Source organism: Sphaerodactylus townsendi, linkage group LG12 (assembly GCF_021028975.2).
Source record: "Sphaerodactylus townsendi isolate TG3544 linkage group LG12, MPM_Stown_v2.3, whole genome shotgun sequence".
In the NCBI taxonomy this organism is placed as follows: Eukaryota; Metazoa; Chordata; class Lepidosauria; order Squamata; family Sphaerodactylidae; genus Sphaerodactylus; species Sphaerodactylus townsendi.
Genome location: NC_059436.1, coordinates 29,433,114 through 29,535,326, shown reverse-complemented (window position 1 = coordinate 29,535,326; position 102,213 = coordinate 29,433,114). Strand labels below are relative to the sequence as shown.

The 102,213-nt window shown below is 43.7% G+C and overlaps 1 protein-coding gene across 8 annotated transcripts; it reads left to right on the top strand.

Moving 5' to 3' along the window:
* Positions 1-11,058: 11,058 nt before the first annotated feature.
* Positions 11,059-101,925, top strand: AAK1 (AP2 associated kinase 1). 8 transcript variants are annotated; one of them, XM_048512793.1, is made up of 22 exons: positions 11,059-11,384; positions 11,637-12,015; positions 42,801-42,919; positions 43,485-43,593; positions 44,437-44,579; positions 45,671-45,792; positions 46,714-46,795; positions 49,449-49,581; positions 51,669-51,772; positions 52,423-52,502; positions 54,465-54,619; positions 56,178-56,488; positions 58,270-58,518; positions 62,582-62,805; positions 64,905-65,062; positions 66,374-66,490; positions 68,404-68,493; positions 76,166-76,267; positions 79,689-79,790; positions 80,685-80,798; positions 83,348-83,452; positions 85,235-93,684. In XM_048512793.1, the coding sequence occupies exons 2-22, from the start codon at positions 11,853-11,855 to the stop codon at positions 85,327-85,329; spliced, it is 2,877 nt and encodes a 958-aa protein (XP_048368750.1). In that variant the 5' UTR covers positions 11,059-11,384; positions 11,637-11,852; the 3' UTR covers positions 85,330-93,684. The 8 variants fall into 8 exon arrangements, with proteins under 8 accessions (XP_048368750.1, XP_048368753.1, XP_048368751.1 ...); XM_048512796.1 differs by lacking the exon at positions 66,374-66,490; XM_048512794.1 differs by lacking the exon at positions 76,166-76,267.
* The last annotated feature ends 288 nt before the right edge of the window (positions 101,926-102,213 follow it).

The following is a 102,213-nucleotide window of genomic DNA, read 5'->3' as shown; positions in this document are numbered from 1 at the left end:
CCTACGTTTCGTCTGACTTTGGATTTGGTTGCGTTTTCTCCCTCGCTGAAAAGGCGCAGCTCTTCCAACGGGTCCCCAAAGATTCCTGTCCTTAAAGCGGAGTCAAGCAGCAGGAGACCCCTCAAGCACCTGATTCGGGCATGAACTTCCCAAGAAGGCCTTGAAGGAACACGTGGGTGTTTGGTGGCAATGGACCCTGCGATCCCAGTCTGAAATAAACCCACGGAGGAGCTCAGCCGTCATTTTTCAATAGCATTTGACAAACATCCGCCTGCCTAGAAAGCAAAATGCCCAGGAGCGAGCCGGGCCGGATGGTCTCAGTTACACTTACAAGCCAGCACTGCAGGGTTCAAAGCTGGACATTAGTCCCAACACTCCGGGCTGACTCACCTGTTGCCTCTCCCCTCCTTACCACCAACCTGGTGAGGTCAGTCATGGTCGGTGTCCTAGGTAGATCTCAGTTGAAATGCGTGAAGCACACCGGTGTCCTAAATACTAGGAATACCGTCACAAAACATAATGCAGGCAGACAGTAATTATATATATTTTTAATTGCAAACAACCTAGAACGAACAGTGTCGCATGTACACGTCAGTGTGATGAGCACAGTGAACTTTACTCACAAGATGTTAAAAGCATTCGGCACTGCTGAAACACTTGTAATGATGGGAAACAATGTGCCAAACAGCAGTTAGGTGAGGTGAGAATGAGAATGAGATCCAGCACAAAGGTATTAATCACCTTTTATATAAATATGGAGATTAATACCTTTGTGCTGGATCTATCTGTATGGGGAAGTCAGGGGCAAAGAACCCAGACAAGTGCCCCATAATACCTCTTTATTAAGACCAACCAAACACAAAACAATGTGCAAGGTTTTAAGTTCTCTCTAGAACTCTTTCAGTGCAATTTGGGGTGGGGGTGCACAGGAGGCAGTGTGACACTGGGAGTGGCATGAACACCACTTGTGTTGTCATAAGGGCCACTTATGGTGGCACCAAGACACTTACACCAGCACCAGGAAGCAGAGTGGCAGTGGGGCGTGTGGGTATCATGCAGCCGTTGTGGCAGTGAACTTTCTGCCCAGGGACTTGTACCAGCAGTGAAGGGGTCTTCTCTTGGGATAGGGCTCACCTTAGTAAGCTCCCTGGGCTCTTTTTGGGCTGGGAACACCCACTTTTTCCAGCGCAGAGTTACACCAACAAAAACCGTGGTGCAGCCAAGACAGTTGCATTATGGGACTGAAAAATAAGGCCTCCCTGTTGGCTTGAACCTGCTTACATGGTGTTAGATCTCGACCCTTGAATCAATAAACAAACAAACAAACTCTGGATTGTTGATCAGCAGAGTTTGTTGAAAAGCAAGGAAGCCCCCAACTTGCAAGAAGACGGTTCTGACAAACCTGGCTTTTGTTCCCTTCTTTATTCTTTATTTATCCCTCCCGTTTTCCCAAAGAATGCGAGAAAGAGTTACTTCAGCACCTAGGCGCCCCAAGGTCAGTGACAGATAAGATCTGGACTCCTACCCCCACTAGGCACCTGGACTCCTACCCCCACGAGCCAAGAACCATCCCGTTTCCCATGGGAGCAGAAAGTGTCAGGAATAAGTCTAGTTATCTACAAAGTGTGTGAAACTGAAAGGACAGCTCAAGAAAAGGATGTCCCATTATAGCAATGGTAACATATAGCAGGCTAAGTACATATATATTGCAACAGTTACATTGTCGGGTATGCATTTCAATCACTCTGATACAATCAAGCTACCTTGGTTTAGGAATGCACCTCAATGAATGACAGGGGCGTACCTAGGCAAACTTGAGCCCTGGGCAAAACCTGAGTTTGATGCCCCCCCATGGGTGGCCACCCTCCCCCACCATGACCAAGCCATGATTTTTTCCACCAGGTCGTTTCAAAGTCACCATCACATTATAGAACATCCCCCAACTCACAAATCTGAACATAGCAATGGGCCATGCCACACAGCCGAAATAATTTTTGGAAAACATTTTCAAAATGCTTTCAAAATGTTTTATTACTGCTATGAAAACATTTTATGGTGTTGTATCCAGTCCCCCCAATTGGGGGAAACAGCATCACTTTCAATGTTATTTAAACTGTGGAATTTGAATTCTCCCTTTAAGGTGGATTTAAAAGGAGAATCTGAACTCCCCTAACTAAACAGAGGTGATGCTAAGATCCACCCCCAAACAACATCATTTTTTCAATGAGATTGTTTAAAATGGGGAACTCAGATTTTCCCTTTAAATCCACGCTGAAGGGGGTAGATTTAATAACAAAAACAACAACAACAACCTTTATTAGGCACTGAGAGAATAAAAGAAAGAAAGAAAACAAGCATTGATGGGAAGGGAGTGAATTTAAAAAGAAAATCTGGGGAAATTGAGGGGGTGCCTGTTGTCAGGGGTGCAATTATTAAGATAGCAGCACCAAAATTTCAGAGTATCTTTGTGAGACCCTACTGATGATACCACCCAGATTTGGTGAAGTCTGGTTCAGGGGGTCCAAAGTTATGGACCCTCAAAGGTCCCATCTCCTATTAGCTCCCATTGGAAACAATGGGGGATGGGGGCACTCCCTTTGGGAGTCCATAACTTTGGACTCCCTAAACCAAACCTCACCAAACCTGGGTGATGTCATCAGGAGAGTCTCCCAAAAAATCCCTGAAATTATGGTGCTGCTAGCCTAAAATCCACGCCCCCTGCAGGCCAAAAACCGAAAAAACACTGAAAATACAAAATCCCCCACAAACCTGCAATTTTGTCGCCCACCACAAGGTGGCGCCCAGGGCAGCTGCCCACTTTGCCCAATGGGAGGAACGCCTCTGATGAATGAGGTGCCATCCTGGACACATGGCCACCTGGGGGCGGTGCAGGGGGTGCTGTGGCCACCCGCCACTGAGCCCCACCCCTGCCTCCCTACAGGCCAGCTCCTGAGGGCGGGGATTGGTGGTGTGCAGCTGGGGCACATGCTGTTTGGTCAAGTGGAGGGGGGGTGTCCGGCGGTACACCCCTGGCCCCATCCCCTTCATAAACACCTTTCTCGACACACAAACCTTCTGGCAGGCAAGGCCCATGGCTTGGGATGCTGTCTGACAACTATTAGACATAGCATGAACACAGGGCACCCTTGGTGGCAGGGCAAGTATTTGGAGTAGCACTTCAGTCCGACACTTTGCACATTAGGCTTCCTCCTAGCACAGCGAGCTGACACTTTACACTGTGGGGCTACCCAGAACACCATGAGCCTCTCCAGAGAACAAAATCCACACATCGTGTATGGCCATGTCCTCCCTCCAAATTCACTTTGTAGGCTGTGCCGCCAAGCAGACAGGAACCAGTGGACTGAGAGCACATAAACAGGTAAGACTCCACCCATGCTCCACCCAAGCTCTTTTGCCACCCTTGTCTGGCTCCTAGTAGTTAGCCTCAAGGGCATGAGCCACAGCAGGGTGGTTTTCCTTCCCCCTGAATCAACCACAGCAGGGGTGGTTTTCCTCCCCCCTGAATCAACGAGGCTGAGGAGGGCCTAAAAGGGGGTTGGGGGAAGGTCAGTGGGGTTGGGTTGTATGTATGGGGGTGAGAGGCAGAGGCCAGGAACACATGACCACCACAACTGGGTGACCTCCATTTCGGGCCAGAATCCAAAGTGGTAATGTTTGTTTTGACAGACTATTTATGAGGGATAAAATGTACCTAAAAAGGCTGGGATTCCTATTTTAGATTAAATGTTCAGAGCATATGTCCTTTCTCTATTATAATTTTACCCTGTGATTTGAACATATTCCAAATTCACATTTCTAGGTAAAATAGGAGGCAATTATAGGTGTGCTTGTACCCTAGCAGATAGTGGAAAGACCAGATAGAGATATAAAACAGATAATCTGCTAGATCAGAAATGGCACGGGATGATACTTTCTTCCTTTTGTTAGGTGTGATTAAAGTTTAGAGAACGGAAAGCCTTTTTGCAAATTAGAGGACAAGTTAAAGGCATGAAAGTGAGAGAGTCTGCAGGAATCTTGTGCTGCTCTGATAATGTTTGAAAATAACCACAAGAGGTCAGTATTGCTCCACATAGTATTGCTCCTGTTCCTGGCATAACACCTTTGTAGAAAAGGCCCTATTGTAAGGCCATGCTGGTCCATGGAAAATCCAAAACCAAGAATGAAGTCTGGGTAATACATTTTGTTAGAACCAATCAAATTGACACAAAACTGTGCCAGCTTTCCAGGTCGCTAGAACTCTTCATCAGGTTGGTTCTTACAAATTTTAACAATTTAACAGAAGGGTGGAAAGCAGATTTTTCCAGCCACAATCTTAAGTCCAGTGGCACCTTAAAGATTAACAGCATTTATTTCAATAGGAGCTTTTCTGAGTCACAGCCCACTTCGTCAGGTAGATATGATGACCCATCTGATGAAGTGATCTGTGACTCACAAAACCTCCTATTGAAATAAATGCTGTTAGTTTTTAAGACGACACTGCACTTTCCCTCCCGCTATGACGGATTTGCCATCCCTTTGCAATCATGATGCTGAGACCTGATATTTCATGCATCCTCTGTGAGATACAAACAGGCATTTAGTTTGACTTTTTTTTTTTTGCTGGGGTATTGAGTTACAACAAGTCTGCTGGGAAGCTGTATTAAATGCATGTCCACCTTTCTTTGTTCTTTCGCTGAACCCTGTCAGCAAAGTCAAAACAGCTTAGTTTACCACTTGCACCAAAGAGAATGTGTGTAAAAAAAATCTTGGGAAAAACTTGGGAAAACTGTTTACTGTACAGAACCTCAGAAGGCATCATCTTGTTAAGTGGCTGCCTTGATGCTGTGTTGTGGTCCAATTCGCTCCTGGGTAGTCTTGTAGTCTCTATTGCTAATGTCAGGGTTCTTTAAAAGGTCAACAGAGTCCTTGGAAATGGTCCCAACAATAACAGGACACAGAATAGTGAGTTGTCAAAAAGTCTGCAGATATAGTTTTGAAAATGGCAACAGTGCCCTTGAGTCTCATATCTGGTGTGTGCAGTTAAGGTTCAAAAACCAGCACATACTAGGCATCTACCAGATTTTTTAAAAAAATTACTATGTGACATAGCTCAAACAACAAAGAATATGCTGTTTCCTCCATTTTTAACAAAGGAAAACTTATTTTGAATGTTGCAGGATGACTGGAAATAGAATCAAGTTTTCATGCTGAAGCATTTTGTTAATAGCTTTTCCTTGCACTATTTTTACCACGTTCAGAACAACCAGTTGAATTTTTTTTTTGCATTGAGCAGCATTGCATGTAACATGCATAGAAGCAATCATTTGCAAGAGAGTGTGCTTATCATAGCCCAAAGAAGCATCTTGTGGGGTGTCTTTTAGGGTGTCTGGCTTCTTTTTCTATTGTGAGTACTATAACCCATCAAAAATTTTTGACCCCTTTGCTCTGTCAATAACCTCCTCTGAGAATGTGCTTCCTTCAGAAAAGCTACCAGGAAATTTCTCTGGTGATGTTTTCAGTGCAGATGATTTGGTTCCCAGTTTGCTGATGACATCTCCTGTGAGGATGTGAGACTTCATGAGAACAGTACAAGTTGCTGACCTCCCACACATCCAGTTTCCTTCCCACTGTGTGAAGTGCAACGAACTGTGTGTATTTACCCAAACTCACCACACACACCCCATTCAAAGTTCGAACCATCCTTGTTCAAATGTTGGGGAAGGAAGACAATCATGTATGAAACCTTACAGTCTTGCATCAGATGCAGGGTGAGTACTGACCCCTCTCACTGAGCTAGGTCCAGTGTTAAACCACGTGTGCTGACTCTGAAGTCCATGTGGATTTCAGAAGCGGGGTCTGCACTTCAATGCTAGACCTGGCCAAACCGAGCCAAGCATTCAATTGCAGGATTCCCCTCTGTGGACTGTGGAGGCAGACTCCGCAATTTAAAGCTGGACCCAGCCAGGCCAAGCCTAGCATTGAATTGTGGTCTTGAGCTGGCCAGGTCCAGCTTTATACTGCTGGCTGCACCTCAGAAGTTCATGTGAGTCAGTAGTATAAAGGTGCAACCATTCAGGCTGAGCCCAGCATTAAACTGTGGGTTCCACCTCCAAAATCCATATGTACTTTAGAGGCAGAGCCCATGTGGTTTAAAGCTGAGCCCCTTTGGGGCAAAGCAGATTCATTCAGTTTTGTGCCCCAGGAAAATATCACTGCAAATGATAAAGATTCCACCTGAAATTCCACAGAAACCAGCTACTTTTTTTTTGTCAATTATCTTTATTTAGCTCTTGGTCCAGACCTAATTCCTATGTCTAAACATATGATGGATTTCCATTTAGATCCAAACTTGAAGCTGAGATTCAAGCTACACATTGCTTGACAGTATGTGTTTCATTCCACCCCCCTTTTTAAACAGCAAAATTAGTTCCAGCAACCTGGAGCAGAAAAAGTTGGAGATTGCCTCCAGTCATTTCTCTGCTAAGAATATCCCTCCCTCCCTAAATTGCTCTGTCAACTGCAGGAGAAATGTAATGGGAAGATATAGGGTGAGACTGTTATTTATCTGATTTAGTGGCCAAAGTTTTAGCAAGCATCTTAACATATATATTTAGAAGTGCCTTTAGTAGCCGTTCAAAGATTTTAAATTCAAATTCAAAATAAGCATTGAGTGCTGGGCTAGGGATGGACTTTGTCTTGAGTGAATTTAATTGTTTCCTAAATTTGCTATAAATTCTGTCAGAGCCTATATATTGTCTGTTAATAAATCATTTCTCTTTTTTGATGCCTTTGCAAGAAACAAAATTGGTGCTTTCCAATTTTGAGGTATTCAGGAGAAGGAACACAAGAAAGATGTAAAGCTGCAGGATAAACAGGGATGGATGTGTGGAGGGGAAGAATCTTCCAGCTAATCTGTAGCCCTGCTCTCTTCATTCTCTAATCATATCCCGTTCCACTTCTGCTTTGCAAAGAAACACTAATTCTGGCTGGGGCCCATTCTACTGACTCACTGCAGTCAAACAGCTGAGTCAGGGAAGCTTAACAGAGCCCGGCTACTGAAGAGCTATTCGCAATTCCCCAATGTGGAGAGGGTCACGTTGCCTTTTGCAGTTTGATTGATGAGGAACTTTGTGCAAGTAATGGGCGCTGTTATTGCTTTCTGACTGTAAAAGATGAAGGTAATATTCAGCGAACTCCAAATGCTTCCTTTGGGCACTTTGAATATTCATTTGCGAAAAGGCAATCTGGGGGGTATTTGTTGAGATAAACTTCTATATGCCGTAATAATTATAATAGCAGCAGCAGCAGCAGCAGCAGCATGGGACAGATCCCCCCTTTAAGTGAAAAACCTTGTGCCATTGGCATGTATGGCTAATGATGTCGGTTCATTTAATTGTCATCTGAAAAGCCCTGCTGAATCAGACCATTCAGGCTGGCATCCTCTTCCCCATAGCAACCAAAGGCTTTTATTCTCCACCACTGTAGCTTTGGATTAGTCCTGTCCAGCCCATCTTTAAAGATATTTCATGGTCTGTTGATATCTCAATCGAATCCCCTTATAGAAGTTGATCGTTTGGTTTAAAGCTGTGATGCTTTTGGAATATTCTTTGCTAATTAAAGTCTCTCAGAGCTCGTCCAAATTAAGTTACTCTTTTTTTCTATAGATCGTTTGTAAAAAACCAACGCCAATTTGTCAATTTTGTATTTAGTCTCCCTGACTGATGTGAACAGGATAAAGAGCCACCATCTTCAGATTAGATGACTTCGTAGTTTATATCTTGCCAAGTTATAATAACAGCTCTCTTGACAGCGGTAAAGGTCAATGTGGAATCTTCCATTTTTTAGTAAAATGGTGGAATGAGGGATGGCAGAGAAACTACATGGCTTAGGACTGGAGCGCCTGAAGGAGCATCTTCTCCCATATGTTCCTGCCAGGGATTAAGATGCCCTCCTGACTGTCCCACCAATTAAAGAGGCTTATTTGGTGGACACATGAGAGAGAGAGAGAGAGAGAGAGATGGCCTTCTCTGTGGCAGCCCCACAATTATGAAACAACCTCTCCAGGGAGGCTTGCCAGCCCCCTCATTGTCAATCTTCAAGGCAGTTTTATTTAGAATTGCACTTTATCGATTTCACTTTGATTATTGGCAGCCCTAATTGGAGTTTTTCAATTATGACTTTCTGGGATTTTTGTAATTGTTATTTTTCTTGTGTTTTGTGTAATGTTTTGTTTGTATTGTAAGCTGCTTTGAGTTCCACAGGGACGAAGGTGGCTAATAAATATTTTAAATAAATAAATATGCAGGTATTCCTGGGTGGCTGATCTGCTCATGTTCTCTTTCATTTGTGCTTTAGGGCTGAACTTGCAGCAGAGACAGCTTTGATTTTCTACTTACAAATGGACAGAGGCAGGGGGGTGCGCAATGCACTGGGCACCCACCCCTGTGAGGGCGTGGCGAGGGCATGGTGGGGGCGTTCCGGAGTGGGACGGGGCGTAGGATGCACCAGTACACCGGGCACTTCCCCCCCTTGCTACGCCTCTGCAAATGGATAAAGAAAATCCCTCTTTGTCAATCTTTTTGGATCTGTTAGTAGCATTTGAGGCTTTGGACCAACAGATATTATTAGATCATATGGAAATCGGTGGGATTTACAGGAACAACCTTCTGTAGGTTATGGTCCTGTTTTGTCAGGGTGTACACGAAGCAGTCTCAAGAAGTCAGGCTGAAGTGTCAATTGGAGACCTGAGATAACATACCTTATAGGCAGTGGTGGGATCAAAAAATGTTAATAACAGGTTCTGATGGTGGTGGGATTCAAACAGTGGCGCCACCCCACACACGCACCTCCAGTCCCTATTGGGCAGGGAGGTTGCTTTAGTAACCCCTTCTTGGCACTCAGAAAAAATTAGTAACCACTTCTAGAGAAGTGGTGAGAACTGGTTGGATCCCACTTCTGCTTATAGGCCACTTTAATATTTATGTTCAGTTGCTGAATGCCATAATCCAGAGATCTGGAGTTGTCATTGGCACACTGATGCCAAACATCAGCTATACCTGTCATTTGCCAAGCCACTTGAAGCAGCTATCTCAGTCCTAGGCCTACGTCTGAATTCATTGGTCAAGGTTACATAGATGAACGAGCAAATATTGAATCCAGACAAATTAAATGTGATGTTGGTTGGGAAAACTGAAACTCTGGATTTGCTAGCACAGGATGAGTTTGGGCTGTCTTTTAACCAATCAGGTGAAGAGTTTGGGAAGAGACCTTAGGCAATAGCAGATCCAACCTGAAGGAAGTCAGGGCTATAACCCAATGCAATAAAGCAGATTCTTTGAATTTGCAAGACATCAAAGGGGGACTCTGGATATATCTCCAATGCTTCCTTTTGAGATGATGAAAGTACCTCAGCCTTATTTAAGTCTTCTGCTTCTTTATCTGGTGAAGAGGAGTCAAAGCCCTAGTCAATTATAGTCTTTAGACTGTCTCCTTGAAGAAAATCTGCACAAACATGAATGAGATCTTTCCTAGTAAAGACTGATGCAAAAATTACTTTTGCTTCTTGGTTTTCTCTCCTGGTTCCTTGAGCACTTCTTTTACTCCTTTGATATGTAATGATCCTGGCTGTTTTTCTGTTTCCTCTGTGTGTGTGTGTTTTACGACTGAAAGCTTTTAGCACAATGTTCCTCAGGTTTTTTTAAAAAACTGGTTGACATTTATGTGGAAAACAATCCTACATATTCTCTTTTTTGTTCTCATTTGGCATGGCTTCTATTTTTTTTAAATGAGATCTGCATGTTTTTTACAGGTATACTTTCTATCTCAACTTCAATTGTTGTGGTTTTACATAACTTCAAAGCATCCCAGAGAGATTTGGCTCTCTTAACTGTCCCTTTCAACTTTGTTCTAATTAATCCTCTCCTTTTTCCTCTTTGAAAATCAAATGTGACCACACTGGATATTCTGGGCAGCTTTCCACTTAGTGATGTTGAATTTAATAGCATACGGGTCACTGTTCCCAGTTAGCTTGACAACACTTACATCTTGAATTGGGTCATGAGCACCTTGTAGATGAAGTTCACCAGAGTCACCTCCTTTGTAGGTCAGTTTCATGCCTATCAGTGTGATCCTAAGGAAAGCTACACCCTTCCAAATCCATCAAAGTCAATAGAGTTTAGAAGGGAGTATCTCTGTTTAGGATTGCACTATAACTGTTCCAAGTTGCAATCGTTTATTATACCGATAAATATTGTCACTTTGCCATGATCCAATCTATATTTATTTCTATATGTAAACCACAATCCTAGATTCCAGCAACCCGGGAAATTCTACCTCTTAAAAAAAATTAACCCAATAATCATAGATTAACTTGCTCAATTAAACAAAGGAGGCGGGGGAGAGAAGCAGCATATAAATAGGAAATGTACAACCTGAGCATTAGAAGGTCATGACACAATATTATGATAGGATAGTTCGTTATTTTATTATAATTGCAACATTACTTATAATTGCAATAGAAAGAGCTCAGAAAACTAGATCTCTTCTAAACTAGACCCACATTCGTCTATTTTTTAACGAGAGCAAATCCCTTCCCCCCCCCACCCCTTTGCACTAGGCGCTGTACAAAATAAAAGTCTGTTATTCATAATGCACGACTTCCTCTCCTCCCTCCCTCCCGGCGCTCAATCCCTTCTGGGCATTGTAGTCTTATGAAAGGGTGAGCGTGTGCGAGTAGTCGGCACAGAGCGGAACGAAACTACGCTTCCCAGAAAGCTGTGCGCGGGGAGGGTCGGTTGCAATTTAAAAATAAAATAAATAAAAAGAAAGTGAAATAAGACCCCTTCTCTGATTTCCAGGGGCCAAACACATTTGTCCCCGACCTCTTGGGCAGTTCCCCCCTCCCACCATCCATTGTCACGTGGCCTTGTTCTTTGGGCCCGGAGAAAGCCTGAGGAGAGGATGGGCAAGAATGGGTTAAAGAGGGGAAGGGTGGAAAATGACCCCCCCTGCTGGAAACAGGGACTTCCGGTTACAGTTCATTTCCTGGTTGGATGGGGCCGGAGGAGGAGGCTGGCCAGGCGATGCCGCTCTGGCTCCAGCTCGCTCGCCTTCCCTCCGCGCTCGCTCTTCCCCCCAGCCCTGGCAGCTCGGCGCCTAAGCGGCAATGCTACCTGGTCGCGATGTGGCAGGGCCGGATCTGCAGCCGCGATGGTAGCCGTGCGGCCAGGCCGGGCTCCTAGCTGGCGAGAGGCAGACTCCGGCGGCGGCGGCGGTGGCTGTTGCTTCCCTCCCGCCTCACAGATGCTCCAGGAGTCCCTTTGCAACCCCGCTCTGTCTCTTTACGCCAAGGGACCTTCATGGCATTGGCAACGAGACGGAAAGAGGTACAGCCTTGACTTTGCCGCCCCGCTTTGCTATTCCTTTTTCTTTGAATTGACATTTTTGGAGGCGAGGATCGGGTGGGAATGGAGTGTTTTGTGTGGGGTGGGGAGTTCATTTTAAGGGATTTTTCCCCGATGTGGGAAGAGATCTGTGTGTATCTTCTAAAGGTGATGTTGCCACATAAGATGACGGTGTTGATTGTTGAAGTAAATGATGGAAGCTTGTTGTCTTACCTCTCTCTTCTTCTTCTGTAGGCGTGAATAATTCTCAAGCTCTGCCTTCCAGAACTGGGAAAAGCGTTTGACCTTTAAGGAAAAAGGAAGATATTGGTGCAAAAGGATCTCTCTCTCTCTCTTTTTTTTGGCTTGATCCCAGACGTGAAGGATTGTATAGTGTATATATAGATATATATTTGATGTGTCATACTTAAACTTGCTAAACTAAGAGCATAAGCAACACACTTTGGAGCAATGAAGAAGTTCTTTGACTCTCGACGAGAGCAGGGCGGATCTGGAGCCGGTTCTGGTACCATTGGGGGAAGCAGCAGCAACACAGGGCCAGGCAGCGGTTATATAGGCCGGGTTTTCAATATCGGAAGGCATCAGGTGACTGTTGATGAGGTTCTAGCTGAAGGTAAGCTGATGCTTTTTCTCCACCCTTCCTTCACGCCCTAAACACTCACTCTGTTTAGTTGCTCAGATGTTTCTCCCCCTCCTTACTTCATTGTCTTCAGACGAATTTGATGCTGTTGCTTTGCTTATTGAAATGCCAGTTCCTAGCAACAACGGATGGCTGACAGGGCTGCCCTGTCTCTTGCCGTTCATTAACAAAAAAACCCCTTAAATTCCCATTTTGAGAAGTAACCAGGAAAGGAACTTTAAAAAGAAACAGCTGCTCAGGTTAACTGCATCTACCGGTACCTAAATTGGAACACTTCTAATATATATATTTTTTGGGTACAGCAACGAAATTATGTAACATGGTAGGCTTCACTGGTACAAGTACTAATAAGGGAGGCAGCCGATTTGCTCTCCCCTTCTGTTTTGAGTATTGTAAGTAGAGAGGTAATTGTATATATAGGAGTAAATTTCCTATTTATTTATAGTGCGGATTATACAGCAAGAGCAGAATAGATCCCTTTAATGTGTGAGTTTGAGATGTGAACCTCAGGGATCTGAGTTACATTAAAAGAAAAACAACGCTAGTATGTTCCTAGAGGACCCTGTAATCCAAATCCATAAAGTTTGTGGTGCAGAATGCCGATGGCTCTTTACTTCAAGCTGAATTGGTGCAGTGGAGGCATGTGAAATCTTACAATGCTAGCTAACGTTTGCTGGAATCCTCATCTTTCCTCCTACCCCTTCAAATGGTTTTTTAAATAAATGTAACCTTATCCTTGACCTTCAAGTTCATTATATTCTTTAGGCCTGTTCATGGCTCAGGAGTTTGCGCATCTGTTTGTAAACGGAAAGTTTAGTTTTCATAATGTATTGTATAAGACCTGAATATCCAGATAGAGGGAGTGTGGCCAGCAGAATTGGATGCAGGGCTCTTGCTTTGCATTTTTAATCCTTGTGTAAAGGTCCTGTTATGAAATTGCTCACTTCAGTATGGCAAAATGTGTGATTGACTAAGCTTAGTATTTTTTTAAAATTTTTGTTAGTGTTTTGGGAACGATATCCCTGGATGCTTGAATAGTCAGGCTAGTTCTGATCCAGGGTAACTAAAATGCTGTTTAGTCATGGTGACTTGCCGCAGGCATTACACTGAGTCAGAGAAAGTGGGCAGGAGGCCAGCCCTTATCATCGCTATCAAAGAGAACAAAGTGAATAAAAATGATCTTCTCCTGTTGTGTGAGGCACTACTTGAGCTGAACAGTATTAGATGTCTGGCTTTGCTTATGCAGACAAAGCCCTTTCTATGCAGAGATCCTTGAACTAATCTACAATGCAGTTTTCCTCTTGCTTACTACATGGAGTGTACTGCAGGAAATACAAGACTTTATTTGAAGGTGATTAAATAACTTAATTCTCCTGGTGATGATAATGCAAGCTGGGAAGAAGCTCCTGTTCGTACTGGGAGATGCTGCTCCTACAGAAATCCTTCTCTTCCTATGTGCTCTCAGTGGTATAATCTGTGCTTTGCTCCCTGGAATTCTTCTGGACGCAGGTGTTGCAAGGGAGAACTGAATATCAGAATCATGCATGGTAGGATCCGGACCTTTCTGGACTGCTCATGGTTCTGGACTGCTTTCTGGACTGCTCATGGTTCTGCAGAAGCAATTGCAGGGCAAGTGAAGGGAAGTAAATACAAAAATTGGATCCCCTGACCCAAGGCTGGCTCAGAGCTCTCGTGGGCGAGCCCTCCTCCTGTGCTAAGATCAGTTTTCCAGCAAAGCCATGGTTGATCACCTTGTGTGTGATAAGGCCTTCATACAACAAAATGTTAGCTGTGACACAATTGCGCTGCGATTCGGAAATGGGATGCATATCTACAGTGTAATCCTAAGCAGTTTACCCTTTTAACTCCATTGACTTCAATTGGTTTAGAGTAGTGTAACTCTGTGTCGGACTGCACCGTTAATAGTCTCTTTCTGATATAGTCGTTTTAAAGGGCTGGCTATGAGTAAATGAGAAGATGGGCAGAAAGCAAAGTGATTTTGAGGAGGAGTTGGGTGGTTTTTCCATTATAATCCAAGATGGAGGAGTATTAAAAATACTTCAAGTGCAGTGTGTTTGACAGATGAGTGACAACAACATAGTCTCCTTTTGAGGGTCTGTATTCTATTGGAGGTGGTTTCATGGGTTCAAACCCATTATCAGCTGTGAAGATTCCATATAAACTAGAGCACGTAGGACGCTCCATCTTGGGGCCTCATGTGTAGTAGGCTTCTACCCACTGGTCCACACAGAACCAGGCAGTGACAGAGCAAAAGCAAGTATGAAATTTCCAGCATATGCACAACATTATTTTTGTTGCAAAAATTCCATATATTTATTTAACTTGTTTACTGGCTAGTTTGGTTTTCTTACTTAGGTTACACAATGTAAATCAATACAGTCAGTAAGATGAAACATCTAATAAGCAATGTAATAGGACTAAGATTATAGAAATCCTGAGACAAAGCATAAGGTATTAGACATGGTACGTTAAGCAATGCAGAAAATTGTATTAAGTATTAAACAATGCAGTGAGAATGGGCTAGTACACACAATATATTATTTCATGTATTTTATTTCAGCCATCCTGACAGTGGCCTGTGTGGTATGGTGAGCCTCCAGTGAGTCTCACTGGAGATGTGCTGATGCCACTTCTGGCCAGATGGGGAGTGACATCAGTGTGTTGAGGCCCTACTAATGTCCTCCTTCATTTTGGTGCCATTTCTCTCTCCATTGGCAGTGGTGGGAAGCAGGGGGTGGGGGAATTCTGCATCCCCAGTAGAGGCCTGGCAGTTGTAATCATGACATCACTTCCAGTTCATGCTATAAGTGACATCAGCATGCTTGTCTTCCCCCACCCCACTCCTAAGTGACCCCGGGATTTGCAGGCTATGGCCTGGCAGCCCTAACTATAAGGAATGGGAATACTAACTTGCTTCCAAGGGCTGCAATATGGGTGAATAAGGTAAGGCTTGTATTATCCCTTTGCTTGCTAAAAGAATGAAAGGGAGGTTATGGATAGGGTCAGTTCTGCAGAACAGAGTATTCCTGCTGTGGGAATGAAAAGTTATTGCCCTTTGGGACTGGAGGGAGAGAGAAATGGGTTTTTGGAAAGTAGCACCAGGTAACGTGGCACATGAGTATGTGTGGCCAACAAGGTATAGCGGTTAAGAGCAGGTAGACTCTAATCTTGAGAACCGAGTTTGAATCCCTACTCCTCCACATGAGCAGCGGAGTTTTGTCTGGTGACAAAACTTCGTTTTTGTCCCACTCCTGCATATTCCTGCTGGATGACCTTGGGCTAGTCACAGTTCTTTCAGAACTCTCTCAGCCTCGCCTACCTCACAAGATGTCTGTTGTGGGGAGAGGAAGGGAAATGAGTTTTTAAGCCCCTTTGAATCTCTGTACAGGAGAGAATGGGGAGTATAAATCCAGACTCTTCTTCTAATGATTTGATATGAACCTCTGGCTTTTGTATCATAGCAGAACTATGTGCTGGTTAAGTAATTCTTCAAAGTGCTAGCATGTTTTAACTATCTCCAATTGAGTTGGTCACCATCTGTTGCTATCACGGCCTGTTTTTCCCCACTTAGTTGTAATGGAAGTTTTGAAACTATAATTAAGATATATACTCTGGATTAAAGGTCTAGGCTTGAGGCCTTTTTCTTCCAAATAGTAGCCCAGGTGATAAACCTTGTCTTGGCTATGGTGCTTCAGATGACAGTTGGGAAAATGTTCTACTATAGTTTTGCTTAGAGTAGGTTGCCCATAGTCCAATGAGTTGCATGGCAGAGTAGGAAATCTGAACATCGGTATCAAAATCCTAGTCCAACACTGGAACCACTACACAGCATTGGTTCATTTCTCCATTGCTTGTTTGTATTCTAAGGAAAGAAATACCCACCCACCCACCACCAATTGGGCACCATTCCATAGTAGCGAGAGGTCCCATTTGCCATTACTATGTCCCTGACAGCTGGCAGCTTTGAATGCCTGCAATGGACAGAAAATACCAGCCAGTGATCAGAGCTCCAGCCCCTACTTAGTCCTGTCCATTAGGTACTGGTGAACAACATCAGCTGAGGCTTGAAGGTTGGAGAGGGGAGTTGTGGTCCTTTATTGGGCTTCTGTCATCCTCTCCAGGTGCTCCATATGTCAGAGTGCTGGTTTTAAGTATTTGTTTGTACCTGATGTTGGGATCACAGGACATTCTTCTGTCAGCCTGCAAGGAGGGTCTGTGGCGCACCAATCTCCTTGCTCAGAAACATTCTCAGACTCGGCGGTCAAGGTTGCTGGCTTTAAGAGAGCTTCAGCATGCATCCTGATGCACAGGGCCTAGGGCTTTGTCTGCCACGGCAGCTGTGGGATTGTCCCAGTCTCTGCTCATACAGTGGGACCTCTCTAGGGATGCAGTTCAATGATTTGGTGAAGGGTGTTCCTTTGGTCCCCTTGTCATGGATCCACCATTATCCGGTGAAGTGGTCACATTGATCCTGCAGTCTCCCAGATGTGGAGAAAGCAAGGATCTGTGAAAAGGATCCACCTGTCTAGATTCATAGTTCTGGGTGGTTTGTTGATAACTCACGAGTAGTTATCATCCAATGGCCTGTGAAAGCCTTGGAAGATCTGTGGAACTGGAATGTCCCAAGAAATCGATGCAGTTTCTTTTAAGTACTCTCATCTGACTCACAGCACCCACTAAGCGCCTAGGGTTTTTTGAAGCATTGCTCTGGGCTGGCAGGCAACTAGAAAGCATGTAGCGAAAAAGGACAAATACGATGAAATGCAGCCCACAGGCCCCTCAGCAGCAGTGCTGGCTGTAGTGCTGGCTGTCTTCTCTACCACTGTTCGTCTGCACAGAGCAGTCCATCTGAGTGGTTAGTTCTGCCTCTGATGTAGACTTGAATCACTTGATAGCTCACTGTAACACCTTTGTAAAGCACTCACTGATAACAATCAATCAACTGACTTGGGTTCCATTAGTTCAATCTCAAAACGTTATTGGAGACATCTAATCTCAATTGCTTGGATGAATTTCAGTTATTGTTACCTGAGAACTTGGACAAGCTGCTGGGAGTGTCTGGCCTCAGCTCTTTAGCAGTCAACCCTTTCTAGTTTCAGCTTCAGGCTAGCCAGGGAGGGATTTTCTGGATGATTCTAGGAGACAGTAAATTCTTCTTTGCAAAAGAAAGGAGTGTTGGCTGTCTAGAAGAAGAAGAGTTTGGATTTATACCCTGCTCTTCTCTCCTGTAAGGAGACGAAAGGTGGCCTACAAGCTCCTTCCCCCTTCCTCTTCATACAACAGACACCTTGTGAGGTAGGTGGGGTTGAGAGAGTTCTGAAGAACTGGTCACCCAGCAGGAGTGTAGGAGTGGGGAAACATCTGGTTCACCAGATAAGCCTCTGCCACTCAGGTGGAGGAGTGGGGAATCAAACCCGGTTCTCCAGATTAGAATCCACCTGCTCTTAACCACTACACCATGCTGGCTCTCTTGAAGGGTCTTGGGGCAAAGCTGGGGAGAACCCTGAATAGATGGGACTATGATTCTGAGCGGCTTTATAGTTTACTGTTTCAGAGTATGCTTTGTGTACAAACAATCCTGTTTGCTCTGCTTAAGAAGACCTCAGATAGGAGGACTGGGAGAGACTTTTATTTGCCCAAGATCATGGAACTGCTGACAGTCAGCATAGACAGTACTGGGCTAGATTAACCTGTGGTCTAATTCAGCACGAGTCAGCCTCAAGGTAGGTAGCAGGCTTGAGAGTGAGCGCTTTAGAGAGAGTGTAGAGTAAGCATGAATGGAAGATCTAGAACCAGATGAGCTCAAGGGAGGAAAACTCATCAGCAGCAATTAGTGAAGAGAATAGTTGACCAGCTTCCTGGTTAACCTGACCATGCCTTTCTGGCTAATGAATAGTCTTTGCTTGCCTGGGATAAACAGCTGGTTCCAGGTATCTACATGTCAGGTCTTTGACTGGAATCAATAAACAGTCTCTGGATGCTTGGTCAGAAGTCTTTATTGAACACAGCTGGTACCTGACTTTTGCAAAACCAGTTCTGGCGGGCTTTAGTAAAATGGCTACCATTTATCCCTGTAGTTTTCCCGCCAGAAACCCCCCCTCCCTGGTTCCAATGGAATGTGAGAATATTACAGTGGAAAGAAGGATGTTTGGGAGTCGAGCATCTCAAGGATCGCACAGTGATAGTGTCCAGCCACCTTCTGCCTCCCCCTGCTGGGTCAGCGCCTGGGGTAGCTTCTAGTTTGACTACAGTTGCAAGCATCAAAGGAGAATGAAAGAACTGGAAACATATCAGAAGTGAAGACTGCTTTCCCCCTCCCCACTTGCACCTTAGTCCTATTAAAAGATGTCAGGTCCCATCCTGACACTAGGCAGCAAACCCTGATTTTCTTTATTTTATGATTTATGATTACAAAACACCAATTTGGAGGATATTTAGGCAAGGAAGTCTGAGAAGGTTTTTTGGGGCTAGCAACTTGAGCAAGGCTGTTAACGAAGGGATGTTTTGGAGGACATGGATTCCCCAAAAGTCAGAAGCAACTTGACGGCTTATAACACACACAACAGCTGTGTGGACTGAACTGCTTTATTCAGTATTCTCTAATCTCAAATTCATTCAACTTTTTTTAAAAAATCTAAATACTTTGGATTGGAACCAACTAGTTTTTCTGCTGGTGCAAAATGGAAGAAGTGGATCCCTTCAACCACTTCAAATGCTATACTGGGTGTTATGGGATCTGCATGGACAAAAGTCATTTGAGATGGAGCTACTGGAAGGAGTAATTGGGTGAGATTGAATGGGAAAATTGGCTGGATCCAGCCCTTTGTTGCGGATCTTCTGTGTAGGCCTGGGGAAGACAAAGTTTCATATCTAAGATGTATCTGGGCCGCCTACTCTTGAAAAGTTTCTCTCAGTTTCTACAAAAATTAATTTCTAAACATAGTTTCTGTAACTAAATTTGCGGAGCTGGTGGGTAGACTTTGCCCCCTCTATAAATGTCACTTCCGTTCGTTGTATTTTTACCCCCTTCTCGGTGCTGCGTGAGGACCCCTAAATCAAAATGGAAACTGTTTGTGTAGACAGAACATTTATCTAGCCTGCATGAGGAGTCTCTTGGTTTAGTTTTGGACTGTGTGCCTGTAATTCACAAGCTCCATTTACGTCTAGCACAGTGTGCTTAGGTTAGGTTTCATGAAGATTGACCAAAACAATGTAAAACTAAACAAGCAAAACAAATCAATTCTATTATACAGTGTACAAAATTCAAATTTAAAAACATAGGCCTTGAATTAAGCCTTTAGACTGAAAACCACTGGACTGAGTAGTCCTCAGTATACAATATAGAGTAAAATGAGTTTTCAGAGTTGACAGTTTTGAAAGCTGACAGTTGCTGAAGGATGTAAAATTTATAAAAATTTGGAAGGTAACAAGGCAGAAATGTTGGGTAAATCCGAAACATGCACAATACCTACTTTCCTGTCAAACCTAAACTTATTTTACTGCTTTAACATAATAAAATGCATAATCTGTACCTAGTGTTCAGTGTTATTTTCTGAAAGCAAAATGTACTCAAGAGAGAAAGCAGCAAAACTGTTGGACCATGTGCTACCTTGACACATGTAAGTTAACTTTTGCCATCTGTGAGGTAGGAAAAAAACAATAAAAGGAAACAAATATTATAGAATACAAAATAAAGTATATATTATTTGGATAGAAACAGACTCCTACAGTTCTAGTAGGAATTGTGCTATCAGCATATTTACCTATACAACACTGAAAACTCTGATGAATTAACATATTATATATCATATTAATTGTCAATATTATTCACAATTAGGCATATCCTTCAGAAAGTTGTATATTTCTATAGTATACCTAGGAGTTACCATTATACATTGCTACAGATCATTTTACATTATTTTCACGCTATACATTTTGAGTGAGTATAATAACTATATCTTAAAATCATTTAATTTGTGCCTCAGGCCTTCATATTGCTTAACAGCCTGCCCTGTAGATGGAATTGGTGGGCCAAATTACATGGAGGACAGATCTGTACCTTTAGAGTAGGCTAGCATTTCATCATCTGCAAGGGGGGAATGCAGGTAAAAGTACAGAAGAAGAAGGGTGGGCAGCAGATGCTCTATGTGCAGAAGATCTCAAATAGCAGACTTATGAAAGAACCAGGGCAGCTGACCTGGAAGAAACTTAGGACTCTTAAAGAGCCTGTTCTGTTTTGAGATGTGGCTGCTTGTTCAGATGGACAGCAATCTGAAACTTAATGCAGGCAAGGTGGAGATGTTATGGATGAATGGCACTGTGTTTCCCTTGCAAGGCTAGTCTTGTGTTTCAGGGGTGCCCTTTAAATCCCAAGGCCAGTGGGTGATAGAGATCTGGGAGGACCTTCTATCTACTGAAAGTAATTCTGCAGCTGCAGGTCTTCCTGGAAAAATCAGGCTTATCAAACATGTCGCATGTACCTAAATAATATCCTGGTTGGATTAACCCAGTGCTCTCTATGTGAGGTTCATGTGTAATGTGTAACTGTGATCAAATCATGTAAGGAGATGGTGGGATTGTATGCTCCACCCTCTCCGTATTGGAGTTCAAGTTCTCTTTCCCATGGTGGCCGGCCTTACCTGCATTTCAGTGTTATATCTGTATCAAAGGTAATTGTGATTTAGAACTAACTATGGTGCCTTCTTGACGGGGAGTCAAAACCGGTTTCAGACCTTGGCTTCAGCTGGAGCCACAATTTAATCTTCCCTGTTTTTCGAAAGGGGTACATGGAGGGAGTGTGCAAGCTCATGGTCACATCCTGAGTTCTTCATCAGGGAGCACTGTTTCCAAGGGCATGAGAGTGGTTCAGACAGTTAAGGGCAGGACACTTCCTGCTCACATGTGTTCCATGAGATTTATTCCAGCTAAGTTGCACTTCTGTGCCATGTTGCAATTTTCTTCTAGCTCCTCCTTGTCATGTTAAATGCTTATTCTCACTAATTCAAGGGAGGCCATTCTGATCTGTTGCTCAGATTTCACATATCCGGGAATACAGTGTTCATGCACTTCTGATGACCAAGGCAGTCTTTAACTTTCAATCGGAGATGCATTTTGCTGTTAGTAAGCCAAAGGGTGTGACGGTAAGAATGGTCTGTCCTCTGAAGATTTTGTATGTCTGGAGGCTGGAGAAAACAAGCCTTCAACAGCAATGCATGCAACAGGCTGCTCCTTTTGAGAGTGGATGACGCTAGGGTTTTCAGCCTCCTTGCTACTGAACTCCAAATGGCAGAGATCAATTCCCCTGGAGAAAATAGCTGCTTTGGTGGGTAGGCATCATACACTGCTGAGGTCCCTTTACTCCCCGCACTTCACCCTCAACGCTCTAGGCAGTGATGGTGAACCTTTTAGAGACTGAGTGCCAGGGGCAGGGCAAGGGGAAACTCTGACCAGGGCACACGTGCACCCTGCGCCCCTGTCTGCCCCTCCCTGACCTGGAAGGTCCCCAGAACGCTCCGAAACACCCCTGGAATGCCCTTTCCATGCCCTGCATGGGCATGTGTCCAGTGCATCGCGCACCCCTCATTCCCTTGGTACTAAGCCACTGCCAAGTGGCCAAACTGGGGGACAGCGTGCATGCCAATAAAGAGAGCTCTGAGTGCCACCTCTGGCACGCGTGCCATAGGTTCGCCACCACTGCTCTAGGAATTTTCCAACCCAGAGTGGCTACTCTTAAGTGATTTCTGCTGCATCTGCATCAATACAAAATGATACCCTGGCAGATCTCTTGCAGAACTGGTCTTCTCTAGAAGATGCTTATTAGATGTTGAGGCCAGAGCATTAGATCATGCAGGGAGGCGTCAGGCAGTCTCTGCATGGGTGAGCAGTTTGTTCTTGCAACAGCTTGTGATTATTTCACTAACTTATTTCATGTGGTGCACAGTTTAGCAAATTATTGCCCTATTAGATCAAGTTCCTATAGTGCTGGAAATATTTAATAGACAGTGGTTAAACAGATCTGTTCCTTGCCTCCCAGGCTTCCAGATTCTGTAAGCTCTTCTTTCAGTACACTGTGACATATACTTGGAACGGTAGCTATTGAAATGGCAGGATTCAGGGCTGTGAAACTATTTAAATTTCTTTGAGACCATTATCCAGCTTTTAGATGACCTGATAGTACTGGGGAGCTATGCAATCTCTTTGTATTGTCGAAGGCTTTCACGGCCAGATTCAACTGGTTCTGGTGGGTTTTCCAGGCTGTGTGGCTGTGGATCCACCAGACCATGGCCACACAGCCTGGAAAACCGACCATAACCAGTATGCAATCTCTGTTTACCAGAACAGGAACTTCACAAGAGGTCCTGAATGATTTTCTTCAGGCACACCTCTGCCCCACAAGTTGTGTGCTGCAAATGAGCACCCGCCCTACTGTTTTGCTCGTTGGTTGTAAGATTTGCCTTTTTGTACATGGAGGCAATTCATTTCTTTTATATTAATTTATCTAGAACGCTTCCAGGTCACTGCCTTTCCTCAGCTCACGGCAGCTTGCATAAAAATGCAATGTACAATTGCAATTTATAAAATATTAAAAGCCATTAAATATTCTGTCTCTGCTGGGAATAGGTGGGGACCCAGAGTTCTGGTTGTCTCGTAATGGTCAGCGTAAGTTTAAAGAGGGGAGAAATGTGCCAGCTGACATTTCTGACAACTTCATGGTTGCGCTGCTGAGATCATATGATTGGCTAGTTACGTGGAGTATTTTTCCCCACTCGAGGGTGTTTTACGCATTATGCCGCAAGAGATCTGAATTTTGCCACCCGGTGTATAGTAACAGTATCAGCTGTTCACAAATCTCTGCTTGTAAAGCTTGTACTTTTTTAAAGGGATATTCTTTAAAAATCTAAAGTATGAAGAAGCCTTAAAGAGATATGCAATACAGACATGGTGTGAAGGTGGGGTGGGGTTGGAGATGATGAAAATAGAAGTCAGTTAGCCTGTATTCCCCATGGCAGATTTTTGGAATATGTTATAGGTATGGTTTTAGACACAAATGGGACTATGTTTCCTTAGATGCCTCAAATCGGTAACTTAATTTGCACAGAGCAGGCCAGACTTCTGAAGTGCTCTTAGGCCATTCCAAATAAATAAAACATATGGATGACTTTACGCTTGGAGAGCTAAAACCAAAGCCAACTGGGGAAGGCCCTAACTACTCTGAAGACTCGTTGGGGTTGAATTTCTGCTGCTTGTTATGCAGTTCTCCTAGATTCCAAAGATGGACATCTCTGTTAATCACATGATAATGAAAGGTTACAAATTGCAGGTTTGATTACACACATCATAAAAACTGGTTCCTAGCTGCATGGCTCCAAACAGGTTTGAGTTTCTGGAGATGTGGATTGTTTTGTGGAGTTCCATCTTCCCAGATTGTTAATGAAGATGCAAACTAGGCCTGCGAATTAGCTTTTTAAAACCAAGCATAGCCTGAGTCTTCAAAAACACAAGCGAGGTCTGCCGTTGTAACAAAACTTGGAAATAAACATGGCTAAGGAGGGATCTGTGGCCTGTTACTCAGCTTGGGGTCACAGGAAGGAATGACTTCATGTGTGCTGGATCCGCATGGAGGCTGCTTTGTAGCAGTATGCCAGAGCAGGTCGGGTGATGCCGCCTGGTCTCTATAAAAGTTTCCAAGCCTGGGCTTGCTATTATTTACTCTGATAATTCATTGCAATACACGAAAAGGTTAAGGGCACAGAAGTTTCCAGTGCATGTACTTTTCTCTCTGATACAAAGTGAGTTGCTTATATAAAGGAAGCTCCTAAAGAAACTAGATGCCAGATGAAGACGCTTCAGTCATCATGAGTGCAGCACGAACACCAAACCAAGATGCCCTGGCAAGCAGTCCCTTTCTACCTGCTCTCCCTTGGTTGGATGAGTCAAATTTTTTGATCTGGCAGTTTCGTATGGAGCATGCTCTTGCTGTTCAAAATCTCTCCCTTGCGACTGAGCAAGAAATTCCCCCAAATCCACATGAGGTGGAACTGTTTAAAATGTCTGACTCCAAAGCATGGTATCTCCTGGCTTGAACAATAGGGGATGAGGAGAGTGCCCTGATTATGAGCTTCAAATCTGTTTGTGATCTCTGGAAATGCTTGGAAGAAAAATACTGTGGAAAATCAGTTAAGAAAATAAGACTTCTAAAAAGGAAATCCTACAGTGCGAGAATGAAAGAAGGGTGCAGTTTGAATGAGTGTTTAAAATGAATGGCTGATGTGGTTCTGCAAATTAGGGCAGCTAGAAAAGTTCTGGAGGATGAAGATGTGATTTCTGTAATCCTGGGGTCTTTGCCTGTGCTTCAGGCCAGAAAGTCTTTGAACCTGAATTATGTTCTGAATTAAGAGATACGGATGCAGAAAGGAAAGCATCAAATTCAATGAAAAGCTTATCTGTGCTTAGACTGGAATGTGCCAGTGAAGTAATTTGCTTTAACTGTGGAAGAAGGGGACATGTGGTTAAATATTGTCTTGAAATAAAATCAGTTGGGAGAGGCATAGGGGAAGAACCAGGTAATGCTTATAAAAGAGGTGGTGTTAATAAAACATAAACACAAAGAAAAAAGAGGAAGTCACTTCGGTTACAGAACAGGGGCAAAGAAAAGATGTGCATACATGATTGCAAATGACTGCAATAGTAAAGTGAATTCATTTTTTTTTTGGACTCTGGATCTTTCTATGTTTGAAGTAATGAAAATATTATATTGAATTGAAAGTGAAGAAGAGAAACTTTTGCAAGCTGATGGTAAATCACTGAAAGTATGTAGAAAAATACTGTAAGAACTGATGTTTTGAATTCTACTGGAGAGATAGTACAGCATGACCCAATAGAGACACTGTATGTACCTGTTGCTAGTGAAAATTTAATATCAGTGCCTAGATTGCTGAATGGTGGAAACAAGATTATAATGGATGGAGAAATATATTGCATTTATCATTAAAAACTTGATATGGAGTTCAAAGTGAAAAGATTGGAACGTTTTTCTATCTAAGACATGTTAAAGGCGCCGAGAGAGCCCTTTATCACATAAAAAAGACTTCTCTCACTCTAGTTGTGGTTATGGTTGGCATGTAAAATTAGGCCACAGAAGTACAATTCCAGCGCATAGTTCCGTAAAAGCACCTTTATTCTAAAACTGATTTAATGCAACAGAAGTCCTGAACGCTGTGAAATATGTATTAATGCATAATTCACTGCTCCTCATTATTTTGGCCATCAAGGAGCAGGAGAAAAGAAAGTGCGAACAAAAGTACACCCAGAACTATTTGGACTTCTAGAACCTTCTGAGGGTGGAAACAAATACGTGATGGCTTTTTATTGACGCTGCAAGCAGATTTGCTCGTGTGTATTTTCTCAAATCCAAAGATAAAATTTTAAATAAATGTAAAGCTGATGTAGCAGCTGTTAAAAACAAGCATGGAAGAGCACCAGGAGTTTTATTCTCAGATAATGGGACTGAATACAGTGCTAGTGAATTCCAAAATCACCTGGAACAAGAAGGTACGCCACTTGCAAGACCAGTGATATACTCGCCTTCTCAAAATGGTCTAGCAGAACGCTTTAATCATACAATACTTGAAACTGCACATTGTTTATTAATGCAGTCTGGACTACCTGACAGCTGTTGAGCAGAAGCTGTCAATATCAGAACACTATGCAAACCTATTGGAATGACTCCTTTTGAAATACGGCATAAAAAGAAACCAAGTTTAAAACACTTGAAGCCACACTGTGTAATAGACTTCCCTCTGTGATACACTACTGAAGATGCCAGCCACAGATACAGGGAAACGTTAGGAACAAAATCCACCAGACCACGGCCACACAGCCCGGAAAACCCACCAGAACCAGTGGAATCCGGCCGTGAAAGCCTTCAACAGTTCAGGCTTGATTTGATCTAGATACCTCTATTTTGTTTTTTTTTGGCAGTTCATGATATCTGTAAAACTCCTCCAATACATTTGGAACGAACCAACTTTCTTTTTGTCAGCTTCCTTCAGTGTCCAGTTTTCACTACCCCATGCATAGTAATAGGGAATACTGTGTATGAATGAACTTAATCATGGTCACCAGTGACACATCCTTTTGCTTAAGGGTCTTCATGTCTGTCCTTCCTGGTCTCAGTCGTCTTCTGCTTTCTTAGTTGCAGTTTCCCTTTTGGATGATCATTGAGCCATGGAATAGAAAATCTTTAATAATTTCTATTTCTTCGTCATCCTCAAGTGATACATTTGCTAAAAAAACAAGAATGAAATGCTGTACAAAACCATAAGTGGAAATAAACTGCACCTGTGTTGTACAGTTTAACTGGTGAAGTAGCAGGGAAGCATGTGTGCTTGTGATTCAACAGGTACAGACTGTAAAAAATATTTCCATTGTGTATAATAGAGGGCAACTGTTGCCTCTGTCCCCTGCTGGTAGGGCTCCTGGAGGCATCTGTTTTGACCCACCTCAGAGGCGGTAGCTCAGATCAGATGCATCTATGCGTCTGATCCAACAGGACTGGCTGTTACATTCCGGCACCTGCCGTGCTGGCTTTCTACAGGGGTGTGGTTGGTTGGTTCAGATCCCTGCTAGGTGCTCCCAGATTCTCTTCCTGGCATATATTGACCTAGCAAACTACTGCTAGAAAACTTAAAAGCCTCTTTTAAGCCTCTCTAGGCAATACACATGTTCTCTACCTTCCATTGTGGTTGACAGGCAGTCTTAGGCCTTTGGATTGGCCAAGTAAGGAAAACATTCCATGACTTGGGCCGCCTTTCCTTTCTGGATCAAAAAAGCAGAGCCTTAAGTTCCTGAGAGAAAGAACCCACCCCAAGTCTGATTCCTTCAGTGAAGTTGCCTTTGACATCATCTAGCCTAGCATTGTCTTCTTGGACTGTCAGCATAAGTCTTGGGGAGAAGCCTGTCCCAGGATCCTCTGGCTGGAGAGGACAATGACTGAACCTGGGTCCAAGGCATGTGCTCTACTGAGCTGTGGTCTTGGCTTCTTTCCATCTCACACATTACAATGCAGCCGGCCAGGGTCAAATCTGCTTCTGGCTGATGTGAAAACCAGTCAGCTCACAAGCTCAGCTGTGGCTTATTCATTTCTGTGAGGTGATGCAACCCCACACTTTTTTGCAGGGAATTGGAGAACAGGTGTTGCCTGGAGTCTAGCTCATAGAATAACAAACTGCCATCAACTTTGCCTAGGCAAGGTAGAGATTGTTGCTTTGTTTTTACACAGCTTGAGTTGTTGTACACAGTGAAGCCAAGGTGTGGATAGAGATCAAGTTATCCTTGATTCTACCATCTGCCAACTGTGCAGTTTACTTGAAGGGGTTGTCATCTTGGCATCATCGAGCATGTAAACAAGGCTTCTGCATTCCACCCAAATTTCAGTCTGGAATGGCTGAGGCCTATTAATGGTTTTAAGTTCCCTGATACCAACCCCCTGTGACAGCAGAATTTAGCATTTTGCAGGGCTTGAAAGCTGTAAAGGTCATAGCTGGCTCAAGGGGGCAATTTGCATATATCTCTGCATTTAGCAGTTTTGTGCAGAGATTTTAGACCTTCTGTCGGCATGCGTGTTCACCCTCTTCCTGTTCATCCTGGCTGGTAGCAGTGGCCATTATGACAGGGATTTCTCGCTGCCACCTGCTTCAGCCAAGAGCTGGCAGTGGAGAGTGGCAAACAGAATGAGGCATCCCTAAGTTGACTCTTCCCCCTGACTACCTATCTGCCAAGGCAGGCCACATGGAGTGGAGAATATTGGCCTACCTGGTAGGGCTGTTGGAGGAGAAAAATATGTGTGGGATTGATTTGAGCACTGTGCAAGAGAATGAGGATTTGTGCTGTTTGTTCTCTTCCTAGTATAACAATTTCTTCTAGAAATCCTACTCTCGACTGCTTTGCCTTCTGACAAAGACTGTTTTTCCTCTCCATTGGCCACTGCAGTTTCTTGCTGGTTTGGCATCTGTGCTCAGGACCTCTCTGCAGCCGTACTCCAGGATACTTATGCAACCACCTCCCGTGCTCAGAGATGAACGAGTCTTCTGAAGCTGTTAGCTGCTATCTGAAACAGTAGCCACTGAAAAATGCCCCTTTTCCTGACTGGCCTATGAGCAAATTGTGTGTTTTGGGGGCGCTGCCGAGGTTTATCTGCTACATATTCATTTGAACAGGGCGTTTTATCATGCACATAGGTTTCAAGGGATGAGGTTTTCACAGCAGAAAGGGTGCTTGAAGTTGCCTTTCTAATGAAGCAATTGAAGAAGTGGTGGTATCGAGTAATAAAATGCTTCTGTTGTATTCTCTTGCGCAGTCCTTCGGAACTGGGAGAGCAATTTGGTTTCATTCTCTAAGTCAGAATGAAATTCTGTATAAAGGTATTTCTTCTGCGCATGCCTCTGGTGTGATGTGCTTTTGCTGAACACGTTGGGGATAGGTCTTCAGAGAAATATCCATCTTGCTTTTTTGAACTGTGGTCAGCAACTAATTTTTTTAAGCAAGGGTCATGTTTTCCTTGCGAGTGAAGTTTTCCACCCATGGAATTGCAGAAGCTTGCAGAGGATTTTTAACCCCTTCTTGCTCAAAAGCAGTCAGCAACCAAAGCTTTGTCTAAGGGCTTCCCTTATTACACAACTAAGCTACTCAGTGGCCTTTCCCTGAGGTTTTTTTACTCGTGCATGACAGTGAGCAGCTGAAGGGTATAACAGGAGCACAAGCATGCTGCTGCGACTCTTGCCATGAGGGCGCTAAACAGCCACTTGCCCATAAGTCAGTTTGTCAGAAAGCAGCTTGAGTGTGCTGTATGGTTTGGAGTTGAGTGTCCTAAAGATAAAGCACTAACTGGATTTGGCCTCTAATTTTCCACATTGCTGATGGGTTTGCATGTGCCTTTAATTCAAAGTAAGTGTTAAAAGGACCAGGCATTTTTTTTTATCCAAAGGCACAAAACTCTTGAATTGCAGGATTCTGATCCCAGTCTAATAGGTTTCCAGAGACATCACTCACAGTCTCTTACCAAATAGAGTCAGTTCCACCTTGGCTTCAGGATTTCTAGCCTAACTTTCTCCCTGATGTGGTTATTTTGGTATTCTAGTGGTATCAGAGGAAATGTTTGATCATGTGACTCCACCCCCAGCAATCTTAAGTGGTACAGTCACGAGCAGTTTTATCAACCCACCTGCTGTTTTGCACGAAGCAGGAACGATAAGGAACATGGGGCTGCTGTCAAGAAGGGCACGTTCCCTGTAGCGCCACTCACAGTCAAGTCTGATAGGAATTTTCTGTAGCATTTTGTTTACTGGTGGCATTGTAGGCCCAGCACACAGCTCATAAAGCCACTCAGTTTACTTCAGATTTTTATTGGTGGGGGATACACATAGACTTTGGGTGCTGTTGAGGCTTGCAGAGACTGCAAAGCCTAAATGCCACAGCTAGATGTTGTGTTGTTGTTTCATTGATGAGGGAGGCTGGCTTATTGTGGGTTGCTGACTGGACAACAGCTGTCCTTTTGTACTGTGTAGAAAAATTGAGAAAAAAAATTCTCATTAATGAACAGAATGCTTGCTGCTGCAGGTTCAGTTTATTTCTGACTGCATTTATACCCTGCCTTTCAGCCCAATGGGAATTCAAATCAGCTTACACCATTTTCTTCCATTTAACTCCCTCAGCTGATAGTGGCGTGTCTGTCCCAGCAAGCTTCCAAGGCTGAGTGGTGGTTTGAGCCTGGGCCTTGTAAGTTCTAGTCTGACACTATGCTCACCCTCTGGACAGTTGGGGAGGCGGATCCGGACTCCGTGAGCAAGGGGATTGGGGATTTTTCTGTGGAGGTGTGCGTCGTATGAAGTATGTGGATTTTGGAGGCAGTAAAGAGGGGGAAAAAACCCCCAAGGAGACTGCATTTTTTGGGGGGAGGAGAAGAAAGTTTTGGGTAATGAGATCAGGGAACAGGACAGAACTGACTGCTTAAGGAGTGGTGCTAACAGCAAATGCTAGTTTATGTAGGGTTCACAGTGCTCTGTCTTTCTGCATTTTCTTTGGCGGAGGAGAAATTGTGGGGGTGGGGGAAAGGGGAGGCACAGAAGACAGTCATAGATTGCATTGGGAGAAGCTGTTTTTGAGGCACGGAGAAGCCTGAGCAGAAAAAGGAAGGTTAAAAATGGCTGCAAACATAGTACTGTCAAGGTCTAACTAAAAGGTTAACACTTTTTGTATGTCCCCCCCCCTACTCGCCCGCCCCACCAATTGTATGAAAAACCTGTCATCTGGCAACTGGCTTGAAAGTGGTCAACTGGCAACTCTTCTTTTCCATGATGGGTAGAAAGAGCTTCCATGTGTGGAATAGGCAGGGAGAGATTTGGGTAGATGAAACTGGGTTAAACGGGTTTGGCCGAGTCTTTTGGGCTCTCCACCAGCCAGCCTTGTTTCCATTCCTTTCTGAAAACCGTGGAAGGCCTTCCCCCTGTCTTGGGCATTCTGCTGGTTCAAATCATATGAAATGGCCTTGAGTCACACTTTGATCTCATAGGAGAGGTATGGGGAATGTCCTAGGAGAGGCTGAGGCAATGCTAAAGACGTTTGAGTGATTCAGTTCCTGCAGAGATGTGTGTCAGGCTGACACATTTAATGAATGGGTTAAATAAATAAGCCTCTGGGTACTGTGTGGTAGAGGTAAAGAAATCGTCTTATCCATACAAATTCTGAATGTTTCCCAGCAAGCTTTGCTGGCTAATTGAATAGCAGAGAGAGGCAAAGATTCTCAAGGTACTGCGGAGAGGTCAGGAGCAGCCTGAAAATATTTTTTCCAAAGCATATAAAAGAACGTGGTCTCTCTTTGTCCTAGTACAGGAAGGTGATTTTACCTTTTCCTTGTGTACTGACATTTAGCAGTGGTGTAAGGACTGAGAATCTACAGTTCACAAAGTGCAGCATTGACCTCTTTGAGGGCACACAGATTTGTTTGCTAGAGCAGCTTGGAACAGAAACAAAAAAGATAAACTTAAAACCTGGAGAGGAAACGATTTGAGGAAAAAGAAGGGGGGAAAGGAACATTTTCCCAAATCACTTGGTATTTTTTGTTGGTTTGGTTAGAAGACTGGGACGGGGGCCTCCTGAACCACCTCGGAAAGCGCCGGATCCATACCGTCAGTTCCAGAGTGGTAACAATATGCTTTGCTTGACTCATGCCAACAAAATGTCTGTTCCCTACCACTGGATGCTTCCGTACTCGCGCAAGTAAATGCGACTCCCCGGCAAGCATTCAGGTATCTTTGTAGATGCTTGCAGAAGAGGTTTACGTCGGAGACCCTTTGCGCAGCTTCTGCTTGTGTGCCAATACGCAAATGTACATATCTGCAAACCTGGGTGTTCCCTTTTCCCTACATTGATGGGATGCTGTGTTACAGCCTTCTCTCAATTGTTTGTGAGGCTATCTAGGTGTTGGTATTTGTCTGTGCAGAGGATCATTCTGTCTTGTGAACCCCGCTGCAGTATGATGTGGTGTAGCCCAGGCAGAGGCTGATCACAGAAGAACAATAAAAAGAAAACAAAAGTAACTATTTTAGTCACTACTTCCTAGTCATCTAGAGTGACAGCATGGCATAGTGATTCAAGTGTCGCATCGAGAGCCGGGCTTGTCTCCTCGTTTCGCTTGTGGTGCCTGGCTGGGTGACCTTGGGGCCTGTCAAACTCTCTCAGCCTAAACTACTTTGAAGGTTTCTTGTGAGGACAGAGCGGAGAAGAAGAGAAATTGTGCGAGGAGCTACTTTGGGTCTCCCTTGGAAGCAACAAAAGCGCACTGTAAATAGAAAACTTAAAAAATTGACCAACACTTGGGCATGAGGTTTTAGTAGAATTAAAAGCAAGCTGGGTGTGAATTATTAGCCTTTAGAGAGTTGTAAGAAACCAGTTGGAGGTAAGTAGAGGGGCTCATGTTTTCCTACCCCCGTAAGCTTGTTGAATTTTTGGTAACCCAACCAAGTTGCTACCTGAAGTTATTTTATTGGTTTTTCTGGAATTCCGCATTGTTGATTTATCCCAGCGATGCAGCCAGGTCGTCGGCCACAAGGCCACGGCTCTGAACAGCCCCATGCCAAAGGGGAAGCTCTTTTTGAAAATGTAGTTTGAGCCCAAGGAGTTAACCAGCAAGTTTAATTTAAACCTCTAGGACTTACAGAAAGAGCAAGGAAGGCTGTATTGACAGTAATATGACCTGCAAAGGAGGAAGGTAGAAAGTAATTCCCTTAAAAGGGGAAGGTTGTTCTTTTTAACACCAGGTCGCTACAGGCCTGTTCAGAGGACTGTGACGAGCAAGGCTGTCTTTCTTTTTTCTTTCAGGCCTTCTCTCACTGAAGAGAACTGGTGCTTCCGCTTGGTGGCAGTTCTTATCGCTTTTATTGCCCCTGCAAGTGCAGAAGCATTCATGGTGGCCATGGAGCTTCCACGGAGCCGTTTCTTCTAGGGTTGCCAGGTCTCCCTGGCCGCTGCGGGAGAGGAAGGGTTGCCAGATCCAGGTTGGGAAACTCCTGGAGCTTTGGGAATAGAGCCTGAGAAGGACAGGGACCTCACTGGGGTACAGTGCTGTAGAATCCACCTTCCAGAACATCAGTTTTTTTTCCAGGGGGACTGATGTCTTTCGTCTGGAGATGAGCTGGAATTCCAGGGGATCCCACTTGGAGGCTGGCATCCCTAGATTCTCTGGCACGTTTCTTTCTTCAGGCTCCCCCCCTCCCAAGACTACAATTTTCCTCTCCAACACCACTGGAGGGATTTTTGGCTTTTAGAAAAAAATGGCAACTAACATATCCAGATAGATTGTTTTAACACAAACTGCTACTTCATCTGAATCTACAGGTTTTTTAAAAGTCTCTAGTCCCTTCCAGTTCAGCGGTTCAACATCCCTTTACTTTTCTGCTTGTCCTGTTGGTGTATTAAATGGGAGCTTGTGTAGGCTAAGAGAATAAGCTGTGATCCACTGTTAGAGGAAGAGGAGAAGTTTGGATGTATACCTCATCTTTCTCTCCTGTAAGGAGACTCAGGGTGGCTTACAAGCTCTTTTCCCTTCCTCTCCCCACAACAGATACCTTGTGAGGTGGGGGGGGGGGGGGCTGAGAGAGGTCCAAAGAATTGACTAGCCTAAGATCACCCAGCAAAAATGTAGGAATGCAGAAACACAGCTGGTTCACCAGATAAGCCTCTGCCACTCAAGTGGAGGAGTGGGGAATCAAACCCAGTTCTCCAGATTAGAATCCCACTGCTCTTAACCACTATACCAAACTGGTTAAAATCTCACCTCAGCCCAGTTTCACAAGATGGATTAAAGTAGACCATTCAGTCTCTCTCTCTGCTCTCCCTCCCCACTCTCTCACCATTCCAGTTCCTCATATGTAACACGCGAGTAATCATTGACCTTCTTTGCCAGGCTCTCGTAAGAAATGGTATGATAATATATATGCAGAGCACTGAACAGAGAAAGCAGCAGGCTGTGTTGGTGTCATGGAACATTGTGGCACGTGGCGTTCTCTTTTAACAGGCAATTAAATTATTCAAGTCTTTTTTGCAATTGATATTTCAGTCGCACATCCTCAGCATTTGTTTACTAACCTTTCATACCTACAGGCAGGAGAAAAGATAAAAATCTTTCCCTGATTAGAAGAGGTTCTTGCTTTGATGCTTAAAAGCAATTCTTGCTCCGCCAGGTGAATTGTTGTTTACAAGCTTTCTGTGTACTGTGCTGAAGGTGATGTGTGTGGGTAGGGAACAGCCAAGCTAGTAATTGGAGGGGGAAGATTGGAACAGAGCACTGATGATTAATATTTCAGATGTATCTTGTCATTCATTCATGGAGCTCAGGGCAGCGTAAAACAGCACCGTGATGGCAAATAGGTTGAAAAATCTGACTCGTCTGAGGCTACGCGATAGCGTGGCTCATCCAGAGTTTGAATCAGGTCTTCCATCCCATACTTTTCCACCATGTGACACCAGCATAATATGTGAAGAACCAGTGGCAACCTTTCTCTCTAATTTGGACATTTCTAATGTGCAGGAAGGGTTTGTTTTTTTTAACATGAGAAAGCATTAAAAATTCCCTTGCCATAGTTGACATGGACACATTGACCCCCCTCCCCAGCTGGTTGTAACTGGGGCAATCCATGCCCCTCCTTGGAGGTGAGATGGGTCAGGGACTTGTGAACGCTACTGATGTGGTCTCAAGTGAACAGACTGGGCCAGTGGCATACATAAACTACCAAGTTTTGGTTAACTACCAAGGCCAGCAGGAATGAATCGGACTCCTGATCAGGCTCTGCAGAATAATACAAAAGTTAAAACCTCTGCTGACAGCTATAAGTGGTTCATGTAGTAGCTCCATTGAGCCTATACTTGTGTACTTCCTAGGAAAGAGGGGAGGCATGCCACAGCTGGCTCAGCGAGCCTTTGAATCTCTGTCCCCATGCTAAGCAGTCTCTCCTAAGATTGTAGCTTTGGTGGTGAAAAGTGCCATCAAGTCCTAGCTGACTTATTGGCAGACTCAAAGAGTTTTCAAGGCAAGAGATGTTTGGAGGTTGTTTGCCATTGCCTGCCTGCATGTAGAATTCTGAGAGAACTGTGAGCAGCCCAAGGCTTCATGTGGAGGAGTGGGGATTAGAGTCTGCTGCTCTTAACCACTATACTATGTGGGGTCTCTTTTCTGGACCATCACGAATGACTGAAGATCAGTAGATCAGGCCTTGTAAGTTGTCTGGATGGGAATCCTTCATAAGCCCTCTAGAGCAGAGGTGTCAAACTCAGGCCCTCCAGATGTTCATGGACTACCATTCCAAGCAGCCCCTGCTAGCATGGCCAATTGGCCTTGCTGGCATGGGCTGATGGGAATCGTAGTCCATGAACACCTGGAGGGCCTGAGTTTGACACCTATGCTTTAGTAGAGGAAGTGCAGGGTATAAACCCTGCATGTGCTATCCCTATTGAGTGAATTAAGTCTATCCGTGGGTTAACTTTGGTAAATAAAATCTATTTTGTACATCACAGCGGTGCAGCTCCTTTGTGCCTTCATCCTCCAGTGCTGCCATAACATTTAAAAACCAAGCAGGTGGTGTTCAGCATGTGACTATGGCCAGTTGAAGTGACCCATGTGACCAGGCTGTGTCCTCTTGGTTACAGGCTTCAGAGTTATAGCGGCATCCCTGGGTGAATCCATGGAAAAGGGGTTCATGCGGCACTGCCAAAGTGCAGATGGAATAAAGATCACAACAAACCTCAGGTGTATTTACTCCGCATTTGACAGTACGTGTTTCTGCAGTTATGTTCTGAGGGAGCCGAACCAGGAAGTGTCTGGATTTAAGAAACGATAATTATGGAGGGTTTTTGTTTCCCCCCCTCAGTCGGCACGTCTTGCAGATCGGGAAGGGATTTGGAGTGGCTAGGATTCACATGCCACTCTTAACTGGTGAGATGATAAGCTCAGAATGGAGAGGAGCTCTTCTGCCTTGTGGCAGACACCTAGGCCTTCTTAGGGAGGCCTTCCTTTTGAGTGGGGAAGCAAAAGTGCACATTCTTTTGCTTGAGAACCAGCTTCTAAAAGAATCCTTTAAAATTGCTTCTTGATGTGGAGAGATTTGGAGCTGCTATGTGGCCCCCCTCCCCCTCTCCCCCTGGCTTTTAGCTGACTGACTTCCTTACCTGAATGCTTCTGAGTTGCTACGTTTGAAAGCTGTTATTTTCATACGGCAGAAAGCTGTTTGCTCAGCATGCATTTAGGGATTGCAGCACGGGAGGAGGGTGTGTGTAGATGTGCGAGAGAGGAAAACTGACCGCCTACAGCAGGAGAATAGAAGTTGGCCATCCTGTTTTTAAATTGCTGACAGTCCTCCCGTGCAGTTGTTTTCAGCCACAGAAAGACCCAGAGATTGATGAAAATAGCGCAGAGATGGGTGGGAATAAACTTGGCAGGGAATGAAGCTGACTAAGCAGAACATTGTTTCCAGGCCGTCCTTTGTGATTGGGCGACTGTGAAATTGGTGGTGTCTGATCCACTCTGGTCATTTAGGGTCACAGTCTTTAGGTGCCCCCTAGATTAATTGCTCAGCCTTCGTCCCCCTGGTTGGGGCGATTCCATGTGGTGTGATTACTGTCCTTCTCTGTGAGTAGGCTGTCGGTAGAACCAAGAGGCACTAGTTTTCCTGAACAGTACGATCTATAAAGGGGACTGTGTATGTGCTTACCCCCCCCCCCCCTGCAAATATCCTTCCTAAAGGCAGAAATCCGACATTTCAGGGAAGGGTTCTGCTTAGTCTTCTCCTGAGGTCATCATTTTCTATGTGCATGGAATATTTTTTGTTAATTTGGTATTAGGGTAATAAGTGCATTGAAATGGTATTTTCTAGAAAAAAAGCTTTGCTACGTAATGGTGCCCCTTGTACCAGCTGGATCTTATTCACTTTGAGGACCGTGGAAGAATTACGATGGGGAGCTAAAGTAAGGTTACATATCACACAGCAAAGACAGAGAAGAGTTGGGGTTGATTGCAGTAGGGCCAACATTTTGACATTGGAACCCCTTTTTTTTCTTTGAGACCTTGATGATAACAGAGATCAGGCTAAGTTGGTTTCCAGAATCTCAAAATTCAGGTTACCCGTGCCATTGAATCACTGACTACAGTCTAAGTGTTCCATGTTATTTTCTGAATGTCTTTTTGTTGGCAGGATGTAACGGCTTCCAAAAATACCTACTCGAGCAGTCATGTTCTAGGAGTTACTTAGTCATACTGTGGCAGTCAGATTTCTTGAGTTCGTTTGAGTGAATGCAAAGTACAGGGGAGGGAGTTTGGAATTAAACATCTTGACTAATTGTGGAATATTTATTTCTGGGGCAGGGTGCTGATGCAATATGTCTTGTCTTTTTTTAAAAAAAAAATCCTGAAATAAGCATGCACTGTTTAGCAATGGAAATATAATATAATTATATAGAAACCTTCAAGGATTCCAGAGATTCTGAAAGCTTGTATGGTCATGTCATACAAAATGGAAGTTGGTGGCAATTACAGAATTCCATGGGTTTAATTTCATTCTCTCCTGCCCCTTCTTCTGAAATAATGGAATAATTCCTAGTATCAGTGGCAACATATTGACTTTCTTTTTAGCTGTTGTCCTTGCGACAGACACTCCACTGTTTTTACCATCCCAGTCCATGGCAGAATGGGGTTTCACATCTTAGTCTGTTACCCCAACCAAGTGTACCATGCTGGCTTTACTTCCCCCCCTTCAGATATCTATTCCAGTCATGTAAATCTGTTGCTTTTTATCATGCTGGCTATTCTTTGACTGTTTTCTATCTAAGCCATTTCTTTCTGCCTCAGTTTTCTCACAAGTATGTTGTACCTATATATTTCCACTCAGCTGTATCTTTTTCAACAAAAAGAACGAAGTACTTAGAATCATAGACTCATAGAGTTGGAAGAGACTTCGAGGGCCATCACGTTCAACCCCCTACAATGCAGGAACACATAATCAAAGCACTCCTGACAGATGGCCATCCAAAATCCTCCAAAGAAGGAGACTGTCACACTCTGAGGTAGTGCATTCCACTGTCAAACAGCCCTTACAGTCAGGAAGTTTTTCCTGATGTTTAGGTGGAATCTCTTTTCCTTCACCTTGAACCCATTACTCCTGGTCCTGGCCTCTGGAGCAGCAGAAAACAAGCTTGCTCCCTTACCAACATGACATCTCTTCAAATAACAAAACATGGCTATCATGTCACTTCTTAACCTTCTCTTCAGATTAAATATACCCAGCTCCATAAGTCTCTCCTGTAGGGCATGGATTCCAGACCTTTTACCATTTTGGTTGCCCTCCTCTGGACCTGTTCCAGCTTGTCACATGCTGAACTGTCTTTGTTTTAGACTGCTCCGCTTGGGTCCTAGTGCCTACCTAACAGAACTTAGTAGACACCAGGACCTAAGCAGAGCATTCTAAAACAAAGACGGTCCAGCACGTGGCAGATGAAGTTACAATTCTGCTTAGATTTTTATTTTAAAGGATATAATCCCACTCTTCTTTGGAAGGAAATTAGATGGAAAAGGTCTGGTTACTTCTAATACACTAATGGAAGAGGTTTATTGGAACAAGATGGCCTTGGCGTGCATGAAGGTAATTTATATTTATTTGGATAACAATTTTTAAATTACTTCTTGCTTGGGGGATGTTTTGAAGTTGGCAGTTCTTTTCCTGGAACAAATGAATATTGATTTTCCTGCAAGGAAGGGCACAGCTATGTGTAGTGTAGTTTTCACCATGGATGTCCTTGATTTTGAAACATCATACATAAACATATGAGACTGCCTTTATACAGAACCAGGCCATAAGTCTTCCTTGCTCACGATTGTCTGTCCTGATTGGCAGCAACTTTCCAGGGTTTCAGGCAGAGAAAAGTCTTCTCAATACCTGCTATACCCTTTTCAGCAAAAAGAACTAAGTAGAATCCAGTCCTAGTGCCTACCTGAATGCTTTGGGTTTTCCAATTTTCAGAGTAGTATTTATAAATGAAGTAAATAAAAATAAAGTTAAGTAGAAATTAACAATAAATGAAATCTTGCCTCTGACTACTGAGCAGAGGACCTTGAAGAATGAGGGTTGCAATAGGAAGGGAAATTGGTGGACATTGCCTGTTCAGTCTGGATCCAGCCCTTTGAGCACTTTTACACATGCACTTTCAGTCCACTTTCAATGCACTTTGCAGCTGGATTTTACTGTGAAATGCCAAAATCCTCTTGCAGGTGATCATTAAAGTGCACTGAAAGTGGAATGAAAGTATGTTATTCAGCTCCCCTCATTTGAAGACATGGGGGGGGGGGGGCTTTGAACCAGCGACCTTCTATACATAAGTATATGTATTACTGCTTCATCATAGCTTCTCCCCCACCCCCAAAAATCAGAAGAGGATTTGGTATGCCGAAGGGAGCCCATTAGTCTTCCATTAACTCCAGGCTCTCTGTTGAAAATTGAGGCGCTTCATGTATGTTACTGGTGGGAATTTGTTATGACCTAGATGGAAAATAGGGGAATTTCTAAATAACTCACATTGCATCAGGCATATAGTTGGGTTGGTATATAAAGGTGAGCTTGTATTTCTGTTAAGGGGAACCACAGGATATTCCCTTGTGGAAACGTGTTGAGAGACTTGTGTGATGTTTGAACTGGTAAAAAGAAAGAAGAGACAGTGCAGCTCTTCCTTAAGTGAAGTCACACCACAGTTGTAAGACCCATCTGTGTTTCAGTAGGGTACAATCACTTTGCTCCATATAGATAGGTTTTGCTATGGAACTTGCAGAGTGGGTAGCTCATAAAGTACCTCTTGGCCCCCAGGTATACTTTCCCCCTTGCTGTGAATGACTTTACTCCACTGACACAGAAGCTGCTTGGATGTGTCAACTGGATCCCCAGGACCCCTCTAAAAAGCTAAAAAAAGGAAGCTTTGACTCTCGACACTTATACTGGACTCAAATCTCTCTCTTTCTGTGTCCCATGAAGTCACAACTGACTTGGGGTGATTGTAGGATTTTCAAGGCAAGTGACATCCAGAGGTGGTTTCCCGTTGCTTGCCTCTGCGTTGACTGAGAGAATTCTGAGAGAACAGTGATTGGCCCAACATCACCCAGCAGGCTTCAGACGAAGGAGTGGGGAATTGAACCAGATTTTCCACATTGGAAGCTGCCGTTCATACCCATCACACCATTCTGGCTCTCAAATCTAGCTGCCTCCCAAAACTGTACTTGAATGACCAATAATGCATCTTTTTTGTTTGTGGGGTGCCCACCAGATGCTGGGAATATGTATGTAAAGGTAATAATAACTGGCCGCATCCCTTCCCAGTTGCTCTTTCTCCACACCTCTCTCCTTCTTTCCATACTGGGATAGTCATTCTTCGTTTTTCTTTAAGCATTGCAGTTTCTTGCATGCAAATAAGGCTGGAATTAAAGGCAGAGAAGGGATTAGCATGACAGTTGCTGCTGTTACAGGTGCATTGCATTTCCCAATGGGGGATGGTATTTTTGGTGAATAGCTTCTGGTTTCCCCAAACACCCCCTGTTACCTTTGGGAGACAAAGGCCTTTCTATTAACCCATACCGGCAAAGCTGCTGGAGAGGAGGAAGCAACAGGTCTGCAGCGATTTAGTTCTGATGCAAGGATTTCAGTAGAGTAAAAGACCTTTCCTTGAATGCCTTGGGCTCCAGATGTCTAGATCTTCACAGGATCTGTTGCCAGTTCCTTTGCCACTGAACACAAATGGTGTCAGTATCTCAGATGCAAACCACTTAGTTCTGTTGTGTGTTCGCTCCATACTTTGCCCCGAACAGATGTAAATTGCTCCAACTTCTTTGGGGTGCTGTGTTCTTTTCTGCTACAGTCATCTGATACAGTGGAGTGATGCATCTCTGGGGGCAAGACTGTGGCAAGATTTGGACTGAGAACATCTTGGTACGCACCACTCACCCCGGCACTAGGGAACCACTGTTTCAGTCTGGGGGAAGGAGAGAAGTGCAGCCCAGCAAGCACAGTACCTTGCCCTTTGTCCCTTTTGAGCAGGCATTGCCAATTTTCCACCCTCCACCATGGGGGTTGGGTACCTTAGTATATGACCTTCACCTTGGAGCTGCACTTGACAGCAAGAGTGATACTGCTACCTTACACTGTGGGGAGATCCCAGCACCCCAGGACTCTTTAGGAGTCAGGAAAACAGTGCAATAAAGAAGACTTTAAAGTCTCTCTCACTGTGTGCCACAGTCCGAATCAGAATTGGTCCCTTGGGTGTCTGAAAGTTACAGTTAAATCAACATTAGTGACTGACATGGGGAAAAAAATCTGCCCGTAAAAACTCAATAAATGTAATGTCTGTCCCTGTGAAGTTGACGATACAACCCAACTACCTTTCTCTTATGCCTTTATAAAAGGGGCAATATAAGATGTAATGTTTGAGGTTTTCCACTTGACCCTGGCTAGATGTAAAAGTGCCTTAATAAAAAATACTATCAAGATGTTATTGCCTTTGATTCTTCTGTAACATCAAAAATATCTAAGCACGCTTCAGACGGTTTTGTCGCCTCCACGCCGCGCAAGAATTGGCCATGGAGGCGAAGGCCGCTCGCGATGTTCAGATGCGGGCGCCTCCCAGCAGAGGTCAGAACGGCAGGCGGTTCTCAAGACGAGAGTCGCTTTTTTCTTCTGCCTCGTTCACTCACCTTGTCCCCGCTGCTACCTGCTGGCTCGAAGCCCTCGGGCTTCATCGCTGCCTCTCTGACCTCCAGGGGTCGGAGGACATGTAATGGGCTTCACGGCCAGCAGGCGACAACGGGACAAGGTGAGTGGGACGGGCAGGGAGACAGCTGTTCTCGGGCGGTGCGTTCGCACTGCCGCTGGAAGATGTTTCAACAACACAACCCTTTAAAGGGTTGTTGTTTGTATGCCTGACTTCCTTTGGGAGGGGAGCGTGTCAGGTTGGTGCTGCTGCATTGCAGCAGCACCACCTGTAACGGGTGGCCTGGGCGCCCACGCTCTGTGTCGCCGCTTAAATTCATGAAAGGGGTCTTAGAAACAAACTTTTTACACTGCTGCTAGAGAAGACAAATACTATCATTGGCCTCCCATAGGTGCAGTAAGGGGGGGGGGGATTTTTCGCCATTTATGGTTGGTCTTGCTGTTTTAATTACTGTACTGTTGGTTATTTTATTATTGTACTTGGATCCTGTGTTGTTGCCGCCCTGAGCCCTGTTGGGGAGGGCGGGATATGAATAAAAATAGAAATAAATAAAGAATAACATAAATAAAGATGGCATTAAATGATCAGTTGTGGTGGCTGCTGATCAAAATATTCCTTACCTTTGGGGAATGTGGAGGAAGAAATGGTTAAACAGAAGACTCAGCTCTTTACTTTCAAATAATCACCAGTCTGCTTCTGGCCACAATTCAGAGCACTCGTTCTTGCCTTTAAAGCCCTAAATGGCTTGGGGCCAGAGCACTTGAAGGACCACTTCCTCCTATATGATCCAGCCCCCAGTTAAGATGTGCCTCATAAGCCTTGCCCTTTGTACTCCCACTTGCGGAGGTGAGGTGGGTGTTAACCAGAGCCTCCGCTGTTTCAGTTGTGGCACCTCACCTTGGAATGCCCTTCCCTTGAGGCTCCGTAGGTTCCTACATAACTCATTGAGGCACCATATGCCAAAACATTTTTGTTTCGCCTGGCTTTTCTGTAAGGGGCTGATCTTTAACACCATTTTTATAGTGTATGTTTTAGCCCGAACATTGTTCATGCGAAGTTGTTGTACGTTTTTATGCTCTAGTTGTTTTTTAAGCGTGGAGTTTCAGTTAACAGCTTTTAATGTTTTACGTTTTATTTTGTCATCTGTTTCAGGCAAGCTGGCTGAATTAAAATGTTATTTTTACAAAATCATGAATTTAAAAAGGTGATGAAATGTTTCACAGCAACAAGCCCGCCACAGTAACTCAAGATGAAATCATCTTCACCTGCCACCCTTTATACTTGGAGTTTCTGTTTTTATGTTGAAGCTTCTGGCTGGAAATTCAAGCATGGCCTTTGCAGTTTCTTAGATGCTTGTCTGTCTGGTTTCAATTGCCAAAAATGCATCGTGCGCTTTCAGGTCATCCTCTAAATTACTGACTGAAGTTGTCCATGTCTCATGTCTGTAGGTGGGTTTGCAATTGTATTCCTGGTGAGGACCAGCAACGGGATGAAATGTGCCCTCAAACGGATGTATGTCAACAATGAATACGACCTACAAGTCTGCAAACGGGAGATTCAGATAATGGTAAGCTGGTACTGGATCTGAGATCTCAAAATTCTCACATGATGTTTGGGACACCAAGTTTAGCATTTTGTCCTCTGACTGCCAGCCCTTCTTCAGGATTTCAGGCCAAGAAAGGCCTGACACTGGGGTTGATTGTGATACTTGTTGCATGGGATACCGGATTGGTATACCTAATAGGAGAGAACTGCTGCAAAGCCAGCTACAAGTTACAAAAACAGGTTACACAGTTTTTGACTGTTTCTTAAGCTATTAAAGTTATCCGTGGTCTGCATTCGGGGATAGGGAGACTTAGATATTGGGGCCAAGAAATTACAGAATCAATGAGAAAGTGTAAGATGAGAATAGAGCGAGCGGGGCGTGAAAGTAACTGGGCATCTGGGAGGAGAGAGCTGGGAGAAGCATGAAAGAATAACAAAATATTTGTTGCATAACGTGTCCAGGGAGTGTTATTCTGCTTGACGCTGCCATTCTTGAATATGGATCCCACCCACCCCCACCCTCCATGACGCTTTTAGCAAACTGTGCCCTTTTGCACTAAATATACTTCTTTATCTTTTTTTTTCAGAGGGATCTTGCTGGACACAAGAACATTGTTGGATACATAGATTCTAGTATAAACTCTGTGAGCAGTGGGGATGTTTGGGAAGTTTTAATTCTAATGGATTTTTGCCGAGGTATGTGAGAGTTCAGTGTAGCCATGTGGTGAACGTTCACAGTAGGGCTTCTGGATTTCATCCAAGTGTTTCAGATAATCAGAGGTGTGGTGAGATTGTGGAATGCTCCTCAAAGGCGAACGCGCCTGGCCTTGGAAATGTCATACAAATATATTAGTCAGCCTCTAATGTATACTGGTGAGCTAAATGGTGGTGGAAACTTAACCTTTGTTTCTATTCCTAACTCCTTCATCCAGATGAGCAGCCATATAGAAACCTGACTTGTTAGCACAGTCAGGGACCCTGAACTTGATAGTTCAGAACAAGTGAATGAAGATGCTTATGGCTTTCATCTGCAGTACAAGCAACTCCATCTACCTGGGAGGTGGGACAATGATTTAGGGCTGCTAAGAAACCTCCCAGAAGTAAGATGGCATGGCATAACCCAATCTTGTCAGATCTCAGAAGCTAGGCAGTGTAGGAGACGACCAAAGAAGGCTCTGCAGAGGAAGGCATTGGCAAACCACCTCTGCAGGTCACTTGCATTGAAAGCCCCTTGCTGGGATCACCATACATTGGTTGCAACTTGGTGGCACTTACATACGATCCAGCCCAGATTTCATTGAGGATGGTGCAGGATGGATGCCTTTCAGATCATGTAGCACATCTCCTTGTAGTGACAGTGATGTCTTGGGGATAACCTGACCCATTTTACTAGGAATCAGGAGCATTCACACTTCTTTCCCCTCTGCCAGTACAACTTCGTTGTGGGAAGCGCTCACGTCCTTCATGGCACTTCTGAAATGTCATTAAGCCTACTTGCTTGAGTACTTGTAATCACTTTTCGGCTCTGTCCCTTTTCAGGAGGCCAGGTGGTGAATCTGATGAATCAGCGTTTACAAACGGGTTTTACGGAAAGTGAAGTTCTGCAGATTTTCTGTGACACATGTGAAGCTGTGGCCAGGCTACACCAATGCAAACTGCCCACAATCCACAGGGATTTGAAGGTAAATCACGATGGTCTTCCAGAGATGTCTGGTGTGTGGTGAGCAGAGTAGTTTTTCTGAAGGTCCTTCACATGATAAACCTGTGGGAGGTACAGTCTATAGAGTCGGCCCCATCCAGGGAACGGAAGCTATGCCCTTCAGTGTGACAAAGAGTTCAGAGTATCTGTGGGATCACTTATTGTGAAATTCTTTCCAGTGAATCTTGTTGGATCATGTCCCACATTATGGAGGGGATCCCATCTGGGTTTCATGCTCCAACATGAAAATATTGGAAAATTCTGAATCGGAATGCAAGCAGAATTTACCACTCCTTTGGGGGGGGTGGGGGGGGAGGGGATTTTGAAGATGAGTTTATATAGTCAGCAGACTAAGCAGTAAATAATTTTAATGGAGTTTCAGGCTGAAGACAGAGAGGTTTGTTTCTGAATGCATAAAACCTCCATCCTTTCTGCTTTGCAGGTGAAGAAGGCCTTTTTGACCCTATTTTATGCCAGTTGCATCGCATTTCTGTTCTTAAAGTAATTGATATTCTCTGATTATGTATGCCCTGAATTATGCAGATGGCATGGTATAAAATCCAGGTTTTCAATTTGGGGATTATTTGAAAAGAAAACAAGGGAAATCCATTCAGTAGTTCAAGGCTTCCCACTTAGGGAGGGGGGAGAAATGTGTGTGTGTGTGTGTATATATATGTGTGTTATGTGTTATGCTGCATTTTGCAATGAGGGTAAATATCCCCCCCCCCCCCGGTTCATCACAGATTGTGGGTCTAGAAAGAATTCTGGAATGGATTTGTGATGTGAGGATAGCATGAACAAGTGTGACTATGACATTGTAATGTATAGTGCAGGCGTGTTTTGTAGACCTATGTCCTTGGGACGTCGGAACAAAATATTAATTTTTCAACAGTGTTTGCAAGTCCCAAAGCCATCACTTTGAATTCAGTTCTGTATAGATCTTCATCATCACCACTTGCGCATACTCATACTTTGTATTTCTGCCAGTGCAGAGCGTGTGCTAATCAAATGCAAGTTGCTGGCTTAAAAAGGGGGGGAATTTATAAGAAGCCGATGTGGTTATTCTCTTTCAAGGTGGAAAATATCCTACTCCATGATCGTGGCCATTATGTTCTATGCGATTTTGGAAGTGCCACCAACAAATTCCAGAACCCTCAGCTTGAAGGAGTAAATGCAGTGGAAGAAGAAATCAAAAAGTAAGCAAGGGCCTGTGCTATGTGCCTGACGGACACTGTTCTGTCCTCTTCTCTTGTTGTTTAGATATTGATTTCCTCAGTGCTATAAGAAGAGAAATGTTTTGTCATTTGGTATCACAGTATTGCAGCAGCCTTTAATAGGAAGGCAAGGGGGCCAGCATCCTGAGGCAGCAAATTGCCCAGCCGTGGATCACCAGGATCTGCTGGATCCAATTCTGCTTCACTATTGTTGTTCTCCTTGGTATTCACTTTTTCTTGAACATTTGGGCACTTTACAGTGTGTTTTGAGCTCCAGATTCAGAGAAACTGGGAAGGGTATATAAACTTAATCACTGAGTGTTCCATTTCTGGGCTCATCTCAGAGTTTTTAAAGGGGGGCTGTTAGCATTACAACCTCAAACTTGTTTAGGTCTGATTCCCTCTTTAGAGGACACCCTGAGGACTATAGTTCAAGAGGGAGATGTCTAGAAATCTCCTTTCTCTGCATCTTCCAGCACCTAGTGAAATTCCCACATTCCTTTGAGGGCCGCCATGACAATTAAAATGGTGTCTAGTATGCTTTGGTTTTTAAACAGCCCTCTGTAACTGAGATCACAGAATTTGGTTTAGACTTCACTTAACATGCAGTCTTTGGGGCATGCTGAAAAGACTAGATCCCTCCTCCCCGATTTGGTCATGGTGTGAAATAGTTACTTAAATCAGTAATAATTCTTGGCTATCAACATAAGTCTTTACAGGCAGTGTTTTCTTGAAGTAAATTACCTTTTCAGTATGCTAGCCCCATCACAAGTTAAAAGGTCAGCCATTATTTGTGGAAGATAAATATTTGGATAATTTGTGGGGAAATACTATGCAGTGCTTAAAACTACTTTGTCTAACTCCATTACGCCAAAGACCTGACTGACTTTGGTTTTGCTGTAGGTATACCACGCTATCCTATAGAGCACCAGAAATGGTCAATCTTTATAGCGGCAAGCTGATTACTACAAAAGCAGATATATGGGTACGTAGGAAGTTTGCTGAAATTGCTTGTGCATTTGTGGCCTGCTGTCTGTGTGGTAGAAATTAAATTGGCAAAGCCTCTCTTTCTCGCCAGCTAGCCTCCTTCTGTTCTCTCCGATGCGTGACCAAAGAAAATCCATTTTTACATTCCTGTTCATTTTGCTTGTAAGATTCCTTAAGGGCTTTTAAAGGAAACCTGGGGTACAAATGTTCTTAACAAATAAGATCCTCGCCTTGAGTTCTGAATAATTTCACTCGGGCTAAACTCCGAAGTCTTTTTTAAATTGTAGTGTATTTGTTTGATTAGGGACTCAATCTGTTGAAGAATCTAAAAACATCACTTCCAATGACATGGGTGTATGTCAAGCTAAAAGGAACTCAGTGTTTTCACTGTGAACCACTCCTGTGCTTCCCAGAGGAAGAGTGAGAGATGTGTACAGATACATTTGAATTATGTAGCCATAGGCAGATCTTCCACCCACCACCCATCTTCTTCGCACACGGTTTCATGTTTGGATTGGAGAATTTGCTTAGAACATTTCTACCTGTCCTGCTCCCGGATCAGCAAGCAAAGGAGCCACCTGTTTCATACAAAGTGTCCTTTTCTTGCCCTAGGTCATAAGGTATTTAACAAATGCCCTAGACTGTGTCATGTGACATGGGGAGGTTTTTCAACTGCCCACTATACTTTGGAGCGTCAGAGATAGGAAGCAATGTGATGCAACCCTTTGGGTGTTACCCAGGAGGGGAACTTTCTTCCTCTTTAGCTCCTGCAAGCCTATATCACCTTTGCAGCTTAGCGTAGGTGAACTTTCCATTTTCAGGCAAGCGCTCTGTGGCTGGGATGTAAATTTAGCACTATATTTTATTAATGCGTTCTTATAGATATGCTTGCCTTTTAATATTTTATAAGCCATATATAGATGTCTGTTTAGATACTTCAGTTTTCCTTTTTACCATTGGGGGCTGTAACTTGCCCCGAGCATTTGCGACTGGTACAGTATAGTAAATCAAGATGACCAGTTGAGGATCATTCCTGGGGGCAAATTCTTGTGTTCCAGTTCAAGGAAACGGGTACTTGAAGGGCTGGTTCAGTCACTGAGCTCCAGGGAAAACAGAAACTCAGTACAAGCATTGGTCCTGTATACCGTTATCCATCCAGCCCGTTGGGAGTTATTCCCCTTTTATTTGAATATGATATTCTGTATGAACCCCTAGAAATAATGCTGTTCGTTCAATCAGTTGGTGACATTTCATATTTCTTGCCATAACAAATTAAGAGGTGTTTTGTTCTCTTTGTAGATAAAATTCATCTCTTGTTTTCTGGATTTATTAGTGGAATAAATTTAAAATCTGTTGCCACAGCTGGTGTTCTAGCAAAAAAAATTGTACGGGAATTCTCTCTCTGGTAAACATACTGCTTTGAGTTCTGTACAACAGTGCATTCATTTAGAAGTTTTGGCGTAATTATATGTATGGTTCTGTAGTCCAGAAAGTTACTTTCCAGTGACCTCAGGCAACTTGGGGCAAATGTCTCCCAAAATTTGACAATAGGTTGGAACCAAATGCGGCCTTCCATTGTTCTGTGCTTTGCATGAGAACATAGTGTGAGGAAAAGGAGAACTATTCCCCAAGATGTTTATGTAGTCTTTGAGCTACAACAATCAGGCCTTAAAGTTATATGGCTCTGTGGTCAAGAAAATTGCCTTCCAGTGACCTCAGGCAAACTTGGGACAGTTTCTAGCGGGGCCAATGATTCCTACACTCTGTGCCAAAAAGTCAGAAGTACATCCTGCCAATGAGGCAAGTACTCTTTGTATCATAGCATAAGAACATAAGAAAGAGCCTTCTGGATCAGACCAGAGACCATCTAGTCCAGCACTCTGCTACTTGCAGTGGCCCACCAGGTGCTTTTGGGAGCTCACGTGCAGGATGTGAAAGCAATGGCCTGCTGCTGCTCCCGAGCACCTAGTCTGCTGAGGCATTTGCAATCTCAGATCAAAGAGGATCAAGATTGGTAGCCATAGATCGACTTCTCTATAAATCTGTCCAAGCCCTTTTTAAAGCTATCCAGGTTAGTGGCCATCACCACCTCCTGTGGCAGCATATTCCAAACACCAATCACACGTTGTGTGAAGAAGTGTTTCCTTTTATTAGTCCTTATTCTTTCCCCCAGCATTTTCAATGTATGCCCCCTGGTTCTAGTATTGTGAGAAAGAGAGAAACATTTCTCTCTGTCAACATTTTCTACCCCATGCATGATTTTATAGACTTCAATCATATTGAAGACGTCTCCTCTCCATCAGACGTCTCCTCTCCAAACGCTGCAGCCTCTCCACATAAGGAAGGTGCTCCAATCCCTCAATCATCTTTTTGCCCTTCTCTGCACTTTTTCTATCTCTTCGATATCCTTTTTGAGATGTGGCGACCAGAACTGAACACAGTACTCCAAGTGCGGTCGCGCTACGGCTTTATATAAGCGCATGACAATCTTTGCAGTTTTTATTATCAATTCCTTTTATAATTATCCCCAGCATAGAGTTTGCAGCAAACAAAGTGCAGCATAGTGCTTTCTGTTGCTGATCCGTGTGGAACGTTGGAGGCTTCCTTTTTTTTTTTGGCTGTTCAGTAAATTTGCCCTAATCTCCTTTCAGGCTCTGGGCTGCTTGCTATACAAACTCTGCTATTTCACTTTACCATTCGGAGAGAGCCAGGTGGCAATTTGTGATGGAAACTTTACCATTCCTGACAACTCTCGCTACTCCCAAGACATGCACTGCCTCATAAGTAAGTATCTGTTGGGGGAGGGGGGTGGAATCTGTATGGTTGACATTTGGAGGAAGGTCTGTATCATGATGATGTATGTCAGGGTCTCCGGATTCAACTAGACCAGTCTCAGAGGACAGAAAACTGAAACAGCACAGGCACGCAATGTAGTTGTAGGCAGGACAGAGATCAAGTCCAACACGACAATAATACTTCCCGAGTGTTGGAGACTAGTGGTATAGTTGTAGGCCAGGGGTCTGCAACCTGTGGCTCTCCAGATGTTCATGGATTACAATTCCCATCAGCCCCTGCCAGCATGGTCAATTGGGGCTGATGGGAATTGTAGTCCATGAACATCTGGAGAGACACAGGTTGCAGACCCCTGTTGTAGGTTATAAGGCAAGAGGTATAGAAGGCATAGTTGTAGGGCAGGTAGGGGAGTCAGGTCCATAGTAGCAACAGGTCCAAGAAGCAGGCAGAAAAAAGCCAGATCCTTCCACAATTTACAAGTTATTAGAACCAAAAATTGGATTCAGAGGTAGAACATCTGTAGCCCCAGCTTTCCTCTGATTGGCTTCCCCAGTCACATGCTTCATCTGGGCTGTTCAGGCTCCAGTTCCTGGAGTGGCCACTTGCAAGGAAGGCACTGTACCTCTCTCCTAGCTCAGATAGGTTAGTTTGCTTGTGCTGCATTCTGGTTCCCAGAGTCCTATGTTTGAGATCTGTGAATTCTGACAGTGTCTGTGGTGAATTTGTGATTGTTGCAAGCATAGCTACCTGTTCTTCTCTCTGTGACTGGAAATCCTCCAAGGGCTGTTTCATGTTGGCCTCTGTCTGGCTTGCTTTCTTCAACGAAGCTGAAAGGGTGCTACCCTCCAATCAGAAGTGACTCCTATCAGATACCAGCCTCCTGAGGCTCAAGGCTGGGGTGTCCAATGAGAAAATGTATTGGCCATTTTTGATTCATGAGCCCCTCTGTAACATGGAGAGGTAGTGATTTGATTCTGGTGTATACCAAATTTCAGGCTTCTTGCTTGCTAAGCAATCTCATACATGTTTATAAGGATGATATAAATGTGTGTGGAATGAATGTGGAAGGGGAAGAAGGGTAAATAAATCAAAATTGGCCCTTGATTGAAGCTGAGGCACTGTTCTGTGTTGGAATCAGTTAAACCCTAAATTTTGTTGAGGGGAAATGGTGGTCACTGAGCCACTTCTCTATATTCTCTTGTTTCTACGCCCCCCTCCCCCTCTCCCCGTTTCTGAAGCCAGGTATTTCTTTGGTATCCTTAGAACTGATTTTGAAGTCATGTCAGCCTCCATACATGACCTTCTTCTATGCAAGTGTGCCTGCTTATGTCCTGGTCTCAAAGGGCCTCGCATCCATCTTGTTAAAAAAATTGATTTAATACCCCTCCCTCCCCAGGCGGGGTATTAAATCAATCACTTGTGCTCCATGAATGGAAATACAAAGCCAGGCCTATCACAGCCAGCTGATTCGCTACCGTAAATGTGGTGTTCAGTGTTCGATGAGTTCCTCTTGGCAGCACTGGAGCGACGCAGTCTGTTTGCCGGCTAACTCTTGTTTGATTCTAAGTGCCCTGAGATCTCTCAGGTTCTCTGTGTTGGCTTTTTAACAAATTAATTTTGAAGTCTACATGGAAGATCTTTAAAAAAGCTGACAGTAGTGTCCAAAGTTACTCCCATCATGAAATTTCGACCAAAACGTTTTGATTGGCTTCTGACCTGTAATAGAAGTTCATCTGCTGACGTGTCTCTGTTCTTTAATCCATTAGTTTGGTGACTAGTTGGGGATTGTCTTTGACTGAGCCACTGCTGTTGACACTGGATACACTTGTCTGCATTTGAGTGTGCAGCTAAACTGTTTATCAAGGTCGAAGTTGGGAACTATCCCTGGGTTTGGGAACTATCCCTGAGGCTGGTTGGCAACCCACCTGAAAAATGCAGTAGGTTCCTGGGCCTCCTGTTGCTTGTTTTAAACCAGTTATTTTGAAGATTCCTAACTCAGTTCTTCCAAACATTCCATACCTGAAAGTGTAGTATTTCTGATAATAATAAGTCTAATATTAATAATCTTTGTTCCTTAGGGTATATGCTAGAGCCAGATCCTGACAAAAGACCCGAAATTTACCAGGTCTCCTATTTTGCATTCAAGCTAGCTAAGAGGGAGTGTCCAATCCAAAATGTACAGGTATGTGAGGACGGATCCCCAGAAGTTGAAGGGAGCTAATAAAATAAAAATAAGGGGTGGGGGGGAATCTTGTGTTCTGCTTTTCTTCCTCAATATGTAGGCTCTCTTCCTTAAACAAAATGGCAGAGTGATGGATTAACATTCCTAAGTATTGACCTTGAAACAGCATCTCTGTCTCTTTTCCTCCCCACCAAACAATTTTTTAAAATAGGTAACAAATGGTGGTGCTTATTCATGAGAAACACTGGGGGTTTGATGTTTCAATGTCTTGTACCATCACTCCTTCTCCCCTGCCACCCCAGTGATGATTGATAGTGCTGTCCTAAGTGGATTTGTATTTATTCTTCTGGGATCTGCAACCTGCGGCTCTCCAGATGTTCATGGACTACAATTCCCATCAGCCTCTGCCACTGTGGCGGGGGCTGATGGGAATTGTAGTTCATGAACATCTGGAGAGCTGCAGGTTGCAGACCCCACCACTGAAATCAAGTGTGATACATTTTGTGTAATAATGAAGTTGCTGTTAGGGAGAGCTGTCGTTTTCTGCATTTGGGGTGCTCTCTTTAGCTATTGACCAGCCTCTGAGACTTTTTGCCCTGTGCATGCACAAATAGTAAACGTGAAGGGAATGCTTGATTTTCTACTTGCAGAACTCCCCAATCCCTGCCAAGCTTCCTGAGCCAGTGAAAGCAAGTGAAGCTGCTGCTAAGAAGACCCAGCCAAAAGCCAGGTAGGAGCAGCTGTTTTTAATCAGGGCTGCTTTGACTCTGACCACCCAAAAACTGCCAAGTGTTAGTTGTGATTCAGAGCTTATCTTCTGGCGACTTGGGGTCAGCTCATGTGGCAACATTTCAAGGAACTAAAAGGCAGTAAATGCTACACTGGGGCACAGGACTGACCCTTTCTTTTCCTTTCTCTCCTTCCTCCCTCAATGAAAAACTGGTGTTCTGTAATAGGTAGCGTGGCAGACCCAGTGGTGTACCTGCAGAAAATGGCGGCTAGGGCAGGCACTGAAAATATGTCGCCCCCCCGCTCCCATACAATCACAACCCCAGGATGTGGCAGACTCAACTGCAAACTACCTCTCCAAAGCTGTCTTGTAGAAGGGCAGTGGGCCAGCAGTTCTGACCTCTCACCATCAGGCCACATGGGTTCCCTGCGGCACCCCAAAGGGCAGCAGCTGTGAGCATGGCAGGGCTTTGGTGCCCTGCCCATCAGCACCAGCACTCCCAGGCAGTGCAGCCAGGCAAGGCCAGCTGTGGCAGCGTTGAGTAGAGCCCACCCCATTAGCCAGGAAGCATACTGGTTGGGAAAGAGGTGAGCTGGCTGGTAGGCCGTGGCACCCCAGTTGTGCATCCACTTGGAAGAAGTGGGTGAGCCGTAGCGAACGGGTGGAGGCTGGTGGGTGGGGGTCCAGGAGGAGTGGCAGCGGCTGCAGGCAGTGCAAAGTAGCTTTCATGACCTCATGTTGCAAGTGGCATCTGGGACGTCGGCTCCCTCCATCCCTCCCCAGGTACAGGCCAGGATCTGGACCGCCTAGGTTCACATTTCCACTTTGCCATGTAACCTCACTGAATGATCTTCACCCAGTTTGGTTGTCCAGAATTTTTTCCTGGGCAAGCTCTTTGCTCTGAATCACCTTTTCCCTGTGTCAGGACTTGTGTGGTCTTGGCTGGGGAGGGGACTGAAACAAGGGGGAAGAGAATAGTGTTCTAGCTTGCTTCAGTTTCCCTCCCAGTTGTATAATTTTACGATTGTAACTCTGGGGAGCAGCTTTCAGCCAATATTTGAACAAAGTGCCTAAAGCAGAACAAGAATTCTTTTTAATGACAGCAGTGTAAATAGAGGCACTTCAGGCTGCCAGCTGTTGCCAGGCGTGCTCATTATGCCTTTTTTGGACTTCTTCTGCAAATCCATTTTAAAAGTGCAGGTTTTAAATGGTCTCCAATATTTGAATGCATTAAGTGACTTTGACATATTCCTGCTGTCCTGGATCGGAAGAGGAAAGTGGTGATAAGGCCGGGGGCATGGAAACACCACGGTAAATTTCATTTGTTGGATAAAATTTTGCAGTGTTATCCAGCAATGCATTTTCATGCTTGCTCAAGCACCTTGATGGTTCATTTTGTTGGTGGTATGCCTGTAGTACTCTGCCCACTCAACATATGCTAATCAGCTTGCCAAGTTGCCCTGAGTGATTTTGATCCCTCGTCTTCTTTTGCCTCTCCAGTCTCAGGTTCTGCTGCTGCTCCTCTTGCCCCACATGATGAGATCTTCTTTATGCCAATACGCTGCCCCCCACAAATCCTATTCCTTTATATTACCTGTGCCTACGTTGCCACCTGATTCCACTAATTCTTTCTAGTGGCTGTTAGAGACTGAATTGCCTACCTGGGATTCTGCACTGCAGCTATAGGACCACAGCCTCTAATTCTGAAGCTGCAACTAATTATACAAATCCATAATATTCACAGAGTTGCTTAATATTACATGCTTTGTATTACTGAAGCAGATTTTTTTTTTCAGAATTTGAACATTTGTGGTCATCTTCTGGGTGTGGATGTGTTTTTTCCTCCCAACTGTAACTATTTGGGATCATGGAAAATGGCTGGCAGTTATGGACAGAGAATCTTAAAAACTTACCTGCTTCTTAGAAACTTCTTAACACCTGTGGGTTTTTTCCTCTTTCCAGGCTGACGGATCCTATTCCTACGACAGAAACATCCATCACCCCACGCCAAAGACCCAAAGCTGGGCAGACACAACCTAATCCAGGAATTTTGCCCATCCAGCCTGCCCTGACTCCTAGGAAGAGGCCCACAGCTCAAGCAAATATCCAGGCGCAGGGTGAGTGTGTGAACACTCGGCCTTGGGGGTGGGGAGCTGAGGCCCTTATGGCAGCACACACAGAGCCATTTAATTACCTACTTTGAATTGTTCCATGGGCAAAGTTTCAGCTCTGACTACATCTATATGCTTCCTCCCAAGGATTCTGTTAGAATTTCCTGGTTTACATGTGGGAATATTTACTCATAAAATACATGGAATGGGGATGCTTGTCTGAAAATATGCTGTATTTAAGGGCTTGGGGAGGGGGGGCTTCCTAAAGGAGGATCTTAAGTAAAAGGTGATCCAAACATGGCTAAGGATGATGCTTCCCACCGCAGTTGTCCCACTGAACTTGACTTATACCCTGCCCCCCCCTGGTCCCCACGTTCAATTTACTACTGCAGGCCTTGGTGCCAGTATAAAGGCAGCGAAACTGGCACCAATATAATGGAATATACCTGCTAGTTTATTGGTTGAGCAGGGCTGTTCCTGTGCTTAAAACTCTCCACTTTGCTACAGAGTTCAGTTGTATGAGTTGCCATCTTGTTGAAAAGAGCAGTTTTTACAGTAAGATTCATATTTTCAGCATAAGTAGTTCAACAGCAGAATTGGCTATCTGGGGGAGGTGATGAGCTCCCCCCCCGCCCCCCCCCCCCCGGCAGTCTTCAAGCAGCAGCTGAATGATCACTTGTCAGGGATGTTTTTGGCTTATGAGCAAGGGACTAGACTAGATGGCTTCTATGGCCCCTTCCAACCCTATGATTCTAAGGCATGCAATCACTCTGGAGTCCAGTACAGAATTTTCCATCTTCTTTACAGTATTTGTATGTTCAGAACAGAAGCCTGTTTTAGAACCCCACCCCTAGAACATAAGAAAGAGCCTGCTGGATCAGACCAGAATCCATCTAGTCCAACACTCTGCTACTCGCAGTGGCCCACCAGATGCCTTTGGGAGCTCACATGCAGGATATGAAAGCAATGGCCTTCTGCTTCTGCTGCTGCTCCCGAGCACCTGGTCTGCTAAGGCATTTACAACCTCAGATCAAGGAGGATCAAGATTGGTAGCCATGGATCGACTTCTCCATAAATCTGTCCAAGCCTCTACTTGTCTTTAGGCCACAGACCTGATCCAGAAGGCTTGTGTCTTTTAAGAATCTCTTGTGTGTTGATTGTTGAGTTCTTAGCTGTCCTTTGTCATTTATAGTTGTATTATTCCTGTAGATCCTGCGTTTCAAGCAAGTAAAAATAGTTTTATAAATCCTGTGCTGGGGATAGCCCCTCCTGACCTAAGGTGAACCCTGCATGTAGGGTTTTGGTTAATTGGATTATTATTTAATCTTCTTGATAGCTTAAGTGGTATTGATTGGGCTGCGATATGACAGAGTGAATATGATTGTTCCCCCTGCACACATACACATTTCCTGTATTCCCTTTCCTTTCTGAATTAACAGGTTGATACTTTCAGGACTTATTCTGTGGGACAATTAAAAAATGACTTTAAAAAATAGAAGTCCGATGGGATTGTTGGTGTACACAAAACTGACCATTGTGCTGTGTTTTGTCCCCCCTCCTGTAGCTGCAGTGCCAGCATCTTTGGCTAGCAGTCAGCCTTTGCTTCCTGCAGGTCTCTCACAGCCAAAAGCTCTGCCTCAGCCGAGTCAACCTCAGCCTAAGCAGCCGGTCCCTGTACAGCCAGCTGCTGCTGCCTGCCAGCCACAGGTTCCTTCAACTCAGCCCCAAGCCACTCCACAGCACCAGATCTTCTTAAAACAGCAGCTGCAGCAACGGCAGCTGCAACAGCAGCAGCAGCAGCAGCAACAACAACAACAGGCTCCATTCTTTCAGCATCCACCAGCAGCTCAGCAGCCAGTACAAGCTCCAGCACAGGTGAGACTTCTGGTCATGGGATGGGGAGTAGGAAGAGTCTCAAGCAAGGTGAGGGAGGACCTTCTCCTGGAGGCGGAGGCCATCTTGGATGGGTGATTTTGTACCCCAATCACTGGGAGGCAGGAACTTGAATTTTCTAACTTCCTTTCTTGTCCTTGATCTCCATTTTGAGTCAGTATTTTTCTTGCCTCAAAAGGGAGAGCAAGGACCTTTAGCCGCTCCTTGTAGTTAGTCTTATTAGGAACTCTGTCTTGTCCTATGGTGTGTTATTGTTCCTTAGTGTGGTCTGTGGTCCTCTGTAGTTTGTTTCTGTAAGATGTACCTTGATTTTTACATTGAGATGAAATACGCACGACAGAATTTTAAAATCTGAATTTTTTTAACCAGCAGGAATCAGCTCACCTAAATCATAATCAATAAGTCATCCAAAATTGCAGTACTGTCTGATGCAGAGTCAGCCTGTGTAGGATCGCGCTGTTGTATTCTTTGAACTAACAGCAGTTATAGTATATGCACAAATTTGTGTGCTATGGCAAATTTAGACTGTGCTAGTATTTTCGGCTATAGCTGTGCAGCAACAGTGGATGACGCCTATATTTGCAGGAAAGAAAATACTGGTTTTGCCAGTTCCCAAACCAGTGAAACTTGACATACGCACCCCAACTTGCACTGGGTATATATAGCCTTTGAAACCTTTAACAATGATACTCATTCTGTGGAATGCAAAGAACTGCATTCACCATTACCATCAGTCGAGTAACATTTACTTGCATCCTTGGCATGAAGGTTGCACACAGTTTACCCATTTCTTAGGTAGTGGCTGTTTCACAGTGGTAACCACCTGCCCATCAGGACATCCTCTGGGCAGGGACAGATGGGACATGGGCCGCATAGGGAATCAGTGCTCAGAAGAACCATAGGTGGCATTTCATAGAGCCACATGTGGCTCCAAAGCCACTGAATGAGTATCCCTGCTTTATACCTATTGATTGTAAAAGTAGTGTCTTGTGTTGATTGAAATGAACCACCTTTACTCATTGGTTTAGCAGTTCAAGTCTTCTAGAATATTTAAGAACATTTCAGTGCAGAGGCGTAGCTTCAAGGGGACAGTGGGGGCGTGACGGGGGCAGAGGATGCACCGCATCGGGCACTTTCCCTCCTTGCTATGCCTCTGTTTCAGTGGCTTCTAAAAAAACCATGATGATTGTGCAGATGCCTCTGTTCAGTAGATGGCCATCCCTTTTGAGTTTCCCATGGCCAAAAGCTGTATCTCAGATGACTCAATCTCAGTTCAAGCAACAGGGCCTTGTGTAATTGGCTGCTGTCTGCCAGTCTCACGCCCTCTTGTCTCAGCCTCAAAGAAGAGAGCAGGTAGCAGAGTAGGAGCCTGCGTGGATGGGGGAGGGACTGGAGAAAGACATAAGTGGTGCATCTGAACAGCAGGTAGATGAATGGAGAATACATACATGTGTGAAATGGATGCAAAGAATGTATGGCAGAGAAAAGCACAAACCTATACCTATGAACTTATGTGAGTCTCCACTTGCCCACGTATACTTCATTAAATTGGTTATTTTGTGTCATTGAATATTTTTGGCATTGATTATTTTTGGAATATCTGTAATAAAAAATAACAGAATTGTAGCATAAAACAGTTTTTGAGTTGCCTCGGGATGGCTGCTGAATAAGGTAAGGAAAGGTAGTCATGGTTAGTCGAATTTTAACATGCTGAAGCAACCAATTGCGAAGCCAAACTCCAGGTATTTGTTATGGTATTTCAGCAGCAAGCATTGCCGCAGGCACCTCAGCAACCTGGGAAGCCACAGTTTCCAGTGGTGCAGCAGGGAGTGGTTGCCACGGCACAACCACAGCCAGTACAGAACTACATGCAGCAGCCGCAGCAACTGACCCAACAGACCACTGTACAGCCGAAGACAACTGTAGCAGCAGCGCAGCAGACGCAACCAACTCAGAACCTGCCACAGGCACAGCAGGTTGTGGCTCAACCAGCCTCTACACAGGATCAGCCGGTAAGGATCAGCAGCCCGTTTGGTAATATTGTGCCTTTGGTATATTGATCTGTTGACCCTGATCAGGAACCAGATTTTCTGGGAGGCCACTCTTAGGAAAAAATCTGATCCGGCTTTGATCTGGTGCCTTACATTAAATTGTTAATCAATTCTGCTGTTTTGTCCACACAATCATGATAACATCTAGGGGAGGTAATGGAGAGGAAGTAGCAAACCTCATTGGGCTGGATTTAGCTCTGCTGAATTTAGCTGTGGGTCTCTTATCATATTGGGAATCTGAATGTTTGAGGCTGAACTTTGGAATTGGCTTCTGAAAATCTGTTGGCTGACAGACTTTTGGGGTGAGGAGAACTGCAGTTGTTTTGAGCTTGCAGCCAATAAGGGATGCTGGCTTGGAAAACTAGCTTGGGTAGAATAGTCTGGGCCAGAGAAATGACATTTCCACTCTGTGCTAGAGAATGGAGTTGGAACATATATCCCCCCCCCCCCCCCATCCTCCAGCATGCATCTTGGTGCTCTTGACACATCCCTCTCTCTTAACCTTATTGCGAGGGTAGACTGGAGTAGCCTCGCCATGTTTATTACTCCAAGCTCCTTTTAGTGTGCATATCACTGAAGCCAGAGCTTCTCTCAGCTCACTGGAGGAAAAACTAGATGCCAGTATGAATGGCAAGGCATCTGCTGAGCTTGGCTTCTTTTTATGATGGTTACATTGGCGGGGTCAATTCATATTCTGCAGCAAGCAACCCAAATTATGACCGAGGAGTCCTTCTGCTGTGTGTTCTGTATTCAGAAGAAAAATATATTCAGCCATGTTAATGTCCTCATCTTGTCTGAGCCAGACCTGCTTTCTTACTTCTTCACTGAACCTTTTCAGAAACACTGCTGCATATCTGCTGCGAGAACTGGGTTTAGTACTGCAAAGAAGGTTAGAAGCCTTACCATATTTCTTAGGAACAGAGCTAACACAGCAAATCTGAGTGCTTGTAGTTCAACTTCTCTCAGTTTTAAGGGGCCTGCTGGAAGGAGACTGGGGAGCTTTGGTTACATCCGTGAGGTTATTCCTTTGTCAATAGTGAAAATCATTTTGCTGGGGGTGGCTCAGAGTCATTGTTCTCGAATGTTACTCTGAATGAGTGGATTGTAGCACAGTGTATTGGGCTTGCTACCAGCTACAGAAGGAGTTTCTGGTCCCGGGGATGAAAGAGGAATGCCTCCAGGGTCAGTCATCTTTTCATGATTCTCAGTATTAGAATCAGTTTGGATTTTGTGATTCTTTGGATCATGAACCTCTGGTTCCTGTTCTCCAGAATTCTGGATCTGAACAAGCAAACTAGGTCAGAATTTGAAGGTTAAATTCTCTGCTCTAGCAGAGTTTCTGTTTCTTTTTAAAAAAAAACCTGAATAGTTCATTTTGCTACTATAATGTATGCATTTCCCCCAAACAAGCGCTCTTTACTTACGGAGAAGAGGGTTTTCCCTACCCCAAGTGAAGCAGCTGCCTGCAGTATAAAAGGGATGGAAATTCGCCAAGGATCCCCCATTACCATCACTGCCGATAGCAGCAAATGAAATTTCACATCCGTCTCTCCCACACAAACCCCACTTCATTGCTATTCAAGTGTAATCATTCCTCTTTGTTTCTGAACTGAAATGCAGCTTCTTTAGCTTTTAAAAAAATGAAAACGCTCACCCTACATAAGTTGAAATTAAATGTCTTCTCGTTGAGACTATTCTTATATTCAGCTATCTTTGCCACAGAGTTTCTCGTTTAATGCCAAAAGGCTTTGTGCATCTATCGCCATCTGGTTTCGAGAGCCAGGGCTAGACTGTGTGTGTGTGTGGGTGGGTGGGTGGGTGGAGAGGCAGCTGCCCAAGGCAGTGGGCAGAGAGGGGCACTGCCAGGGAGCCCAGGTCAGAGGCTCCAAGCGTCGCTGCCTGCCCCACTTCTGTGCATGCTACCTGCACCCTAGGCTGAGTACGTGGTGATGCCCAGTTCTTCATGACTTGCCAGCCCATGTGACATTGGCAGCGCCAGCATGACAGGGCTGTCCTTCAAGGAGCACCCAGCCACATGGCTGTTCTGTGTAGGAAGACTCCCACACTTCTGTCATTCGATAGACTGTACCAAACAGACATTTTCGGGAGGTGTATTTTTTTTTATAAAAGGGAAAGAACTGGCGTATAGTCGAGCCATCCAGGAGGGTTCTTTTCTCCGAGAATAGGATGTTTGTTGTATGTATCATCTTTCTTAGAATGCTTTTGTTTGCATTGTTTTTTGATTTTGTAAAGCTAGTCCTACTGTGTTGTTGGATATTGTACGCTGTTTGAATTGTTTGTGTAATCTGCCTGGAATCTCAGTGAGAGATGCTGGCTATGAATTAGTTAAATAAAACAATTAGATCAGAGGGTTCAGAACACTAACTGGCTGTGAGGCTCACTCTTAACCATGAGTTAGTCACTGTGACAACCTAGCCTACCTTGCAAGGGGTTGCCATTCATCCCAAGTGCCATTCCTCCCAAGTGCCTTTCATCCATGCCATCCCATTCCTCCCAAGTGCCTTAGAGGAAAGGTGGCGCTACTGATTGTTAGCCAACAAGGATACTAACCTTTAGCACCCCTCCTCCAATGTCAGCCACGTTTGCAGCTTTGTAGATTATTGACAGGCAGTGTTGTGTGGCACCTTGGGCACTGGACCAGGGTGTAGCAGGCTTGGATTCAAATTCCTGGTCATAGCTGTAAAGTGACCATTTCTCTGTTTAATCTACCTCACAGGGTGGTTGCAAGGATAAAACAGAGGAGACTGGGAAATCGTGTATGGAGTTTAAAAAAAGGGGTAGTGGTATCATGATCCTTTGAACAGCCCTGTAGCAGATGGTGTGTGTGATGATTCTCGTCTTGCCGCTTTATTTGTGTCAGTAGTGCTTGCAGGTGCTGTTTAAACGTTTTCAAGTACTTTTTCCTGGAAATGAGGGCTTGTTGAGCCACTCAGCGTTTTCTGTGTCTGAAATAAGAGCAGCAAAGGATGATCTGCGAGTTAACTTGCTCTCCTGCCTCTTCCTCTTCCTTTTGGCTTCTGAAACTAAGTATCTGGGGTCGGGAAGTCTCTGCTTAACAGTACACACAGTCCTAAGCATGATTGTGTGATTTCTTACGAGGATACGGTGGGGAGGACTGGAACGGTAGGCCACCGCTGGAAGAAGCAGCGGCAGTTGGTAGTTTTCAATAATGGCAGGCCAAGAAGCCTATTAGGAGGTATTCCCTCCTGTGTGCAAGTTTGTGGTGTCTCTGATGGGTTGCCTGTCCTTGACAAATCTGCATGTGGCTCAAGCTGCTGCTGTTTTTGGCCTGAAGCAGCGCAGGGTGCTGAGGGAATCCTGCCCTTACAGGAGTCTGGTCCAGGCAGGCTTGCAATATCTGGCCTGTGTACGAATCAAGGTCTAAAAGTGTGGCTCTTGGCATTATTCCTTGGGGGTGTGACTTTGTAATGATGACTTTCCTTGCGTTTGGAATAGCAATACACCAAATATGAGGTCATGTTCATAGCATAGAATAAGCCTGCAGGGAAACCATATGCTAAGAGGATTGTTCCCTAGAATGGCTGTCTTTTCGCTCATAGGTTATAAATTTAGAGATGCGTTTTCCATTTGTTACCTTCTTATTCCGTATTTCCCCCAAGTAGCTCCAAAGGGCGTATGTGGTTCTGTCCTGTGAGATGGGCAAAACCAAGTGTGACTGTCCAGAGTCGTTGCCTAGTGAGTTGCATACGGAACAGGATTGGACCTGGATCTATCCAGTTCTGGCCTGACATTTTAACAGCTGCAGCACGCTTCCCTTCAAAAAGTTGGATCCAGGGTAACGGGTTCCCTTCTCCCCCAGGATCTGCATTTCAGGTGACATTTCAAGCTGTTGTTGGTGGGGCAATTTCTTCTGTCCCTGGAAAGCTGTGCTAGGTTCAGCCCCTGAGTCTGGCACTGGTACTCAGTAAGGAACTGCCAGAGCAGCTTTATAAGTTCTCTAGCCGCTTAAAATTACAGGCAGATTTTCTTTCCTTCCTCAAAGCAAGCACCTCCACGTCAACAAAAGACCCCAAAGACCCCTCCTTCAGCTGTTCAAGGGCAGAAGGTGGGCTCCCTCACGCCCCCATCCTCCCCCAAGACGCAGCGAGCTGGACACAGGAGGATTCTGAGTGACGTGACGCACAGTGCCGTCTTCGGAGTCCCGGCGAGCAAATCGACTCAGCTTCTCCAGGCGGCCGCAGCTGAGGCCAGCCTCAACAAATCCAAGTACGTGGGGAGTTCCCTTCAAATGCCGTTCCCCTTTCCTGGAAATCATTTTTAATAATTAACAAGCGATGATTTAATGATCAAATGTTTTAAATAATTATTTTATGTTTTATATTCACTTGCCTTCAGTTATTTAGTTGATTTTTATATTTTGTCCTATCTCAGGGGCACAATTGACTTAGATGTTTTACCCAGCAAGTGAATCTTATGAAAATAGAGCTGGGGGGAGAGAGTCTGGTGGAGGGAGACGGTGGGAGCAGTTTTGGAATGCTAAAAACTCCCCTCCCCCCCACACATAAATTATGGGGGGGGGGGTTTCAGAGCGAACCATATACGCCACCATGACACAAGTGAAGACATCTGTAACCCCCTTCTTCCCATTGGGAGGTCCTGAGAAAAAGGCTAAACTAAAATTAAAATAGGTGTGGTGGGTTTTTCGGGCTGTGTGGCCATGGTCTGGTGGATCTTGTTCCTAACGTTTCGCCTGCATCTGCGGCTGGCATCTTCAGAGGTGTATCTCAGAGGGAAGTCTGTTACACACTGTGTCCAGTGAGAAGGGAATGTTTTAGTGGGGTATAAATTGTGATGTCCCCGGGTGGGGAACCAATCAGTAAGTGTTTGGGTGGAACTTGCTCTGCAAAGGTGTGGTTGATAGTATAGTATTGCAGGTGGGGGTTTTCAGTCCAGGGAATGATTCACATTTGCATTCCCTGCAGCAGCAGCAGTATTGGTGAATGCAAATCCTATGTTTTGGTGGAGTCCATTGGAGTCTGTCAACCGCACCTTTGCATAGCAAGTTCCACCCAAACACTTACTGATTGGTTGCCCACCTGGGTACATCACAATTGGCCATGCTGGCATGGGCTGATGGGAATTGTAGTCCACGAACATCTGGAGCGCCATAGGTTCGCCACCACTGCTCTAGGGCATAGCTGGATTCATTGTTTAATAGATGAACTGTCTTCTGCTGGTCTGTCCAGCACTCTGAGCCCATCAGTAAGGTTGAGGGAAACTTTGCTCTGGACCGGTTATGAAGGGGGCAATAATACAGAACACGGTGTACAGTTCCTGCAGTTTTCAGCAGATGCACATCTCCATGTAAAAAAGATCAGGTCACAGGGGATGGGAAAAGATCTGTGTCTGAAACTTGGAAAGCCTCTGCTTGTGTGAGCAGACAGTACTTACGTTGGTGGACCAAGGATGTGATTCAGAATAAAGTAGCCTCATGTGTTCATGTGAGAAAACAGCTGTGATGTGCAATCAAAAGGAGGAACCTTGAGATGAGGATTTATGCCAGGAGCCAGATGGGAAGTTGATAGGGGCTGCATAGGGCCCCCGGGACACCAGTTGCTCATCCTTAATTTTAAGGTCTCGGATGAAATTATCATCGTATCAGCATTCTTCTCACTTTAGCGGAATTGCACCTGCTTCATGAAGAAGAATCTTGTTCAGACGCACCCTTGGGGCACCTTAAAGGCTAATGGTTTAGTTGCATCCTCATATAATTGCATTTTGTGCAGTTGCAAATGGATTGTCATGTCCACAATGGAAAACCCTGTTGTAAATAATTGCTGTAGTAATAATGCAGTATCCAGCAATGGATGGAGCAGGTTTTTTGTCCAGAATACCTTCTGCTGCAACAACCCCGTTGCTTTTAAGATGCCAATCGAATTTGTTCTGTTTTAGTGTGAATACCCATTTTTGAAGCACTCACAACGAATGCTGCATTATTGGTTATCCATTTTTACATGAATGATGATGTAGAGTGATACAATATTAGTACTTAATAAAGTGACTTCTTCAAATAATGGAAGCCAGATCCAATCATGTAGATCTTTGCTTGTCCAGAGTTGCAGCTATAACCCTAAGCCTATGTGAATTCCCCCAGAAATATTTTGTTTATGCCATAACTGTTCCTTTTTCTGGACTATAGTGAAAGTCTGGATTTGTGTACCTGATCTTCAAGGCTGAATAATTTGTTGGGTCCCATCAGGATCACATAATTTGCAGTGTAGAAGTGGTGAGGCTTTAAAAATATTATTATCAACTTTAAAAAATGTCTCTTTTCCCCCATCTCCTTGTGGGGTTGCTTTCCATAGGTCTGCTTCGACTACCCCTTCCGGTTCCCCCAGAACCTCTCAACAAAACGTCTACAACCCTCCAGATGTCTCCACCTGGAATCCCTTTGATGATGACAACTTCTCCAAGCTCACAGCAGAGGAGCTATTGAACAAGGATTTTGCAAAACTGAACGATGGTTAGTTTGGGGATTGAGTAACAGTGGGTTTTTGGGGAGGGAAAAGCTAGCCTAAAAACTCTAAAACCTGTTCCATGGAATGAATGAGCAAGTAGGCCTGTTAAAATTTTGTCCATCATCTATAATGATCAAGGTATAACTCTGAAAAAGCATAGAGTTCACTGTAAGATAAGGCAAAGAGCCCTTGGCTCAACGTTCTCATTCCAGGGTCAAAAGAAGACCCAGAAAATTTCCTGTGGAGCACAGTGTGGCTATATCAATCCTCTACTGATAGTCAGTTACATCTGATAAACCAAAGCCTCAAGGCTGACTCTAGCAGTGCAGGAACAGTATGTTTGCTAGGCATTCTGACATTTCTTTCCTCAATTGGAAGACTTCCAAAACCCTGTAAACAAGGTATAGTGAATGCACATGTATTCTGTGTACAGCGTACACTTGATTTTCTTTATGCATGTGTTGAGTAATTATATTCCAAGCATATACAGCAGTAAGTGTGACTGAAAATCAGTTGGGAAGTGGGCAGAATGTAAATTCAAAATAACTATATAAAACTAAATATATATATATCCAGGTAGTGGCCTCGGTTTCATTTGTAAAGTGAAAACGTGTGGACTTTTTTTTACTAACAGGTGTATGCATGTACATATGTGTTGTATAAGCATTCACTGTGGCATGTAAACAGAGTTACTGGTCAGGCTTCTGGTACATCTCTGTTTAAGTATGATATGGTAATTTCTGATAATCCCTAGAAATACATGGTTGCTGGTTGAGTCTCCCCCCAAATGGGCACACATCTCCCTCTTACCCAGGGACAGTCACCAGATGTGTTTCTTTATTGTGGGGAGACATCATTGCTGCAATTTGGTGCTTCTTTTCTTAATTCAAAACACCATGACAGACAAGTGTTATGGTTTCCAAATGCACCCGAGTACTTGTATTTTCCACTGTCATTGTCAGATCTGTATGCCTTGTATTTTTCTGCACTTTTAAAACAAATTCATTGATATGAATTCCTTTCTTTTTAAATCTGTTTTCGCCTTTTGCCCCTTTAGGGGCTTTAGACTGAACTACTTGCATGTAATTACAAATGCAATAATTCCCTGCCTCCCCTTCACCCAATTCAGCATCTAGGGTAATATGTAGCATCTAGAGCAGTATGCAGATTTTGTTTGCTGGAAAACAAGGTTTATAACTAAGTATGGATAGTAGGAATATGCATAGTTGGTTGGTTGGGTCGGTGCATTCTACATATAGATTAGTCTGTCATGTGGTGTTGAGATCCAGTTTAAAACTAGGTCTTTGGAATTTCAGGTAAACTTCCGGAGAAGCTCAGCGGCTCCACTGAAAACCTGATTCCGGGTTTTCAGCCTGCACCTTCCACAACGCAAGCAGATGCATTTGGGCCATCTTCTGTTGCATCTGTATCGGGTAGGTCTGGAGGATGCCATGACTTATATATGAGTTAATGAGGTTTAAAGCAAGTTTCCCAGTGAATACAAAACCCGGGGCTTGCTTATAATATTTATTCCAACTGAACAGGTCTCCTAAAGCTTAGATACCTTCTCATGGACTCAAAGAAGCCGACTGTTCTCATTGTTCTCAGTGGGACATCACCCTTTCTAACCTCATGAGCCCTGGTTGTGTTTTTATTGAGCCTGGCCAAATTCTTCAGCGGCAGGAGACTCCTGTTGTACTGTGAGACCACCCAGAAGAGGGATCAGCTTTAAGCATGATCAACAAGCTTTTACTTTCACATTCCCACCACCCATTCTTACAAAAAATTGCGAATGTAAGAGGTAGGACTTTGTGACTTTTGAACTTTCTACCTTCAGAGAACACATTCGGAACTTCTCTGTCACAGAATGCCTGTGCTTTGCGGAGGGTCTTTGAACATGATGCATACATATAATTTTATGTATAGGCTCTCAGCTTGGCCTGTTACAACTCTCTGTTCTTCCTGGAGAATTGGGAGTCTGCTGCTTGCTGGATTGCAAGTGGCGCTTCTTGGCACAGGATGTTTTGCAAGTATACACCAGGATCACAGTGTTTGTAGTTTGCATCCTTTGAAATGATCTAGAATGGTCATGGACATATTTTCCTTGCTGTGAGACTTCTGTATCTGCTCTCTTGGTTTTTACTTTGTCTTCAAGTAGCTGTCACATATTTCAGTGGAAATGGTGAGCCAGCTGAAATGGTTCTGGTCTGAACTTGCTCTATTCTCTGCTCAGTACTGAACAGAGAGCCATTTTCAGTGTTCCATATACTATCCAACGTTGTCTGAGAACAATAGAGAATATCAGCAAGATGTAGGAGAGGTGATATATAAATCGGGGACACCCAGTTATCTTTCTAATAGAGATCTGACATATTGATCTGTATATTACAGGAAAGTTGTAGGGGATAATGTACCTGACACACTTTGGGAGCAGAAGCTGTCGCTAAACATCTTACTATGTATTTATATATTTATGTATAGTCCACCTTTCTCACTGAGACACAAGGCAGATTATTCAGAGCAAGTCAATTCACTCAGTTTGCTGTGATGTCTAATAAGCAATGTAAATGGACTAGGATTACAGAAGTTTTGGGGGGAAAAGCAAAGATAGCAGGTATGATATGTTAAACAGTGAAGAAAAGGGTGTTCTGGAAGTTGAAGACAGTGTGGTGGAAGCAGGGTAACACATACAACAAACAGATAATGCATATTGTATATAGTCCACAGTCACATTCTTTGTAAAAAAAAATACCTTCCTGATCCACCTGTTGCGAGTGGACTTGAAACCTCTTTGAGGACCCTCTTCCTCTTTCATTACAGATTGGCTGCAAGTTAGAGCTAAAATATAATCAATAATTTTGGTTGGGTAGCCATGTTGTATTTGAGTAGTGAGATTCAAATCCAGTAGCATCTTAAGGGCCACAAGATCTTTCACGGTATAAGCTTTGACTCTCAAAAGTTTTGTATCCTGGAAATTTTGTTGGTCTTTAAGGGGCTAATGAACTCGATTCTTGCTCTAAAATATAAGAAGTGATAGTGTATGTGCCGGACAGCTTCCGAGGCATCATCATCAAAGTGTGATTTTGATCCACAGACTAGGACCCTTGCCCACATTTTAAAACAGCGTAGCTGTAGATATGTAACCTCTTTTCCCTTCGAACAGATTTTCTGACTCTTGAAGTAATCCTGTGTGTGCAAAGAGTTGCATTTGGATGGAGTAGAGTAGCAGTTAAGCTACTCTTGAAAAGCATGCTTGGTCTGTTGTGCTCTGCTTGATTTTATCTTTCTCTCTCTTTCTCCATCCCTCTTTCCTTTCCTTCTATTGTCTCTGCGGCTGCTTCTCCAGCTGAAAAAACAAAAGATATTCTGGACTCTAGCCCGCCACTTCTGGCTGTTCCTGATCCTTTCATTCCTCTTCCTCTGTCAGATACACCAGGTAACTCTGATAAAACTGCATAGTAACGTGGCCTGGGATTGAAAGATTTGCTTCTCAGATCATGGCCTTAAAAGTATTTACTTTCTGAAGTGACCACATGGGTTACTTAGGTTGACTCCCTCTCCCACTCTGTAAGTCAGTTGACATATGAATTAAAATTATATATGCTTTCAAATGCAGATTGGGGTTGGAGCAGCCTTCTTCAGCATGTAAAACTAATGTGAATTCAGCTACTGGACTCTTAAAATACTGCACTTCTTCTGGGGAATTCAAGACAGTGTGCAAGGTTCTTGTCCTGCATTTGATACTACAATTCTGTGTGGTAGGCTAGGTTGAGAGATTCTGTCTGGTTCAAGGTAACCCAGTGAGCTTCAGAGATGATTAGTTAGGGATTTATACCCAGGTGTCATTAGTCTGGCTTTCTAACCACTAAACAACATAGCCACAGGTCTGATGAAGTAGGCCTGAATTTTACTGTAAAATGTTTCTATAGTTTAAAAACCAAATGCTTTAAACATCACTTTGAAACTCATTAGGCAAGGCTGATAGAACCCCAAACTCTTAATGGGATGTGGATATGTTGAATATTGGCATGCTGATTCAGCAGTGTGTCAGGCTGGTTGTTAATTGTGTTGTTGTGACTCTTAAGGAATCTTACTTTTTTCTGCCTTGGCATTAGTCCCAGTTTATAAATGCTACATCGAAGGAAGAATTGTCACCAAAGGGGGCACACGATGTGTATTATCCATCTGTTCCTTTTACTCAATCATATAGCTTGCCTCATAGGGACACAACCTGTTATTCACATGAGCTTAACCTGTCCTTAACAAGCATAGAGGGCAGTCATCCTTTATCTTTTGCTGCCTAAAGCTGGCTGGGATAAACAGCTATCCCACTGCTTTGTGGCTTAGAAGAGATACCCAGAACTGTGTGCCCTCATGGTTGTGATGTTGGTCTTAAGAGGGCAAAAGTACTCTGCTTTTCAGTCCAGTCACTTTTCATAGGGCACATTCCAGTGAATTGCACCCTGCACCATTTACTTGAATTTTCATTTTTTGTGTGTGTTCATGATGCAAGGATCGCTGATAGTAATGCAACTGCAGCAAGATTACAGAAGGCATCTGTTAGACCCCTGAAAGCTGGACTGTTCAAGTTCCTGGCAGCTGTCCTGTTGTGTCTTGGGGGTGGGGGTGGGTTGGAAGCCAGGGCCATTTAATATCCTTCCCTGCTAGATCCATGGAGTGAGCAGGTTGTGACTGAATGGTAGAGCAGCTATATGGCATGCACAGGGGCCCAGGTCCAGTCCCTGGTATCTCCAATTAAAAGGATTCAATAACATGTGGAGAACCAGTGAGGTGGAGTAGTGATTAAGAGAGGCAGACTCTGATTTGAAGAGTGCTTCCACATGAAACCTGCTTGATGAGCTTGGGCAGGTCACAGTTCTCTCAGAACTCTCTCAGTCCTCACAAGGAGCCTGTTGTGGGGTGGGGAAGGATTGATGTGGTATGGCACTTTAAGTTTCCTTAATGCAGAGCATAAAATCAGCTCCTTGTCTTACCTTGAGATTGTGCAGGCAAGCAACTTTCTCCTGGGCTTTTCTCAGGGCCTTTTCAGTCTTCTTTGACTAGTGTTTCTGGCAGGGCTGTTTGTGTGCAACAGTAAAATGGGGATGGCAGAAGCACCGCAGGATTTATTTGTACACTGCTTTGATCAATTTAAGGAGCTCTGTAAACGGCAATGCGATGCTTATGCTTGATGGTGCAGAATTCAGTTTCCTGAAAAAATCGTCTGCATTTGTCATTCTTTAAAAAGTAATTTTCTGTGCTCAAGAACATGTGGGCAGTAGATTACTAAAATCTCAGAAACGGGGGGCAGACTGAATAGAATTACCTGTAATTTGGGGGGGGGGGAATGAGCCCTGCTATGCTGACTGCCCCTTACCATGACTAAGGAAAACAAAATAAATGATGCAAAGTAATAAACGGCAGAGTAAATTATGCATCACAGGAGGAATTATGCATGATTTGTGTAGGCTGTAGAATCCAGGTTTCAAGTTGTAGAAATTAGCTTACTAAGGTGTAGAATTCTAACTTTATCTTTTAATGCGCAACCCTCTGTGTTTTTTTCTGTGAATCACTCCTACGATGGTGGTTATTTGGTAGTATGTGATCTAAAACCAATATTCAGTTTTAGAAAGCTTGGCCATGTTGAAGGCCTGAAGCCCATGTTTGATGCTTCAGTTACCCTGCCTTTTGTGGGAGCTGCCTTTGAGTCGTAGACCAGCTGCTTGAGAAGATCTTGACTGTCCTTTTAGTCTTGGCCTTTTAGTCTTAGGAGCCTTCCTGGTCTAGGGACACTTCTTGACTGGGTTCTTACCAGGTGGTTTCCCTTCTTCAGCTGAAGCCCGGAAAAAAGAACTCCGCTGCTGTGCACTTTGTTGAAATAGCAGCCCTTTCCTTTCCTTTACACGGATCGTGAGTGAGTAATATGCTCGAAAGCGTGTGTTGCTTGTTCCAGTCTCGACTCTTGGTTATTCCAAACGATTGTTTGACATGCCGTTTGCCACTGTTTTTTCTCTTTCTCTCTTTCTGCCTAATTGAGAATCTCTGCTGTAATGTTTAGCTGTGTGCTTAATTTGGCATTTCTAGCCAGCGCATACTGACAGCATGAGGTGGACTGGAAAAACAAAACTGTGTGCATGCGTATGAGCATAACAAAATGGTGAATTTCAGTCTTGATCATCATTTGTGGAAGCTTAACTTTTCTCACTGGAAGCTTGTCGAAGGATTGATTCTTTGCCCTTCTTCCTTTGCACACCCTTCACTTCTATCTGGGAATGCTGGCGAAGGAAGCAGGCCCGGGTCTACCGGCAATCTCCCCAGGGGCTAGAAAGGCTCATGGGCTGTGATCCCAGAAGAACTCATGCAGGGAGTGTCAGCCCCCCTCCCCCTCCGTTAAAACTGCAGCACATTACATAATCTGACAGTAACTGCTTTTCTGCAAAAGGCAAAAATAGTTGCTGCTGGATAAAGTGAGGAAAAATTATTTCTTTTTTCCTACCCACCTTTTGGAGATAGAGGTGCCCTGAGGTGGCCTATGTAAGCAAGAACAAACCGATTTAAGAACACTGAAACTCCTAGTCAAAAAGTCAAACCATAAATAGAAGTTGCTAGGCCAGTAGCAGAGCATGTTAGCGTGCACAAGACGCTTACTTTGCACATGGTTCAATGGTAGAGCATCTTCATGCTGTGCAGAAGGTCCCAGGTTCAATCCCTGTCATCTCCAGTTTAAAGGAGGAAGTAGAAAGTGAGAAACCTCTGCCAGAGACTCTAGAAAGCTCCTGTTAGTCTGAGTAGAAAATACTGACTTTGATGGACTAAGGAGACAGCAGCTTCATGTTTTCAGTCCCTAGCTAAATAGATACTGCTGAAGAACTGTTCCTGCTAAAGAATGAGCTGAAAAATGCACCCACCCACCCACCCACACCCACCCACCCACACACACAGAATGCGGAATTAAACCTTTGAAGGCGGTACAGTCAGTCCTAACTCCCTTACGAGTGAAAAATCATTTGTTGACTTCCCACTGTACCCTATACCACAAGTGTCCATCTAAAAACCATCTCCCCGGGCATATGCAAACTCTATGGAGCATCCATATTTCCAGATTCCTTAATTACGGAGTGGGTTGGATTGTTATTTTTCCAATGTGAACTCTGTATAAATGGTGCAATACAGTACCCTTCTTAAAGGTCATTATGGCACTTGGTGAACAATTGTCCCATTAGAAGAGGAAGAGTTTGGACTGAAAACCAACGTTGCTTTTCGCAGCCATAAGGAGACTCAAGGTGGCTTACAAGCTCCTTTCCTTTCCTCTCCCCACAGCAGACACCTTGTGAGGTAGGTGGGGCTGAGAGAGTTCCAAAGAACTGTGACTAGCCCAAGGTCACCTAGCAGGCTTTATGTGAAGGAGTGGGGAAGAAAATCAAGTTCACCAAATAAGAGTCTGCTGTCCATGAGGAGGAGGAGGGAATCAAATCCAGTTCTCCAGATTAGAGTCTGCCACTTTTAACCACTGCACTGTGCTGACTGTCATGAGAGAGAGAGAAGAGAACGTCCCTTTCGGTCACTTCTCTTTCCAGTGCTTTTTTTGCCTGTCTCCCTTTCAAGATTTGTCCTTTTAGGATTTTTTTTAAAATGCAGATTGTGGTTACTAAACATGCGTGCAGCAAGTCAGTCAAAGGAAATTTGCACACAGCTGTAGAGCAATTCAAAGCTCCCTTCACGCAAATCATCTAATTGCAGGCCTCCAGGAACCCAATTTGCATAATGCATAATGCATTTCGGCTGTTGGGGATGGAAGGCAAAGATTTCACGTTGCCTTATGGGTTGATGGGGTCACAAACAGTGATGTGTTTTCTTGATTTCAACGGGAAAGCGGCAAGAGTAGCTAGCACAGAGTGGCACCTGCTTTTGCTTTAGTCAGTGTAAACAAGGAGAAATTCTGGTTACTCTGTTAAATCAGTTGGGGGTTGTTACAAATATTATGTGTATTCTCGAAAGCTTTCACAGCCAGAATCACAGGGGTGTTGTGTGGTTTCCGGGCTGTGTGGCCGTGTTCTAGTAGCATTTTCTCCTGACGTTTTGCCTTCATCTCTGGCTGGTATCTTCAGAGAATCTTCAGATCTTATGAAGATGCCAGCCACAGATGCAGGCAAAACGTCAGGAGAAAATGCTACTAGAACATGGCCATACAGCCTGGAAAATATACAACACTCCAAATATTATGTGTTTAGCACTTCCTATGCTAGCATCTAGTCTCAATTCAGTACCCTCTGCAGTTGCTGAAGGTCTTCCATAATGCTGAAAAAGTGTGGCCCCAGAAACACCAGTGTATCTTGGCGTGCCTGAAGTCAATGGGTATCTTTTGCCCTATGAATCCTGAGGTGTGGGATGACAGAGGTCTCCTAGGTTTAACTGATCGACTAGGGCAGGCCGCACCTAATTTAGTTTGTTTTAGTTCCACCCATTCTTGTGCACCTTGTTCTTTTCTGCTGACAAAAGTGTTGAATAAGTTATCGGGTTGTTCATTGACGCAGCTAATTCCTAGCACGGTCAACGGCAAACGCTCTCTAAACTAACCATGGTATTTCTGTGGAAGCTGGAACGTGTGGTGTGCTTGGATGTGTGTTTCTTGGATGTTCTAATTTAGAATGCTGCAGCTTCTTTTCCAATCCCTGTTTAAATCAGGACTTGCTGATGCTGAATCATGGAAGCGGGGATTTGTGGGGCTTGGCCCTGGTTGCATGGTGCCGATAAAATAAATAGCAAACACTTATGGCAACTGGCAATGATTGCAGGCTGCTGGTCCAAAAGCAAAATCTAAAAACAAGAGCCATGTAATTGCTTTTATTAAGACCAACCAAAATAATGCAAAGCATTATCCTGAATGCTTTGTCAGTCCTCTAACGACTCGTTTTTATATTCCCTTTTGGAGACTGCAGAGAAGGCCAACAGTACAACCCACACCACTGACTTATCTCTTTGTCTGTTTGCTTGTGATACAGACAAGATCATGGCCAGAAACATCTTTTTCTCTCCAAAACTTCCACATCCTTATGATTCTAATAACAGAAGATGAAGAGTTTGGATTTATATCCCCCTTTTCTTTCCTGTAAGGAGACTCAAAGGGGCTGACAATCTCCCAACAAACACCCTGTGAGGTAGGTGGGGCTGAGAGAGCTCAGAAGAACTGCGACTAGCCCAAGGCCACCCAGCTGGCATGTGTTGGAGTCACAGGCTAATCTGAATTCCCCAGATAAACCTCCACATCTCATGCGGCAGAGCGGGGAATCAAACCCGGTTCCTCCAGAGTATACCTGCTCTTAACCACTACGCCACTTCTGCTATTATATTGCCTTTGTGTTCAAATTTCTTGCCTGTGTTTCCTTTCCCTCCCATGCCTGTTGGTTGGCTGAAAGATGTACCTATGAACAGTAAAGCCACCTTCAAGACTTTCATGGTTTTAAATGGCACTTCTAGAAACTCTGGAAATTCCCTCTGTCTACCTCTCTTTGTAAACTGTTGATCAGCTGTACCAAGTAAACTCCCAGTTGTTAGATTGGTTGTCCAAGCCCCTCTGTGAAGTCACTTGAGATCCCCCCCGCAGTGATGCCCACTCTTATTTCTTTACAAATAAATATAATAGGTGCAAAGCAATGTTTATTTATTCCTTTCTTTATATTTCGCTGCCCCCAGAAATTTAATTCCAAACCCTTTATACTTTCCCCTGAAACTGTGTGTTCGAGCTTTAACGCAGATTCGAAGGACTACATGGTCCTGAGGAAATGACTAATGTGGGATTCCAGGTTATATTTAACAGAATACATTTTTATTATATATGTTCTTTGGCTTAAACATTTCAAGAAATAGTTTACAAAAATAAAACAACCACATCTGCTGAGGTGACTTTCACTTTACATCGATTTCCTCTCTCTTTCTTTACATATCTGAGATAATGTCTGGATTTGACTCCTTTTTTTAATATCTCACTCTCAGTACAGCACAGAATCGCTCAGTCTTCAGTGCAGAATACTCTCTGTCTCTGTCTCTCTCTCTCTCTGTCTCTGTCTCTCTCTCTCTCTCAGTTCAGCACATAATATTTTCTCTTTCTCAAATTCTGTACATACTCTGATTCAGTCTGACCCCCTGTCAGTCCCCAGCACAGAATGCAGGCTCTTTTCCCATTTATACACACACTCTCTCTGACACTCTCTTACTTCAGCACACAATCTACTCAGTCACTCACCCTTGTCAACCAGTCACCTCTCTCTCTCTCTCATCTTCCTTTCACCCCCTTTCTTCTACAACTTACCTCTCAATTTAAAGGAACACACACATAGCAGTTCAAAATATTACATACACATAATGTCCGTCTGAGTTTTGTTTTTTGAAACAGAGTTCTTCTGTAGAACCAAATTGATTTAAGCTGCAACTCCACAGGATTAAGGAAATGGGTGGGGGTGGTTTGGGGGGATACGCTGCCTTCCCAAGGGCCCCTGGAGTTGAAATGATTGATACGCAGGTGGCCATGTTTCTTCCATCTACTGAAGATCCTCTCCTTCTGAGCATCAATTATGCTAAATACCCAAATTGATCTGGAGAAATGTGGCAAAAACATGTTGGTTGACCCAGTGAAGCTGAGATTATCATGCTGAGCCTGATCAGCTACCAGCTGAAATTCTGTCCTGAAATTCTGTCCTATTAAAATATGCTGTATCCTGAAATGCTTGCATTAAATATAATTGGTTATGTGAAGGTGCTTCATTTATATAATTATGTAACTTTCACTAGGTTTTCTTTTTTGAGGTCCAGTTTCACTAGCCTATTAGAGCAGGGGTGGTACAATTGAATTATGTAGACCATCCTGGGCATGGAAAACTTGGTACATTTGGCTGAATTCTTGTCACTTTAAATAATTTTGCGTCCTTTACTTGTCCAAGGAGAGCTGACCTAGACAGGTCCACAGTCTTTCTCAGTTTTACATGTTGAACCAAAAGATCCATCTGCCTACCAACTTGAATGAAGTTACTGAAAAATATTATTTTGCTTTCTCTCTGCTTCCTTCCTTCCTTCCTTCCTTCCTGTTTTCCTGCTTTCCCGTCCCCTGCCAGAAAAACTGATTGAGGGTCTCAAATCTCCTGAGCCTGCACTTCTGCTCCCTGATATCCTGCCTCTTGCAGATCCCTTTGGTAGCTCGCCTGATGCTGTGAATGGTAAAATCCTGAAAACCTTCTGGTATATTCTGTCTTGCATGTTGACTCATCAGTGGGGCATATTTAAATTGTAAACAGCGTGTGAGCAAGGGGGGATAGGCCACGGAGTGTAACATTTTAGCAAAGAGACATGTTGGTGTGGTGGGCCATGGGGTTGGAATTGTCTTCAATCCCCAGGCCAAGAGCTTGGCATCAAACCTGTCCTGGAAGGTGCTGTCACCTCTTTCTCCCAACTAGCTCGCTCCAAGCTTTTGTTCCCCCAAACTGATCCCCCTGTAATGATCTCACACTATTACTTTGTTTTTCTGCTTACCACAAAAAGAAGACTGAGGCCAGATGCAACATGTGGTCGATAGGGACAGAAGTCCTAAACTGATGGAATGGACTGGTGTATCATTTTTAACATTCCCACACAAACAAAAAAGCACATGTTGAGATGTTCTAGGCTACCTAGTTCTATTTTTGACTTCTGGGAAATGTTCCTCCAAAGAACTGTGTTCAAAAGTATTTCTCCCAGTATTATATCTTCTGTCTATAACAGTCCATTCCATTTAACATTCTCATTTCAGCCTCTTTCTGTAGAAATATTTTGTGGCCCCTCCTGCCTGAGGGCCTTAGGAAGGGGAGGCAGTTTGATGCATCAGGTCCTCACATATATGATAGTCTTTCCCTTTTCCAAGTATGCTTAGCTCACTGGATTCAAAGTGTGGCCATATTTAAGGCCCTGTTTTCGTTTTCCATTGATAAATGTGCTCTCCATGTCACCCTGATTTTTAATCCATGCATATCCCTTGGCATCAGAAGTGCTCCTTGGGTCGATGGTGGTAGGGCATTCACTGGATTCCTTTGTGAAGCATTTCAAACCCTTTTAACATGTACCTTCCTTCAAACTGGCTGAGAATTAAAGTTGTCCTTTAAGTTGCATACATGTAACTGAAAAGTAATTTTTTTTCAAACCCCAAGATATTGCTGTTCTGGATATAGATCTTGAAAGACATGTTGAAACTCCACCAGTGTGCAACAGCATGATGTTTAATTTTCAGGCTTTGGTTGTTTCAGCCTAGACATTTAGAAATCTAAACAGCAGGGTTCTAAGGTAGTTGTTAACTAGTGCTTATTCGTTAACGGAGCAAAGTAATTTGATCAGTCACCACAGCATGCTGAAAACAGAACTGAAAATCAACTGAATCATTAGGGTCTGATTTGCATGTTCTTTTTAAAAGCATGCCTGTGTATGTTAGGATATTGTGAGACATGAGTTTGACATGCTACCTTCGCATGCATGGAAGCCGTTATCTCACAGTGCCATTATCTGTTGCAGAGCAGTATGTGTTTGGATGCTAGAACTACATCTGGGGGTCGATTAAATTGCCCTCTCCCACATAACCCTTCCTCATGAGTGGGGGAGAAGAAACCTGTTTATTTGTCCAAGTGACTCAGGTTTTCATGTGCCACCATCCCAGGGAAAATAATTACATGCCACAGGAAGTACTTTTGATTACCAGTTGTGGGGGGCAGACACCAGAGATTTTAGTCTCTATGCCCTGATTGGGGTCAGTCACTGACCGTTCACCCTCCTAACTATTTGTGGTTGGCTCAGGCAACCTCCTAACTACGCTGGGCAGGTTTTCCTGCCTTTTCTTTGACTGAGTTGTTTTAATAGTAGCATGTGAGGTGTTTTATGCTTGTCTGGTCAGCCTTAGGAACTACAGAAAAGTGAAGGGAGTCTTTGGGTTCTAATAGGCTGATCTCTTTTCACACAGTACACATACAGCCTTGACATTGTTAGCTACCCAGTTCACATAAGTCTTTCTCCTAAGGCCGTGGTGGCGAACCTTTGGCACTCCAGATGTTATGGACTACAATTCCCATCAGCCCCTGCCAGCATGGCAGGGGCTGATGGGAATTGTAGTCCATAACATCTGGAGTGCCAAAGGTTCGCCACCACTGTCCTAAGGTAACTATAGCAGAACACTAATATGCCGGATTGACAATCCACCTGTGTGTATAATTCCCATTCTAACTGGCTTAGGAATTCTTCTGCACCCAGAAGATATATTATCTTCCCTTTTATTTATGGTCACCTGTGGAAAATCTCACTACTATTCCACCTTCAGCTTTGACCACTAAATTTCTTGTCTAAGTATTTTCTGTTTTCAGCACATGCTGTCACTCAGTATATTTCAAGTGACTTCCTGACTGAAATTCCCTCAGAATAGATGTTTAACACACACAGTTAATGTTAACTCTCAGGAATCCAAATCCAAAATCTCCCAAAACGTTTCCTTTCAGAGAGATACTTCTTTCCTTTCTGAGTCAGCTGACTGCTCAACCAGTCAGAGCGCAGGTCAGCTTACCCAATCAGAGCACTTTCCTGTTCCTAGGATGTTTTTCCCCCACTATGTAGTGATAATACCTTGTTCCACTGACTGGCTTGCATTTTTAATCTTATATTATACTGTGCAGTCCGTCACAGGGAACTCTGGAGCAATTGGTTGGCCATTGTGGGAACCAGGATGCTGAAACAGATGGACCATTTGTATGATCCAGCAGGGCTGCTCTTTCTTACGTTTTTAAGAACTGATGCCTCACTGAAGTCCTGGACGCTTAAGGCCTTTTATGCATGCAGTAGTTACCCCGAAGCTGTTTGCCCCGCTGTGGGGGTTTCCCCGCATTTTTTGTTTACATTTAAGGAAGTGTCTCGCTGATCCCTGCTGAGCTATTTAACCCTATCACCACCACCTCTGCTTCCTGGTTGTTTCTGCAACCTCCATTTGGGAAAGTTTCCTGTCACTTTTTTGGGTGGGGAGGGAGACATTTCAGTGGTCTATCACTCCTGTGCTAGGTTTACAATGTTAGATTTTTTTAAAGGAAGCTCCACTAGTCCTGAAATGTTGGCCTGAGGAGTGGGCAGAACTGCTGCTTTGTGGGCAGGGAAAAGTGGGGAGGAGTGGGAAATTCTGAAGGAATCTGAATGCACACTGGTCTCCTTTGCTGTCCAAATGAAGGGAGACAAAAAGTTGCACTTCCACATGTCTGATCTGAGAGTGTGGTGAGTTCTGAAGAGGGGGAAAATGTGTATGTAACCGAGAATCCAACCCGAAGGGAATGTGCACTGAACGCGAAGAAGACCACTTATGCACAAAATGGCCTAAAACAGGCATGGAAATACACAGATCCATTCATGAATAAAGCTTCAGATCTCCTGCTAGTCTTATTGTGTGCATAGGAATGAACTCATCCGAAAGGTAATTTTGAGAGGAGTCCTGAAAATAACAAGACTTCACCTCAGCATAGATATAAAACATCTCTACCTGCCCAGGTCTCATCTCTTCAGTCTTTTGCATTTCTTTGTATTCTCCCTCTGCTGAACTTGACCTAATTTGTGATTTCTGTTCTGCTCTTTTGTACCTCCGGAAAGGACAAGCCGACCTAACTGTTGACAGTCTCATACCAGGCCTTGAGGCCCCTGTTCCCCAGTGTGCATCATCGCAGACTGATACTATGGCTGCAAACAGAGCAGGTTGGTGCCGTTCATTCAGCCAAAGCAGGGAATGAGAGCAGTCCAGCCTGTGAAGAAATGTGTGGCTTTGTTTGCCTTCCCACCTTTGGTTCTTCTTACAAGTTCAGCTGACTGTTCTTATAATTTTATTAATTTAAAAACCCCAAATCTGTATGTTGCTACTGGGATATGCACACATGAAAAGAGCCAAGTACCAGGTCCTACATTTTAACAAATGAAAATTCTATCCACAGTACAGTGGAACCTTGTTTTTCGTCGTTGATCTGTCCTTGGCGAAATCCGAAACTGACGAAAACAGAGGCAACCACTGGCGAGCAATGGAATTGCACAGGCTGCCGGTTTTAAAGTACGCAAAATTAGATGTCGGCTAGCTCGGACGGTGAAAACCAAGCGAAAGCACCGAAAACCGGCAGCGAAAAGAAACCGAGGTTCCACTGTATATTATTATATTAATAACTAATTTCTGTCCCTTGATATCTAGTACTCAGGCCTTTTAGATTTAATTCTTACTCAAGTTTGTGAATGAAATTCATTTTAGTACGATTAAGTAACAAAGGGAAATACTTCACGGTTTTTGGTGATGGTGATTGGTCAATAGTCTGGTTGGAAACTTTTGGAGAAAAATGTTCAGCTTAGTTTCAATGATAAATGCTGCTGAGTCTCCGTTCCCCATCCCCACAATAGATGAGTAAGTAGTTTGTTTGAAGTCCTCCTGCAGTTAATTCTTAAATTGCTAATTCTGTTTCACTTCAGTCCTGTATCTTTTAACATGTGGCTAGTCAAGGATTTGGGGGTGGGCTGGAGAATCGCATGGGTGCAGAGGTGTGTTTGCTAACCTGTTCTTCTGTGTACTCTTCTCTGCCTCTGCTGCTGTCGCTTGCTAACTGGGATCAGATTCTGTCACTGGGGAGGACTCCCTGCTTGATTGCTCTCTTCTTTCTAACCCAGCCACTGCTGACCTTCTGGATGAATTTGCTCCTTTAGCCATTTCATCCCAAACTCACAAAGGTAAAGTACCATTTAGCATTATTACTGGTGGAAGGTTAACCGTGGAATCCTATTTTACGTTACCACAGCATATTAGACTGGAGCAAATCTACATAGGTTTGCCCTGTAAGGCTGGTGAGGCAAAGGGGGTGGAAATGAAAATGTGTGAAATTAAACTGGGGCAATCCCAGTATGTACTAGCTCAGAGCTGGAGTGTCATTTTTGGCTCTGCATCTTCTGAACAGGTGTGTTTTCTCTATTGGCAGCACAGGTCAAGAAACCACATTTTACTGAATGAAGCCATTTGCTGGCTGTTCCTAGAGCTTGAAGCAATGGGTTTTGTGACTCAGGGTTTTGTGACTCAGGAGGGCAAGCCTCTAGCAGGAAGCTTTTGACACACTATTTTAACACTAGATGCTAGGAATTAAATCTGGGAGACCCGAAACACCTCTTTGGGCCTGTCTGTCTTCCACATTTCTTTCAGGGCCTAACTTGAAATTCACCTCTTCCATTCAATTATTTTAACTGCATCCTCAACAAAAGTGAAGCTTAAATATGGGTGAAGCCTAAATATTTGCTAGCATTCACCTCTTGTTAGCCTTTGCCCTCCCCCCACCTTCTCCCACTGTCTACCCCTCCATCCCTGTTTTAAACATCGCTTCTCTGGAGAGGGTCCACCTTTAGTACCACCCTGCTTCTCCCTCCCTTCATAAATGCAATGGATCCTGGTGAACGGAAGAGGAAGGTGGCTTCCTTTTCACTGTAATAGAATTCCTAGCAACTGAGGGCCACATGGAATGTGGACTGCAGAGATGGGGAGGAATTGGAAGGACACTGACCAGAAAAACTGGGATTCAATTGAGTGTGTCCATTTTAGCACCAAAGAGCTACAAAATATTACTCTTAAGATTAGAAATATCTGCATAAAGCTACACTGTCCCCCTCTTACACTGGGCAACCCCCCCCCCCCCCCCACACACTCACATCAGTACAGAGAAAGCTGTTATGAACAAGGATTCCTTGTGTAAGCATCTGGACAGGTAATGGATCTGCCATATTATTGGTCGTAGTGGTGAGAAGCAAAGAGTTAGCCCTGTTGATCTACTTTGATGGAACTAGTTACCACTTGATCCTAAGCATGTTTGCTAAGAAGTCCCACTGGTGTTTGGTGGAATTTCCTTACCTTGTTTGGGGCTGCTGTCCATAAAGTACAGGACAGGAACTAGCCTCTGTTAGCCTCCAGCGACAAGAGGGTAAGGATAAAGTGGAGAGATGCTGTCTGGTACAAGCAGATGTTTTGTCTCCTTGCTTAGTGATGAGGGGACTAATTTTATGCAGTAATTTAGAGAGTGGTTCTAAGAGAGTTCCAGCCTGTTTTTATCACGGCGACCGGTCTATAGAAGAAATATGAGTGAAATTTTGTATGATTTCATTATCTTTAACCTGTCATTTGTCATTTGAAAGGAGATTTGATGTCTTACAGAGCTTTGGGAATTTGGGAATTAACTTTTGGTTAATCTGCTGCTGTGGTTAAGCTTGATTTTTGGGCCTTTGAACAGTCCATTTTGGCTGCTCTTATGAAGCCTTGTGGGTGTTGACTTGCTTCTTACTGGGGGAGAGGCAAATTCTCCTGCCATTTCCCTGTCTTATCCTAGTTATGTGCCCTTCTTTGTATCTTTGTGTGTAAACAAAGCTTTGGTAGCTCAATGGGCATGCATCTCTGGCATCTAGAGAGCACACCCATACTTTTTCTATCACCCGCTGTGATGACACATCACCTAGGATTTCCCAGCTCTGCTTGCAGTTCCAGAATTCTATGGCTGCTGTCCTTGGAGACCTACAGCTTTTTCAAACGAAACCACCAAGAAAACAAAAAATAAGGGGTCTCTCATCTAAATCTGCAGCAGAATGATAACTGGTATGTCTAGGCTCTGGGTCAGGGGATAATGTAATTTCTTTCCCCCTACTATGAGAGTGTCAGCGAAGCCACAGAAAACATGTGGCTTTTGACAGTCATACAGCAGTCCCATTTGGGAGAACTGGTGCTTCCACGGAGGGATGTATGCATTTGTGGTGCTGTCCCAATTTGTGCAATTGTGTTACCTTGAAGAGGGCAGTACAAAGCAGCTGTTCCTACGAATTGTGCCTCTTTGTGAATGCCTCAGGGCTTGCCCAATTCTAGGCATGAAGAGTTGTTATGTTTTCTGAAATAGGGCATGTATTTATGTCTCTTTTCAGCAGCCTTGCCTTGTAGCCTTACAAAGTTGAGTCCCTGACACAGTTGCTGTCTCCTGTCTGATGCAACTTGTCTCTTTCATAAACTGCCTCTGTTGTGCATGTTTTTTTAAATTTCATATATTTCTCCTGCTTTTTGCGCATCTGTTGGCTTTTCTTGTCCAAAACCCAGCAGACCCTTTCCCACACATTAACTCTTTTACCCTCTGGCTTATAACCCTTCTTCAACAAAACACATGCGGTTAACAGTGATTCAGTGATAATCTAACCGGCTTTCTCCACTCTATCTCTTATGCTCCCCTTTTTTACTCCTATCCCTCCCCATGACGCTGCAGATGATACTAACCTGATCTCGGGCTTTGATCTCCCAGAGGGCTCTGAAAAAGTGACAGAAGATGAGTTTGACCCCATCCCTGTGTTAATATCCAAAAATTCACAAGGTAAGCAGGAAAGTGTGGGGAGAATTGAGCCCTCAAGGTAGTATGTCTGGCCAATAGTATGCCTTTGTTGGTAGTATGTCTGGCCAATGACTGCAATGTAAGGTTAATGGCTGGGAAGTTCATGCCACGCTTCAGCTGTTTTCTTCTGCTTCAGTGGTGTGGCAGCAGTAATTAGCTTTTGGCTCTTTCTACCTTTCTGGATGAGGAGATCACAGGCCCACCAAGAGGACGAGCAGCCCTTAATCTTCAATCACTGAGACTTTAGATGGAATCCGAGATGCTGTCATCGTCACTACCCTCTCTCTGGATCACATAAAAATTGCCTCTAAGCATCTTATGTAGGACCTTTCAACTCTGATCCAAAACCACAGCAGAACTGAGATGTGGAGTTCAAGTTCTGCCACAGAGATGTATGAGCAGATTCTGAATACACAGTTAGGCTTCTTACTACAGGGAATTTTGGGCTGTTTACCCTTTATTGAAAGTCCCATCAATTTCAGATTAGTTGGCTCTGTAGCATTTTGTTTGAGAGAAAACAGTTGAACCTCCTCCCCCTCCCCAGTGCTTGGTCATGGAATGCCACAGTTATTTGAATCCACGCCTCAATTAGCTGGGAGCATTTGCAGACATCTGTCCAAAGGCATTCAGGCACGGGACCTCACAGCATACAGCAAAGAAGGGTTGATTTCAGGATCCCCCCCTTTTTTTTTTGGTTCTAGGTTGTGTCTTTTTGGGAGGACTGGCAGTTTCAAGATGGCCCATAGCATCAACCAGGGAAAAACCTACAGCTGTTAACATATGTTGTAATCGTGAGAAAGACAGTTTTTGAATAGTTCATCCTAACAAAATCCTTTGAACAGGGGATGTGCAAATGAGAACTGATCTGTAGAGATTAGGAAAAAAGATTTTAAATAAATATCCTAATGAGAACAGATGATAGCCTTCCAAACAGTTGAGAGTCTGTGTGTCCAGTCCAGAGATTGTACTTCTCCCCTCTGCACACCAAGGTAGCCTCATATACCTGTGGGCACACCCAGGAGCACCCCTCTCTCCAACCATCTCCATCTTCTCCTGTCCCTCAATCTGTTGACAGTAGCATCTTTAGGCCAAGAAGTGGAAGATCAGCCAGTCTCTTCTTCTGCCAATGAAAGAGCAGCCAGTGTGTTCTCTGAGCTGCACCCAGTCTGAGGAAAATGACTCAGTTGGATTTTTTATTATAACGTGATCATTAATATGGCCTTGTTAATATCCCTTCTGTTGGGGAAAGGAGGATGAATTCAGCTGATTGTGGGGGAGGGGGGCACTGGAGGACCAAACCCCATCCATTTCTGCTTTTGGATGCTGCTTTCGAAGAACTCTTTTGTAGCTGGCTTAATTTTGTAACCACGCGTGAGAAATTGGAATCCCTCCTAAAACAGGACATTACAACTCTGCCTGTAACAAAACCGATGGAAATGGGGGAGTTTCTGGATCTGCCACAGGAGTTGATTCACAGGTGTCAAACTCGCAGCCCTCCAGATGTTTATGAACTACAATTCCCATCAGTCCTTGCCAGTATAGCCAATACTCATGTTGGGAAGGACTGATGGGAATTGTAGTTTATGAACATCTGGAGGGCCATGAGTTTGACACCCCTAGCTTAGATCCTGAGTTGCTTTCTCTAGTTTAAGCTTGTTCTTTTTTTTCCTGCTTGCTTGTGAATATCATCTTTTTTTAAAAAAAAAACTAACTTTTTTATTTGTCTCTTGCTCAATACTGAAATGCTATCTCTCACACTTTCAGGTGGGCATTCTAGAAACAACAGTGGAAGCTCTGAATCCAGTCTTCCCAACCTAGCCAGGTCTCTACTGCTAGTGGATCAGCTCATAGACCTGTAGCAGTCAATCAGTAACAGATGCGGTTTCTGTAACGTACTTAAATCCGACTCTCTTTTTTTTCCCCCCCTTCACCCCGCCTAAAGGAGCTATCTTTAGTTGTTGGGTGGCTTTGGTTTGGTTTTCATTTAAAAACGACCCTGCAAATGGAAGGAGCCCTCTCTTGGGGCTTCTCTGTACTCCTTCACAGCACGTCCTCGATATAGCTTGCTGCAGTTTCTTGTGCACTCCACTCTCCTAGCCTCTTTCTTCAGAGCGCTACTGTTCATCAGTCACCTTGCTGAAACTTATCCCATGGCTCCACCTAAAAACTCTCCCTGAAAATGAATTACGTATAACCCTGCTAGAATTGCCTATTTCTAATACTGCCACCTCTGCCCCTTTCTGTAGTCTAGTGGAACAAAAATGTACATCCACCTCTTTCTTTCATTTAAAGAAAAAGTCGAAAGGTAAAGGACAGTGAAAATAGTTTTGCCTTGTCCCTCTCTGATGCAAGGGAATCTGTTGGGAAGGTTGGTTCAACTTTGGGCACTGCCAAAATTGGGTTCATGTGACCGGCCAAGTGCAGACAAAAAAAGATCATGCGTTTTGAAAGAGGATGTTTTCTCCCTAACTTTTACTGTTCCACCACCTGCTTAGGAATGGACTGTGCTTTTTAAAATAAATATTAACACCATGGAAGTTATCCCACGCAAACTAAGTTACAAATGTAAAACATTATAAAACATGTAAAAAGCATGGCTAAGGCCTTTTTCTGTTGAATTTAATGCTTGGTTGAAGAGGGCATTGAGGCAACAGATGGATCTTCTTGTGGGTTCAGGCCCATAGAGGAATTTTTATGTACATCAGATTTCCCTGACAGTTCTCCCCTCTCAGATTCTTACAGTGTAGCCAAAATTGTTAAACATGATCTTTCCTCAATCACTTTGGGTTTTTGCTGTCTCCCTTTGTAACTGCATATAGTGTTAACATGGATCCAAATTTTCCTCTCCCAGTAGACAAAATGACTGTGACCTTTATTCAGATCCTTCAGTCTTTGTAGAGCTAGCATGCACTCCTTGTCAGCCAGTTGAGAGTAAGTGCTTTTCAGCTTAGGTGTTACCTGAATGGGTTTTACCTTTTCTTTCCACCTCGATATGCTTGGTTTCGTCAAACTACTGGATATAGTAAACTTGTTCTCATTGACTTCTGATCTTCAAGTCCACAGTTAACTGTCACACAAGATGTTCTTCTGAAGAGAAGAACTGCCCTTGCTCCTTAGTGGAATAATAGCTTAATGCTAACTTTGTGTATGTGTATGTAGCTGTAATAGTAAAAAAAAAAAGTTCAGTTTTCCCCATGTGTGAAGGTATGAATGATTAAACTTCTAGGTGTATCAGCCTCTCCTAGGAAGAGGAAAAGACATTTTGATGTCCCCAAGTATTTTTCTCTGTTCTTCCCCCTTCCTCTCTCATATCTCGTCCAAACCTCTTCCCCACCAGAAATTAGCTTAACAAATTCTGTAAATAGACATTTAACTGTCCTGTCAGTTCTGTATGAATTTTTTTCTAAAACCTGCATACACACTTCATGATAAAGTATTGCTTACGTGTGCTGTGTCCATTTGCGTGTTTCTGCTGCACTTTCCAGATGATCTACACGACAGAACTGTGGGAAATGATCTCAGTAAAAAAAAAATGTTGATAGATCTTTATATTTTTGAGGGTTGTTTTGCTTTTTGATTCCTAAAGCACAGGCAACTGAGGCTGGATAATATGGGGAGGGGGGAGCTTTAGATAGAAAGTTATTGTATAGTCAGATACTGAAAATATATGGAAAAAAGAATGGATTTTTTTAACAAAGTAACCACCTACTGTATATTAGAAACAAACAAAAGACCCACCCAATTTCTGTGAATTAAAGTGCTTTTACAAGAATGTGTACCATTTTAAGTCTAATTGAACTTGTTGAAGAGTTCCGGAAGCAGAGTTGTGAAGGGACTTGGTGACTCAAGAACTGTGCAATTAACTCCGCAACTGTGAAGGTGGTGGTGGTGGGGGGGGGGGGGGGGGGTTCAGCTATTTGTCCATCCGGTCAGGCAAAACTGAAATAGTGGAAATAATTTATTGTGTACAGCAGTTTCTGAAATGATCCAAGGTCATTGAAATGACGTGTGGCAGATCCTTTAATAAACAGCACGAGACTGAAATTCTGGGAATGGTGGATATTATTAGTATGCTGCAAGTTAAAGAGGTGATGGTGCCTGTTTTAAAAAGGCAGCCAAGCAAGCCTTGAGCAGTCAGTGCTGCTTCGTCCCTCTTCTCCGCTCCCCGACATTTTCACTGTAACCAAATGGGGTATTCTAGGGCCAGTTCTGCAATAGTGAAGTGTGAGGAAATCTATATCGGTTGGCATATTTGGGGGTACAGTTTGGGTTTTCTGTCTTGGATACCAAAATGCTTTCTGCTTTCCTTGAAATCCTGATATCAAAGAAGAAAGGGCTGATTATTGTCTTTGTGAAAGGGAGCAAGAAGGGCTTTTAGTTCCTGCAGTGAGCTATTTGCTTTCCCTCGGCCTATCTGTCTTTTATTGGAGGAGTTATGCTATGCTACTGGCATTAGCATCCCTAGGGAGGAATTCCTTTTCCAACCTGAACATGTAATCTTATAGAATTAAATGAGTTTGGTCCACCATGTGCCGGGTACTATCAGTGGTGTCTTGTGAAGTTGGAAAAACATATAACAATGTGGCCTCCATTCATATGGTATACCCAAGATCAGGATGTGGGTGGGTGGGGGAGAATTCACTATAAGAATACTAATTACTTTTGGGAAATGTGAAAAACAACTCTCAGAGATACTGGAGATTTTGTCTGAACAGTCCCTTATTGTGTAACATAGGAATGGGCTGACTTGAATCTTGTGTAGTATATTTCCCCCCTTTTTATACCTAGAATCCCTCTCATTGGACTGTGTGCTTGTCAACTGGTACAACAATAATGCCTTCCTAGAAAAGGAATGCCTTAACTGTAAAAGTTCCTAAACCTGTGCTCTTGCTTATGCAATGTACAGGACAATCCAACGGTTACTCTGCAGTCCCATGCATGAGACTGAACAGTGAACATGCTTGGGAGAATCAGGCCAGTAGCTTTCTATTTCCTTACTCTTTGCCAGAATTTCAGCAACCTGCAGGCGTTAGGCCCCTTCCGCACATGCAGAATAATGCACTTTCAATTCACTTTCAATGCACTTTGCAGCTGTGCGGAGTAGCAAAATCCACTTGCAAACAATTGTGAAAGTGGATTGAAAGTGCATTATTCTGCATGTGCAGAAGGGGCCTAAGATGAACCACAGGAATTGGCCAGTGGAACTGGAGTCTTTTGTATACTAATGCAAACATAGCATGGTAAACAGCCTTGTTATAACTAGGCAATAATCACAAAGGAGGTATAATGTGACAGGATGTGTATTGAATCTACAGCCCAGCGACCATAACAAATCCGTGTTACCCAATAAAAATCCAAGCAACAATCTTACCTTAATCTTTCAGGGCTACTTTCAGGGCACAGCTTGTAATGTACACGAGCCAGTGATTCTTAGCTGTTCAAATACCTGTACTTTGCGGAATGAAGGATATTCTGTCTCCTCCAAGAGTGAGGATGTGAAGTGGACTGTCCTAACCAAGCAGAGTGCCCACTGATCTTTCGTTCAAACTCTGTTATGTAAGGGCAGTGAAGGAATTCTCTAATCCTGATTTTCCAAATAGAGTTTTCTGCACATTGACTAGAGATGGCTTCCTCTTTCCTTAAATTTAGTAGCTTTGATGCTGACATGATTGGACACTATACCAAGATCCCGATGGGTTAGAAATTACCATCACAAAGTAGACTCTGCCTTTAAATGAAACTTAGCAATTGATATAAAATTTGAAAGCGTCAAGCAGACTTAACATTGGTTTACTAAGACTTCCCACATTTGATATTTGTTCTTCTTTTTAAAAGTGTGTTCCACATACATGTCTGGTGAATGTGCATTCCAGGTTGAAGTACATCCTACATGTTCATTAAATGTCTGCGACAGTGAAACAATTTAGTGCCGACAGTCTCCTTGGTGTTGTACAGAACACCAAACTTGTGTGATCCCTTAACAATATTAAGACATGGTGGAAGTTAAAAGAGTGAGAGACAGCTTGATTAGAGGAATCACAATGCTATAGCTCTGTAAACATGATATTAGTGGTCTAGAGAGGATTTTCTTGTGAAACAGATTTTGAGGGAGAGGTCTGGAAGAGGAGAGGATGGTTTCTTAATAAATATCAGTACAATCCTACGGAGAGTTACTTCAGTTGAAGCCCATTCATTTCAATGGGTTTAGATGGGAGTAAGTCAATGTAGAATTACTCTGTAACAGCCGAGTCCTCAGCCTGAGGTGGCTGGGACTGGTGCTGCCATGGTGCCACTTTTCCACCTCCAGAGGGCTTTCCAGTGGTGCAGGGAGGCAGACCCCCCCTGCCCCCAAAAAGCCTTCCACTGGAAAGCCCTCTGTAATGTATTCAAGCCCTTAGGCTTATCCAGTCAATGGAATGTTCACAGCCTGAAGGGTTAATTTAGAACTCCACGGGATTGGCTATGAGACCTGCACAGCATTATAAAGCCTGAGGACAGGGAGTCCTGAAAAAAAAGAAGTTATGTTGTGAGAGCCAGAGTGAATGGTAGCTCTGTTATCTGGAAGTGGAGAGTCAGTTCAGAGTGGGCTTCTGAATTAAGTACCAAGTTCAGAGTGCGTTTCTGAATTAAGTACCAAGAAAGGCAGAGTTCAGAAAAAGAAATCTGTACCAGAGTTTCTGGAGTTAAATATAACACACTGATTAATGTACTGATTAATCACATTGGTGGCTTGGTTATTTTTTTCCTCTGAGGAGAACCCCACTTAGATATGAAGCTTCTGAGAGAAGGGGAGTTATATAGAGAGGATTGGAGCTTCCTTAAGGAGAACAGCCAGCCTTTTATAATAAACACCATATGAGAGAGACACTCTAAGGGAGAGTTAGTGTTAGTGTCCAAAAAACTGTGTGTGTATAGTACTTACCTGAGTGTAAAAAGTGAGATTTTTAGAAAAAGGGCTAGATAGACAAGCAGAATACTGTAACAACTGTATTGAAGAAGCAGTTTTATTTTCTCTAGTATCAAAGTGATTGTATTATCAGGAAGGCATAAATATAGTGTCCTGTCTGTAATTTGTATCAACTGAAAAAGTTATTTAAAAGAGAGACTAAAATTTTGTACATAGTAGCCTCTTTAAAACCACCTTCCTTTGTACTTATCTTTTTTTCTCCTTAATCCTTTGCTAGTTTAGTTCTTTTAAACTTCTTCCTGTAAATAAAATCTTTCAATTTCTGGTTTCTATTTTACAAGCCTCTGGTGCCATTTTTTTATTTAGTTCATGACAAAGACAAGAGGTTATTTTAGTTTTTTTCCAGAGATACTGCCCTACTTAACAGACAAGTGCTCTGGAAGAATAGCTAAAGACTATTTAGATGGCCTCTTAGGAAAAAAAATATGTGGGAAAACTGGACAAGAATTCTTAAATAGCCTCTCCAAGTTACTAAATTTTTGTTCTGACAGTAAAAAGTTGCTCAGTCAGAGCTGTGCTGTCAGATTTTCCTTCAGGGCACAGGCAGTTGGCAGCTTTCTGTTTGTGAGAGGCACACCCTCTCTCTGTGTCACTGAAGAGACTAGAGGGTGCCTTGTTATACCTTCCATAGGACTTGATGGATTTACGCCACCCTTTTAGGTGGCTAAGTCCAAACCCTAGGACGTGGCGCAACTGGTCACAAACCTGGGATGGAAACAAACTAACATTGGCTTCACCCTCAGAAACAAAACTGCTCATCCCCGTTCTCCCCACTGGCATCTAACTGGACGCCAGCACGGCTCCATGGTGGTCTGGACTTCTGGGTTTTCCCACTATGGAGCTGAGAGGCAGTCAGTCGCTTGGTCCTTTTGCCTCCTCCACTGGCAGGGGTGTCACTTCACCGTAGGAGGGGGTGAACTCATCAGCGCAACCTAGCACTGCGTCCAAGACACAACCTATCCACCCCCCAAATTAGGATTGCACTGTAAGTCTCTTGGAGCCCTAAAGGTGGTGGTCTAGGAACAGAACCAATAGAGTTGCAATGGGATATATGTACATTATATCCAGCTCTGGGTACAGACCTTAATCAAGCCTAATTCTTCTCCTTTCCAGAAAGGGTTAGTCTTGGCCAGAGTCTCTCATGCTCATAATCCCTAGGTTGTGCTTTTCCTAAAAGCTCTTACATATAAAGAACAATCTATATGGAGTTAAAGAATTTCTTTACAGTGCAATTCTATAGACACTTGCTACAATTGATTCCAATGGGCTTTGACACAAGTAACTCTTCATAGGATTATACTGTTAATCTACTTGTTAGTGATTAGAATTCTGAACCCTAATGTGAATGTTTAACCACCTTCTGGTTTTTCATACGAAAAGTAAGCCTTCCTTTTATCCCTTCTGCGTTCCACTGATAATCCTGGAGCAGATTATTCATCAACACCAATCTGATACCTCCCTGTCCAGCAGGCTCTACTCCTGAGACTCCAGAACCAGCTAGCCTCTTCCCTTGACTTTGCTAGATGCCATTCTCTCTCTTCAACTGCCGCACTCAATTGTAGGCCTGGTGGAACAGTTCTGTCTTGCAAACTCTGTGGAGCTGAGATAAGTCCTGCAGGGCCCTGGTCTCATTTGATAGATGGATTCTCTCCTCTCCATTTTACCTTTGTGACTGTCATGTGAGTTAGGTAGGGTTGGGAGAATGGCTGGCTCAAGGTCTCCCAGCAACCCATCATGGCAAAACTGGAATCTTAATCAGGTCCTAGTATGATGCTTTGCCCTGACTGGCCCAGGCTAGGCCGGTCTCATCAGGGTCCGCCCTGGTACCCACTAAGGAAATCCAGAGTTGCTACACAGAGGCAGGCAATGGCAAACACCTCTGAACATCTCTTGCCTTGAAAACCCTATGGGGTTGCAATAAGTCATCTTTGTCTTGATAATACCTTAACCACGACACCGTTGTTACAATTTTCCTAACACCTTTAGTAGTTCTGTTGATACAGGAGTCTGGGATCCATGGCTGTGTTTAATTTTCAGTGTTGGTAAACTAGACTTTTCTAGATTCCTGAAAAGCATGAAAGCACTTTTCCCCTGGCGTAGGCTCACTCATTTCTACTTTCTACACTGTGTCTAAGCCGTCTTCTGTGTTGCTGCCAGTCCCACTGAAACTTAACTTGCTGTTGGCCACCACTGGCCTCCCGGTGGTCAATTGGAAGCGTTCCTGATAAGTTAAAAGAACAGTCCATCCAAGTAGTAGGCCAAAAGGCCAAATAAATGGAAACTGCAATGGCCACAGAACTGTAGAATGCTTTGATGGAATGTCAGAAAACTTCTAGAATGCTTTGATGGAATGTCAGAAAACTTCCATGTCATTCAAGTAGAAAGCAGTGATACAATGGGATCAAAATAATTCTTCCCTTTCCTTTTCTCTGGCCCTTTCCCCCTTGCACCTCTCTTGCTCTGGATTCTGCCTTAGGTCCACTTGTCTCCAAATGCAGACTCCCCTACTGTGGTTTTGCTTCTTCAAAGCAGCACTGCTTTTTATTAGGGTTCTCTTTAGGACCTGCAGTACTGTTGAAAACTAATGAAGGAAAGAGCCCCCTGGTTAATTTAGTGGCTCTTCTGTCAGATCTTGCAACTTGCTGAACATGCGTTTAACATGTTTCATATTGCTTTGTTTCTTGCAGTTAACTGGACAGTGTATTTGTTACCCTTCAGTGGTGTGATTACCCCCATCCTCCATTGATATTTGTAGATGGTACATATTTTGTGTTATTCATCTATGCAAATAAATTGGACACAATCCACTGGGAAGTTCTCCTGTGTAAGTTGTATGGGCATCAAATCTTTACATAGCTCCTATCAGTTCCCATGAGGGAGAAACCTCCAGTGGAATGTATTTGATAACTTCAGAATTGCAGTAATGACTTGGAGCTAAACTATTCCTTTTGCCTACAATCCCTGTGGCCGCGTCTGCTAGATCTGTGTCTGGGTATCCTACACTGCGGTATTGTATAGATCCTGGTGTTGTGAGTTTGTATACCTTTTTTTTCTACTTTGATCTCGTGTTTTAAAGGAAGGTAAAGCAAACTGTATACATTGGGGAGTTTCTCCTTTGGTTCAATTGTAGACAACTGAACACTGCTATGCAAGTGTTGTATGGGAGGAAAATGTTGTTCTGTATAACTTAACACCTCTGTAAATGTTTCAAGGAATAAAATCTTTAACTGTTTATTACCATGCATAATTAGAAATGTTCATCATAATTTGTTTTTGTTGTATAAAGTGCTATCTATTGACTAGGAGGAAGCATAAACAGATTTGTGACTTCGAACTATCTTGATGCAATAGGGTGCTAGAGGGGTCCAGAACATGTGGTGAAATGGTTTTTTTTCCTGTCCATGTGTGCATATACTGTCAATCAATAGGATATGTCAGAATTGTTTCGCGTGACTATTTTTTTTAGCTGCAGAAACCTCCAGTTAATGGGAGCGTTGCTGTTAGCTTTCAGAGCAGAAGGCTCTGTTTGTGCTCAGCTCTTTCTGTTAGCTAGGCCCATGTATACATTTATCTCAGCCTGACTTTCTCCATTGGCTTCTCAACTACCACTGGTTTCTTTAGAGTCCTGTGTCTGGGGTAGGGTTACCATTTTCCAGATAGGTCTGGGAGATCCCTTGGAATTATAGTAGGTCTCCAGACTACAGGGCTCAGTTCCCTTGAAGCAAATGGCTACTTTGGAGGGTGCACTCTACGGCATTGACACTGCACTGAGCTCCTGTCACTCCCAAACTCTGCCTTCACAAGATGTTGCCCCAAAGCTCCAGGAAATTCCCAGTCCAGAGTAGGCAGCCTTCTTGTGGGGGCAATGTTCTCCTGTTGCCATTATCTTGTGCTCGACCCCCTCCCTTTCTTGCATCCCCATGTAGTTTCTCCTGCCCGTTACCAGATATCCTTCCTTTGCAAGTTTCCATTGGCCCCTGGGTTTCTCTTTTTCAGTCCACTGCTTTGAATGAGCCCTTCTTTACTCTCCTTGGCTTTGGGCTGACTGTCTCTTCGCTTTCAGCCTATCCCGGTATCAGATTTTAATTTCAGCCAGACATCTGTCCTTCCTTTACAGAATCTGGTCTGCACAAGCTTTTGTTTCTTAAACAATCAAGCTCTCTCATGGGTTTAGCCACTTGGTGTTGGAGGTTTCATTGCTGCAAGTGGAATACAATATAGACTTTGGACAAGCCCTGTGGGACCTTCAAGCTATCAGATGTAGCTCGTTGGAAGTCGCTTCTGATGTCTACTGGATTTTTCACCTTCTGCATCTGCATGCAAAGTGTGGCTCCGTGCTTGTCTGCTTCTCTGGTAGGGCTGGCATTTTCCCCTCTGCCTCCTGCAGTTATGGTAGCATATGATACAAGTACTCCAGGTGGAATCCTGTCTTGCAAATTTGCTCTTCATTCATCCTTTTTTTAAAAAAAATTTTTTTGCAATTACATTTTTAGAGCAAATGAAACAGTGCATTGCATTTTAAGAACACTTGTAGCCATATATATTGTGAAACCCTATTTCACACTGTGTGAAGCAAGCACTTAAGTGGTCTGAAGAAGGCGTTGTCTCCTGAGAGAGCTATGGGTGTGGTTTGAAGGGGTGGCGATGGTGCCAGGTGGGCTTCTACATGGGGTGCCTGCCTCTCAAACTGTTTGTTGTTCTTTTCCATGTAATTGGCAGAGCCACTGTCCTGTGATAGCTGAGGAACTTCGAGGTTCAAACGTCTCCTTTCCCATGAATACACAAGGTGGCTTAAGGCAAGCCCCTGCTCTTCCATCCTTAGCTCCCCCTACACACACATATTATGGGGATAATATTGGCCTAGCTTGGTTTAAGAATTAGCATAATCATACTCATGAGGTGCTTTTGAAAACTCTTTAAAAAGCTAAGACTATTGATGAGGATGATAAAAGCACAACTAACTCTAGGCTACTTTGCCCAGGGATTTTGCTGATGTTAACATATCCTAAGAATTGCAACAAGCTTTTAAAGTGACACAATTTTTAGGGTCAGAAGAAAAAAAATACTTCTTTTCATATGAAGCAAATGAGTTCCAGTTTCTAACAGAAACAGGAATTTTTAGCTGCAAATCAAGCCTGTATTCATGTTGGGAAGCCAGATGCAGGTTTCTTTGTCAACAAGAGCAGTCAGTTTGTATTGTAGCAAAACAGATATAAGCAGCTGATATTTAGTGCAGATCAATATAAAACCAGAGGGATTCAAAAGGGTCTAAGATTATTTAACTGATAGTTGATGTGCTAGAACAGCAAAGACACATCTTAGCAAAATGACGGTTGGATGCTAAATTGGCTGTAGCTGCACAACCTATGGGTACAATGTGGATGATTACAGAAATCTGAATACCTGTCAACCAGTGGTTTAATTGATCCACCCTACTGCTTCCCACTCCCCTTTTGTTTTCAAGTACATGTTCCAAATAACATGAACTTCAGAGTGATTGGTTGGGGTGAGTGGGTTTTTTGTTAGGGAGAAGGTATTACTGCAGCTGCATAGGTTGAAATATAAGCAAGAAAGCAACGTTATTAAGTAGGGCACCCTAGCTTCTGAAATTTTTTTTTATGTAGCATGTTACAAACCATGTCCATCCCGTATCTTCACTTGGCTTTGTGTTTACAGTGTAATGTATCAAAGTTCATGGTTTCTCAATAAATATCATTTTATTGCTAATCTTTAGAGTGCTGTCTTCAATTATGAGATGAATTGTTTTCTTCCAAAGGACTGGGCCTCAAACACACACATTGGGTGCTTCTAGACAAGGTCTATTTTTTTCTCCTTTACTGGAATCCATAGGATCCGCCAGTGTGTTTTAAGATGTACCAGAACTGCATTTGAGCTTTATAAACTCAAGTTTTAAACTTAAAACTTAAGGCACTACTAATTCAGAGTCTGTCCTCTTGCTGAAGTACTTATGAATTGCCATACAGTATCAGGCCAAGGTCTGTCTGTAAGAGTCTCCCAAACCACCAGGAGCTAGCTGAAACTACCAGAAATGGATCTAGATCATCTTTGTAGTTTATAAAATACAGCTCTTAAGTCAAAGCCTTTCTTTCTGACCCATTGATAGTGGCAAGTTTCAAAGCCTTGGTTTGGGGTCCTCTACAGTTTAGTTTTCATGTACCTTTTTCCTGTCCTCTTGCAAACATGAGTCCAATGCTATGATAACCTGCTACTGTTACTTTGAAGGTAAGCTATCTTGTGTTCTGGTAACTGTATGTGTGATCCCTCAGGCAAAAAAACCACACCCTTTAATTTTTAGTTCTTCAAATAAGAATACCAAGAAAAAGATCTCCATTTTTGCCTTGTTAATCAGGCATGGATGTTACAATCGCCATGCAAACTTTGACTGGACTGAACCAAAATGGTTTCTGCAACAGCCTGTATCCCATTCCACAGACTGGTCAAGCTGGGCTCTAAATGCCACACCTTATGTTGTGGCCATTGTTGTTTGAGCAAATTGGCAAGAAAAACAGCCCAGTGATTTGTCCTCCTTCACTCACCAGGGGAGACAGATAGGTGAATTTCATTGGATGCAGGACAAAGCATTTTCAGATAGTGAAATCCAAAGTGAGTGCAGACCATTGTCAGGTATGGATTACAGAAAAGATATTTCCACAGCCACATCTTGGGGATATAGAGTTTTCCAGTTTGAAATCCCAAATTCTGTGACCAACCCAGGCTGGAAGCATTTCTATGAAAGAAACGCATTTTGCTCTAAGCTATTTAGCTTGCCTAATTTTGTTTATATAGTTTGGATTTTAAAAAATAAATTGCATGAACCCAGAAAGGAGGGTTGAGCAATAGGGCTAAACAGTATAAAGTTACAGGCTATTGGGAATCATGTCAAAGGCTGCAAACTGTAAGTTGAAAAAATGCCACTACAGTTTCTCTGCTTCCCCAGTTTTCCTCCTCCTTCCTTCATCAAGAGTAGAAGCCAGCCTTTGTTGTAAATCAAAGGAAAGTTTGTGTGTCAGTCATCCACAGCCATGCAAATCTCTACACCATCACCAGCCAGCCTCCCTTCAGTAATATTCAGATGCTTGAATGTTTTGTATTTATAACATCTTCCATCCCCCTACCTACCATGACATTTGTGGAATCCTGAACCTGTGAGGAAGTTCTGAGTTGTGGTTTGTGTGCTGTTATGTACCTGGCTTCATCTTGGCATAATTTTTTTATTTCATTTGTAATGTATTCCTTATTTTTTACCCGTGTGATACTGATTTTGAATCAACCATCATAACACATCTGTGCTTAAGTTCTACTGAGAGAAATCTTCAGGTCAACAAGTAATGTTTTTGTTTTATACTTTGTAGGTCTGCAAGGGGAGCCGACTGTATACTTTGTGGTAAAAGCTGACCAAGGTCTTGAGCGTTCCACTAGTGGCTGCTTCCCGGTGAACAAACAGCAGCCGCTGATACTGGAGGCAGAAGACCAACACAAAGGGGAATCTGACTACCTGGCAAGAGATGGCCCTTCAAGCAATGGCTCTTTTCATAGCAGTGAAGGGGAAGGGACAGACCATGAGGGAGATATATTGGATTGTAGTGGGTCCAGACCTCTGCTAATGGACTCTGAAGAGGAAGAGGCGAGTGGTAAGATGAATCTGCCTCAAGAAGGATACAAAGTTTCCCAGGAAGTCTTGAATCCACCACCTTCCCAGGGTGGAATGGAGCAGCTTCTGCTCAACACTTTCCAACATCACCCTGCAGAAGCTTCTGATGAAGGAGATGTCTTTGCCACTGCTCCTTTCCGAAGCTCAAGAACTTTCCATGATGACCTGGACATCTTCGCCAAAGCACCCTTTGTCTCCAAAAGTCACACAGTTCCTACTCTACTTGATGAGGGTGATGTGTTCCTTCAGGCCCCATTCACAAAAAGGAAAAGCCAGGAAGAGCTGCTGTCGTGCAGTTCTACCAAGGAATCTCCTGCCCTAGTAGGTTTCTTGGGTTTAACTGGAGGTGCCCACATTAATCCCACATTCCAGAACCCAGATACAGGGATGCACAGTTCACTTCTCCCTCCATATTCTATGGCACCGTTTGCTCAGTCATCTGTTGCTGCTCCTCATTCTCCACAGGCGGGGGAAAGCCGGGACTCCATTCCTCCCAAAGATGCACCAAAAGAATTGGTTGGTGTTCCTAACGATATGCTCCAAGGACACACGCTCCCCCACGAAGCCCTCTTGGGCTCCAAGGCCAGCAAACCCTTCCGCCCACAATCACTAGCGAAATACTCCCGTCACTACGGTCCAGAAGGCAGTCAGTGTGTGGAAGCTCAACCTATAGCAGCTTATAAAGTGGTATCTCAGACCAACAAGCAAGCCATAGCTGGGTCCGTTTCCATAGCCTCTCTTTCCTACAGAACTACAGAGCTGCCCACCGCTGACCCATTTGCATCAGCACCCTTTCCCTCCAAACCAGGGAAGCAGAAACCTTAAAAGTTTCCACTGTGATGGACTCGCATGGCTTCAGATATGTTGCCCTTGAATTTATAAGCCCTTAGACAGAATAACACTCCATATATATATCCCACGTTTTGTGATATTCATCTGAACCATGTGAAGTTGTTGGTTCCAGGCTATTAACTGCCACATTATTATTTTTATGTGCATGCTTTTTAGATACTGTTACTCTTTCCCTGTCTCTTTCTCCCGAGTATGTTTGATCGCTGTTCACATTAGTAATCGCAGGGTGAATATATTGGAGCAAAGGAATTACCTCTTGATATGAGCATCTACTAAGGATTACAGAGCATATCAACATTACAACTTTCAAGGGGAAAAAATGGTACTGAGGTGAAAGAGGGTTTATTTTTTTTTAATTCAAGAGAAAATTCTCTTGAATTCTCTTGAAATTCTGGGAGACAGGACATAGCAAACTTTCCATTTTCTTCCAGCTAATGAATTCCACCCTAGAACCGGAAATTTCCAGTTTGAATTAGAGATCTGGGAGAACATTTTTTTTACCTGAAGTCATTAATTCTGAAGCGTTTATATCAGTTCGGGGTTTGGAGGAGTGCATTCTAATCATTTTAGGCTACAATCATAGTCATTCCTATTTGAATGGCAGCATTGGGCTGTAGGGCATTCTGAGCCTTTTTGTGTGTGGAAGGGATAATGGACACACAGAAGGACAGGTAGATGGTAGAAGCCTCTTCACAGCAAAGGCAGTGTTGGCTTTTAACTTGCTTCGTGATGTAATTTGCAAGGCTACTTTTCAATTATGATCTGGTGTAAGCGCAAACTAGATCAGTGGGGAAAGATATCTAATACAATTCAGCTCTTCCTGAGGTAAAAATAAAATTCCCATTGACTGATCATTGACTGATCATGATGATCCTACTAAGCTGAGGGTCATATTGTTTTATATGCTTCTCACCTTTTTGCCTTCAGAGAATCCTTTCCGTACTGATTTTTGTCTGTTGGGAAATCCCTGTATATCTGTTACAGAACCTCTGCCAGGGCATTGCCAAGTTGTGGAGGCACCATTCATGCCTGTTAAGCCCAACTGTTACCTACGTGAGCTGTGACTGTACTTTTAGAATACATCCAACAATCTTATTTGGCTGTTTTGTTTCTGAAGTGGGTAGAGAAACCGTCTTTTAGGGAAGAGTACCCTCCATGATTGAATTATCCTACTGAGGAATCCCTGAGAATCTTCCAAGTATTCAGAATGTCATTTGAAAGTCACTTATGGGATTTTTATACGCACACATAACTTTTTAAAAACAACTTTTGCTGTAGTCACTCCAATGTGTATTTGAAGCTTAGCATTCAAATAGCGGCCCTTATGTTTCCGTTTTATAAGTTCAGATAGATGAGCTACAATTCTTTTTAAAGGTATCTCATATTACATTCTGTGGAAACACTATTATGGAATGGGATGATATTAATCTTAATGATGTCATTGATGACTTTTTGATAGCAGAAGATCTGGTTCTACAGAATTACCAATGAATGAATGCTGGGGAAGGATCCCCCCCCCCCCCCAAACTGTTTCAGACAATCCAAAAAGCTGGTATATCACAGACCTGAAAAGGTAGCACATGCTGTTTATGACTGACATTTTTACAAAGTAGAGAGATTTATGGCCAGTTGATTTAACTTTCTTTCTTTTTTTAAAGAACTGTGTTATCAAATGCCTATAATGAATATGGTCTTATATGAACTTAAGAGATGTCCTGCTAGCCATGTTTCTTTAGCAGCGCTTGTTATTTTAAATTTCATGTTCTTGCAGAAGTATCTTATAGGTGCCCCTTCTGAATGGCTTGTCTGCCTCCTAGTAAGAGAATCCTTTCATGATGGTAAGTCAAAGCAGATCTTGGGTGGTATTAAGGAGACATACCTGGCCATGCGATGCAATCCACCAAGAATTCCTGTACAAGCTCTATTGAAATGGGCAGGGAATGTGCATTTTCCCTGTTCTGCACTGGACAACTCCCATCCATTTGAATTGGGCTTGATGGAACCGTAGCCTCAACTAATGAGAATTTCCTTTAGATTTTTTGCCTCCGGCATCACAATGTCTTGGGCCAGCTTTTGCTGTGAATCAAAAGTAGGGTTGTTCTCTTAAAGGGTTTGTCTGATACCCAAGCATAAGCAATTTGGTGTGGAGAGGCGGGAGGACAGGAGCCTTAGCTCTGATGTGTTCATGTGAAGGGTCCACATCAAAGTCTTCAGACTCTGGCTGGCTTCAGTAGACTGAGACAGTTTTTAAAGACTCAGAAATCCATTTCTAGTACTTAAACACAAGCTCTTTAGCACTTTATTCCTGCAAATGAGCATTCTGGGACCATGGGCATAAGGCAGGCCAGGCAAGGGTGTGTTTGTTGCTTTGTTGTTTATGCCGAGAGTTTTAATAGGTTGAAAAATGACTATGGAAGTTGTTTGTTTTGGACCTATTTTTCAGATGGTGCCTAGTTTCAAAACATGTCAGTGCTGGATCTGCAATGTTCTGATGGTGCCTAGTTTTAAAGTATGTTAATGCTAGGTCGGCATCGCCTGCTTTTGCTGTCAAAGTGAGAAGTAGCTGTACTTTTGAGGACGATCGATCTAGTAATCTAACTGCAAACGGCCTCTTCTGACCAACGGCTTTGCAGGAGTGTAAATAGGAAGCACAGATCAGTTCAGCTACCTGGCAGAGGAAGAAACTTTGCTTACACGGGTGCAAGATCTGCACAGAGAAAACTGCACATGCGTGCAGTGCTCCCTGCTACTGAGCACCAGGCCTTGAGTCTTCCGTGCAATAGCTGCATCGGAGTGCCTCAGGACGTATATGGAAGGCCCTTTTCTCAACTTAACACGGCTGAGCGTTCTTTCTCCTGGAGCTAGAGTTGCTAGGAAATCTTGGGCACTGGCTACTTCTCTTTTTAATGAATTTAAGCACTGAATTTGCTGTTAGCCACTTCTGATAAAACATAACATCACACACAAAAAAGATTTGGTAGTAAACCTTGGCAGCAGTAGCGTGGGAGAAGTGATACGCCCATAAGCAGGAGTCATATCTACCTCTTCTCTACTTAGGCCAATATCATGTTGTTCTTTTAAGCCAGTTGTTGGACCTGTGCAACCAATAGTGGCTTGTAGGAAGAAACTAAGGAAAGCTTGATAACTGCTAATAAATCTCAGACCCTCTCTGGGGAGGAAGGTTTCTTTAAAGCATATGCAGACTTTGCACCGCCACTGTGGAAAACTGGCGATCATGTTGGTTTTTGTCTG

Coding starts and splice junctions, on each gene's coding strand:
- AAK1 (XM_048512791.1), top strand. CDS start 11,853: ATGAAGAAGTTCTTTGACTCTCGACGAGAGCAGGGCGGATCTGGAGCC. Junction 43,594..44,436: donor TCTAATGGATTTTTGCCGAG/GTATGTGAGAGT, acceptor GTCCCTTTTCAG/GAGGCCAGGTGGTGAATCTG. Junction 54,620..56,177: donor AGCAAATATCCAGGCGCAGG/GTGAGTGTGTGA, acceptor CCCCTCCTGTAG/CTGCAGTGCCAGCATCTTTG.